Source organism: Trichosurus vulpecula, chromosome 8, assembly GCF_011100635.1.
Source record: "Trichosurus vulpecula isolate mTriVul1 chromosome 8, mTriVul1.pri, whole genome shotgun sequence".
Classification (NCBI taxonomy): Eukaryota; Metazoa; Chordata; class Mammalia; order Diprotodontia; family Phalangeridae; genus Trichosurus; species Trichosurus vulpecula.
Window position 1 is genome coordinate 133,236,478 of NC_050580.1, and position 144,179 is coordinate 133,380,656.

Below are 144,179 nucleotides of genomic sequence, written 5' to 3' on the forward strand. Positions count from 1 at the left end.
TCCCAAAGGTGACAGGTCCTTGCACTATTCTAATCCAGTTACCACTGAGTTAAAATGCTTTCATTACAGTTTCAAAACCCCAAGAGAAAATAAGTATGACAACATCAGGTCTGCTTATTATGTTTTAAAACAGATCTGACTACAGGAAATAGTAGCAAGACTGAACAAGTCATATTCTTACATATTTCCTTTCTCTGCTCGTGATTCATTTTTAAAAGTTTTTTTTAAAATTTTAACTATCCTCAAAGTGTTTCATCCTACACTGATAGATAAAGTTTTAAAAGGACTCTAAAAACAAAGCAAGTTCTCTATTTCAAGCTCCTTGAGAGTCTGTTTTCCCACATTAGTGCACTTTAACTTTTCCCCAATTCTTTAAGAGGGGCATATCTTGGTTGCCTAAACCAGTCCATGAAAAGTAAACAAAAAAAACTTAACATCACAAATCATCACTTGGAAATCCAGAATCAGACTTCTAGGGAAGAATTTGACAAGGATCATGTGTGTGTGTTTGTGTGTGTGTCTGTGTGTGTATGTGTGTGTGTGAGTGTGTACATATATACAGCATGTCCTAGAAGTCTTAGTGCAGTTTTTAAAGATTTAATAACTACATACACACATATATATATATAATAGCATATACAAGCATATATGAAGAAACACTTGCAATTACAGATTATTTAATGAGCATCATTGCGGATAAACTAAATTTTTAGATGACTTGAGGTTTTCCCTTTTGAAATAAAAGTTTTTAATTTAAAAAAAATTAATTATATGGAAATTTCAATAAAATACATTATACACCACCCTTCGTTTTCAAAGAACATGAGGCAAATTTATCTATAGAGAACAGATAGCTATAGAGCGCTATATGTATCTATACATAGGTATAAATATATAATTATGTTATATAACACAGATAGATGATAGTAATATGCAGGTAAAGATAGAAAAAGAAATGGAGTTAGGGATATAGACAGATGACATAGTTATAGAAATAGGCATGGGTATGGCTATACACACACATACATATATATATGTATATGCACATATGTGTGTAAATATGTGTGTATATACATACACACATATATACGTATATATACATATATATGTATATATACATATATTCCAATGTATCCATGCTTTTTAACACTTGACATATTAACCTGGCTTACTAGAGGTCAAGTGTCCTACAACCTCAACCTCTTGGAACACAACCAAAATTATGTAAGCATATTTTTCTAGAAGTAGAAAATTTCTAAAATAATTTTGACAAAGATGGCATGCTTAAAATTCTTATGTTTTACTCTGCAAGAGAGGGATTAAAGTGTTCTTCAGATCCTACTGATTCCTAATTTACATGGTATTCTCTTAAGTTTGGTAATCTAATTTCTCAGGTTTACATAGACTAAAAAATAATTAGACCTGTAACTAGATAGCAGAATCAATAGCTGCCAGAAACACACCAAGTAACAAAATGGAAAAAAATTCAATATTATAACCTACAACAATAACTAATGGATATAAAGATAACTGAGCATCCTCAAGAGCAGTTTTATTTTTGTCTCCCTCTTTCTTCTGGTGGTGTCCAGGGAAAAATGAGCCATTAATTCACAGAAAGGCCACTAAGATATAGCTAGCTAGCTAGCTAGCTAGCTAGATAGATAGATAGATAGATAGATAGACAGACAGGTAGATAGATAGATAGATAGATGGATGGAGGGAGTGGGAAGAGACATCTTCCCCTTCCCCTTCAGCCCTGCAGCTCCAAAGAAATAAGTTCTATGTTTGTTTGTTTGGTTTGTTGGGGTTTTTTTAGTTTTATTTGTCTTTTTCAGTTCTAAGTGCAGGGGTAGAATCTTTCCATCCAGGAGCTTGAACCATGAAGACCTCGGAGTCCCAAATTCTAGACCAAAAGTTACAACCAACCTAGCAGGGAAGCCCTAAAAAGCCAAGGTCCCATGACACAAGGTCAGGAAGGCTTGGGACTTGAAACGTTTAGGAAGTAATGTTATTTAGCAACTGAATTACCCTGTGAACCTAATCCTTCTCTCCATCTTGGAGACTGAGGTGGCTTCAGGGATATTATGTTCCTCAGAAGTTTTGGGGGAAATGTTCATATGTTATTGTTGTTATACCTTTGAAGCAAATCTTCTCTTGTAAAAGCTAACCATGATATTAAGTGGTTGAATTGAACTGGGGTGCTTACACACATAATTGAGGGAACAACAATCAATAGGAGCTTGAGCTCATGGCAGAAGGGAAACATCTCCCCTCTTTTACTCCTACCCCCCAACCATCTAAGGGTAGTGGAGAACCCTGGGGGAGGGCTGGAAATGTAATATACCTAGGCTCTGAGCAGTGGAGAGGCCAGAGTAAGGACTATTACTTTTTTTAAAAAAAAAAATTAGTTTCCCATCTCTAGTGATGCTCATTCAATGAGGTATTTCATCCTATCTTTGATATAGCCTGTAATGCTACAAAGGAGTTCTAGAATCTTAGAGTTGGAAGGGATCTCCTTAGAGATCATTTATTCATATCCATAAGTCATTCAATAAATGCCTACTGTGCATCAGAAACTTAGATAGGATAGAATATAAAATCATCTGTCTGGGGTTCAAACACCTTTACAACCTATCCTCTTTCTTACCTCTCCAGTCTTCTTATACCAATAGCCCCCTCTGTGTACTCTTCGATCCAGTGATACTGGCCTCTAATAAGTTGTGAACAATGACCATTAGAAGCATAATTCCTTTCCTCATAGACTAATGTTCAAAGTATGTTGTTGTTACTCAGTTGTTTCAGTTTTGGCTTCATGGCCTTAGCTCCATCAACACTTAAACTGGAAGATGAAGAGATGAATATTTTCTAAAAAATATTTTCACAAAATATATTGAATATGAATGTTTATGTAGAGCCTATATCAGATTGCATGCCATCTTGGGGAGGGGAGAGAAAATTTAATACTCAAAAGCTTATGGAACTGAATATTGTAACTAAAAATAAATGAATTAATTAAAAATATTTTCACAGAAAAATAATCTAGGAGATTATTCCAGCATGTCTCTCGTACAGGCATAGAGACAACTTAAGGAGCATCCTGACTTTGGAAAGCAGAACCACAATCAAAACCTTGAAGGTTTGTTGTTTTGCCGTCTTTAATGGATGTTTAATACCATGCTAAATCAGCGTATGCCCCAGCTGCTTCCTTCAAGTTGGTTGAATGCCGATATTTTCCTTGCTTATAAAGTCTTTGTTAATGTGAATATTGCAAAAATCATCCTAAATAAACAGGCTGTGTCATCTGTATTGAAAGGAAAGAATATATGGATTAGTGTATAATAGCATGGGTTAGAGAGAAAAATGAGTCACAAAAGTAGCTAGTTCAAAAGACTAAATAACTTAATCATTATCTGGATCTCTGACTTTGAAAGTCCGAGTTCTCACACAGGATGACTAGAATTTTAAAATGCTTATGTAAAGTCCCTCTTTAACAGGGGTTATGTGTTTAGACCATGTCTATATTTTCCAAAGTCTAACACTGTGGACGAAGTATAGACTACTACAATGACTTCTATATGGCATTGCTGTTAGTTTCTATCCCTGGTGCTTAGCACAGTGCTTGGGACGTTGTAGATTCTTAATAAACACTTGCCTATTGATTGAATTCATTCCTAGGTGTTAAAATTAGCTATATATAATGTGGAAGGTAGAAAAAAAATCCCTTTGGCTACTAAGTATAGACATTACTGTCACATCTTCCTGAAAAGGGCACACAATAAAAGAGGTAACATTTAACTAATCTTTTCTTAATTTCCTCAAAGAATCATCCAAGTTATGTGAGAGCCATATTTTGGGGCCTGGAAAAACTGTACTTAGATGTAATAGAAAAGTGTGTCCATTTTCTGAGAAATAAGATTTCAGAGGCAACCCAATCTCTTTTTAGTGTGACATAGAGGGCTAATTCTGACCCAAAAAAAATGGAAAAGTGTTCCTACGTCAATATTGCTAAGAAGCATAATAAATGAGTTCAGCCAGAATAGATTCACAGAATTAATTTGAAAAATATCAGTTCTATTCATAGATCAGATATTCTTAGATTTTTTTCCTTCATCATTGAATGTTAACACATTAGTTTTCAATGAGTCACATATTCATAAGATCATGGATTTACAGCTACAAGGGACTAGAGGCCATTGAATCCAGACCTCTGTTTTTATGGATGAGGAACCCAAAGCACTAAGTTAAGTGACTTTTCCAGATTTGAGGCAGAATTTTAATTTTGCTCTTCTTGGCTCAAAGTCTGCTCAAATCATGCTTCCCTTCCCTCTTTCGTTTTCTCCACGGTACTTTGATGCCCACAGCAGAAACCTGGTTCTGAAGGAACTTTCACCCTGGCACCCACTCTTGACTGGAAACTGATTCTTCCTGAACAATCTTTCAGAAAAACCCCAACCATGTTTTACTTCACCCCCTCCTTACCTACAATCTCCTTCACACCTTCTTCCAACTAACCTTTCAACATTTCCCACTAGTTCTGGACCCACAGAGCACAATCAGCTCAAATGTATCTACTGTTCTTGAATGGGATATATCAATGTATTCCTTTAGGCCCCCATCAAGCATCCTGGTTATTTTCAGTACCAAAGCGTCTTGCCCTGATCACTACTCTATGGGGAAAAAGTAGGCACAACACATGTTTAACTTTAATCTATATGAACATTTTCTACATCATTTTCTTAAACTGAGGTAATTAACAAAACAATCAACAAATTCCTACTTTGTAGCATTTGGCAGTGCTGAATATTTCTAACAGAAACTTTAACAATTAGTTCTCACCTAAAGCTGGATCCAGCAAGCCTTGTCTATCTATATTGTTTCCTCCATTCCAGTGCATGTTTCTTGAAAAAAGGCTATCTTTTTATTTTTTTTTTGTATTTGTACCCCACATACTTATCAGAGTGTTAGATTTTTCATTCATTCATTCATTCATTCATTCATTCATTCATTCATTCTAATGGCTACTCCATCCTTTCTCCCCTTCAGTGACTGAGGAGTTTGTATATGCTGAGTCTGGATTCACTTAACTAATTCTAGGCAATTTCTAAAGCCCAATCCCTGAAAATAATATACTCATGTTGCAAAACATATAATGAGAAAAAGCCAAACTGTAAGTTATTGATGAAAGTGAAAACCCAACAAAACTTTATTTCAGTAGGTTTACAAAACTCTTGTCTTTTATCGAAGAGGTTTTTTTGTTTTTTTGTTTGTTTTTTCAATTCTCTTCCTACAGGTTGATTACTGATTAATTTTCATTGCTTTTACAGTAAGACAGATATCATCTTCTACAGGTCAGTTTTCTTTAAGAGAACATCTCACTGGAAGGAGAGATAGAATCATCAGATGTAAACACTAGCACTTTCTTAACTCTACCTAAGTTCCTCTCTTCTGTTCCTCCCTTTTTTGACATCAAAACTGCCTTGTTTTGTCAACTTTACAGGAGACAGATAAGGAAGGCAGGCATTTTAGTAAGCAATAAGTCTCAAGTTGCCTTGATATCTGCCAATAGCTAAACCACCTTCTTTTATTTTTTATAAAATATTCTGAATTATTCTCACATGCACTTTTCCTGCTATCTAGTTTTACCAGTGTAGCCAAATATAATGCTTTGTAGGAAATAAAATTTGGATTGTTGTGTTTTTATATTTTTTAATGCTACCTAATTCCCTATTATGCTTGTAGTCAATTCTATCAAATTGTGTTAATTCTCTCAATCTTCAAATTTCAGACTGACTTCTATAGGACTCCTAATATTAAAAAGCCTGTCTATCACTAAAAAAATTGGAAACAAAAACAAAACAGACTATCAAGTACAATTTGTCTTTATGGAAATATATGAAGCTCTCATCATTGAATGAAGCAATCAATGAACAAATGTTTATTAAGAGTCTATTATGTTCCAGACACTATGCTAGGGAAACAGAAATGTGAATACATATTCCTCCTTTAAATAATCACATTTGATACTTTGTAAAAACCAAGAGGCAAAGGTTTTTTTTTGTGAGTTCACTATTGATAACCCAAACTGATTTAAGCTATCACCTACACTGTGGACCCATGCCAAACCTCCTATGAGAATCAAAAGATGGCTAAATTATTTTTCCTTCAGGATTTCACATGCTGGACAGTGAATGACTTTAGAGAAAATGAGGTCCAGAAATATGCTAAAAGAAGTCTTTAGTTACAAAAGCAAGGACAAGCATCTCTCAATACAAGTTATATAATATGCTACAGTGGTATGTGAATTATGTGGGAAGAGCAAAAATTTTGATATGATTTCATTTTGTGACAACAATGGTTATGCATGTGTGCTTCTGATAGAACTAACCTGACTCAGAGCATGATACTTTGGCCAGAGTAATCCAGTTTCAGTGGGCTTTCCCACCTTTAGTTAGTTTTCTTTCAGCTGAGTGATGGATTTCATGCCATTCATACATATCACTACTCTCTTATGTTGTATTTTTAATTCTATGGTTTTTCAGGATGGATATTACTCAAAGAAAACATGTAAAAATTCTAGTTTAAAAATGGCAAACTTCAATAACTATTGTATATTGCAGTTATTAGTGTGGGGAAATCAAGCATTTCAGGGACCGTTCAAGCCCACTTCCAAAGAGGATAGGCTATATCAAGCACAAGATAAAGGGCAATCTAAAACAAAAACAAACAAAACAAAATTAATGAAACAAGAAATGGCAATATCTTTTAAAAAACCTTTAGAATACAATCAAATATATTTCAGAGGTCCCTAGAAGCTGGATAGATTGTCATTGACTCCTTCACAATTTAGCATAGCTTACTCAAATAGAAAAACAGCAAAAAGCCAGTGAAGCCAAACAACCACTGCTAACCATTGCTCTGAAGAAAAAGGCTTTTGATGGGTAAGACAATGGAAAGATGACTTTTGGCTAAGATGATGAGGTGACTGGGAGCAGAAAGGCACCACTATAATATAACTACCAAAGTAAGGATGAGATATGGAATTTATGGAAAATATGGAAGTATAGCCAGAAAAGCCTGACTCAGGAATATAAAATATAGAACTGTCTAGGTTGCAGACCAGGGAAAAGCCAGGGACATCTGGAACCATCAGTCATGTTACTCTGACTCTAGACTGAGGTTGGGACCCTGAGAAGCTCAGGTGGTGAAGGCAGCAATGAAATTGGGCCTCAGACTATGTCCTAGAGCAAGGGTGGAGAACCTGACACCTGGAGGCCACATGTGGCCCTCTAGGTCCTCAAATGTGTCTCTTTCACTGAATCCACACTTCAAAGGGCCCTTCAGGGCCACATGCGGCCTTGAGGCCACAGGTTCCCCAACCCTGCCATAGAGTTTGAAGCTTGCTGGTCTGAATCACCAAAGAGAACCTCAAAAAAAAAACACACAGCACTTTGTATTTAGAGGAAGCAGTGACTGGACCCCATTTAATACAAAGCAAGAACACCAAAAAAAGGCATACTACACAGAGCCTGCATGTTACAAAAAGTTCCAATTCAAAAAGACTTGGAAAAATGAGTAAAGAGAAGAAAACACCAATGACAAAGAAAAATTATAGATCTTGGGATGTTCAGGACACCAACTCAGACAGAGAATAATTTCACAAAAATTATATTAAAACCCTCAAACTAAAATGGAGCTTGGCCGTAAAAAGAAGAATTCCTGGGAGAAATGAAGCAATAAATCTAGAAAAAATAAGTAGAAATGAAATTAGAATAGCAGAAAGACATGAAGGGAAAATAAATAATTTAAAATAGGAATCGCAAAACCTTACTCATGTAAAAAGTATCCTTGAAAATTAGAATGGCACAAACATAAATCAGTGACTCCATGAAATAAGAAGAAATATCTGGGGGTGAAGCCAAGATGGTGGGTGGAAAGCAGGGACGTGGCTAGGACTCTCCCCCAGGACCCTCAAACACTAATAAAAAATGGCTCTGAACAAATTCTAGAACTGCAGAACCCACAGAATAGCAGAGGGAAGCAGGGTTCCAGCCCAGGACATCCTGAATGGTCACTGGGTAGGGTCTATCTCCTGGACCTGGGAGTGGAGGGGAGCACAGCCCAGTGTGGGCTGCGCCTGGACCAACCAGACCATAAGCCAGGAAGAATAGGCCCTAGTGCTCTGAATCAGTGAGCTGTGGCAGTTACCAGACTTCTCAACCAACAAACACCAAAGACAACAGAGAAGGTTGGTGGGAAAAACTGCAGGGGACAGAGTGAAAGGAGTTGGCCCCATGGCAGTGGAGAAGGTGCAGCTACAGAACTACAGTTACAATTGCTTTCAGCCCCAGGCCTACCTGGTGGGAGGAATTAAGTGGCCGATAAGAGCAGGAGTGCAGAGCCTGCTTAGAACTGAGTCGTAGTCCAGGTTGGTGGTTCTTGGTGGAAGAGGAGCACTGGTGTGGCAGAGCTTGCTGTGTAGAAATAGCTTTGCAAACATCAGTACAGCCTCTCAAGCTTGGGACAAAGTACTCTCTACTCTACAAGTAGTCATACCTGACAAAAACTCAAGGGTCAAGTAAGTTGCCTGGGAACATGGCCAGGCAGCAAAAACGGACTCAGATTCAGATTCAGACTTTGGAATCTTTCTTTGGTGACAAAGTAGACCAAAACACACAGCCAGAAGAAGTCAACAAAGTCAAAGAGCCTACATCAAAAGCCTCTAAGAAAAACATGAACTGGCCTCAGGCCATGGAAGAGTTCAAAAAAGATTTGGAAAAGCAACTTAGAGAAGTAGAGAAAAAATTGGGAAGAGAAATGAGAGTGATGCGAGAAAACCATGAAAAACAAGTCAATGACTTGCTAAAGGAGACCCAAAAAATTACTGAAGAAAATAGCACCTTAAAAAAATAGAATAACTCAAATGGCAAAAGAGCTCCAAAAAGCCAATGAGGAGAAGAATGCCTTGAAAGGCAGAATTAGACAAATGGAAAAGGAGGTCCAAAAGACCACTGAAGAAAATACTGCCTTAAAAATTAGATTGGAGAAGTGGAAGTTAGTGACTTTATGAGAAATCAAGATATTACAAAACAGAACCAAAGGAATGAAAAAATGGAAGACAATGTGAAATATCTCATTGGAAAAAACACGGACCTGGAAAATAGATCCAGGAGAGATAATTTAAAAATTATTGGGCTACCTAAAAGCCACAATCCAAAAAAGAGCGTAGATATCATCTTTCAAGAAATTATCAAGGAGAACTGCCCTGATATTCTAGAACCACAGGATAAAATAGAAATCGAAAGAATCCACCAATAGCCTCTTCAAAAAGATCCCAAAAAGAAAACTCCTAGGAATATTGTTGCCAAATTCCAGAGCTCCAAGATCAAGAAGAAAATACTGCAAACAGCCAGAAAGAAACAATTTGAGTATTGTGGAAACACAATCAGGATAACACAAGATTTAGCAGCTTCTACCTTAAGGGATTGAAGGGCTTGGAATATGATATTTGGGAGGTCAATGGAGCTAGGATTAAAACCAAGAATCACCTACCCAGCAAAACTCAGTATCATGCTCCAAGGCAAAATATGGATTTTCAACAAAATAGAGGACTTTCAAGCTTTCTCAGTGAGAAGACCAGAGCTGAATAGAAAGTTTGACTTCCAAACACAAAAATCAAGAGAAGTATGAAAAGGGAAACAAGAAAGAGAAATCATAAGGGACTTACTAAAGTTGAACTGTTTTGTTTACATTCCTACATGTAAAGATGATGTGTATAATTCATGAGATCTCAGTATTAGGGTAGCTGAAGGGAATATACATATATATATATATATATATATATATATATATATATATATATATATATATATATATATATATATATATATATATGAGTTGAATAGGGTGAGTTGAATATAAAGGGATGATATCTAAAGAAATGAAATCAAGTTAAGGGATGAGAAAGGAATATATTGAGAGAGGGAGAAAGGGAGAGATACAATGGAGTCAATTATCTTGCATAAAAGTGGCAAGAAAAAGTAGTTCTGTAGGAAGGGAAGATGGGGCAGGTGAGGAGGAATGAGTGAATCTTGCTCTCATCAAATTTGACCTGAGGCAGGAATAACATAGACACTCAATTGGGTAAGAGGAGGAAGAAGGAGGAAGGAGATAAAAAGGGGGGATGATAGAAGGGAGGGCAGATGGGGGAGGAAGTAATCAAAAGCAAACACTTTCATAAAGGGACAGGATCAAGGGAGAAAATTGAACCAAGGGGGATAGGACAGGAAGGAGCAAAATATAGTTAGTCTTTCACAACATGAGTATTGTGGAAGGGTTTTGCATAACCATACACATGTGGCCTATGTTGAATTGCTTGCCTTCTTATGCAGGGGGGTTGGGAGGGAAGAGGGGAGAGAATTTGGAACTCAAAGTTTTAAAAGCAGATGTTCAAAAAAAAGTTTTTGCGTGCAACTAGGAAATAAGATATACAGGCAATGGGGCATAGAAATCTATCTTGCCCTACAAGAAAGTAAGGGAAAAGGGGGTGAGGGGGAGTGGGGTGACTGAAGGGACGGCTGACTGGGGAATGGGGCAATCAGAATATATGCCATCTTGGAGTGGGAGGGAGGGTAGAAATGGCAAGAAATTTGTAATTCAAACTCTTATCAATCAATGTTGAAAACTAAAAATATTAAATAAATAAATAGTAATTTTAAAAAATTGCTTCAGATCTGAGAAAAACAGATACCAAAATTCAGACAAGAGCAAGACATGTTACACAATATTAGTGCCAAATTTGTTATTAATTATTTCATTTTTGGATAAAATAAACATTACTAACAAAAAAGAAGAAATATCTGAGTATTTATTAAATTGAAAAAAAAACAAAGAAAATATCATGTATTCACTATTATAAAAAAAGTGACCTGAGCAAAAGGGGTCATGTTGTTCCGTCATGTACTTCATGCCCTGATGGACCACACTGTCCATAAGATTTTCTTGACAAAGATACTGGAGTGGTTTTCCATTTCTTTCTCCAGTGGATTAAGGCAAACAGAGGTTAAGTGATTTTCCCAGGGTCACACAGGTATCTGTGGCCAGATTTTTAAGTCAGATCTTCCTGACTCCAGCCCCAGTATTCTATCCACTGAGCCACCTGTCTCCAAAAAAAAAGGGTCAAGGAGAAATTATATATGAATCAGCAGACTAATTAAATACCTAAACTGTTTTTTTTAAAGCTTGAATAACATACATCAAGAAATCATAAATGAAAACTGTATAAACATTAGAAATAAAGGGACAATTGAAAATAAAAAAGAATCTACTGGTATTCCTAGTTGGAAAAAAAAATGAAAACTTCCAAAATTATCACAGTGTAATTCCAGAGCTTCATGATCAAAGAAAAAAAATACTTCAAGTAGCCAGAAAAAAAAGTTCAAGTACCAAGCTGGCACAGTGAGAAATCCATAAAACTTGACTACTACCTGCCATAAAGTAGAGGAGATTTTGGAATACAACATTCTAAAAAGTAAAAAAAAAATGGCATTATGAACAAAAGGTAACATATTTGGCAAAATGGAGCATAGTCATGAATGGAATAACAGACTGTTAATGAATTATATAGAGGAATTCTAAGCATTCTTGATAAAAAAAAATATTGGACCCATATAGAAATCTTGAAATGCCAACACTGTGATCAAGAGAAACATAGAAAAATAAATACATTTTAGAAATTTTAAAAGACGAACAATTTTCTAGTCTAATGGGAAAGAAGAGAGAAGAAAACCAATTTGCACAATCACAAATTTTAACAAGGAGAATTCCCGAGTGAAAAATAAAGGAAATTATTATAAATTATTTTACTCAATTAGGTAGGTTATGGCAAAACAACTTAAAATTTAAAGGAAATGAATGAATATTTATAAAAATCTGATTTACAAAATAAAAAAAACCTGATCCTCTAAATAAACTAACCCCAGAAAAAAAAATGGAAAAAGCCACAAATGAACCTGTAGTGGAAAAAAAAATCACAGAACTAGGTGTTTTTACAAGTGAATTCTATCAGTCATCCCAAAATTAACCAATGGTAATATTACATAAATTTTGCAAAAATAAGAAAAAGAAAGAATTCTGCCAAATTTTTTCTATGATACAAACATTGTCCTGATACCTAAACCAGGGATGGACAAAAGAGAGAAAGAAAATAACAGACCAATGTCATTCATGATTATTGACACAAAACTGTTAAATTAAATATTAGCTGAGAGGCTATGGCATAAGATTATACACCATAACCAGGTTGGATTTATACCAAGTATACAAGATTAGTAAATTATTAGGAAAACTATTAGCATAATATGTCATATTAATAAGAAAAAATAAAGATTACACAATTTTATCAATAGAGTCACAAAAAAAGCTTTTGACAAAGTGCAACATCTATTTCTGCTAAAATACAAAAAAATTACAGGACTTTCTTTACTATGATAAATAGCATCTATCTAAAACTGAAGGGAAGGGAAAGAAACAGAAAAGGAAAAAGAAAAGAAAAGAAATTTACCTAAGAGACAGAGAAAAGTATGTTTCAATGTCATGGGAATGCCACTGATTCAAATCACACTGGAAACCTGTAGGCTTTTATCTAAGATAGACTAGGAAAAATGGACCAGAGGTATGCTTAATATCCAGAATAATAAAAGTGATGCTTCATGATGAAGAATTAAAGAATATGTTAAAGAAAAAGTGTTAAAATAATCTGAACTCAATGCTAATTTGTGTAAAACAAGTTAGTAAAACAAAAGAAACATTACATATATTAAAATTTTTAATGATATAAAATGTTCAGTCTTATTATGCAAACCAATAAATTAATTGTTTTTACTTTTCTCCAGTTAATTTACACACCTTTGTAATTAGATATACTGTAGCTCATTTGACAATAATGTGAAATGTCATATATTGGGCATTATTTTAAAATTAACATAAGTGAGGAATTAGGGGAAAATGAAGGTAAAACCTGTGCCATTTCTATTGTTTGCCTATATATACTAGGCAATTCAATAGCAGGCAGGCACCAGGGGCAGGGCTCTAAGCTCTCTACTGAATAAGAATGGATTTCACCAATCTAGAGAGTTCAATGTAATTAACATGCGTTTATAAGCTATTTTGTACATGTGTGCATAGATGTATACACACGTATACATACATACATATGCATATATTCATACACATACAAACATGTTGTCTCCCCAGATGGAATGTAAGTTCCCTGAGAACAGGAACTATTTTATTTCTATATTTGTATATCCGGCACCTAGAACAATGGCCGACACATAGCAAGCACATTGATTAATTAAATTGATCTCACTCTCCACAGATATGGCTTGGAACTATTAACTTTGGAGAAAGAACTGGGTAACTTGGTTGTGTATATGTATGTATATTTACTTGAATCTAAGGATATCAAGATACATGTACCATGCATATATGCATGTGAACATGTGCGTACATGTATGTATATATGAAAATATAAATATTTACCTATATAGATATACCTATTATACTGATAAATGTGTACCTATCTTCTAGATATCTATCTTTTAGATAGATATAGTTAGATACCTATCTATATCATAGATATACATGGAGAAATTTATCTATGTTTATGTACATAAATATCTACATATATTTAGTAAAGGATGTCATTCCATATTTTGTTTATTATTTATAGTTCACCTAATTTTAAAAAAAATGTAGTGCATGGAGTGTTCACGGAGGACTAGCACCTCTGGTGTGAGGGCTTCCTGAGTCCTTTTCAAGGCTGCTCATCCACCTTTTGTGCCCACCTTTCACTCAACTCTCACTTGTGGCTCCAAGAAGCTGTAGTGTGTGCAGCAGCCATACCCTGGTAAAACCGTTTTGGCAGACAGGCTAACCTAGGTTGAGGGTAACCAACCAGTCTCAAATCCATTTGTAAATTAGAGGGATATCTACATGTATTAGCAAGGCAATGAACACATCGATAATAAATGTGAATATGTCTATGTAGCTCTGTATAGCAAAATATGAGACTCTCCATATAGAAGGTAGAAGAAGTGAAACATTTATTCAGACACCAGAGAACCAAATCTCCAAACCAATAAGTCCAATCCATCCAAGCAGCAACCAACTCCCCAAACCAGTAAGCCCATTTTATCATAACACGATTATCACAGCATGGAGTTTTACCATCCCATAACCTTCTGCCCCCCTGCTGGGGCCTTCCCACAAACAAACTCACAGCACAGACAGCATGACTGTGTCTGCTCTCTGCCTCAGCTCTAACTGCTCTCAGTCTTTCCTGCTCCACCCTTTCCAGTTCCTCTTGTGCAGCAAGCTCCTCCTACCACATGTGACTTAGGCTTCCTATGATGTAAGCAGGTCACATGGGTCTATTAATGAGTGGGAAAGATCTTCAAATTTACATTATCATTACACAACCTCAAATCCATTGGTAAGTTAGAGGGATAGCCACCTCAAACATGTAAAGACTTCCCCCAGCAGAATGAGTGGATAGGAACAATTTATTCCAATGGTCATAAAGGCAGCTAAAGCAGGCATTATGGAGTGCTTAGAGCTTTCTCAGATACTGAAGATGCCAAGGTCATCTACTACCTCCTGAGCCATTGCCAGTCATCTTGACTTTTGTCTTGCCACTGGACTTCAATGACTCTAGAAGGAAGAATGAGACTGGTGACTTTGTACAATTCTGCTTCACTTAAATACAATTCATGCACTTATCAAGACTTCATCCAGTGATGTCATTGGTCTTTTACAAAAATGAAAGACAAACAACAACTTTAAAAAGTATTCAAGAAAACCTCCAGTATCAAATGCAGTATAAAACAGAATTACTGAAAATAAAAACAGCATATATCATTTAAAAGGAGCCAAGAATCTGCTGTTACCAGACACCTGGGATGAGTTAGTTATTATAGTTAACCATGGAATTTTATTGTATCTTGGCCACTAAGGCATGAAAGGAAATCCATGGAATTATAGAGCAGTCATTGCTCAATAAAAAAGAAAACATGGGGGTGGGGGGAGGGAGAGAATGACAAACACTTCCCCTAACAATGAAAATGTTACATGTTTTTAGGATAACATAATGACCAATGCATTTATGTTTTTGCCAAGGACATAGAGTTATTCAAATTGAACTTTTTCGCTATTCACTCCATAAAACTCATGGTAAAACAAATCCTAAGTGACATTTCTATGAAGAATGGAGAGAATATAGTCCAGGTATATCGATTTTTGATAACACATTAATATATGCATGGAGTTTTAAAAGCTTAGAGGAGTTGGTAGTTAACATATTCATTTGACTGTCTCTCTCAAGGTAACAAACAATCCTTTGGAATACATTAGATCATAGTATATTCATGGTTGACTTCTTTTGTAAAGTTCTGAAGTAGCCATATTTTTCTGTTGTTCCTTAAATAGGTACTTTAGGAATCTTGTGAAGGAAGCAGAGTTGACATTCTGTTATGGAAGTTTTAGGGACATAATTTTAATTGCTATATACATGGAGGGCTATTCCACTAATTCACAGTCTCACATCTTTCTTACTAATTCTGCCCAATTCTTACACAATAAGTGCAAAGTCTGGCAGCCTTTTTGCCACCTACACATACATTAAAAATGTAGATGTTTAGAGATCAAGTAATTGCTTTCATCATTTATTTTTTATCCTGACTTAAATTCATTTTTTATTACAACTTGGGAATTTCTAACCCTAAGTCAGACAGTTGTCAATAACTAAGGACTACAATTAAGGCCTGGACATACAAAGTTAAAAAAAAAAGACTGATTCTTAACTCTGGAGGTTTTTGTTGGGCAATACCTGTAGCTAAGTATGACAGCTCACAATTTTTGACCATGACTAAAAGATTGCTGTTATAATGGAAGAGAACTTCTATTATCACTTAACCTTGGCAGGTAGGATATGAAAAAGCCAGCAGGTAGATCTGAATACTTTAAATGATGGTCAATAAAGGTTCCATAACCATGGAAGTGAATAACATTTAGCAGTGACCAAGAAGCTAGAAGATTACTGACATGTCTGAGACCAAATGCAAGGCACAGCCTAGTAGAGATGAAACAAGATCAGTGCAATGTAATAACATCACCAGAAAACATCAATCAGGCTGTAATAACAGAGGTGTGAAATGTCCCTCTGTGCATGCTCCATATGTGTTGGGAAGAACATGGTACATTAGAAAGAGCCTGGATTTAGAGACAGAGGATCTGGATTTCAGTACTAGCTCTGATACTTGCTACTTGTATAAACTTGGAAAAGTAACTTAATCTCTCTAAGCCTCAGTTTCCTTATCTGTAAAATGTCCTTTAAGTTCCTTCCTAGTTCTAAAAATGCAATTCTTATCGTGAGAACCTGTGTTTGCCTCTCTACGTGTAGCCCATGGGTGTATCCACTTTTTTTATTGAAAGTATATGAATTTGCAGGAGAATATGTATCAGGTTTATGGGGAAGATATTTTATTGACACTTTTCTTAGAATCAAATTTCATTAAATGCTTTTGCTTTGAACTGATTATTTCTGCTACCTATTTGGGGGGCAGCTAGGTGGTTCAGTGAATAGAGTGCCAGGCCTGGAGTCAGGAAGACCTGATTTCAAATGTGACCTCAGTTACTTGCTAGCTATGTGGCCCTGCTCAAGTCATTTTGCTGTTTTCCTCAGTTTCCTCATCTGTAAAATGAGCTGGAGAAGGAAATGGCAAACCAATTCAGTATCTTTGCAAAGAAAACCCCAAATGGGGTCATGAAGAGTTGTACATGATTGAAATGACTGAACAATGACAACAACAACAAAACCTGACTATTTAAAGGGACCATATTAGCAGGAGCTTGTGAGCTGTGATTTTGAGTGAATATAGAACCACCGAATATGTTAAATCTGGAGTAGCATTTCTGGTTGCCCCACACATGAAAGGCATGCTAATGGTTTAATATTTATATTTCCTTAACCTGAAAATATCAAGCCAAGGAAAGGAGAAAGGATAGTAGAGAAAAGCCAGAAATCACTTTTTAAAAAGCATGGGCCTGGCTTTATTTCTCTATATAATATTTAAAAAAAAAAATAGATCATTGTAACCATACATATTTCAAATAGGAAGATTATTTGAAAATATATTAGATATTTCTAATATTCAAACCATTTTGGCAAGTGTTTCCACAGAAAGTCAATGAAAAGACTGACTGGAAAATATCCATGGAACTTTAGAGTAAGAAACTCCCTTACATGCCAGATAGTCCAATACTTCCATTTCATAGATGTGGGAAGTAAAGCCCAGATTTGCCAAAGGTCAGAACTACTTAATGTCAAAGACTGACTCTGATGAAGGTACCACTTCTCCCCTATGCTTTGGGTGCTTCTGAGAAGTACAACTTTTTGACTAGTGGTCATGGCTGTCTAATTATACTGCTATTTTCAAAGCTGTTTGTCTTTTAAGGTAGAAAAGAGAGAATAAACTCTTTATATTGGAGTAGTATAGCTCCAGAGGTCTGGTATTCCTGACTGGTTTTCCCAGTGTTGGTGTGTATTTATATTGGGCACAAAAATGTCATACCTTTTGGCAATGATTACCATGTCACAAGGCCAGTGAAAGCAAGGTCCTTGATAGCAGTTTTGGAACCATTCCTTATATTCTCAAGTATGACTGTGTCAAAACCCGAAAACTGACTGCATGTGAACCAGAAATGTATTGCTGTCTTGAAGTGACAATGTTAGTACTACTCTTAGAAAGGAAGATCATCCCTTTTATAACATTCAATGTTGCTTGCATATTTACAAGAATTTTGTAACTCCATTTTGTGCTCCATAATATAAGATGGACATCAAAAATTTTAAATGTTAAAGATGAGAGCTATGAAGATGATTGAAGTAGTGGAAAATCACACTTGAGAGCAAAGGTTAAAGGAACTGACATTACATAACCTGGGAAAGAGGTGCCTTTGAGGTGTTGATTTTTCTCCCCAAGATAAGAGAGATTGTTAAATAGAATGTAGAGACCAGTTATGCACAATCAATGTTAGATCCAAACAAAAGGTTTAAAGTATAACCCAAGATACTGAGATATGAGGAAGACCATGCCACCGGTGAGTGTGGTTAAACATTGGAATAAGTTAACTAGGTAGCGTGTGAATATGGCTCTGAAGGTCTTTGAAAATACTCAAGATTTTTATCACTGAAGGATGAATTACACAATGAATATCATGAGAGCAGGAGGGATGGCCTAGATAACTTTCTGAAGCTTTCCATCACCCTTCTGTTTATCTTTTTAGCTCCCAGTCTAGAAAGCAGTCTCAAACCACAGCTGAGCAAATTCTGTTACCTTCCAATTTCTATCTTTTTCTTTGACAATAGACTGGTGGCAATGGCTCAAATTAGCAGATTAAATAGCTGCCTAAGCTCAGCTCCACCCCACTTCACCCTCTTATCATTTCAAATGGAGTAGAAAACTCCTTAACAATGTATTGAATTAAAAAGACACACAGAAAAACGAAGAGTAGAAGTGAAACAAATCAGCATAAGTCATACAGAGAAATTACCAAAAAAAAAAAAAATCAGCTCATGACCAAGAACCTGGCAATTCTCTCACAAAGACAAATGATAGATGATAGAGAGTGAGCTAGCTAGCTAGCTAGCTAGATAGATAGATAAAGAACATTTAATAATCCCTTTTTTACATGTTAGGCAGTGTGCTAAGTGCTAAATACCAGCAAAAAAGTAAATGTCTACCCTCAAAGAACTTAGATTCTAATAAGGAAAGGCAATATATAAAAGGGAAGAAGAAGTGAAGGTGAGAAGGGGGCAAGGCTACTTGAAAGGAGGTATAAAAGTCTGAAAAGTGAAGAGTAGAGCCAGGAGTAAGAGTATATATGCCCAGGCATTTCATGAAATGACAGTGAAAGCTAGGAATTCATCAATCAGAAGAAAGGACTTCAAGGTGAAAAGGCAGCTAGTCAGGTGGTAGAAAAGTTAAATGGAGAAACTCTAGAAGCTTTACCAATAAGTTCGCAGTAAAGCAAGGCTGCCTTCTCCCATTATTGTTTGACATGATTCTAGAAAGGCTGGTGATAGTAATAAAACAAAGGAAATAAAGGCATAAATATTGGAAAATAAGAGACTAAATTATTCTTATTTGAAGATGATGAGATGCTTAGAATAACTTGGAGAAACAGCAAAGAAACTAATTGAACAAAATCCAGGAAAAAAATAATAGACAGGTAAACTGCTTTAGTAATAACTATAAGTACATAAAATAATGTGGGATCAATTTATCAAAACACATTAAAGACATGTAAATAAAATTAGAAAATGTTCTTTACAAAAAAATAAAATGACAAATAATCATGTCATTAGTCATTGTTAAGTCATCTTAATATTATGAAAATGGTATTATTGCCCAAGTTAATTTATATATTTAGTCCTTTACCTAGCAAACTGCCATATGGACACAATAACAACATTCATAAAACAATAACAACATTCATTTGTAGGATAAAAAGATTTAGAATATTGGGGGAGATAATGAAAAAAGTAGCAACAAACATTTCTATACTTTATATTATAAAGCAATAATCATCAAAACTATTTGGTAAAGTTGAGTGTGGTGGCACATTGTTGGAGAGGCTGAGGTTGGTGGATTGCTTACATTTGGACAGACATGCTAAGTCCAAAAAGAGTATGGTGAGCCCCTGGTGGAGGCAGGGAAAACCAAGAGTTTCCTACAGAGAGACAAGGTAGTCCAAGTGAAAAAAAAATTCAGGTCAAAGATTTTGTGAAAATAAGCAGTGAGATTGGGCCTGTGAATGGTCCCTGCACTTCCAGCCTTGGTAAGACAGGGCAACCCAGTCTTTGAAAAAAAAATAAGGTGTACTGGAAAATAGAAAAGGAGAATAGATAAGGAAGAATGAGAAGACTCAAGCTCAAAGATCCATTTTTTTGTTAAACCTGAGAACATACATTGCTTGTTAGAAGAACTCCTTCTTTAATAAGAATAGAGAGGAAAAATGGAGCATAGTTTGGCATGAATTAGCTTTAAATCAACATTTTATATCATAAATCACAATAAAGCCAAAATGGATACAAATCCTGATGTTTTAAGTTCACAAAATAACATTAGAAGAGAAGGGTATCAGGTACTTTTCACAAATGTGACTGGAAGAAGAATTCTTAACCAATAAAAGGATAAAGAAGATCTCAACAGATAAAACACATAATTCCAATTACACAAAATTGAAAAGCCTTTGCAAAAAATTAAGGCCACTGGGAAATTGTCAATTGGGGAAAATATCTACATCAAATCTCTCTGATTAAAATGTCCAATATCCAAGATATCAGATATGTAAGGAACTAACATAAATGCATAAGATTAATATCTATTTCTGGATGATTAAGTCACCTAAGTATATGAACAAACACTTCCCATAAAAAGAATTACAAATTATTAATAACCTCATGAATGAAGGCTCAAAATCACTAACAATAAGAGAAATATTAAAACAACTTTTCACCTAACAATCAGCAAATAGGCAAAAATGACAAAGATGGAAATGCTCAACATTGTAGGAGTAATGGGAAGATAGACAAACAAATATACTGTTGATGGATCTGTTAATTTGTGCAGCTATTGTGGAATGTTTTTTGGAATTATGATTTTAAAAAGTGACCAAATTGTCCATACTCTTGAACTCAGAGATCCATTGCCAGGCATATCTAGTGGATCAAAGAAAGAACAAAAGTTGCCAAACACACTAAAATATTCATAACAGTACCTTTTGTGGTAGGAAAGAACTGGAAACAATATAGATGTCCATCAAATGGAGAACAGCTAAATAAATTTCTTCATATAAATGTAATGGGATATTGTTGCACCATAAGAAGTTAGTATGAATAATTCAGAGAAACATAGGACTAATATGAATTGATAGAAAGTAAAGGAAGAAGCACCAGGAAAGCAATATATACAATGGCTACAATTGTGTTAATTAAAAAAATAATGGACCCGAGTTGAAAACTGTGTAATTGTAAATGACCAAGATTGACCCCAGAAAAGACCTAGGAAAATACATACCTCTCTTTTTTAATGCTGAGGTGGGGTATAATAGTTGTGTAGCATTGCTTATATTTGCCGATGTAGATGATATAGGTTTTATTGAACTGATTTTCTTTCTATATTTAGAAATTAGCATCACATGCTAACAAAAGGTATTAAAAATTTTAAATGTGGTAGACATAAAATTACAGGCAGAAAAGGATTTTAGTTTGAAATGTTATCATGCTAAGTGCTAGGCCTCTTGGGAGTATGACCAAAATGGACAGTTAAACAAAGAATAATGAAAAAGATCTTTTAATGGGAGTTCTCCTTTTATGTTGAATTTCCCATTTTGTTACAGATACTCTAATACCCAGGCACACAGCACCATAATCATCCCTCCACAGCCCCATTGGTACAGGGAGAGGAAAAAGGTGCTTTTTAGCAATCAGATGATAACTATTCGGGAATATAATGTTTCAATGGAATCCATAGGCAACAGGTGTTATCTCCCTGGACCTTAGAATTAAGATCCACTGGAGTATGAAGGTCAGTGGAAAGTCAGCACAGTGCTTGGTGCCTATTATAATTACATGACATGTGAACCAAGATTCCGAATCTAGCAGGAAATGCGTTATCACTCCCTCTGGGTTCCAATTCATAAATAACAGTATGCTCATTTTTAGAACCCTTGGAATTGCTACATTTTAAATAGTCAAGTAGTTTAAATTCCAATTTATAGCTGTTTTTCTTCATGTTAGCCAGCAAAATGAGTTTTTGGAAATTTTTGGTCTTGTTTTGTTCTTTTTCTATTGTCGCTTTTTTGTGTAAAGAAAGATAAGTTGATGTCAAACATAAATTTGACACAAATTCAAATTTTAAGATTTGCATTCATGTTCTTACCAAAAGTACATAAGAAAATATCACAGGATCAGTTAATTAGCCAATCGAAACAATCACAAATTAAAAAGGATTTCACATTGTACATCATCTTCTAGTATGCTTCTTACATGAAACATAAGAGAGCTGATTGTACAGCATCCATATATCAATAGCTTGAATCTGCAAGCTTTCAGATTCCCTCTATGGCAATTATTACAAATAAAAATAGAAAAATGGTAAGGACTTGGAAATTCTGATCAATCTTTCTGGAATCTTGCAAGCTCTCACATATAGCATTTATTGGACAAAGTAAAAGAAACAAATCATCAGATGAACCAAAATTTGTCTACTTTTGTAAAAGAAAAGTGGGTTAGAGAAATTGACTTATGTAATGGAGAGTACTATCTGGACATGGCCCTTTAAAAACTTCCTTTTTAAATCTTATGATTCACGCTTAAATAACAGGACATCAGCATTTCTATACAGATATTTTTTTTTTCCAATTATATCCAGGGCAGTTGGGGGAAAAAAGTTCAAGATTAAAAACTTTGTTAGACTATTAACTGAAGTGAAAGTTGGACTCCCTGATCATTCTAGGCACTAACACAATGAGATATAAAGGGAACTTATCAAAAATTTTAATGCAACATAAAAAGAGTACTTCCATTTACATTTTCTAACATATATAAAATGTTATCCCAATTACATTTTTATGATTATGACCATCCCAAAATATGGTCTCTGGGAAAACGTGATGATGTTTCACTGATTTTCAATAAAACGTTTGTTCTTTTTTCCTTCTCTCTGTCTTTCTCGGTCTCTCTATCTCACCTTCTGTCTCTATGTGTATATCTGTCAGTCTGTCTTCCTCTCTTCAGTAAGAATAAGGTAAAAGAAGACTCATTTTTGTACTTTAAGGGGACACACACAAGAAGCTGCTGATTAGTATCTCTGGCTAAATAGATAGTGGAGGAGACCAGGAAAAATAATATCCCAGAAAATGAATAACACAAATATTCTCAGAATAATATTATATAAATACATTTGCTATAGGTCACATAAAAGATTCATGGTACACACTGCACAGGTCAAATTACCTTTAAATATTCAATTTCTTTTCAGTGGTTGAAAATTCCAGACATTCTCTGTTTAGAAGCAAAAGGAATGCACCCTATGCTTTATTATCTGCTGACAAATTTGGCTTCTGATTTAAGGACCTCCTTTAGGTTAGAGGTAGCTTTATTTCCAAAAGTATAAGCATGGCTTAAATTTATTTTCACTGTAAAATGTTTACATATTAGGCCATCTTTAAATTGTCAGTTGCCAATTCTTGGAATGGCTATAATCAGCATCAGCATCATCATCTTTAGATCAATGTCTCCATAGCTATAATCCTAATGGAATGAATATTTTAACCACTCTCATCTTTTTTCCTGATATCTACCTCACAAGATCATTTTTAAGAGACATTTTGGACATTTTGACATGCGATATAAATGCATTATTATTATTAATGATAATGTTTTAAACTTTTATTGTATTATTTATAAGGTAAGTTGAATTTTGTTAGACCTTAGAACAAGGGTCACCACCAGGTAACCCTCTGATAATGGGGTGTGACCAAGTTTAGTCATTGAGGATCACATATGCACTGTGAAGCTGAATCTGGGTCATATTAGTACTTATAATCCCTTTCTGGATGTTCTATCTTTATCTAAACTAGGAGATAGCAACGAATTTCAGTTATCCAGGGAACATGCATATATTACATGAGCTCCTGGCAGCACCCCCAAGAGGATCAACGGAGAGATTGGATGATTGATATGACAAAATCCTGAATGCAGGAAGGGATGTGGTCAAGGGTACAAAATGAATCATGATGAGTGACAGGGATACCTTCTTAGACAAGAGGAAAAAAAAGGAGAGACTAGATAAAACTTTAAAATTTTTAAAGGTTGAAGGAGGCAAGTTAAAGCAACTCATTCTGGAAAGCCTTGATCTTGTCAGCAAAGAAGTAGGTGAAATGATCCCATTATGAATAGGACATTTACAAGTGCAGTCAGGGGATTTGGGAGAGAAAAAAAGTTACTATGGAAAATCAGAAACTTTAAGTGCAAAACTAGAAAACTAACCAATATCCTTATTGGTCGAACTCAGTTATGCGACACTCAGGAGTCCAATCATCACTTTGTATCAAGATCTTTTTAGTACGTTAGTAACTAAGCATCTTTTGAATGGTATCCACCACACATTCACATTACAATGAATTCTGAGGACAGATAAGCAAGGTCCTGGTATGCAAGTGACAGTGTTCTTTAAAGAGCCATATCCTAGACTTAAAGATAGAATAAAAAAAAGACCATAAAAAGTCCAACCACTTCTCTACTATAACGTTTAAGCAGCTAACAGCAGACATCTACCTCATGTTTCTGTTCTTTCGAGTTTCTAAAAGTGCTTACTATTACTACTACTGCTACTACTACTACTACTACTGTTACTACTACTACTACTACTACTACTGCTACTACTACTACTACTGCTGCTGCTGCTACTACTACTACTACTACTACCACCACCATCACTAATTAATAATACTAGTTTACTACTAAATTATAATAACCTAACATTTATATAGCACCTACTCTGTGCCAAGTATTGTGCTAAGTGTTTCCCAGCTATTATCTCATTTGATACTCACAACTACCATAGAAGTTATTTGTTATTATGTTATGGCATTGTTATTATCCTCATTTTACAACTTGCATTTATTAAACTCTTACTCTGCATGAGGTACAACAGACATGAGGTTCATCTGGCTTTCAGGATAATTACTGGGATTCCTAGACATTATGGAAACTTGAACTCTATGATTGGTTTTTGTAACATTTCAGAATACTGTTTTTAATATTAAAGGTCTTCAGAAATTCTGAAATACTTCAACATATCCATCATTTCATCAGCATGGGTCCTCCCACCATCACCAATGACCACATTGCTTCCATATCTTGGTGTAGCATCCCCTTAGGGTCTCTCTTGAAGAATGCAAGAAATAAGAAATATTTGTTCACTATTTTAGCATAGCATCTAGACAGGTATTGCTCAGCTGAAGCTTCGTGGTACTCATTTAGAAGTGAATGGCAGCTTCCAGGCATGCATGATGGAAAGTCCTTTTCCTACCCTCACTTCAGAGCATCAACAGATATCCTTTGACTGATTCTTATCAGACATCCTGTCTCAAAAATTCATATAGAGGTGTGCTGGTAAATATTTAACAACTAGCTCCATGGGAGGAGAGGGAAATGTACACTCAAAACATTTTAAGTTTAAAATGCATTATTAACATTTACCCACCCTTTGACAACTAAATCAAGCCCTAACTTGTAGCACTTGCTGATTTCCAAAGTGTAGTTGCTAACCCTGATTTTTAAAGCCAATCCTCAAGTCAGTTCAAGATGGCTAAAACACACCCCTGCATTCACACAATGTTGACGAATATATTTAATTGACTGCCAAATTGGAATTCCATGTATATACTAATAAAATGACCTGCTCAGATCCCTGAGCACTGCTCAGGTTCCTCTTCTGGTTGGCTATGAAGTGCAACTCTCTGTCTAGTGGGTCCCCGTGTTTAAAGGCAGCTGTCATCTTCTTTTTTCTGAGTTAAAAACAACAGCAGGCTACTGAAGCCATTGCATGCCCCAGCACAAACTGAAAAGGGAAAGTTATCTGCAGAGAGGCCACTAGAAAGGAAGACCTCACTTGGTGTTCATTGGATTGTAGGGAATTAGAGGTGAAAATGGCAAAAGGCTAATTAACAGTCCTATGTAATGAACTAACAATGAGAATGAGGAGCGTACCTCCACAATGAAGAGGTCAAGTTTCCCAGCTGAATGTGGGCAAACTTCAAGGATAGGTAAAGGAGAGGGATAAGCACCATGAAGATTTAGCTGAGCAATACCTGGCTAGCTGCTATCCTAGATTAGTACACAACTTCGTCTACCAGCACAATACCTCTTGTATTTGTTTCTTCCTTTCAATGTAGTCCAGGCCCTTATCACCTCTCACCTGGAGTATTACAATAAAATCCTAACTGACCTTCTTGCCTCAAGTCTTTCCTTATTCCAACCCACCCTCCATAAAGATGCCAATGTGATTTTTCCAAAGGGCAGATCAGAAAATGTTGTAACTTATCCAACAAACTGATGACTCCCTATTCCATCTGTGAGAAGATATAAAGTCCCTGTTTGCCTTTCAAAGTCCTTCGCAATATGCCCTCAACCAGCACTTGAAATTTTATTATATATTAGTCCCTTTACCTTGACTACATTTTAGCCCAACAGACCTCATATACAATATTCCTTTCTCTACACCTTTGCATTGGCTGTTCCCTATGCCTAAAATGAATATTTTCCTCACATTCCCCTCCTAGAAACCATGACTATCTCCAAAACTGTCTTGTTCTGTCATTTTTCAATCATGTCCAACTCTTTATGATCCCTTTTGGTGTTTTCTTGGCAGAGATACCGGAGAGGTTTGCCATTTCCCTCTCCAGCTCATTTTACAGATGAGGAAACTGAGGCAGAGTTAAATGATTTGCCCAGGGTCAACCAGCTAGTAAGTGCCTGTGGCCAGATTTCAACTCAGGAAGATGAGTCTTCCTGACTCCAGGCCTGGCACTCTATCCACTGTACCACCAAATTCTCTTATATGAAGCTGTTCCTGATCCCTCAGTTGCTAGTGCTCTCCATGCCAAAAATGACTTCACATTAATTTTGTATATCTTTTGTGCGTACTTATGTAGAGAGTATACTCTGGGCTCATGATCCCAGAGTCAGATTGTTACATCTCACCTTTAGGATTCTAGAGGTACTCGGAAGAGTTCAGTGGTATCTCTCCTCCAATTTCATTGGATCAAGCCCCAACAGATTATGTTCCTGCTGCTGTTATCCACTGGTTACCAAAGCTCTAGTTTCATTTAACCAATTAACATCAATTAGCTTTTAGAAAGAATCTTTGCTTCAAAGATATAGTAAGAACAAAAGCACATGCATTTTCCCTCAACACCTGAGTAACCCACTTTCATATGCCACCTTGTTTCTGAAGAAAGAAGGCTGTGACTAAGCATGGTTTCCACATAGCATTGGTCCCATCAATTTCATGTCCAAATTCAGACTATTGCCAAATGAGTCCCACCCTCAGCTACCATTAGCCTGAGTCTGAATGGCACTCCTGAAGATCACTCCTTACAATGTAGGCAATGATGCTCCGATGGCTACAAAATCTAGCATAGGCTCAGAATCATGGAACCCCTGCTCTTCAGTGGCTCTCTGAGGCTTGCTTTCCTAGCCTTTAAAACAAAGTAGGTCAGAGCCTCTATATTAATCTCCTTTACCTAAAATGAAAAAGAATAAATAGTAAAGCAAGAGGACTTAGGCCCATTTTAACATGTCATCCTCAGAAGGGAGAAGATCCGTGGTCTCTCCCCTTGTCTCTCATCTGAGTAAAGGAGTAAAACCAAGAGAGGGCAGTCAATAAAAATGAGTAATCAAGTCTCTGGTTGGTTAGTATTTTTGAAGGCAACCATAATTCAAGTTACATACCCAGTCAACAGAGACTGCCATGCACCACATGGTTAAGAGAATCAAACTAATGACGAAATGTCTACTCATGCTCCAAGGTCTCTCCAAGACACTTAAATTACACTTCCACCACTCTCCAAGAAGCAAGCTAGTTATAAAGCTCATACCTAAGATGTTCCCATCTTGATAAGACCAGAACTGCACTAAGTGCTTGGATATAACTATACATAAAGGCTGTTCCTGCCCTCAGGGAGCTTACATTCTAATGGGAAAAACCACACACATAGGGTAATAGTGGCTAGGGAAAGCAACTTGATCCTCAAGGTAACAGGAATGGTGAGTGGGGCCATAGGGGAGAGACACATCCCATTCAAGAGCAAAGATGGAGTTTATTTGTTCGTGGCCCCAGAACAGACAAAAAATGAATAGGTCTTATTCTCAAGAAGCTTACATTCTTTTAAGAGAAATAACATGTACACACATACAACAGTTTTGGTACTGGGACATGCCTCCTACTGATCCCAAATCCCTATACAGCAAACATCAGACTTAGGGAAATGAACAATGATGAAAGTGATGATTAATTCCAGCTCGTGGATGCCCAATTGAATTTTGCCAACTGGGCTTATTCACAACACATTTACCCATCTACAACCCAACTCCTTATAACTTTGGATTTTGAGAAACTAGAGATGGAATTCATTGTCCTATAGAGTAAGAACTAAACTTTACCAGGTAATTAAATAATGTATAGAGACCTTTTCATTCAACACATTAAATTTACTTAACATTTATTGTTTTTCCTATGTGCAAAATCAAAATCTTTTCCAAATCAGTTTCAAAGAATAAAATCTAATGATGTCAATTTCTTTTTATTCATCATGTATATTTTCTTTTTTTTGAGATTTTTTATTTTTAGTTTGCAACACTCAGTTCTACCTAATTTTGAGTTCCAGATTTTCTTTCTCCTCTCCCCCCGCCCAAGATGGCATGGAATCTGATATATCTTCTATGTATAACTTCGCATGTATCTTTTCTTAGATAAAAGTGAAACAGATTTTAAAAATCAAATAGTCTAAAAATCAAGGAAGGAAATTTATTTTTAAGACTCTGACTTTTGTTAAGTTAGATCATTTGTCTTTCCATTCAAAAAGCTACCAAAAACCATGTTGCTGACTCACTGTGTCCAAGATATTTTATTGTTACACCCTCATCTTCTGCTCTAAGACTCAAAGTTGTTTATTTTTTTCAATCACGCCTATTGCTACAATATCAATTTTAACTTTAGACATGCAGTGTGCCATCTGGCTTTATAGAACAAACCTATTTTTACATAGTAGAACTTGCAATAAGGGAAACAGGCACACTCAGGGTTTACTGAGCTTCCATTTTTAACCTGACTTTTTTTTCACTGTTCTATCTGGGGCCCCTTGAACTGGGTGGGCTTTTTCCTCCTGGTTCATGCTTTATCTCTTTGTAAAGTTGAATGATTAGGAATAGAAGTTACTGAGTAAACAGGGTAGAAGTCTCAATAACGGATCTTTTGTTCATATACATTTCACTGTCTTCAGTTTGAAAAGTCAGGGAATGGCTATCATCTTCACACTAATAATATCCCTCAGTAAATGATAAAGTCAAGTCCAAAGTAAACCTAGACGTTTTATCAGAATGTCAAAACTATCCCCTTACAGCTCTGTACTTGCCAACTGTGCATCCTTTTCCTCCACAAAGACTCCCTACACATTAAAAGGCACTTACGAAAGTTGGTGTTTGTTTGCCGGAGTGAAGCTTGCCCTCTCGTTGCCGGTCACCCCAGTTGTCATTCTGATCAGAGGAAGAAAAGTATTCTTTACAGTTAGACTCGATCCTTTGTGATCATTTGACTGGAGTCTGGGGGAAAATTGGAGTTCCCTGCCAAGTTACTCTTTCATTTTCCTCTCATTAACATTAACTGATGGGCGTATTCTCAATTTTGAAAAAAAAAAAGTGTATTTCTCTTAGGTAATGTGGATAACACTGGTCTAATAGTTATCTTCCAACTCTGTTGTCACAGAAGATGAATCAAAAAGGATTTGCCTACCTAGATAATCTTAACAGATGGCCTTTCTTTATTTAGAAGAAAGGTAAACATCTCTCTACCTTCTTCTCTAATCCCAAATTCAACAACCTATGGAAATGGAAAAGAGGCCTCTCTGTCCCCATTGGTTGGTAGCCAAATATTAGCAAAATAGATGCACTGCATTAGACTAACAGAAAGAAGTGAAATACTTAGAAAAATCCATGTTCATTCTCATTTTAAATACTGTGGTTCCTAATTCTGGCTTTTTTCCCCCTAAGACTTCTGGCTTTGGCATTCCTAAGTGAAATATCACTATTCTCAGTGATGACTTATCTTTGCCCACATAAGGCACTGGGGAACATTTTTCATTTCCTCTTTCATTTGTAACTTGCCACAATGCTTCTGGAGAGGGCATGGGCAGGGGGGAGGGATGGGTGCACATATGTGTGTGTGTTCCAAGAGAGAAGCAGTCAAGGTCTGTTTACGGTGGACAAATTATGTTATGTTATAGGTTTTACTGAATTTCTCATAATAGCGAACAAAAATTTCCCTTGGATTCGATGACAGGGAATATGTGATAGAAGTTGTATCCTTTTATAATAGCCACTCTCACCCCCTGGTGGGGGGGAGGGGAACCTTTCAAGGTTGAGAGTGACTAAAGAGTATATAGCACTATTCCTGTGTTGGTCAGGTTCCAACCACAGCATGCTATGAAATGATCTGTCATTACCATCAGACCTGTGAGAAAGAAAGGGATTTGAGAAAGAAAACTCACATTGCCCCCTATGGGCTATAGGACGTGGCGCCAAGTAGCAGCTGGCAAATTCTTGGCAGCTCTTGGGGAAACAGATGCTTCTGGGGATCACTACCTACACCCCACATACTGCCCCCACCAAATCCCTTCCATCGCTTGATCCCATAAGGACCACCAACTCATGGGCATATGCAATGACCTTTTCTAGCCATATAAAATAAGGATAGTTACTTCATTGCTAAAGAGAGAAATAAAGATCAAGAAACCAAAGTAAAAAATGCAGGAAGAGTACTCTATAACACGGACAATTACTGTCCCCATTGAATTATATGGGTCCTGGTGAATCACTGTTTTTAGTCTGAAATTTAGCACCATTCACAAATACCTTTCCTCCTTGTAATATCTACATTTACAAAACAGTGAACCTTTGTTAGTAAGATATAGGCATGCCTTTCAAATTGATTTAAATAAATTTAATTAGTAGACTGCTTTTCGCAAACAATTAAATTTTTCCTTACAAAAATTATTTTGGAGGGTTTTTTTGGTTTTATTTTAGAAATAGTTTTATGTGGCAGCATAAATTAAAGGGCAATTTTAACTTACAGAAAATGTAACTGTCATCTAATTGTAAGTGTTTCAGACTCAAAGAAGTAGAAAGATTAGCAGGCCTCAATGCTGACTAAAACTAGATTATAAGCTCCTGGAGGACAAAATTTGTACCTTCTATTTCTTTGTTATCTTCCTCCAAAGTAAGTATTATATTACAGTGTAATGACTAGCCAAAATACCATACAAATGCCATGAAATAAAAATCCAATTGTCATCATTTATTTAAATCATTCATTTCTAAACCAGAGAAATTGATTGACATCTGTTGGCTTGCAAGTCTAACTACAAAGAGGTAGTTTTTAATCTGGTCTATTAATGTACCTGAGAATTACAAGTAGTATTTTACATCCACCTGACTGCTTAAAGGAAATTCTTATGGCTTTCTCACCCATTATCAACATCTTTACAAGTTGCTCTTTTCATATAAGATGAATATTTTTGGCTGAAGATATTCAGTAATTGTAATAGTGCCTGGTGAGAGCCTTATCGCTCAGCTGATCCTTTTTTGCCTCCAAGTATTCCATGGTCCCCACCCATTACTTGAGTAAGATACTTCCAAGAGCAAATCAAAATTGTATCCTGGGACAATGAGTGTCACTATGTAACAGCAGCCAGGGGCAGTGACAGGACAAAGTAAAGATTTGTAGGTTTGGGGTTTAATTCAGATAAGGGACCTGGCAGGTGGGTTGAAGCTAGTTGTTCTTCCAGCTGAACTGGTTCCTATATTCCCTAATCTCTGCTATCTGATGAGCCTTCTTGAGGAGGTATTGTCAACAGGTTAAATCAAGCCAATGTACATGCGTCTAAGGTGATAAAGAGTTTGAAAAGTCTTGGCATTTGATAGTGTTGCAAAATAGTTAAGACTGAACAAGTTTTACTTCTATTCTCCCTAAAGAAACACACTAGGACTTACCCAGGCTCCCATGCAGGGGAGGAGATGGACACCACTGAGGCCAGAAATACTTGCATTCAAATGCTCTCTCTTATAAATACATACTGGTTATGTGTATCCAGGCAAATCAGTTCTCCACTCAGTGCCCCAGTCAGCTCTCTGACACTGTAAGTTATAGACCAGTTGCCAGTCTACATCAGTGTAGACAGCTTCTACACACCATTGAATGTCCCCTGGAAACAATAGCAGTGTGAAGTCTATCATGCTTCTTGGAAAGACTTCAGCTCAAACATTCCTTTTGCTCATCAGAATATGGTAAATATACAGAAGATTTTGAAGAGACTACACTATGGCATTTTGTCTGGCCTTCAGAGGCATCCAGAAAAAAAAAAAGAAACAATCCAAATCTCCCCCTAAACTCCCTTTACATGTATTATAATAAAACAAATTATTCCAGCCTCACAGATCTGGACTACCTACTAACCTTGATAAGCACTTAAATCTAAACAAAAAGAGAATCAATTTGCATTTTCCTTTCTGCTGGCTAACATAATGCTTCATTTTACAGTTGCCATTAAGGGTTATTGCTGTCTTTACACAGCGCATTAGGCGGTGTTTGTGTCCATTGTTCACGCATAGTTCCATCAGAATGTTTCAGGCTGATGGCATTTTTACAATAATGTTGTCTTTGTCCTGCCTTGGTGCTATTACCTCGAATGTGTTTATTCCAACAGGTCTCTTCAGGACCTGAAAACTGTCCTCTGTGAAAACATGTCAGTCATCACTTCTGCTTACAATCTAAATTAACAATGCTGAAGGTCTCATATGACATGCGTGTGCACACACACACAAATGCACGCACACACATACAGCACACGCACACACACACACATTTACCTGGGTGACCACACAGGGAAAGCTTCTCATGACTTCTTTAACAGACTGAAAACTATAAGTGCAAGAAGTGCCTGGAACAAACGTTATAAATCCAACTCACCTCACCTGACTGATATAAGCTTTGAACAATGACATAATAAACCTTTGGATTAGCATTTTCTCCTCTGATCTATGGCCTCTCATTTTCTGGGGCAAAGGAAACATACCACAGGCATTCATTAAGCCAACAGCTGTGGAGTGGGAGAAATACAAAGTGTAGTCTCAAAACCACAGCTAGTTGAGTTAATGTAATTGAGAAATGACCACTGACAGGGAGGGTAACACAATTATTATAGACGTGCCCTTTAGGAAAGAAAGAAAAAAATCTTAATGCAGAAAGATAGATTTACTCAGTGAAAAAGAGTGATCACCAAAAATCTCCCTCAAAATGTAAAACCTTCTAAACAATGGCTGAAAGCATATAGGTCAAATGATGGCAAATAGCTTATTCAGAGAGTTTTTAAAATAAAGCATAAATTATATTGATATTTTCACAAATTGAGTCATAGCAAATGACCTTGCTTTCTTCCTCAAACAAGAATCCTGAGCGCATGAGGCTTGTCATCCCTGAACTCTCCTCCACACATCAGCACTTCTCAGTGTTTTCACCCATTCTTTCACCACCCTCCTCACCATTCTTCTCTCTTCTCAAAATAGAAATCAGCATAGCATAGAAGAATGGTAACTTTGAAGTCAAAGGATCTGAGATCAAAATCATCTATGTCACTTACTACCTGTGTGACCTTGGGAAATAAATTTATGCTTCTTGGGCCCACATTTCCTCATCTACAAAAGGAGGAGGTTGCATTAGATAGCCACAGAAGAATATTCCAGTGCTACATCTATGAACCTGCATCCTGTTTCTCAGACCAAATAAACTTCTCCGTCTTCACCCTTGATTTGATTCCCATCCACATCTACCAGGACTTTGATCCATAAGTCATACTGTCTCTCTCATGAATCTTCAATCTCTTCTTATTCCCTGGCTTCTTCCCATTTGCTAAAAAAATATACTCAGGTCTTTTCAGTTCCTAAAAAGAAAATAGAAAATCCCTAAATTTTTCTACTACTATTCTATCCCTTACATAACCAAACTTTTGGAGAAAATATACATAATGCTATCTATACAAGGATCCTTTATTTGACAGTTCTCAGCCACTTGAAGTCTGTCTTCTGAAACAGCATGCTGCTGAAAATGTTCTCATATAGGTGAATTTCATTCAACAATTATTCAAAGTGCCTATTATGTATAGAACACTGAACTAGGTGTTAGGGATATAAAGGGAAATACAGCATAAATCTGCTCATAATGAGTTATAGATAATGGATTGCTCCATTTCTAACAGTGACTTTATCAGATAGTCAGTCAATTAGCACTTATTATAATGTGCTGACTGTGTTTGGCACTATGCCAAACACTGTGCATATGAAGAAATGCAAAGACAGTCCTTTGAGTTCCCAGTCAACTGTGGGAAACAACATGAAAATAACTACAAATAACTATATATAAACAAACGTAAGATAAGTAGGAAATAATTGACATAAGAAAGGCACTAGACTTAAGAGAGATTGGGAAAGGCTTCCTACCAAAGGTAGGATTTTAGCTAGGGCTTGAAGGAAGCCACAGAATCCAGGAGGCAGAACCACTGAATCCAGTGGCTTTTTCATAGACCCAATAGCAGTAAGAACTATTTTCACATTGCCCTTTAACAATGCTCTTTAGTCCTTCTGGATAGTCTTCATTATTAAGTTTTTATGATGCTGATCTCTCCTGTCCTCTTCTGAGTTGTTCAACTGTTCTTTCTCAGCTTACTTTGCTCATGTGTGTCACACCCACTAACCATGAGAATCCCTCAAGGCTCTATCCTAGATTCTTTTTTCTTCTTCCTCTACATTGTCTTGTTTGGTGGTCTCGTGAGCTAATGTGGGTTCAATGATCATATCTGCATAATCCTCAGATCTATCTATCTAGCTATGCACAATATTCATACACACATACATGCACACACCTGTATGTATATATACAAATACATGCTTATATATACATGTATATACACATGTTATATGTACACCATGAGTGCGTAGACATATATATATGTATATATATATACAAATACATACACACATAAACAACACATATATTCACATATGTATCTAAATATTTGTGTAGATTTATATATATATATATAGAGAGAGAGATTTTCACATATATATTTACGTGCCTATACTTGTATATACATATAGATATACATACTCTAGTCTGCCTCCATAACTAAAATCATTTATCACCAAATGCCTTTTAGTCATTTTGTGAGCATTTATTTTGGTTACATCTCTCAAAATTGTTGCTCTTCACTTTTAGGAATAAATCAATGTTACCTTTGATTGATTGTGGCAGCAGTTTTGTCTCCAATGATTCTTTAGTTTCTTATCAATTTATTTGCTGATTTCTCAAGGATATATTGATATGTATATTTGTTGTATAGGGATTTGCTGCCTTTCAGTCTATAAAGAATAGCAAGTATTTGATGTATAATTCTAGGTACCTAATTGTGTCTCTCTAAGTATTTTATGGATGGTATTTTTGTAACCTGAAATGACACATTGTACGGTTTCCAAAAACTTAATTGAATAATCTTCAAAAATTAATAAGACCTGGTTCCTTAAATATAACCTTTCTGTGATTTCTGGTGGTAATGACTTGATCATGAATTACTCTTATGAGCCTATTTGAATATATACACAAATTATCATATCTCATTCATTGTTTCTGATTCTTTGGAGGCATGCTTTTGGTTGAGTTCACAAAAATATTGTTCATGTGGAGCCCTTTGCTTCCGTGATTGGATCTTAGTCATTTAATAAGCACTACCAAAAGATGTCACTTTTAACAAATCCAGTGGTATATAATTGTTATCAACCTTTACTATTGATTTGCGAAGGAAGGTCTATTTGTTTCAAAAGTACTACTGTACATTTATATTCTGTGTTTCATATTATCTGAGAATATCAATCAATCCTTTTCTTCCTTTTTGTGAGGAAATGTTAATATTTGTATAACTTATTTGGAGAGATGAGCCTTCTGTTTCATTTACATTGTAGAGGTTTTAGTTTGGACACCTTCTATATCCATTGTTGTCTATTTTACCATAACTAAAGGAAACATTACAATTAATATTGCATAGGGATTAATTGGTTTACATGTGTACTTACTATTACACTTTAATTTCAAGATTCCTATTTAGTCTCTCAACATAAAAAACCATGTCTTCCAATTCGATGGCCCTATATTTCATAGTTTCCTGACCATAGAGGACCAAAACCATTAGTTCAATTTGATCTCTAAATTCAAGCTCAAAAACCTTCACTCTCTGTTGTCTCTCATTTTGTATTAAGAATTTTATTCTTATTAAGTTCAAATTACCTTTTTTATATTGATGGAGAAATTTTCCAAAAGATGAAGTATCCACTTACTGTGCTTTTTTTGTTGAATTCTATAAATATATTTAATTTGACTCCTTCATTGACTCAAAACCTATACTCAATTTTATTAAGGAATTTTGGTAATAGATTTAATGTTAAGCAGAATCATTAAATTCAAACTTTTCTCTGGATAATACCACTTTATATCAATTATTCCTGATTATTGTGCTGGTAGCATGCTTTTAACAGAGAACAGTTTTCCACATGGAATCAAATACTTTAGTGTTCTCCCTAGACCTGGACATTTTGTATATTTAGAGTACATGACTAAGCTATGAGTGCAAAAGCGAGTCAAAGGATTTATGGTAATAAAGGTGGTAGAAATGTCACAGTGCTTTCTCGCATCTTGTTCAATAATTTTTGAATTGGTAATCAGTTTTTCTTTTACCTCTGAAGTTTTTGGCACAAACATTTTGTTCCTCAGACGATATATTTTCTTGAAAGTGTTTATAGATTTTTTAAGCAAAAAAATGAATACTTTGTATGAATTACAATATACATAACTAAGCTCTATTTGGAGGGGTCAAAGTCATTCTTATCTTTTTTGGGGGGGCGTTAAAATATATGTGGTGCCTTCTGTTAAAAAGCTTGCATTAAAAGGAAGGCTGCTTTACTAATTTGTTGTTTTATCATCCTCATTTTCTTCTTCTTTATGGGGTTCAGATAAAAATGGCCTTAAGACAAATAATTACCCTACTACTATTATTCTTTTATATTTAATGTTCTATAGACACTAATAACCAGAATTTGATACCAATAACCAGAATCAGGGAAACTGAGCATTCTAGAGTTGGAAGGTACTTCAGCTGGCCTTTTGTGCAACCTTAACTCAAAAAACAACCTCTAATACAGTAAGCAAGGAGTCCATCAAACCTCTGTTTAAAAACTTCACAGGCAGAAAAAATAATCTTTTTTTAGTTGAATAAAAATATTAAGATGTAAGTTCATTTTTTCTAGGCTTACTCAAAGCATCCCCAAAACAAAAATAATAGCATACAAGACTACTAGGATGATACGAATATCATACTGTTCTCACATGATTTTCATCTCCTTAGCCACTCTCCATATTTTGAAACCTTTTTTTAGTCCATGTATAGAAATACATAGATTATCAATTTTCTTTTGCATGATAGTTATTACTGTGGTACTGTATATTATATATTTTCATTTGACTAAGTACATTGTAGCACACTAAAGACTTGGTCATGTTGCCATTTATTGAAGCGTGCTGTAGTTTACTTTTAAGTAGAAATTTCACTCTTGATGGCAAAGTGCCACGTCAGTGGCAAGCAATCTATTGGAGTTCATATGGAAACTAAGCATACAAATCAGATAGGAATGAGTTATAGATAAAAAGAAGCATACACTTTAATGTTTTAATATAAGATATATTAAAGTCATTACCAAAAATATCATTATAAGAAGATTCAAAATTAAATTAATATTGTTTGCTAGAGACTTGGTACCTTTTGCCAGAAACTATTTTAGCAATATTAGGAATGTAATTTTTACTGTTTTCAGTATGGTTAATAATTTTTTTTTAATCTTGAGCTATGAGAAGTTTTAATAGTCTTCAGGAGTGAAAATAATTACTCACATAGGTTCTTGTTGTTGTTCAGTCATGTCAGACTCTTTGTGACTTCATTTTGGGGTTCTGTTGGCAGAGATACTAGAATGGTTTGCCATTTCCTTCTCCAGCTCATTTTACAGATGAGGAACTGAGGTAAACTGTGGTAAGTGACTTGCCCAGGGTTACATAGCAAGTAAGTAACTGAGGCCGGATTTGAATCGGCAAAGATGAGTCTTGCTGATTCCAAGCCCAGTGCTTTATTCACTGCTCTACCTAGCTCACATAGGTATGTAATGCCAGATCTTACTAAAATTCTTATGGCAATCATGCCCCTTTCAACAAAATATCTTGGCAAGTAATAATAAAAATCTGGAACATTAAGTTGATTTTTCATTTCTTTTAGAACTGTGCTACAATGAATTTCAACAAGTTCCATTTGAATGTTACTTTTTACTTTCAACATCACAAGAAAATGGAATGCTGAATAGTCAAAAAATTGTTTTCATGCATTTTTAATCCTTCCAATTGCCTTCAAATTCAAATAGTAATGCCTGAAATTTTGGAGAATACTTGTTGAAATTTCAAGAACCAAATGACACTTAACAATTTATACATATAGGAAGATGAGTCAAATCACAATTTTTTAGTTGCCTTTCCCAAAGCCTAAGTTTTATCTTAAATGCTTTAATGCAGTCACATATAAATGTTACAACCAGATTTCAACCCTGAAGTTTTAAATTCATTTCATTTAAATGCCCCATCATACCTATAATGACAAGCAAATTTTAAAACCAGTTCTTATGACTAAGTTGTTCTGTTGAATCTCATTTTTAAAAACCTTTTGATTTCATGGTAAAGTTGCTAAAAATCACTTCAAAATCTTATGACAATAAAGCCAGAAAACTTCCATATAATAAAGTAAAACTTTCTGATCATTTTCAATTTCCACGAGTGATGAAGAAAACTGTTGCTGATTCAATCTTTGAGAATATATAAAATTCACTGTTTTCTTAACAGACATGTTCCTTTTTCACTACTTTTGAGCACAACATTTCCTGGTATATGTTGCAGTGAACATGATGTAACTTACTATCAGAAGTGATTTCATTCTCCTTAGTCAATAATTTGGCTCTAAATCCATTTGTCTTCCCTGTCATTGCTACTGCAACATTGGTAGCTACACACACTCATTTTGATAATGGAAGATTATACATTTCTAAAAGTTGACAAATATCTACATTTTCATCAGCTGTAATTCAGAAAAGTCAGATAATATTCCAATTTTGATTCATTTTCCCCCTGATATCAGCAGCAATTTTGTTAATTATTTCCTTAACAGCATCTCATAATAATTAATATGAAAGGTTTTCACTTTGGGGGGACAGAGAATTTAAGTGACTTTCACAAATTCACCTTCACTAAAATTCTTTGAATATTTAGCTACAAGTTCTGAAATAATATAACTAGATCTGACCACACTTATTATCTTCATGAATTTTTACAAATACTTTTTGGTGTTTTTTTGAAATAAAGATGTCAAATTTATCAGTTTATCTTCTCTTATTTTATCTAAGAACTGATCATACTCAGAACGGTGTGTTTCATGGTGGCATTGTAAACTGTATTCCTTGGAGACACTAATACTATGCCTGCAAATTAAACATAAAATCTTGTCTCTTCCTTCAGAAAAGAAATAATCTCGCTCCTATCTTACCAGAAAAAAATTCTGTGTTCTTCTTGCATGGGTCTTTTCTTACTACTCTTAGAATGTGACCTGATTCATACCCTACCTATAAAGTAAAAATAGATAAATTTAAAAATAACATATAATTTTATACTTCTATTCATAATTATACATATATTTATGATATAATTATATTATACATAGACACATTTTGTACATACACACATATATTATGCTACATAGGTTGTAGTAAAGACTCTTCTTTCTCTTAACCTTTTTTACTACTGTGGGAGAATGCATTAATTCACAATTGTCAGAGCAGATATGAGTGTTTTTAAATTACTCTGTAATAATACAAGTACTGATAATCATGATCACTGAAAAAAGTTATCTCTGTGGTTGAATATAACAGGTAATCTTGTTTGATTTTAATATATAAAGAAGACAACTAGATCATGATATTATTTAAGATTGCATTTTGCCCTACTGACTCAAACCCTTTACTGAAACCAACAATAACTACCTTAATGCTGTATTCTGCATACCGCTCGGTCACTCATATGATGGAGAGCTTTTGGTCTGCTCTAGAGCAACATCTGTTCACCTCTCAAATTTTCATTCAGGTTACCCTCCATGTCATCATAAAGCGTTCTCATAAAGATTTTATAAAGAAGATAAAATAGACATATTAATTTGTAGTAACCAACTTTGCTTTTTAGTTGTATCTAGTTTGTATTTACTTGCTTTTTAGTGATATCTGTGATTTTTTTTGGCTTCCTGTAAAATTGTCCCCAGTTGATATAGCTTAAAAAATATATCCCCTTAGTACACTTAAAACTATGTCACCTCAAATATGGATCTCATATATAGACTTATATTTATTCAAATCTGATGATTTTTTTGCCAACTTTATTTTCTTTTGACTTCTTAAATCCTTAAATATCTCTTAAATTCATCCACTTTCTACACTCCCATGGCCACCATCCAAGTTCAAGTCCTCATTGCTATTTGCCTATTTGCTTGGATTATTGTGATAGCCTCCAGATCGGTCTCATCTATACTAGTCTTTCTCCCCTTTAATCCTGCTTCCACAAAGCTGCCAAAAAAAGGTCTTTGGAAAGCGCTGGTCTTACTAATGTCACTTTGATGTTTAAGATCTTTAGCAGTTCCTTATTGCTGAGAGGGTGAACTGAAATGCTTCATCCTAGCATATAAGGCCTTGTATAGTCTGACTCTAATCTCTCTCTTCAGACTTATTTCAAATTATTTTTCTTTACGTATTCAAATACTAGCCCTCCTAGCCTACCAGTTCACCAGATTTGGCGTTTTGTCTCCCGTCTCATTTCCTTTACGCAGGCTTCTCCTTATGCTTGGAATATACTTCATTCTCACCTTTATCTTCTAGTATCCTAAATCCTTTCTCCATTCTTTCTGTTTCTTAATATTTTCTCACTCTTCTAATTATTTTCTTGTTACTTATTTGAGTTAATGTTGTATCCTGTAGTACAGCATAAGATCCTTCAGTCCAGAGACTTATTTTTGACTGCCTATCACAGGGCTGTTTACATAAAAAATACTTAATCAATGTTAGTTGAATTGAATATACCACATCAAATACTTAGGTGTTAGAGTCCAATAACACTATTTCCATAATCAACGATGAAAGGAATAAGTTACTATAGAAATGACAGAGAATCTTTTTCATTTCATAACTATTTCTTGTCCTTCCAGTTTCTGCTATTAATGTTCTCAGTATTATCAATCTTATACCAAACTTTATTTTTCCCCCTTCATTCAATGTTTTGCTAGTTAATGCTGCTTGTAATGTTCTTTCATCTTCCTTTGAAATATATCACCAAATTACTTATATTATAAACTGGCATTGACTCTGGTAACCATGTATCTCTGTTTGGCAAGGAAATCAAGCGTTTGTTGGCTGAGGTAATTTCTGGGGCTTTTGGCAACCTTTTCATGGTAATTGTTTTACACGTGTTAAACTTTTGTAAGCTAGAGTTATCCCATTTTCCAGAGTCAGTGGCTTGTTTAAATACATCATGTAGGATCAATGCTCATTTAATGCAAAATATTACAATAACTTGGGTAAAGATAATGATGCTAAGTTGATGATGACTTGAAGCTGAGAAGGATAGTTAACATCCAAATGACAGAATTTAGATTCAAAAGGATCTAAACTGGCTGGAACATTGGGCCATAGCCCAGATTATAAAATTTAATAGGAGTCACTATTAATTGTAATACTTGAGAGCATAAGAACTAGAAAGCATACTCACTATTTTCCAGGATGTGCTCTATAGACTATCTGTACCTTTGAGCAACATTTCCTTTACTCATAGGTTACTTGATTAGTTTAAACATCCATGGGGCCTCCTCAAGCCATACTTGGTAATTTTAGATAATGGATGCCTACTGCTTCAATTGTAACAAGACATTCTCCTCACATGAATTGCTCCTGCAAAAATCATCATCACAACTATCATTACCATTCCCATCATCAGTATAAAAATAATATAATATAATTTACCCATAGAAGAGGCAACTAGGAAAGGCAGAATGACATAGGACAGAGAAGGCCAGCTTTAGAGTTAGGAACACATGAGTTCAAATCCTGCCTCTGACAGAAACCATCTCTGTGATGATGGGCAAATCACTTAATATGTCTTGCCCCAAACAACTCTCTAAGAGTTGTTGATCTGAATGGATGGAGGGAATTCCCATGCTAGGAGCTCCAGATATTGATAAATAAATTAATACTTAAAGATTCATTATGGGTTTGATGCTGATATTTCCTTCACTAACACAGACTACAATCCCTCTAAACCTTACTTTACCAGATGTCATATATATACATATATATGTATATGTAGATACATATATATGTATATGTAGATACATATATATGTATATGTAGATACATATACATATATATGTATCTACATATACATGTATATGTATATATAGATACATATATATGTATATGTAGATACATATACATATATATGTATCTACATATACATGTATATGTATATATAATATATATATATATGTACACACACATATATATACACATATACACACATATACATATATACACATATATACATAGATAGATAGATATTCAGATAGCCAGCTTTCTGGTAATTAGCCTTTGTATACCTGAAATTTAAGCTTAGGAGGACTAGAGCTTGTCCCTTACTGCAATAGATTTTAATACTCAAAGTCACTTCCAAATCACAAGAAAGATTGGAAGAGTTAAGGAGAGTATAAAATTACATGGCATAATAGATTTATTTTCATTCATAAAGTCCTTTTCCTTTTCAGAATTTTCATCTCTATTAGCTCATTTGATGCTCAAAGCAATGAGTAAACTAGTGTGAATTTTAATGTTTGCAAATTAGGCAACTGAGGTTCAAATAAGAGACTTGAGATCATGACATCATAGATTTAGTGTCAGAAGGTTCCCTAAAGGCCCTTATGATTAAACCAACTCATATGAAGAAAATGAAGCCCAGAGAGCTTAACCTACTTGCCCAACATCTCACTGACACTAAGTATCAAAGCCAGTATTTGAACTCATGTATTTTGATTGTAGATTCAGCATCCTTTCCACATTGTACTATACTACTAAGAGGAATATAGAGAATTAATGACAAAACTAAAGTTAGAAGCTAGGTCTCTTAATGCCATCCTTTTTCTGGCATGAGTAGTACTAGGAAGTATTCATACAACTTGGTAAGCAATTTCAATGACCTCAGTCAAGCCATATAGACATGTAGACCAGGTCTAAAAGGAAGCAAGTCCACACAGCATGAGTTACTTTAACTCTACCCTTATTCTAGCCCTTAATCCTTACATATTTCCCAGAATCCTTCTCCAAAGATTGTATAAGTAAATGTGACCTGGAATGAAGTGGGCCTTCTACCCTCATTGTACTTGTGATCTCAGACAAGGCCATTCCCCAGCCCCCCACTCTCTAATATTGCTTTGACTGCCTTGCCTCTAGTTCCACTATGACTCACTCAAGGGGCCTGAATCCTGATCATTATGCACAAGGTCACTTCTTAATTAGAACAATACAATCAAACATATGCTCAGAGGATAAATGAGGTACGGAGTAAGCCCGGCTACAGTGAACCCTTTTATTGGGAGGCCCTTAAAAATAATAAGCAGCATGTAAAGTCCAGAGGCCTTTCTAACATATTTCAGTGGAGCAGAATGCCTGCCCTAGTGAATGAATGCCCTGTTAGAGTGAGCAATCATTTGGCAGCATAGGTTCTTTTAATGGACACATCACTTTAAACGAAGCCTTCACCATCTGTTCTGCCCTCTAATTACAGATGCAAAAAGAACATAATTCACAATTGCATCATAAAAAAGTAAGATATAAGTGATTTAAATGCATGTGTATGTTCTTTATTCAATGCAGCATGCAGCTGTTATGTTGTTTTCATGTTTCAAACACAAATCAGGGTGAAAATCGTTCTCATCTGATAGAGTGAATTCACTCCAACAGGGGCATTCACGATTTGGGTGTGAATGAAAGCCATTCTCAAAAAGTACATCTCATAGCACCTCCATATTAATGAGAAGGGGACAAATAGATCCTCTTATCAATTCTGGGGATGGTAAATGCATAGATATGTGTGCTAAAAACCTAATTTTCTACAGGACACATACTAGGATTGTGTAAACAGACCCTTACTTAAATGAATGTCTTTTTTCTCTCAGTGTGCTCTTTTCAATGTGAATGGGTATTCCCTCTACTAGTGTGCACACCTCTGTGCACACCTCACTCTGTCTAATTCTTGTTTATATTCTTCCATAAATCTTCCATTGAAGATCTACTGAGAACACTGGAGGCCTTCCTTTGGTTCTTTGAATACTTCTGATGCCAAATTCAGCATTCTTTACCCTGAACCACTCTGTCTGAAAATGCATAATCAGCCCACCCATCTCATTTTCTAGTCATACATGTCCTTGGTAATTTCTTTTATGCAATTTCTAGCATAGAAGTAAGCACCAATAATGTGTGACAGGCAGCTAAAATCCACCATACAAAGCTATATTGATAAATAATTTGTTATAGTTAAATATTCCTTCTTCAAAAATTGGCTGACTTCTAAGATTAGGTGAAACATATACCCAAAGTTAGGCATCAAAAAGAAAATCACCTTTGTAGATGAATAATAAATATGTGTCTTATTAGGCACTTCGCAGTGCTTTTAATCTACCTTTTAGGACTGAGCAAAGGACTCACTCCTTTAGGAACCTACTTCCACATAAATCTTCAGAAAATGTCTCCTTACACGGACTTAAAACAACTTATTTGTGCGTTTCAAATAGATTTGCTAGTATGTAGGCTATAGTCTAGAATGTACATAGCATGTAGTCTAGAATCAAAACTTTAGATTTGCAGAGATCAAGTCCATCTTGAGGAACTTCTCAAAATTCTCTCTCTCTCTCTGTCTCTCTCTCTGCCTGCCTGTCTCTCTCCCTCCTATTCCTTCCCATGGCAACATCAGAATTTGGCCGTTTGGCCCATGTCTAAACACCCACGCAGGGTAACAAAACATCATATATAGGGCAGGCTTTATTTACTTCACAAAAAATGCAGAAGGGTTCACACCTAAAGCCATGTTTCCTACCCCTTCCCATGGGCCTCATTTCCCCAGGGAACCAAATAATCTCTGTTCTCCAGATGTATAAAACTACCCTAGGTTTACCACTCCCTCAGCAAGGACAAAGAAGTTGGTATTGATAAAAAAAAAAAAAAACAAATATAAAGCAACCAAACTAATCTTTATCAACCACTTCCCTCATGGACCTGTACAATTCTCCAAATTTATAGTGTTATCTTAAGCCGAACCCACTGAAATGATTGTCATTTTGGTGTTCAGTAAGGAGAAATAACTTGTAGTTGTTGGAAAGCCAAGCAATGCAAGCTTCCTTTTTCCCCTTCCTATCCTAAGAACTGCCCTTGTCATGGAGGCTCACCTTTAGTTGGGGGAAAAATGCAAAAAGAAAAGAAAGAAAAGAAGCTTGAGAGTATTAAGGAATCAAGAAACCCACTTTCTTTTGAGTTCCACCTTTCCCAAGGACCTAGAAAACTTATAATAATGCCTTGAGGTTGAAGTCTTGTCAAAGAAAGGAAAGAAGTTGAAGTTTCTTGAGAGGCAAACAATTCTGTTTTTGGTATACCCAACCTTATTTTGGGACCCTTAAATTTCACATTTTCAGTATTAAGGGGACAAAGTCTAGGTATGCTCTTTTATAATTGTGTCCTTGCTGCTCCTCAGCATTCATTCACACTTGAATTCAAGAGTTTCTCCACTGAAAAAATAACTCTTTCATTTGGTCCTATAGTCTTGCTTCAGGAACATTCCCATTGCTTTCTTTCTGTCTTCATGCACTGGTGCCTCAGGGTCTGTATGTTTTATTGTGGGGGTCATGCAGATGTGCGGGCTTTGCCCATGAGTCTCTACATAGTCTCCTCTTTGTCCCTCTCAGCTCTGGTCTGTTTGCTTCTAAAGTCCTTTCTGGAAGCTGAATTCAAGGTTGTAGCCTACTTGTATAAAATGATTGAATAAATAATCATTCTTGCTTGTATATCTCTCCCTTTTTGATCCCTACATCAGTGGCCATCCTTTTCAATAGTGGTCACATATTATGTCACTTCTCCTGACTTACTGAAACCAACAGGGAAGTCAGAACTCCATTGCTACTCCACATTGTCAATTCCAGGCTTTCCACATATCTACCATCATTACTCAGCAACCTATCCTCCTTTGAGGATGACTATAATAAGATTTACTACCCAATCTAAATCTGGATAGCTATTATCCCCTACTATAATTTCTCTTCTTTCACGATGAGTTCAGTGTCTGGCTCTCTACCGTAACTCTTGCCCCTATAATAGGAGATTTCAACATATGCATTGATGTTCCATCAAACATCTTAACTTTCTAAGACCTCAATCTATTCAAATCTTGTGATTTGTTCCTCTATTCTGCCTCAGTTACATACAGGAATGCTCATATCCTTAATCTTGCCATCACTCATAAATATTTCAAGTTCATATTAAAAGACTCTGAAATTCCTTTATGTATTCATAATTTTCTGTCATACTGTCTCTCCCCATGCTTTACTACTTGTAAAAATACTATTTATCCTTCCCCATAACACCAATTCCCTCTACCTTTCAAGAATTTTTCAGGATATTACCCTGTCCTGTATTGAGTAAATTTTTGTCCCTTCTCTATCCTTATCTCTTAGTATACAAGTTCAACTTTTCACATTCTTAGACTTTCAAATCCCTTATCCTATTTCTGTTCAGACCTTGCCAAGTTCCAGACCTGGATTTAACCTAATTCTGCCCCTGTACTCCTTTTCCTGTGCTCCTGTGCTGCTTAATTGAGCTAGGGGAAACCATGTAGCCATTCTCACTAGTATTAATATAACTTTCTGGGGTAGAGAACCTGCAGCCTCGAGGCCATATGTGGCCCTCTATGTCCTCAAATGAGGCCCTTTGGTTGAACCCAAACTTCATAGAATAAATCCTCTTAATAAAATGATTTGTTCTGCAAAACTTGGAATCACTCAACAGGCTTCACCCAAGGACCGTTAGAAGGCCACATGTAGCCTCAAGGTCTCAGGTTCCCCACCCCTGACTTTAAGCTATCTAATCTCAACTAGATCCTCATTGAAGCTCTCCATGACTAATTCTCTAGCCTACTCATTACAGGGGATATTCAACACTTTCTCTTGTCTCTTCTAACTTCCAACAATACCCCTTCTATGACTCTCTCAGTTGACAATCTTGAATGAGACAATCAGGAATATTGAGACTATTCACTGTTTCTTCTATGTTTTCATCATTTCACATAGCCCTGGCATCATCGCTCATTATGTCCTCTTTCACTACTGTCTCTGATGAAGAGATGGCCCTTCTCCTTTCTAAGACTAACATTTTTACATTCACCCTTAATCTCATCCTCTCTAGCTTTCTCCAACAGATTGCCCCACTCCATTCCCATCCCTCCTAATCTTCAATCCCTCTGTATTATATCCTTCTTTGATGTCTACAAACACACCCAAGTCTCCTTTTCCTTTTTAAAAGTTTTTCTTATTAATTAATTTGTTTTTAGTCTTCAACATTCACTTTCACAAGATTTTGGATTCCAAATTTTCTTCTCATCTCTCCTCTCCCTGCACCCCAAGATGGCATGCATTTTGATTATCCCTTCCCCCAGTCTGCCCTCCCTTCTATCAACCCCCTTCTATCCCTTTCCCTTCTATTTAACTGTAGATTTCTATACCCCATTGCCTGTATATCTTATTTCCAAGTTGCATGTAAAAACAATTTTTAACATTATCTCCCTTCTTCCCTCACCACACACCCTCCTTGAGAAGGCAAGCAATTTGATATAAGTTATACATGTGTAGTTATGCAAAACACTTCCATAGTATACATGTTGTGAAAGACTAACTATATTTCCCTACCTCCTATCCTATTCCCCATTTATTCTATTCTCTCCTTTGACCCTGTCCCTCCTCAAAAGTGTTTGCTCCTGACTACCCCCTCCCCCAATCTGCCTTCCCTTCCATCATGTCCCCCTCTCCTATCCTTCCCCCCCCCACTTTCCTGTAGGGCAAGATAGATTTCCATATGCAATTTCGTGTGTATATTATTCCTTCCTTAAGGAAAATCTGACAAGAGCAAGGTTCACTCATTCCCTCTCACCTCCCCCCTCTTCCCCTCCAATGCAAAAGCTTTTGCTTGTCTCTTTACCTCATTCTACCTCTCCCTCTCTTCTTCTCCCAGTACATTCCTCTCACCCCTTAATTTTATTTTTTAGATATCATCCCTTCTTATTCAATTCACCCTGTGCCCTCTATCTATATCTATCTATATCTATACATACATATATATACATATATATGTATATTATATATATACACATATATATGTGTGTGTATATATACACACACATATACATATAATATATATATATATATATTTTATATATATATATAGTCCTAGTCTCTTTCCCATGATCCTGTGATCAACAACTATCTATGCAATATTTCTAGCTGGATATCCTAGAGGCATTTTGAATTCAATATACATCAACACGTCACGATTTTGCCTAAACACACTCTTCTGAACTTCGTAGAGCCTCTATCTTGAGGAAGAGACCAGACCAGCCATCATTTATTCTCTGGACTTCGTTGCTATACCCCTACCTCCCTGCCTGCCCTCCATTTTCAGCTTTCATTTATGTATTGAATTCTCTGATTAGAATGTAAGGTCTTTGAGGAGATAGACACTATATTTGTATCCCTAGCACTTAGTACAGTATGCTTATTGACTTGATAGGCTGTAATTAATGTAGGAGTTAATTTTTTTTTGTAAATTGATCATTAGAAAGTGTCCAAAAATATGCTTTCTTAAGTAACACAGCATGAGAGGGCATGGATGGGAACACTCTGCAACAATGGAGGAAAACCTCTATTGAGAAAATGAACCCATGGAAATACCAAAATACGCATAGTTTAAATATGCCTTCTGTTCTGACAATCTTGTTCATGCAGCTTGATTTCCTTAGCAAGTTTTCATCATCCTCATCATAAAAAAAATTATCATTTGTATTTCACTTTACTGTTGCAAAATGTTTCCTATGCATTATTTCATTTGATCTTTACAATAACTCTGTTCTGTAAATGGTGGAAATTCTATTATACTCCTTTTATATATGAAGAAACCTACGCTCAAAGCTATCAAAGGTCAAAGCTAGTAGATGGTAGAACTGGGAATTGTACTCGGATCTTCTGACTTACTTAAATTCTAGATTTCGTTATGTCATTATAAGGGAAAAATATGTAGGTAAACTTATCCCAAACTTTATCCAAATAATCACCAATTCCAAATTGATGTTTTACTGTGCTCTGAAATCCTATTCACTGACTTGCCAGTGACTTGAGGGATCATAAACTGCTTTAGCTCTACATGTCCATCTTTGCAATATACTGTCATGAGATTGTTAAAACTGACCTGGGATAGATTGAAATCACAATTGTTAATTAAATAACCCAAACAGAAAATAAATCTAAAAAAACATCTAAGAACAAAAAAATTATTAAAAACCACCCAGCTCTTTGTCCCAGAGAATGTGCTTTCCTTCTACACAGAAGGAAAAGAATGTGCATTTTCCCTAATATCCTGTTTTATCCTGAATTGTTTTCCCAAAGCTGGCAAACAACAGAGATATAGACTCTAGCTAGCCCTGTTCTGAACTGTTCTGAAAACTGTTTAGAAGCAGGTGCATATGGTCTAACGTTATACATGTTGGAGAATGTGGAGAGTGGGGGTCATGGGCCATCCTCATTCTAGCCTCAGACAACCTACTCAAATAGGGTCAGGAACCCTGGAGAAAACAGGGGTGAAAGTGGTTACATGAAGAGCTACTCTTCTCATGCCTGGAGTAGAGTGATATTTTCCCTTCTCTTTGCAAACTCATGGAGAACTAACTTCCACAGTTTTCCATGAAAAGATTTTCCAAGTCAGACGTCCAAGAATTGAGCTCACTGTTACTATTTTTCAACTGAAGCTCAAGAAAATTAGGCTACATCATATGTTGCCAAAACAACTCACTTGAAAAGTGAAAAAATTGTTAAAAGAACTTTTCGTATATACAGTAACAATCCTTCCCACCTGCTTTATCATCCAATTGATTATATTCCTTTGGGGTTGGGGAAACAAAACCTAGGTTTGTGTTGGGTTCACTGTCCATGGAGGGTTCAATGGCAAAATATGGTGGTAAGGTTCTATTCACTCTTATTTTTTCATATTGTGGATATTTTCTGTTAGTATTTATCATTTTTTAGAGAGTAACAACTAGGCTGCACCATGAACAATTCTAAAATATGAAGAAAGATGAAAAGAATTTTTGATAATAAGGGTCAGTTTTAAGAAACTTATAATTTTTACCTTGTAAGTATTCACAAGCATGTCAATGGGGTTGAAATTATGAATAGGAATCATGAATACATGATTTTCAGGATTAGAAATCCTTGGTGGGTTTTTGTTCAAGTGACAGTTTCTTCTCAGGGAAAATGCAAATCTTTTGCCCATGGAAGGAACGACTGAGCAAGACTAGAAAATGTTTTTCTCTTTATATTTATTCTTCAGTTCAATCAATTATAACTTTGCAAACACACACACATACACACAATTAGCCAGCAGAACCTAAATTCTGGTTCAAATATTTTAGAGTTGTAAAATATTAGAAAGGTTTTAAGGCTCTTTTCTATTAAAGAGTCCCTGGCTATCATGGTTTTACTGCTTAGTTATCCCTCCCACTAATCTAACTTTTCCTTCATCTGTGTAGATGCCATGACCTTTGGAAAGAGTGCTTAAACAATGTTTAGAAGTTGATTCATAAAAGGTACTTTTTGAGCCAATAGGTTGCACAGCTGGCATGCCAAAGGAAGAGTATCTAAAAAGGGTGACTTGCTGCTAGATTAAAAGTCATGGTGAATACCAAAAGGAAAGTTGTGTGTCTAGAGGAGAATGGCATAGGCCATCTTTTTGCAGCTATGCTGTATGTAGTAAAAGATATGAGCAGCAATTTCTGGGGGATCACAGTATGGCAGAAAGGGCACAGGATTAAGTCAGGAGAGAAAACCTAGTGTCTAGTTTCAGTTCTACCATTTACTAAATTTGGGAGGATTAAAATCACTCTGGTTCTTATTTCCTGACATCTGTGAAGTGATGAATTTTGATTTCGTAGCAACAATAGAATCTGAGAGTAAGAAGAGATCTTCAAGTTAACCAAGTACACATAGCAAAACCCCTGTATGAAGAATGAATCTACAAGATCTGCAATAAATAGATATCTGACCTCTCCTTAAAGCAGGGTTCTTAACTTTTCTTGTGTGTCATGGACCCTTTCACCATATGATGGAACTCTTCTTTAATTAATATTCAGAATGCATAAAATGTTCAGGATTACAAAGGACACCAATTATATTAAAATATACTTATCAATTTGTTTTTAAAGGTCATAGATCTCAGGTTAAGAATACCTGCCTTAAACAGTGCTGGTGATAGAAGACTCACTGTCTTAGGAGTATATTTTGAAATATATCTACTTCTTTTCATCCTTATTCTTCATTTAAAGGTTATACTTTACAATAATTATCAAAAAATCTGGTATTGGCTAAGAAAGAATTATGGATCAGTGGAATAGATTAGGTACACAAGCATTTTAATAAATGACCCTAGTAAGCTAATGTTTGATAAACCCAAAGATCTAAGCTTTTGAGACAAAAACTCATTACCCGACAAAACTCCTGGGAAATCTGGAAAACCATATGGCAGAAAATAGGTATAGAGTAACATCTCACACCATATACCAAGATAAGATCAAAATGGGAACATGATTTACACATAAAGGATGATACCATGAGAAAATTTTAGTAGAGCATGGAATAGTTTACCAGTCAGATCTATGGAAAAGACAATAATTTATGATGAAAGAAGACACAGAGAACATTACAAAATGTAAAATGGGTAATTTTGACTACATAGAATTGAAAAGTTATTGCACAAACAAAACTAATGCAACCTAAATTAGAAGGAAAGGAGAAAACTGGGGGGGGCGATTTGCAGCAAATATCTCTGACAAAGACCTCATTTCTCAAATATTTATAGAACTGAGTCAAATTTATAAGAATACAAGTCATTCCCCAATTGATAAATAGCCAAAGGATATGAAAAGGCAGTTTTCAGATAAAGAAATCAAAGCTATCTGTAGTCATACAAAATGCTCAAAATCACTATTGATTAGAGAAATGCAAAATAAAACAACTCTAAGGTATGACCTCACATCTATCAGATCAGCTAATATGACAGAAAAAGAAAATGATAAATGTTGGAGGGGATATAGGAAAGCTGGGACACTAATGCACTATTGGTGGAGTTGTGAACTGATCCAACCATTCTGAAGAACAATTTGGAACTATGCCCAAAAGGCTAGAAAACTGTGTGCATAGCCTCTGATCCAAAAATACCACTGCTATTTCTGTATCCCAAAGAGATAAGAAAAAATGAAAAGAACCTATTTGTACAAAAACATTTATAGCAGCTCTTTTGTGATAGCTAAAAATTGGAAACTGAGGGGATGCCCAGCAATTGTGGAATGGCTGAACAAGTTGTGGTATATGATTGTGATGGGATATTATTGTGCTATAAGAAATAACAAGCAGGATGATTTCAGAAAAACCTAGAAAGACTTACATGAGCCAATACAAAATCAAGTGAGCAGAACTAAGAGAATATTTTACACAGTAACAGCAATATTATAAGATGAAAACTGAATGACTTAGCTTTTCTCAGCTATACAATGATCCAAGACAATCCCAAAGGACTCATAAAGAAAAATGCTATCCACCTCCAGAGAAAGAACTAATGTTTATCTGTCTTCCTTCCTTCCTTCCTTCCTTCCTTCCTTCCTTCCTTCCTTCCTTCCTTCCTTCCTTCCTTCCTTCTTTCCATCCTTCCTTCCTTCCTTTCTTCCTTCCTTCCTTCCTTCCTTCCTTCCTTCCTTCCTTCCTTCCTTCCTTCCTTCCTTCCTTCCTTTCTCTCCCCTCCTAGATGAGGAAAGCCCCCTTACTAGTTTAGGTCAGTACCTCATCTCTGAATTTGGATTTTAGGGAATTGCCCAGACCCCAAAGCCCTGAAGGTTAAGTTCTTTGCCCAGAGTTTCATATCCATTATGTGTCAGAGATAGAATCCAAACCCATGTCGTTCTTGACACCAAGTCCAGTGGCCTATCTGTAGCACGTTTTACTAGATCCATTGTATAATACCTATGTCTTCCTGGCTCTGAAGCCAGATCTCTCAGGTCTGTCATGATGCCTGAGGTTTGCAACCTTGTTAGACAGGCACTATAGGCATTTGACAGAGGAAGAAACAAAGGCTCAAGGGTGATTTATCCCATGGTCACATAGCCAATAAGTCTCAGAAGCAGAATTCAAACCCAAGTCTTCTTGACATCAAGGTCAGTAGTCATGTATTACGGGATCCATTACACAATGTTATCGAATTGTCACTCAGCAATAGTGCAGAATGATTACAAGAATACATCTGAGATGGCTTTAAAGAAATCCATAAATGCATTCTTTAAGGCAAAGTTAGTACTATTGGGAACATATCCCTGGTCTCCATTATAAAGGGTCTCCATTACAAAGAGCAGCTACCATAAATTTTCCCTACCCCTTTCCCCACCCCACTCCCATCCTGCCCACTAAAGGACCTTGGGAACGCTGTCAGAAAGAGAATACTGCCGTAGATGGATATTGACTGTAGCAGTGCTTACACATAGCCCTTTAGTAAGGGGTTTTTCTCTTCCCTTTACAATCATCATAAGCATAACAGACAGAATGAAAATGAGTGGGTGGCAACATCACAAAAAAAAACATTTCTAACCCTTTAGAACTTGAATTAAGCTCACAATAATATATATTCTATGTGTGCAAGTCACATGTACTGAAATACTGATTTTCACCTAGGCAAAGGTCTTAAATAATGTAAATTGTTCTGAAATGTGTCAATGGCTAAGAATTTTTAGCAAGAACAGTAAATGCTGTTTCGACTATTTACATTTAAGAAGTTATTTAAGTCAGGCAAAGTAGTATGGTAACTATGAAGACACAGCCACAGAATGGGGACTGTTTTAAAAGTCTTATCAGTATATTTTAAAAATCATGTGGTCCTATTTTTCTAACATATTTTAATAAAATTACAATGATTATTCAATTCCAATTCTGGAACATGGTGCTAAAACTGAAGCTCAGGGTAAGAGGGTGGGGGGAAGATTAGTCATGTATGATAAACTAGATTCATTTAAGTACTTTAAAAATATTCACTGATATGTCCTATTTTTGCATTACATTTACAGATGATCCCCATTCTATGAGAAGTCTCCTGAAACAAAGTAAATCATTGAGCAAAACAAACAAAAATACAATGACTTCATTTGAAACTGACAACACTGAACATCTGTATCATCCTGCCCACCTCTCTATTAAAAAAATAGAAATTTATTTTCTCTCCCTCTCACCACCCCTTGGGAGGAAAAAAAGAAAAGTAAAAGACATTACTTGTAACACACATATATATATATATATATATATATATATATATATATATATATATATATATATATATACACACACACACATATATATATATAGCCAAGCAGAACAAATTCCCCATTGGTTGTATACAAATATGCAAATATCTCATTCTGTACCTCAAATCTATCACCTCTCTGTCAAGAGGTGGACAGTAAGTTTTATCATCATTCCTCTGGAATAATGATTGCTTTTGTTTTTACATATAAGGTATTCTGCAACATGTAAAGCACCACATAAATGTTAGCTAATATTGTATAAATTGTCCTCCTGGTCCTGTTAATTTCATTCTTCATCAATTTATAAAAATCTCTAAAATGTTCTTTTTAATAGTATAAGAAATTCTTCCGGTTCTGCTTACTTCACTCTTTATCAGTTCATATAATTCTTTCCATATTTCTTTGAAATAATGTTTCTTTTTTTCTTGTAGAACAATAGTATTCGATTGCATTCATATACAACTTATTTAGCCATTTTTCAATTGATAGGCAACCCTTTAGTTATCAAAGGTTTTTTTTGTTTTGTTTTGTGATTCTGTAACCATAAAAGGGGTGCTATAAATATTTTTATGCATAAAGTACCTTTTTCAATTTCTTTTATCTCTTTGAGTATAGGTCTACCAGTGGTATAGCTAAGTCAAAAGGTATGCATTGTTCAATAGCTTTTTGTGTATGATCCCAAACTGCTTTCTATAATGATTATACCCATTCATAGGTACACCAACAGTGCATTATTATATCTATTTTCCCATGGTTTCTCCAATATTTATCTTTTCCCTTTTTTGTCATAATCATTCTGATTGGCATGAGGCAGAATCTCATAATTGTTTTAATTTATATTTCTCTAATAAGAATTGATTTGGAATATTTTATGACTATGTAGCCTGGATTTTGAAATATCAGCTCATGTCTTTCAACTGTTTGTCAATTGGGGAATGGATTTTTTTCCTACAAACTCAAATAAATTCCCTATAAATATTGAAAATGAGTCTTTTATCAGAAAAACTTGGTGCAAAGATTTTTTTTTCCAGTTGTTTCCCTTCTACTCTTAGCTTTATTGGATTTCTTTGTATAAAAAAAAACTTTTAAAATTTTATTTAATCAAAACTATCCATTTTATTTTCTGTGGTCCTCTCTGTTGCTTCTTTGGTTGTGAACTTTTGTTTTATCCGTACTTATCACAAGTAATTTTTCCAGTATTTCTGTAATTTATTTGTGATGCTACCTTTTATATCTAAGTCACATATCCATTAGGAGCATATCTTGATATAAAGTATAAAGTCTTTGTCTAAATCTAATTTCTGCCATACTGCTGTCTAATTTTCCCAGGAATATTTGACAAATAGCATGTCTGTGTCCCAATAGCTAGGGTCTTTGTGTTAATTGAATACTGGGACACTAGATAAAATTGCTTCTGTATGTTGTGTAGCTTCCATCAATTGACATCTTCAATTTTTAACCAGTAAGAAAGGGAAAGGAATAAACATTTTGTTATTGTTCAGTTGTTTGTTTAGTTGTGTCCAACTCTTTGTGGTCCCATTTGGGATTTTCTTGGCAAAGATACTGGGATGGTTTGTCATTTCCTTCTCCAGCTCATTTTACAGATGAGGAAACTGGGGCAGTCAGAGTTAAGTGACTTGCTCTGGCTCACATAGTTAGTAAGTGTCTGAGGTCAGATTTGAACTCAAAAGAACAGGAATCTTCTTGATTCCTGGCTCAGTAATCTATCGACTGTGCCATGTAGTTACCCTTAATAATTAATATTTGTATACCACCTATTTTGTGCCTGACAGTGTGCTAAGTGACTTATAAATACTATCTCATTTGAGACTCAGAAAAACCTTTCAAGGTAGATGCTGTTATAATTTCCATTATATAGTTAAGGAAATTGAGGCAAAGAGGTTAAGAGACATGCCAAGGATTACACAGCTAGTAAATGTCTGAGGTCAAATTTCAACTCAAGTCTCCCAGGTCTTCCTGCCCCTGGCTCAGCTATTCACTCTGCCACCTACTGCCTCTAACCAAACTGTTTTGAGAATGACTGCTTTGTATTACAGTTTAAAATCTAGCAATACTAGACCCCCTTTGTTCCAACTTCTTTTCATCATTTCCTTAGAGAATTTTGACCTGTTTTGTTTCCATGTGAATTTTGACATTATTTTTATAGTTTTATAAAGTAATTTTTGGTAGTTGATTGGTATGACATTGAATAAGTAAATTAATTTAGATAGCATTGGCATTTTTATTATAGTGACTCATTCCACCAATTAGCTACTAATATTTTTCCCAATTATTTAGGTCAAGCCTTATTCCTGTAAACAGTGGTTTCTAATTGCATTTATATAGTGCTTGTGTGTATCTTTGTAGTTAAAAGCCCAAAAATTTTATATGTTATATAGTTATTTTAAATGGAATTTATCTTTAATTTCTTCCTATTAGGTTTTACTGGTATTATATAAAAATGCTGATTATTTATGTGGATTTATTTGACATCCCACAAGCTTGCTGAAGTTATTAATTACTTCAGTTAATTTTAGTTGACTTAGAGTACTTTAAGTACACCATCATATCATGAGTGGTACTTTATTTCTTCTTTACCTATACTTATTCCCTCAACTTCTTTTTGTTGTCTTATTGCTATAGCAAGCATTTCTAGTACTAGCTCAAGTGGTGACAATAGGCATCTTTGTTTCACCCCTGATTGTATCGGAAAGTATTCTAGCTTAACTTTTGGTTTTAGAACATTTATTCCTTCAATGAATTATTTAACTTGACATCTTTGATAAGTCTGTGATCTCACAGATGTGGATACCCTCTCCCCAAATTGTACAAAGTACATACCTGCCCATCCTTTTCAACTCTTTTCCATTTTATCCCATGACTCCATCACAGTTGGTAGAGCCTTGTGTTCAGAACGTTTCTTAGGTTTTAATATTAAGGCTTGCCCTGGGATTCACATAGGTTATCCTTCATTTGTGATATAAGATTGGTGCATTTTTGTCATATTTTTAATATTATCCTTTATGCCTCATCCCTAAAGCAATTCTTTCTTCATGTTGTATCATTGGTTGCCCATACCTACTATTATGTGTTTTTCAAAAAAGTTCATTGCTCCACCCTTTAGGTAGTAATTCAGCAGTCATAAACTCATGGCAGGCAGTCCTTAATGGGTTTATGCACTGGGCTGAATAGGCAAAAGAAAGTACTTCCCCGCTATCTTGCGGAAAAAAAAAAAAGTAAAGAAGTCACTCTTTACTCTACCTCTATCCTTTCCTATTCTCATCATGTAATATTCAAAACAAGACTTAGTTAAAAAATAGTTACTGCAATTTCCCCCACCCTGCCAAAATGGATCATCTGTGGAAGCCCTCTAAATGAGGATGCTAAGCCAATATAATACATTACAATATAAAATATAACATAAAACATTGCTAAACTATTCTTTTTAAGACCCTTACTTCCTAACTTGTAATTATTAATTAAGAAAAAACATTACAAAGATTCATAAGTAGGATCTAACCTCAAATGTTTCCCAGCCAAATAAATACATACAATTTTTGCTAGCAGGGATGTGCTATCTATCGTATGTGGTAATCATACCTGAATTATATCCAATTGAAGAATTCTCCAAATAAATCAGCCTAATTAACTTCAAACAGTATTTTGTTCTGTAATGAAAAGAAATTTAAGAAGCACTGAAAACAATGATAAAATAGTAAAATGCTGTCTACTGCAAACTTATGATTAAGTTGGGTTCTGATGTGTCAATAGGATATCGTTCCTTGCTTCTAGAATTCTGTTTTCCAATGCTGATTTTTCTTCTGAATGCACAAAACGGGGCTGTTTGAGCTTCTATACTTTCAGCTAATTTGTCAAAAAGTGACTTTTGATAGTGATTAGTGGCCAGTATGTTGCCATTTCTGGGTCCACTCAGAAAAGAGGCCTGCTTAGAGAATGATGCTGATATCTGGGGAAGTGCCTGCAATGAGACAGATCCTAAAAAAGCATTTTGCAGTCAAGCTGGGGTCCTCTCTAGTCAATTTAACTTGGTTATGTCACAAAAAAACCACAAATAGATTTAGCTTTAGATAATCCTCCATTTTCTTTTCCTAATAATGGAGAAAAAAATTCCATTGATATTCTCTGTCAAGTAAAAAGGATTGATAATGCTTTAAAATAGTTGTTTTGAAAAGCTGTTAATAAAGTTGTAATTAGGTAAGTATCTATATCCTGCCTTTATTGTGATTAAAATGAGAGTCTAAGGTGTATTTTTTTTACTTTTAAATTATGTCATTATATATTTTAATTTTCTTGGCATCATATGTCCTTTTGTTTCTTGTTACCACCATTTCCAGTGTTCTTTGAAGAATGAAAGCTACCACTGTGACCAACGTAAATGGATGGAAATCATACCTCTTTTTCACAGAGGAAGAATAACAGATTCCTTGGTCCCTTGCCTCTTTTCTACTACCATTCTCCATAAACACATACCACTGAAAGTCACACACACACACAGTCTTCCCAACCCCAACACACATACACCACTATACATGTAACCTCTTCAATCTACCTTGATATCCTGAGCAGATTATACCCTTCCTCCATGGAGAAAGGAAAGGGGGTTCTATCTACCAGTATAATAATGTATGGCCTGGGAGGAAATGGTCTCTTTTGGGGAAAACCAAAATTGTGTGACCGCACTAAAGTCAACACTATTTATCTTCACCTCTTGTCCTAAGGCCTGACAATGGGACACAACTGTTAGGCCCAACCCCCGTGCGCAGCTGCAATAGAGTGAAGGCAGGGGCTGGTACTTTCAAGTGTCAGACCTTTTGTACCCAACTACTAGTTTATGAGGCTTATGTCAAGCATCTCACTCAATGAAGTCTTTGTCCGAGGTGTATAGGGCAGGACAGTGGAAAAACTGCCCTGTCTTATATCCCAGGCTCATCCATCTTCGGCTGGCCCCGTTTCTCAACTTTTTCCTCTCTTGCACAGAGGGAGAGAGGATCCCTCCCGGGTTAATGTACTGGAAAATTGCTCTGCATGTTTATGAGGAGGTCCTTTCCAAATGAAAGAGAAAAGGAAAGAAAAAAAATGACTGGGAAGAAGAGTCATTTTCCCACTGAACTTCATTGGCCTCAGACTTGTGGGTTCTGACCCTGATTAAGAAAACTTCAATGACCTGCTAGGAGGTTTATTGTGAAGTTTGGCAGAACGTACTTCCGAATGAAATTTTTTATTATTTATAATTACAAAGGTAGTTGGGAACAGCTCATGTCCTCCTCCCCACACACACAACTCTCTCTCTCTCTCTCTCTCTCTCTCTCTCTCTCTCTCTCTCTCTCTCTTTCTCTCTCTCTCTCTTTTTCTCTGTCTCACACATACACACACATGCACATATACATATACATACATATACACACATACATATACACACACATACGTACACACACACAAGCCCCTACCATTAATGAGATAGGCCCCATCTCCTCATGTCATGTTCGCTTCAAAACAATCCACTTTCCTCCCAATGCAAAGAGCCCCAGCAGTTGATTTCCCCTGGACAATTCTCTACGAATACCAAGCATGTCTTTTTCATAGGGTTAAATTGAAGGACGGGCTGTATGAACTTTGCTGTTGTTGATATGAAACATAAAGAGGGTTACATTACGTGATTGCACATGCTTCCTTATTTTTAGCTTGTTTCTGGTTAAAAATAACTAACACTACCCCTCAAAAGTTTCCACTGTGGGAGCTTTTATCCTGAAACAAAACTTAATGTGGCCTCTGAGGACAGGGTCAGGGTCCAGGGCATCAACTATGCACACAAGTGAGATGCCTAACGTGTCATCGAGTGCCTTTGTCAACATACTAAGAAGTGACAGTTTTCCTTTATCAGTTCTGCACATGACATCACTGCAAGAATCTTGGGAAATGGGGGAGGAGGAGCTGGCTTTTTGTAACGGATGCAACATATGAACTGTACCCGACAACAATCATATAGCAAATGTCATTTCAGGAAGTAAATGGAAGACACATCACAGTTGAATTCATATGTTGGACTCACCACAACACCCAGAAACTGCTTAATATTTTCTTTGATGATTTTAGTTTGACTACAACCAGCTTTGGGGCATAGATCCAGGGAAAGCTCCAGGACTGTGGTGCTTGGTAGAAAGGAGAACATGAGATTCGAAGGACTCTTGTAATTGTGTGTTCTAAAAATGATTAAACTAGAAAGACCAAATGAATGCTGGAATCAATACTATCCCTGACCTAAACTCTGAATGAAGTTCTTATTCTGAGTCTCGTTTACCAAACTGAGAGCTGAATACCAATTAATGTGATTATTTCCTTGTATCTTAATAACCAAAAACCTCTCTATCACCACTACTATAGAAGTTTCTGTGAGATCTTTTTATTCTATCAAGTGACAAATCAAATGTCCATTTTTGGTTAATCTTTATATTCTATGCTCTCTGTAGGGTTTGCCCTGTGCCGATTCTCTTCTAACTTCTGCTCTGTGGTTTCAGATGCTGACATGATGATAACTATGTGGTTGAGCTAAATATTTAGTGGGATTATAAAAAGAAATGGGGTGAAGCAGACAAATCAGGCCCCAGAGAGGGGAGCCCTTAAGTCAAACACAAATGTTAATGGGAACACCTAATCTCTTGGTTTGTCCCCTTTTTGTGGAAGGAGGTCAGAAAACGTTTGGTGCCTCTGTTTAGTCCCTAAAGACTCTTAACAAACAGATGTTACTGTAACATGCTCAGGGAATCAAGCATAAATATGGCCCTTGACCTGAGTTGTCAGCTGATCCACTGAGTTTCTTAGAAATGTACTCTCAACTTTTATAAATTCCCACTTTTTCCCACCGTCCCCCTCCATTCTTTCAGGCGCCTTTCCCTTGTGTTTTCAAGTCCTGTAGCTGAGGCAGCCCTGCTCGCACAGTTGCTCTCCGTCTGACCTTTCTCTTCAAAAAGGTCAAAGGCCTGAGACCCAAGGCAGGCCTCTTTTCTTGCTAAAGGCCAGCTGATGAATCATTCCCAACTTGAAGGGAATGGAGGAAAGGGGAGGGCTCTGAAGGCTTTTTGAGAGACAAACAACTGTGGCCAATACATCAGCATTTACACTATTCTGACACTTTCAAAACTCATTTTCCTCTCTGGGAACAACAAAACCAAAGAGTCAGAAAAGGAGTTTTGAGGTCCCACTGACCAGGCCATGATAAATAAGCACTGGGCCCTGATACTAAGTATCATCTGGGTTATGTAATGTGAGAGTTTTCCTAAAAAGCAGTGGAAAATTGGGGTGCTATTCAGCTCGCACACACATATGCACATACACACACATCCTTTCCTACAATTCAGTCAGATGGGTTGAAATTATTTGCTCCAAATAACCCAGGCAAAGAAAAGTAAAGAGATGGAGTGAGACAAATAGTTTTTATTATTGCCTTTTAAGCTCTAGAAAAGTTTGATCAAATCAAATAAACAGAGCAAATAAGAAAATTTCCTCTGTTTTTGACAAGACAAATTTATAAAGGTTTTTGTTTTTTTATAATCTCTGGGTAGGGCTGTGGGAAGGAACAACCACTGTGTTAGCCTACTGAGCGCTTTGGAAGTCATTTGAATTGATTTTTCCCCTTCCTTTCTCCAGTACTTTTTGTAGAATATATACTACTCTATATATTCTACAAAAATAAATATATAAATGTATATTTAAATGTACATACAAATAAATGTGTGCATTAATATTTATATGCATTTATTGTAACACATATTTATTTGATTTTTCAACTTCCTTTCCTCTAGTAGTTTTTGTATAGTATGTGTGTGTGTATGTATGTATGTATGCATATGTATATATGTGTGTGGTGTGTATACACATGTGTATAAATATATTAGATGCACATATATGTATATACTTATATAAACACATACATGCTTATACATATATGTACAATATATCTTTATATGCATGTATTGTATACTTATCTGTCATGTTCATATATACAAGATATATCTTAAATCTTTACAGAATATGCATTTTTATCTAGGTGGTTCAGAATTTTGGGGACCACAAAGGACAAGTATATGGTAGCTAGACTTCTGCTCAAAGGACAGGTTTCCTGCTTCTCTCTTACATTTTCCAAGAGTAGTAACTCAAACAAAACTATCTCAGGAGAGACTAGAGATGAGCTTTCATATCCTACATAGTGTTTATTTGTTTTTGGCTTCTTTGGCTTTTATCAAAGCTTACAAAGAATTGGCCTCAGATTTCCGTTTATGTTAACTTCAAACTTTCCATTTTGATTATTTTCGTTACAGCTGGAAACATTAATCATATTAGAGTCTTCCCTACAGAAAGAAGATTGCTCCTAATTCATTGTACTTGAAAATTACTTAGAAGATAATAGTTTCTTTGGGGGCTATGTCTTAAATATCAAAGATCCTTCTCTCTGATCCAAATCTTAACATTTAAAAACTAAATCTGAAGGAATAATAAGGGAGATGATTATTTTTGAAAATCACTTCCCTGAGATTTATCCTGGATTTTGCCGTTCCAATGCCACTTAGGGAATAAAGATAGGACCTGCCATTTCATTTTAATAGAGAATCTCATATTTGAGAAAAGTACTTCTACCAATGAAGGTTGCCACATTCTGTGCAACATTTAGTCTTAAAAAGTTATCTAGACAAGATGGTGGAGTAGAGGTAACCCTTGGCTGAGCTCTCCCAACATTCTTCTCTAAGCAACTAAAACAAAGCCTTAAACCAAATTCTGGAATGTCAGAACCAGCAAAAAGTCAGCCCAAGATAACTTAGGAGGTCAAAAACAAGATCTGTGACATCAGGGTAGAGGCTGACCTGCAGCCCATGTAAATGAAACAGCATTGGTAGGACTAGGTTCTGGCAACAGAAGCAACAGTTTTGGGGGGGGTCTCAAGCCAGAGATGGTAAAGGGAGATGGTGACTGACCAGAAAGAGATTACAGGGGATCCCTGTGCTAGCACTGGATGAAAGAACAGATGCTGCTTGTCAAATCCTATACTCACTTCTGGGTCAAAGTTCAAGGGTAGAGAGGAGCACTTTTGGTCAAGGTGGAGCAGGAGTCTTAAGAATCAGTATCACTTTTGGTCACAAGGTTTTGGGGACCCTCAGGAACAGTATCACCTCTGGTTCCAAGGGAGCAGTGTTCCAAAAGAACAGTATCAATTCTGTTCTAAAATTATCAGAGACCTTGAGAAACAGTATTAATTCTGGTCCCAAAGGAGCAAGGGCCCTAAGGAACAGTGTTGACTGAAATCCTAAGAAACCAAGGATCCTTCCAGAATAAAGACTAGAGCTCAAACAAGGAGAGCAGCAGGCACACATCTCCCTAGATCACAACCCGGAAGTACTAAAAACTTCCAAGCCTCCATACCTAGCTCTGAAAATAGTACGTGAAACAGTTTAAGATACTACCCTCCCCTCCCTCTCCTCACCTTACCCCCTACACTGGGAACAGAGCCTAACTTTCACATAAAGCTCAAAACCACAGAATAAGGTGAAAAATGAAAAAGAAAAAAAAATACTACTATTGTGACAGGGAAGATGAAGACACAAAACTCAGAAGGCAATGAAATTAAAACACCTATAAGCAAGGCCTCAAAAAAAAAAATAAAAGTGAATTGGACATAAGCCCAAAAAGAATTCCTGGAAGAACAAAAAATATTTATTTTCAAAATCAAATAAGAGTAGCAGAGGAAAGAGGTAAAGAAATGAGAGCTAAGGAAGAAAATTATGAAAAGACTAGTAACATCTTGGTAAAAGAGGCACAAAAGTAATAAAGAAAAAAGTACCTTAAAAACAGAATTGGCCAAATGGAAAAGGAAGTATAAAAGTTCACTGATGAAGATAACTCCTTAAGAAAAAAAAAAAGAATTAAACAATTGGAAAAAGAGGTACAAAACCTCATTGAAGAAAATAATTCCTTAAAAATTAAAATTGGGCAAGTGGAAGCTAATGATTTTGTGAGGCAACAAGAAACAAACTCAAGAGCAGAGGGCTTGGGATATGGTATTTTAAAGGGCAAAAGAGCTGGGACTACAACCAAAAATAACCTACCCAGCAAAAATGAGTGTAATCCTTTGAGGGAAAAAGTGGATATTTAATGAATGAGGACTTTCAAACACTCCTGATGAAAACACCAGAGCTTAATAGAAAATTGGACTTTCAAATACAAGATTCAAGAGAATCATAGAAAGGTAAACCATAAGCAACTCAATAAGGTTAAGCCGTTTACATTTCTATGTGGCAAGATTATACATGTAATTTCTTTTAATTACTTGGGCAGTTGGAAGGATTCTACACAGAAAGAGTTGTGGGAGTAAGTAAATTACATTGGGATGATTTTAAAAAATGGATAGGTAAGAAAGGGATGCATGAGGGAGAAGGCAGAAGGAAGAGGAAGAATAGGGGAAATTATCTCACAAAAAAAAGGAGCACAGGAAAGATCTTTTAGGATAGAGGATGAAATGGTGGGGGAGAGAGCAACACTTGAACCTAACTCATATTTAAATTGGTTCAAAGAGAAAAAATATGTACACACATATACACATACTTAATTTGTAATAGAAATCTATCTTATCAAGCAGGGAAATGGGAGGGGAAGGAGATAAAAGAAACAGGGAGCGATAAAAGGGAGGGCAGATAAAGGAAGGCAAAAGTCCTGAAGTAAAATAGATATTAGAGGAGGAACAGGGTAAGGGAAAGGATAAACAGAAGAAAATAGAATAGAGGGAAATGCACAGTGAGTAATAATAACTGTAAATGTGAATGGGAAGAACTTAGCCATAAAACAGAAGCAGATAACAGAATGCATTAGAAATCAAAATCCAACAATATGTTGTTTACAAGAAACACACTTGCAACAGAGAGGCACATACAATTAAAATAAATGTCTGGTACAGAATCCATTATGCTTCAAATTATAGAAAAAAGAGGAGTAAGCAATTATGACCTGAGACAAAGCAAAAGCAAAAATAGACCTAATTAAAGGAGATAAGCAGGGAAACTATGTCTTGCTAAAAGGCACCATAGACAATGAAGTAATATCAATACTAAACATATATGAACCAAATTGTATAGCATCCAAATTCTTAAAGGAGAAATTAAGTGAATTATAGAAGGAAATAGAGAGTAAAGCTACACTGTAGGAGGATCTCAGCTTTCACCTTTCTGAGCTAGATAAATCTAACTATGAAATAAATAAGAAAGAAGTCAAGGAGATGGATGGGATTTTAGAAAATTGAGACCAACTGGGTTAAGTGACTTACCCAGGTTCACACAGCTAGTTAGTGTTTGAGGCCAGATTTGAACTCAGGAAGATGAGTCTTCCTGACTCCAGGTGTGGTGCTCTATCCACTGTGCCACTTAACTGCCCATGTATAAGTGAAAATAAATTGCTTGCCTTCTCAAGGAGTGTAGGGAGAGAGGGAAGGAAAGAATTTCAAAATTAAAAATTTTAAAAATTAATGTTAAAAAGTTTTTACATGTAATTGGGAAATATTTAACAAAATAAATAAAAAGTATGTTTTTTAAAATAGTTACCTAAAAAAGTTACATTGAAAAGTTAAAAGACATGACAAGAGCCACACAGCCAATGTGTGTCACTTGAACCCAGGTTATCTTGACTTCAGTTGAGCTCTTGAAGTCCTCATGCCACACTCTCTGCTCCAATTAGAAATTGAAATAGACAGTTCTCAGAACTACTCCTGGTCTGGTTTTGAGAGCTGTTCTTCCTGGTACTTTCTCCTTGCTACCACATAAAATACCTGTTCTAGTGACCACACTTCTGAGAAAAATCAATTTTGTGTTTTGTCTCAAGACTCCCTCACTCAGCCATATGCATAGACACAGACCTCTTCCCTTCCCCCTACACACACATATAATTGATCTGCAATTTTTACTGGAATAATCTGAATTAAATATAGATTAGGTAAATTAGGTGTTACTCAATTAACTGCAGAATCAAAGATTCAAGGGTTGAAGTCATATAAAGGCTTAAGAGGTTAAGAGACTTCCCCAACATCACATAGTTTATAAGTAATAGAACTGGAATTTGAACCCAAGTCCTTTGAGTACAAATCTATTTCTTTCTTCATGGCACTGTGTAAGCACTGAACTACCTCACTTTTCATTCCACTTTTAGTAATCAGGCCCTTCCTCTCTGGCCCTGTTCTTAGGATCATAGCTCTAGAGCTGGTAAGGACTTTCAGAAGCTACATAGTACTACGTCACTCATTTTACAGATGAGGAAAATGAAACCCAGGGAAGTTAAGCGACTTGCCCAGGGTGATATATGTAACAATTATCATAGGTGGGATTCTAACTCAGATCCTCTGAATTCAGGACCAAGGCTTTTGTACCTGCCCCAAGCTATCACAACTTAAACCCACCAACTCTGTTGAAATCTTATGAACTTTGTGCACAAAAATGATTTAGATTATCTTTCATATAAGCAAGGCACACAGAACCAAAATGTGTTCTAGTCAAATTTGTCTCTAATAATTTAGACATTCTAGGTTCCCCCCATTTTCACCTTGTTCTTCTCTCTATTCACTTCTAAACCCATGTAGACACTCTAGGTCACCTATTTTCTAAATAACTACCCCCAACACTATCTGTCCATATAGATTTCAGGGAACTCACTTGTGCTAGGAACAGTTAAAGTTCTTTGCAAGTAGGGCTTGCTCTGTTAATTCTATTTATAACCCTAGAACTTATCCTTGCCATATAATAGGGGCTTTAGTAGATATAGTCTGTGGCATTTAGTTGGTGCATAATAGATGCTCATTGATTTAATTGTCCAAAGCATGTATCAGTGTTCTCATCCTCTTCCCTCTAATGGTGGAGAAAACAATCCCATGCCTTCTCATCCTATGCAATCCCTCTCTTCCCACAGATTCTCCATAGAGGAAATAAGCATTTATACAGCACCTACTGTGTGTCAAGGACAAATATTAACTTATCTGATCCTTACAAACACCCTGTGAGGCTATTATTATTCTCATTTTACAGCTGAGAAAACTGAAGCAAAGAGAGGTTAAGTCACTTCCCTAGGATCATGCAACTAGTAATATCTGAGGCTGGATCTGAACTCAGATATTCCCTACTCCGGTGTCAGCACTCTATTCCCTATGCCACCAGCTGCCTTGGTCACAGAGGATCCACCCCATGGACTAAAGACATTGCTCTGATTTTTTTCTATATTTCATGTGTGCCTGTGAGGCACTCCCCTTCATGTTATGTAAATAGACAAATAATATTTTTAAAAATCCCTTCAATTTACACGGCCTCCCTTAGTATTATCCCTTTCATTATAAATTGATAAATTTAATTTCTCCCATTTGCATTTTATTATACTGTTCCTATAACTCTAAGGTTCATACACAGTTATTCAAAGGACAGAGATTAATGCTACAAGGCTTTACTGTTTAGGCATTATATGATAATAATAATAGCTAGCATTTACCTAACACCTCAAATATTGCAAGGCTTCTTGCATATATCTTATTTGTTCTTCATAGCAATCCAGTGCAATGAATCATGAAGTGAATTGTGAAGTAAATCATTAGTTCCGTTTTACAGATGGGGAAACTGAAACTGAATGAGGTTAAGTGACTTGCCCACAGTCACAGAGCTAGTAAGTCTATGAATCAGGAATTGAACTCAGGTCTGCATTACTCAAAGTCCAACATCCTAACCTTTATGTCACCTAACAACTTCTAATAACAGGGGCAAGTTCTTACCTTTTCACCATTTGAAGAAGTGGGAGGGTTGGGAAAGGGGAAGGCTGACTTATTGACTTTAGAGCCAAACAGTCTACATTTAAGAAGCAACACTGCATTAGGGAGGAACAGATTCTTCATTTAACCACAGATGTTGGTTTCTTCACAACATGACTGAAACCACAAAAATATTTCTCAGGGAACTACAGTGCTGTATTTTCTTTGATTGTTTTGTTTTAAAAAATATGCTCCATTGATGACTTTTGTCTTTATTTTGCAGCCATTTCTGGAAAAAAAAAGATAAACCTCTTCCATTTAAACCCCTCCTTTGTAATAAGTGGGAAAAACAAGTAACCAAAAACATATATATTGTGACTGTATCTAGCCATACATTAAATATTCTAGGCTCATAGGCTCCAGTATTTCTATTATGAGAAGGAAAGTTAGAAGCATAGATCTAAAGCTGGAAGGAATTTAGTCCAATCCTTTCCTTTTACATAGGAGCAAACTGGGATCCATAGTGGTTCAGCAACTTGCCTAAAGTCACACAGGTAGTAAATGACAGGCAGGATTCAAACCCAGGTCCTCTGACCCTAAAGTAAGTATTCTTTCTACTACATCATGTTGTCACTTTTACTGCTTAATTATCTATTACATAAGATCATCCCCAGGTTTTCACTTACTAAGTGACCCATTTCCTATTAGTAAATTTTTCTTTGATATTAAGTGGATAGAGAGCTGGTCTTGGAACCAGTAGGAGTTGGGCTCAAATCCCAGTTCTGACACATGATGTCTATGTGATCCTGGGCAAATCACTTAGTGTCTTAGGCAGTTCTTTAAGATTGTAAATTTCAGAGAAGGTCTGTGAAATTTCTTTATCCAAGGAGGTTCCCAAACTCATGAAATCACAGGTCCAATCCTATTTCATTCAAATTATGATAGTCAATGCGTATACCATTATTTTAGTTCTATTTATTTCACTCTGAATCAGTGCTCACAAATTACCCCACATTTCTCTGAACTCCCCATGATCACCTTTGTTTACAATATGCTAATATACTATTAGGCTCACATACTATAGTTTTGTTTTGCTTTTCAGACATTCCCAAAAGAGTATATACCCACTTTGGTTCTAGTTCTTTGCTAACAGAAACATGACATTTGTTTCTGTCTTTGATTTACTTGGGATATATGCCCCACATATTGAGTGGGATTGAATCAAAGGGAAGAACAGGCAAGTCATTTTCATGAACATTTGGATCAATTCATAGCTTTTCTAACAATTGATTAGTAGGTTTGTCTTCTCACAGCCATTCAGGTATCGACTCTTCCTATCCTTTGTCATCTTTGTCAATTTGCAGAGTGTGAAATGAAACCTCAGGTTGTTTGAGTTTGTATTTTTTTCACTATTAGTGATTTGAAGCACATTTTCAGAAGTTCATTTGTAGTTTGTTCTCCTCCTTTTGAAAAATGAGTATTCACATCCTTTGACTGATAGGGAAATGTTTCTTGGTATTATATATTTGTGTCAACTCCCTCTATGTCCTGGATATCAGAGTTTTATCGGTGATACTTATGCAGATATTCTTCCTTCTCTGTAATTTCTCCATTAATTTATATTAATGTAAATTTTTTTTTGAATCTGTCTTCTCATAGTTGGGCTACCTTCTAGTGGACTCATTTGATAATTTTCCTATAGATGAGGCAAGGGGAGTGATGTCTGTACATTCTTATTTCCACCTGAGACTGCCTTGAGGGCTAAATTATTTTCTCCAAAAGGACAAAAAAAGGGAGAAGGGAAAGAAGAAAACTAGAAGAAATTCATAGGACACAAATCAACCCTAAAAAAAGTAAAGAAAAGAACAAGAAGGAAGGCAGAGGAAACCACAGAATCACTTCCAAGCATTAAACTTTTTCTAACTCCACAAACTCTTCTCTAGTTAAACCCTGTTGTGACATTAGATACTCTGCTGTTGTGTCTGAATTTTTTTTTGGACAACTCATAGAATCTCACATTTGAAAGGAACCTCACATGAGATCTAAGCCAACCTACAGCTGAGTAAAAATTCCCTCTACAACATATTCAACAAACAAATGATCTTATCTTTGTTTTAAGACCTCTAATGTGGAAGAACCTAGTGAGAGTTGTATCTTTTGGCATATGGGATCCCTCCCTTCCTTCAAAACTTGTCTTCATCAGGCTAACCATCCTCACTTCCTTCAAACACTCCACATACGATATGATCTTTGAGTCTATCCTCTTCTGGGTCCCCTACAAGAGTTCTTAACCTCACATCTGTGAACTTAAAATAGAAAATATTTTGACAACTCTTTTTCAATATAACTGGTTTCCTTCATAATCCTAAGTATTTTATTTTATGCACTTAAAGACACCATTCTGAGAAGGGGCCTATAGGCTTGACTAGACTGACAAAGGGGTCCATGATACAAAAAGGGTTAAGAACCCCTGCTCTAGAGCTTGTTGATGTCTTTCCTAAAATGCAGCACCTAGAATTGATTACAATATTCACAATGTTGTCTATTGAGAGCAGAATGCAAAGTTTTTTTGTTCAGTTGTGTCCAACTCTTCATTACCTCATTTGGAATTTTCTTGGCATAGATACTTGAGTGATTTAGCATTTCCTTTTCCAGTCCATCTTACAGATGAGGAACTGAGGCCAATTGGATTAGGTGGCTTGCCCAGTCACATGGCTAGTAAGTGTCTGAGACTGGATTTGAACTCATGAAGATGAAATCTTCCTGATTCTAAGCCCAGTGCTCTATCCACTGTACAACTTAGCTGCCCAGAGTACAAAGGAACTGTCTCCAAAATGGTCACGGATACCGTGTATGTCTTAAAGTAGCCTAATTTCTCATTAGCTTTGGGAGCTATTATATCACTCTGTTGATTGCCATAGAGCTTTCAGTACACCAAAAACCCCAGATTATTTTAAAAGGAACTGTCTCTAAAAATACCCCATACCATCTATAATCCTCCAATATTGTACTTAGATGACTGAATTATTTTTAACTGAAGAACAAAACTGTACGTTTGTGTCTATTAAATTTAATCTTACTCCACTGACCCAGGGTTCTTCACAGGATCTTTATGAATTCTGATGCTTGATCATTGATTTAGTTATCCCTCCCATTTTTGCCTCATTTGCATATTTGATGAGCATGCTATTTATACTTTTAACCAAGACTTTTTTTTTTTTTCAGGAACAAGGGCAAATTTCTGGGGAAGAGTTCATTAGAGATTTCAACCCAATTATAACAACTCTTTGTGTCCAACCATTCAAATAATCTTATATTCATATACCTGGATAACTACTTAAGCCACATATAGCACCAAAATAATAGCATTGCATTTTGTTAAATGATTTTTATAAAATATAATAGGAAACTGTAACGCTCTCTGTTCATTAGCCCAATTATAACCTATTCTTGATGAAGCCATACATGTTCTTTGTAATCACTGCTTTCTTTGCTAAATGTTCACAAACAATTCCTTTAAATAATACTTCATAGAATTTTGTTAAGAAATGAAGTAAAACTAAATGTCCAATAGTTTGAAAACTCCATTCTTTCCTTTAAAAATTAAAATAATACTTGTTCATCTCAGACCTGTCGCATATTTTTCTTTCCTCATAACCTTTAAAAGATAGTGGCTCACTCAGCCATACGTCAACTCTTAGAGCACCCAAGAATCCAGTTCACCTGGGCCTGGTGACGAGTTCGTCAAGGGGCTGTAGGTGTTTTCCTATCATCCCCCTTCTTGTCTTGGTCTTTGACTCCCCACTAGTCACTTTTATTCTGTCCCTTCCGGACAAAGATCGTTTTCTTTGGCAGGAAAAGCAGAACTAGAATAAGCATTGAGAAGCTATCCATTCACTCCATGTCAGTTATCATTTCCCCTTTACTCAAAGCACTGCTTGCCTTGTCTATGATCCTCCTCTTTCAACAAAATTAGTCTTAAGAAAATCATTTTTGTGTTGTTTTTAGATATCCTTGCTAGCCTCAACTAATTATGTTTTAGTGTTTCTGATACAATTCTTATCAGACTATGTCATGCTTTTGTATTCATTGTCTATTACCTTACTGTTTCTATAATCTGTGAACATTTTTTTAAAAAAGCTATTTGTGGGTTAATTTCCTCTATGTGTGTATATGTATATGTTTGTGTATATATACATACGTGTATATGTAAGTTTGTGTAGGTGCAATGTGTATATAAATCCAAATAAACCTGTACATATACACACATATCTACATTGCATGCATACATGTACCTGTACACACACACATCAGTTTCACAGGCATGCTTGCACAGGTTCTGGATAATGAATGATGCTCTCATTCCTTCCCAGTCACCAATAGATTGAAGCAGAGCTATGTGCTTGCTTTCATGCTTTTTAGCATAGTGTTTTCAGCAATATTGTCAGACACCTTCAATTAGGATGAAAATGACATTAAGGTCAGCTACCAGACTGATAGCAAATTATTTAACTTGAAAAGGCTACAAGCCAAGCCTAAAGTGGAAGGAGAGTTGGTGCACAACTTTTTGTTCACAGATGATCATGCACTCAATGTAGTTTCAGAGGCTGAGATGCAACCGAGTATTGATTGATTCTCTGCCGCTTGGGCTAATTTTGGCTTGACATCTAAGATCAAGAAAATAGAGTTTCTCCATCAGCTAGCTGGTTACAGAAAACGCAGAAATTTTGAATGTTGTGGGTAACTTCTCTTACCTTGGCAGTGTACTTTCCAGGGATATCCATATTGGGGGTGAGGCTGATGCAGGCATTGCTAGATCTAGCTCAGTGTTTGGGAGACTGAAAGAAAGTGTGGGAGAAAAGAGATATTAGGTTGCCCACCGAACTGAAGGTCTACAGAGCCGTTGTACTTAACTCATTTTTGTGTGCCTGTGAAACCTGGACAGTATACCAGCATCATGCCAGGAAACTGAATTGCTTCCATTTGAATTACCTGAGAAAGATTCCAAAAATCACCTGGCAAGATAAGGTACTAGATTTTGAGGTCCTTTCTTGAGCTGAACTGACAAGCATTCAAACTCTACTGCAGGAGCACAACTCCAATGGGCTTGTCACATTGTTCAAATGCCAAGTGTATGCTTGCCTAAAAAGACTATTTTTTGGAGAACTTAAACTAAGCAAGTTCTTACATGGAGGTCAGAAAAAGTGATACAAGGACACTCTCAAGGTTTCTCTGAAGAACTTTGGAACCAATTGGGAGACATGAGAGACACTAGCCTAGAACTGTACAGCATAGCATGCCCACATCAAAGAAGGAGTTATGCTCTAGAGCAGGGCTGTCCAACCTTAGCTTTTTATTGAAACAATAGACAATATATGTTGATTTGCCATTTTAGTGAGAGTTCTGGGGTAGCTCAGTTAAAGCATTTATGTAAATTTCTATGCTTGCAGGTGGGCCGCATAAATTGCACTGAGGCCTGTAGGCCTCACGTGGCCCGTGGGCCACATTTTGGAAAGCCCTGCTCTAAAACAAAGAAGAGTTGTAGGAGCTCAAAAGAAATATAAGATGTGCAAATTTAGAGACATCACCACTCCAAATGCCATATGGACTATTTGTGCCCAACTTCCGGTAGAGCCTTCTGAACTTGTCTTGGTCTGATCAGCCACAGCTGGTCACATTGTACCTTGATCCCAACATAGCAATGTCATTTTGGTCCTCTTTGAGCGTGAATGATAACAATGTGTGTGTGTGTATGTGTGTGTGTGTGTGTGTGTGTGTGTGTGTGTTGTATGTGTGACTTTCTTTAGAAGCACCTCCTTTCCTGCTTATTGGGTTTTACTTTGTGACCAGATTTTCACTTTTTAGTGTTTCCTATCCAATTCAGCCTGATTTCCCCCATAAGATTTTAGTCCAACTCTTTCTCTAAATCATTTGAAATATCACTAAATATTTAAGTTACCTGTCACAGTATGCTAGTTTCCTCTCCTCTGCCACAAACTCTGAGATTAAGTGGTGAGTTCTCCCCAAATTCCCCATTTCCATGTCAGCACCCAGATCCCAAATTACTAGTGGGTAAGCAGGAATGAAAACATTTCTGTCATCCCCACTGCTTACACTCAGAAAAGTTCTTATATGTATATACAACTCAGTATTTAAAGCAATTGACAGTCACCTGTGCTGTGACAGTCTTGTCAATACCACTCTCAAACATCCCTGAAGTAGTTTTGCTCCCTTAACAAAATTACTCCCAATAGTTTAAGTCCATACACTAGGGGCACATTTTTTCATGCTATTGTCTATAGTCTGTTATTTATCTTTTTCTAAGTAGTTGTAAGGAGTGACTTGGGTGTTGGGGAAAATTAAGTCCTATGTATATTTGTGGCCTTTTACTCTGTCGCTATAAACCAGGTAAATAATAAAACAAGAGTTAGGCCAGATGGATACATATGGGCAAAAGAGTCACCATGCTTAGATGAGCTCTTGTCAAGTATGATGATTAGTAATCATACCAGTCCTACCTATATGATCAAAGGATACCACATCAGTGAAATTTTTCAAAAAGCATTAAGAATAATGCAAATAAAAGGCAAGGGAGGGAGAGAGTATAGTGTAGTGCAGTAGAGTGTCTGCTAGATTTAGAATCAAAGGAATTCAATTTGAATACCAGCTCTGTCACCTGTTTGATCTCAGGCAAGTCACTTAACCTTTTAAGGTCTCAGTTTCTTGATCTGTAAAATGAGGGATATGGACTGGATGACCTCTAAGGTTCCTTCTAGATCTAAATTTGTGTTCCTGTCCTGTTATTAACATTATACACGTGCCTTATGCCAACATCTCCAATAATTTGTTTTTCTAGGTCTTAACTTATCCAGTCTAACTTTTATTTTTTCTGATGAAATTACCCATGCCATCATGATTGACTTCAATAGGTTTCACTGCATCAACTGGAGGCTTTAAAAAGAAAATACCACCAACATTTCCATTTTGGGATAGAAACTTTTATATAGACTCTAATGAGTAGAATGGAGAAGAAAGAATTGAGAAAGAAAATGTTCTCCATCTGTCCATGTCAAAGTTCTCAACTTGGGGTCCATTAACTTTTAGTAAAATATTTTAATAACTGAATTCAATACAATTGGTTTCCTCTGTAAACCTATGTTTTCCATTTTATACATTAAAAATATTATTCTGAAATGGAATCCATAGTTTTCACCAGACTACAAAGGGTGTACATAGACCCTTAGTTTCTGGTATTTACAACATAACTTTGCAAAATTAAACCGCATTTTCTCTACTTTAAACCATTGTTTATTTAGCCTCATGTAACCAGGAAGTTTTACGTCCCTTCTCTGATTCAAATTTTCAAGTAGGACTTGAGTTAAAATTTTACTGCAAAGAAGAGTCACATGATTTGAGCATTTTGAATGTGGAAGAATCTCTCAGGGTTGTGGAACCACTCACTTCCATGATGCAATATTCCTACTAACCATGAGACAAATATAAGGATGAGAGCAAGACACCATTGCCTAAAACACAGGACACACTTCATAAATGTTTGTTGAATTGACTTGAAGAGACCATGTCAACAGCACAGGCATACACAGAGCATGACTCAGGTGTTCTGATACACCCAGAATATATTCTATGCAACAAACTGTCTCAGACATGAGAAAAAAACTGCAATTTTCTTCAGCCATGACTGAACTTAATGTCTCCTATGGTGTAATAACAACACCATTAATAGCTCAACATTTATATAGTGCTGATGACGAGCCAGCCACTAACCTAAGTGCTTTACAAGTTTCATCCCATTTGATCCTCACAACAACCCTGGGAGGTAAATATTATTGTTATTATTGTAATATTATTAGGATCATCCTGTTTTACAGATAAGGCAAAGAGAGGTTAAGTGACTTGCCCAGAATCACACAGCAACTGTGTGAGACTAGATATAAACTCAGGTCTTCCTGACCCTAGGCTAGGCAGTCTATCCATCACACCACCTAACAGCATGCTGGTTGCTAAGACGTGGCTCTATGAACTTTTGGCAGTTTTTTGTTTTTCTAAGAATTTGTTGCTTCCCATTTTGTGGATATATGCTCATATAGTGATCTCTAGGCTCACTTATGTTACAGCATTCTTTTTGGGGCAGAGTAGGGTGGCAGGTGGAAAGGGTAGTCTAATGAGGGATGGCCATATTTAGTCTCTCTGACTCCTAAATTCCTAAGATGACTCAGGACTGACAATCTACTCAGTAGCAAGTTACAAATAAATGCCAAGGATCCAGAGCAAGGACAGCTTAAAGTAAAGCTCTAGAGAGTGGATGGATGCAATTGTATGTAAGGTCAGGAGAAAAGTCTAGAAGCCAAAGAAGAGGCAAGTGAATAGAATTAAATCAGCATTCTGGGGCTGGCACACATTTACATGCCGAATATCAATGTATGGCTTTAACTCAAATTCTTGGGACATAAATTGGGGATTAAGGATCAGGACAAGCATGAGGTTAGAAAAAAATGATGCAACTATAAATGGGAGTACATAAACACAAGAGAACAGAACAAGGCATACTTCAGCATACCTTTCAAGGGTTGCAGTCAGGAACCAGAAGATTTTCAGAAACTGAAAGAGAAGGGCCAAGCTACCAGGAAAACAAATGTAAAGCATCACCAAGGACAGGCCTTGATGACTAAAGCAACTCTTCTCCCTTTGGTCTTAGGGTTCCCTTTGAGAAAGAATCAGTCCCAGAATGACTATTCCAATTGCACCAGGTAACAGGTATCACCAGCTTAGTATGGAGTCAGTTGGGACAAAATCAAGTAATGGGCACTGTCAGGAAGATCCAAAACCCAGCTCTGTTCTGTTACCAAAAACATCTCTTTTGCTATTTTTAGCTAGTAAACATTTAAAAATTTCAACCTCTCTAATCTTGGCCACCAGTGAAAAAAACAGAGACCAGTAAACTCCCTTGATACATCATAGTTAAGTCCTCCCATTAGGATGACTGAGGAATACTCCAAAGGCTAGAATTAATCACTAGAAGAAAATCCATTTGTGGTTAAGACTATATCTAGTCTCATGGTGAGATTAAGCAGGACAGGGACCCTGTGTACTCTGGTGCTGGCTATGGCTTCATGGGAAATGACCAACAGCTGGGAAAAAGACACAGAGTAGCAAATCCTCAGGGATTCAAAATGGGATCAATGAAATTCCTCTGCGCTGTACTTTTTTTAAACTCTCATGAGAAAAATGGATGGGCAGATGGTAGTTTAAAGTTTAGACTGAAAAGGGAAAAAAATCTATGAAGGAAAAATTCTGTTCACTCTTAATTTGTCCTAGTAAATTATTTAATAAAAAAATCCTTCATGTATTCTATTAAAGTAAAACTATAGAAAAATAGTGTTGAATATTCATTACTGGAGAACTATGCTGAGATACCAAGGAAATAAATCCCTTAGATACTAGTCACTTGACTAGAAATTAAAAGGTTCAAAAGAGTAACTGTAGAAAATCTTATTCCCTAATGATGTGAAGGGTAAAAATAAAAAAATCTTTTCTACACAATAATGCAGAAAAGGACAAAACTTTGCGATTTGCTATTCATCCTTTTTTTTATACAGACATGTATAGAGTAGTTAGCTTTATAATACAGTATCACCTCAAATGATGTCACCATGACTCTGCATGGAAGTCAGAAAAGACTTCCATTTCCCTGCTGTAGTCAAATCCACATAAATTCATCTAAAGGATGAGTTCATGGAAGGAATGAAAACTTTAAAAACATTTTTAATTTTCTTCCTGCACATGACATTTTTCAGAATGACCAATCAAATACCTCCTAGACTAAAAACAAAAGCAAAAAATGCAAAGCCATTTTGGTTTCTTTGATCTCATGTCACTGAGCCTGGCACTTACAAATCACCCTACTGATGGCGTTGCCATCTATACCACTAATCCATCATGTGAGCAAGTGTCACTGAGGACCAATACAAATCCAACATAACAATTGAATAAAAAGTGTGCCATCATTGGGTTAGCAACACTATAAGCACAATTCGGAGAGCTTGTCATGGGCAGTAGTTTGGGTTCTTCACTTCATGGATCCTGCAAAGCCTTTTTTCAAAGAGTCACTTTTTTCCCAGCTGATGCATTTCAAATTGGACTGTTGTTTCTTTAACTCAAGTTACATTTATGAGCACATATCGGTTTTATCCTCCTAATCTGACTAATCCTGGTCAGATTAGTCACAATGGTACAACTGGCTGTGCATATAGAGAAGGCCTTATGGCCAATCCGTATGTTTAATGTTAAAGGGGATAAGTGTTTTTTTTTTTCCCCTCCCTACTCTACATTCAGATATTTTTACCATGTAGACATTATAAATGCAATTTACTTGGCATGTATTTACCAGAAAAAGAATACAGAGAACAGAAATCTATCTTTGGCTATAGGACTAGTTTTTGGTATGTGTTTGCGAATGTAAATTACTTTTCCTTGCCAAAGCTTATTTTGCCACCATTTACCAAGTATCCTCTAGAGCCTACTATGGCAAGGTACTATGCTAGGTGCTAAGGAGATAAAGATGCAAAAACAAAATATTCCCTGCTCTCAAGATGTTTACAATCTTTTAAAGGGTTATAACATATAAAGAGAGCAGAGAAATCAATAAAATACAAAAGTGATGAAGGTAAATTATCCGGCAAAATCTGTAGTATATTCTGAAGGCCACACAGTAGTTTATTGCTTCTGCTAGCCTAAAAATCACAGCCATCGATTTCACTTTATATAACAAAATAAGCATGATGTGGGATGGATCCTATAATCCCTGCATCCCCCAACCTGTGCCTAAAAGTTCTTGTGATTCTTCTCAAATACACACATGTTCCTTTGGATTCATACATGCCAATCTCAAATCCTAAGGTTTTTCCACTCGCATATTGGATTAAATGGGAAAGTTTACTCCTTTGCAGCATAACACAGTGGAAAGAAAACGGGATTAGATGTCAGAAGACCAGGCTGAAATTTAGACAAATGACTTAATCCCTCTGGGCTCCAGTTTCCTCAGCTGTAAAATGAAATGGTTGCAATACATAATCTCTTAGGTCTCGTCCAACCCTACAATTCAATTCTTTCAATTTTGTGAGTAAGTTAATAGGTGGGACTGTACACAGGGTCAATACAAGGCAAAATCTTGAAATGTTCCTTCAATCACCTTCTGTCTTACATTTCACACTCCTTTTTAGCTTCACTGCCTTCCCAGGTGTCTGAAAACCTGGGCTATAGCCCACCCCTACCCCCATGCACAGAGCTTCCCACTGCAGTACATCTACTGAGAACTCGCTCACCTTGCAGACCATTTTAATTCTGTTTATCCTACATCCTTTTCCTTCAGCATATAACTAGCTAGCCTAGTAAACTAATTTCAGCTGAAATATATATGATTGAGGGATGTGTGATTTTCTCCCAACTAAGCATTTACAATTTAATGAAAGCCTTAGTGCGTTTGCCCAAAGGAGTGAGTATTGTGAGGGGGACCCCATGGCACAACAGGCAGCAAAGTAACACATTTTATAGGACACGGGAATTGAGAATTAGTAAGACTTGATTATGAATACTATCTCAGAAACTTACTCTTCCAGAAGGAAGTACAAACAACCACAAAACAACAGCTATGTGAGACTGGGCAAGTCCATTTACAACTCAGTGCCTCAGTTTTCTCATCTCCAAAATGGAAATAAAAATTGTACAAATCTCCTAGAGTTGTTGTAGCAGGTGAGACAAATGCATGAAGGACTTTACGGACCTTTAAGCAGTATGTAAATGCAGTTCTTATCATCATTTTTCCCTCCTTTCTTTTCCAAACAAACCACAATTCCACTTTTCTATCAAGGGCTTGGCTTATGAACTCTCACTACTAGATTCTCATTCCTACTACTTCTCCTACCAATGTAAATTGCTAGCCATCTAGCTTTGTATGAGGGACAGAATAAAGAGTTTCACCTTTATGCCCTTGCTCTCTTTCCCTGTTCTCTGGCTCTCATCTTCCTGAAAATCTCAATTATTCTAACTCGAGGAATCTATTTTCTCAGCCTTGACCTATTCTTTCTGTTCTAGTTGTTTTCTGAACCAGTCGCTGTAGCTAGTTCTGGCCTTGATGTTAAAGAGGGCTTCACTCCCTTATGCATTAATCTAGCACATATACGCAATGATACTACCTTCTCCATTCTTGAGTCCAGCCCCACCTTGGTGCTACCAGCAAGAGTTATTTCCCAATTAAATACCTTTTTCTACCTCAAAACAAACTCCCTATTATACCTCCCATCAAAATCCATTTGTTTTCCATATCTTGGTCAGAATTCCGATGATACACCCATCTACCATGTCCGTATTCCCCACCTACATCTGCTGACATCCACAGACGCTCTTACTCTACCCCAGGGAATCAGTTTTCTAGAAAACACTTTAACAGTAGGAAAATAAAACATAGTTTGATATATAATAAATGATAAGTACTTTCTTCCCCATCCAATAAGGTCAGAATTACGGTAACTGCTAGCATGGTAGCAGTTAGGTGGCTCAGTGGATAGAGCACTGGGCTCGGAATCAGGAATATTCATGAGTTCCAATCTGGCATCACACATTTACTAATTGTGTGACCCTGGGCAAGTAAATCACTTAACCCTGTTTGCCTCAGTTCCTCATCTATAAAATGAGCTGGAGAAGGATATGGCAGACCACTCCAGCATCTCTGCCAAGAAAACCCCAAATCCCAAATGGGGTCCCAAAGAGTTAGAAATGACTGAAATGACTGAACAACAGCACAAGCTTCAGGTTCTATGTCATGATCAGTATTCCACAGAAAGAACAGGCCATTTTGGTATCAAGAAGGTTTGGGCCTAGTTCTTGCCTTTGATAATACTTGCATGTTAATTGGTGAGTCATCTACCCTCTCAGTGTCCCAGACAATTCAATAAGATTAAGTCACAGGTGAATTACCTGTAGTCTTTTTAAATTTAGGGAATTTCCTTGCCCAAAGTTTCCTATACTAATAAAATCACAGGTCTGATGACCTCCTCTCCTCCCTCAACTCCCATATGGTGTTTCTTGAATCCTCTACATAGATGACTTTCATCTCCAGCTGATTAAACTGAAATATGATATCTCCTCATCATTTATACTTTGGATGATAACTTATACCAGGGCTCCTGAACCAGCTGAATTCCAGTCCTCCCTTATGGGATCCACAAGCTTACTGCTTTGCTCCTCTCTCTATAACACGCAATTATTCCAAGTGAGAAAGGGGGGTATAGTTGACATGTGTCACCTTCTCCCTCATCATCCACCTCTCAGAAACTAAAACTCTAAGGCACCCCACTCCAGCCCCATTAATCCTCACTAGTATCTTGTCTTCTCAGTACTCCCTCTCTCTGCTTCTCAGGCAATCATTTTCATGGAAAACAAAAGGATCTACTCGAAATATACACAAACATTTTAAAAATTCAGTCAATTGACTAGATTTTTTTAAAACCACATATTTAGTAGAATGTGTATAGAGTACGCTGATGAATGAAATTTTCATCCAGAATCAGGATATTTTGGTTGTCATGTTCATACTCAAGTGAAAATTCCTCCAGTTTATAATTTTCTTTTCTTTTTACTTTAGAATATCTGAAATTATGCCAAGGACTGATTCCAGCATGTCAGAGCAAAGAAAGAAAACCTCTCAAGTGGAATTAGCAACAATTTATTGCTGAACGTGAGAGATGAAGGCGTGAAACAGGGAACTATATGACCTAACTCTGAAATGTTGCTTTCCAACTTTCCAACTGTCACTGAATTTCTATAATTTGGAGCAAGTTTGCATAATCACCTAGCCAGATTCACTAGGAGAATCTGTTTACCAAAAGCCAGCTCTTCTCCCAGGCACTTAATACCCTCTCTCTGCTGGTAATTTTCTAAATAAATCCAAAGAAGTCAGAAGCACATGAATGTATCATTTCTGGTTGTATAATGTACCACATTTCAAAAATTTATCATTTGGCTTCATTTTTTTTTCTAATGAGCTTTTAGAATAGCTGTTAATGGATATAATCTTTTGTGTACAGATACTTTGTCAGCTGAATTTAATTCTTTTCTTTAAGAGAAAAAAAATCTATTGAAAATGTTTCCAAAGCCTCATAATCCCATGCCTACAGATTAATTCCTACAGGAAAATAAAGTTTAAAATCTTCCAAATGGAATTTTCTTCAGCCCACTTCAGGAATCTCCCCTCCCCAATACCCTTGCATTTAACCTAATGATTTTCAGATTTCCAAACTCTGTTGCCACAATGCTAAACAAATAACTACAGGTCAAGGGTCAGGGGAAGAGGCCTATTCGGTGAAAGGTTGAATAACTTGAAAGAAAAGAGTCACAGTTTTAAGAAAAAGGTTTAACAGGTTTGGGACCCCTCAAGTGCTGGCAAACAGTCAGCTCTTTCTTAGTTTGGCGATCACCATGAAGGTGTTAACTTTTTAGCTGCTGGGGATTTTGGCTTTATTAGGGTTTTCCTTCCCTTTACTTATTTGTTAGGGAAAACATTACCTCATTGCCAAAATTATATTTCAAATTTTATGAATTAGCCTGCCTGAGGGGAAGACTAAACTAAACTTGTATCCTATGTGTGTGATCAGATCCATAACCAAATTAATTCTGCAAGCTTGGTCCCTGAGAGTACTGTTGAGTCATCTAGGTTAACACAGATGTTACTTGTCCACTGAAAAAAAACTAGAATCTGATTTCCCATGTGTCCATCCATCCTCCTCATTCAGAAGCAAAGGGAAACCCACTTACAATCAATCTCAAGGGATACAGAAAAATGTAACCTATCATCAAGCTTCCACTCTGCAAAAGAGAATGAGGGAATACAAGAGACAAGGAACGGGGCCAGTTTCAAATGAATGAAAATAAAGAGAATTACTATAATTGATGGCTTATTTATTGATTTTTAAAAGTGGCCTTTGGAGTGCTCAAATGCAGAAGGAGAAACGGTATTTTTCCAATATACATGAATATAAACACAGATATAAGGTAGTTACTATTCATTTATTTCTAAGAAACTATACACTATAGTGGAAAGAGATTGGGCTCTGTAGTAATGAAGAATTGAGTTCATATACTTCCTCTGACATCTAATACTGTTTCAACAATCTGGCTAGCAGCTTCTGTGGGGGTGTAAAATCCACCCACAGCCAGCACCCAGAAAGCTGCCAGCACTCTGGGAAAGTACAGGTTCTTTTGATCTGTTTAACTAAGGAAAGCAAGGTGAAGGGGTTGACAAGTTTACTTTAATCCAGCATACAGACAGCATTCACTTAGTTCAGGGGAAAAGCCAGCACCCTGAACTTCAGAGCAAATTACAAACAAAGTACAAACATCAACAGACAGACCCAATACAATTCATAGTTACCAACATCTAGGTTCAGACCGGGAGCTCAGAACAAGGGCTGGCCCAGAGTCACGTGCCACCACTGCTGCCACAAAGAGCTCCAAAGAACAGACAGCCAACCCCTGGTTTTTATATCTTTTTCAGCATCAGGAGTGAGTCACTCATGCTACTCACCCACGTGACCTAGAATCGTCACAAAGAGGTGGACTTAAATCCACGTGGTCTAAAAGTCTCTGCTCTCCCAGACATGTAAACTAGGCCCTCCCTGGAGTTAGCCCCACCTTGGGCCTCACCTTAGTTGCCAATCCACACCCACTAAAGTTTTACACCTAATAGGGTTTGGCCTGGGGCTTAGCACCTAGTAAGGCTCAATGAATTACTCAAAGGGAACAAAAGCCAAACTGTTCAAGGGTACTTGTTGAGCTAAATGCTAAGGAGCCCATTTTTGGTTACCAACACAAATACCTAAATGGTCCAGGGCAAGTCCTCAATGAACCAGACAACTCTCTATGACTATTAAGTGACCGAACATTTGTTGATCTACATTGGCCATCAACAAAAGGATATTCACTACTCTGAGTTCCCTATACAAATGAAATCATAGGTATAAATAGAAATGGATATATTTTATTTATATGTGTAAGTTAAATATCATGTATATATACATAAATATTACATTTACATATATAAAGAGTCATCTAGGTAGCATACTAGATAACATGATAGGCCTAGAGTATGAAATACCTAGCCTAAGATAGTAGCTGTGTGACCCTGGGTAAGTCACTTATTGCCTGTCTGCCTCAGTGCAATGCAAAATGGAGATAATAGCACTGCATTCCCAGGTTGTGAAATTATGAAGATCAAATGAGATATTTGCAAAATGCTTAACACACTGCCCAGCACATAGGAGGTGCTTTACAGATGTGCTCATTTCCCACTTTGTATAACTATATACAAAATAACTGACCATTGTATGGAGTGGAATAAATTGTGAATAGAATATGGAATTGCCAATAGCAGCAGTATCTCATAAGCAGAGAAATTTGGCTTACAAAGCACCTTACAATAATCATATGAAATAGGTAGTACAAGTATTATTGTCTCCATATTACAATGAGAAAACTGAAGCTAAAGGACTTGAATTAGCTTGCCCAAGATCCAACAGCTCGAAGTGTCAGGGTGAGAACTTGAATTCACATCTTCTGCTTCCAAAGCTCATTTGTCTCCTTTGGCTGTACTGGCATTTTCCCATAGTCATACCAAAACCATTCAGGACCTCACCTCTGTGGAAATTTGTGCTTAACTCTCAGGCTTAAACATTTGCCAGTGGTTTCCAGTAATTTTGATTTGAATAAAATTCACTTTAATTCAACAAGTATTTTAAGGGCAAGGCAATATACTATGTACTATGAGGGAAACAAAAGCATATGACAAGTCCTGTCCTCAAAAACTTTATTGTTTAGTAACCAAGTAGGTAGATAAATCTTGTGTGGTTTTGTCCTTTGTTCTTGAAGACCATGACACCAGGAAGATGATGACATGACTTGCAATTGAATTGGATTTAAGTGAGGGAGAGCTGTGCAAAGTCACCAGTGTCACTTTCTCCTCCAGAGCCATCTGGAGTCCAGTGGCCAAATATAGATCAGGACAACCGGAGATGGCCCAGGGTGAAGTGGGAGACCTTGACCTTTTTAAGCTAAGGTCTTTCCTAGCACTCATTTAAAGTGAGGCAATGCGGGGGGCGGAGCCAAGATGGCCACATGAAGGCAGCGTCTTACCGGAGCTCTCTCACAAGGTCTGTCAGATTCCCATAAAAAAGTGAATTTGAGCAGATTTGAGAGAGTCAGAAACCCGAGCAGTCTGCGTGGGGCAAATTTCCGAGCCAGGAGAGTCTGAAAGGCCGGAGGAACGAACCTGCAGGCTTGGAGAGTGCTCGGTGCAGAGCTGCTCCAGACCAAGGCGGAAGCGGCTGGCCGAGAAATCCATGTGGGAGACGGGCTGGGAGAAAGCTGGGCGCCCGAAAGCGGCAGAGATCCCCAGGACTCCCAACACAGGACGGCAGTCTGTGGGAGCAACTAGAGGCAGCGCAACACCACCATCCATGAAAACACCCAGTCCTGACGCTTGCAAAACCCAGGAACTCGGCTTCTTGAACTTCCGGAAGACTCAATGGCCAGGTAAAAGGCTCTAATCCCTCCCCCCCTCACCCAGAGAATTCCTCGGGGACAAAAAAAAAGAGAACTGAAACAGAGGAGAGAGTAGCGGGGCCTCACAGGACAAATACTAGAAGCTCATTAGTCCCAGAGGGGCAGAGTGGCAGGGGTTAACACCGGGAGCCCAGACATAATCTTGCTCCCCCAGGGGAAGTGCCAGACATCAGCTCAAACAACAAACAGCTGAGACCATTGCTGAAAAGCAAGTGCTGGAGAGCACCCACAGGGAGTGAGACGCCAGGGAGCCAGACCCCTCCCCCGCACCTCAGGAAACTGAAGGTTATAATTCTAGACTCACAACCCCCAGAATAAGAAAGCTGGGACAGAAAGCCCTGAGATCCACAGATAGAAATTCGTTGAAACACCAGGAAAAGGGAAAACAACAAACATGAAGAAGAATACAAAAAAAACGAGGACAATAGATTCTTTTTATGGAGACAGGCAGGATCAAAATATCGATATGGAGGAGGACGGCAATGACACGGTAGATACATCAGATACCTCAAAAGCTAATATGAACTGGTCTCCACCCCAAAAAGCACTGCTGGAAGAGCTAAAAGAGGATTTTAAAAACCAAATTAGGGAGCTAAAAGAAAATATGGAAAAAAGGGAGAAAAAATCCACTGATGAAATCAAGTCCCTAAAGAATAAGATTGGCGAAATGGCTACGGAGATTCAGAATCTAGAGAGAGAAAAGGACACCCTGAGAGGTGAAATCAATCAATTGAAAATGGAGGCTCAAAAGCAAAACGTAAACACTAACTCATTTAAAATTAGACTTGAGCAAGTGGAAGCTAATGAATCTATGAGGCATCAAGAAGTAATAAAACAAAACGTAAAGAATGAAAAAACAGAAAAAAATGGGAAATATCTGATTGGCAAAACAACTGACCTGGAAAATAGATCCAGGAGAGACAATTTGAGAGTTATTGGTCTACCAGAAATCCACGATGAAAAAAGGAGCCTTGACAGTATCTTCGAAGAAATTATCAAAGACAACTGCCCAGAGGTCCTAGAACCAGAGGGCAAAATAGTCATTGAAAGAATTCACCGATCACCCCCTGAAAGAGATCCCAAACTGAAAACACCAAGAAATATTATAGCCAAATTTCAGAGCTATAAACTCAAGGAGAAAATACTGCAAGCAGCCAAAAAGAAGCAATTCAAATATCATGGAACTACAGTCAGGATCACGCAGGATCTCTCAGCTTCCACATTAAAAGACAGGAGAAATTGGAATATGATATTCCGAAGGGCAAAGGAGCTGGGACTACAACCAAGGATCAACTACCCAGCAAAACTAAGCATAATTTTCCAGGCAAGGCGATGGACATTCAATGAAATAAGGGAATTCCAGACCTTCCTGATGAAAAGGCCAGAACTCAATGGAAAATTTGATCTCCAAATACAAACCTCAAGAGAGACATAAAAAGGTAACCAGGGGGAAAAACCCCACAAACCTCATTAACCAATAAGCTTAGGTTGTTTACATCTTTATGTGGGATTATATCATCTTATGTATGTTTTTTATGTATGTATATATATATATATATATATATATATATATACATATACATATATAAGTCATTCTTGTGAATGGTACAACTATTATGACAAATGAAAGGGATATACATAGGTTGTGAATGCCTGTATAAATTAACTGATATAAAAATATAAAATATAAATAAGAGATATAAAGGGAGGGCTATGAGGGAAGTGGTAAGGAGTTAGTAGAAAAGGGTAAATTACACCAAAGGAAGTGGCAAAAAAACATATTATAGTAGAGGGAAAGAAGGGAGGGAGAAGAGCAGTATTTGAGCTTTACTGTCATCTGATCTAGTTCAAGAAGGGAATAACATACTCTGATAAGTTTAGAAATCTAACTTGTCCTACGGGAAGTGGGAGGGAAAAGGGGGAAAAAGGGAGGGGGGAGGGAAGAAGGAAGAGGAGAAGTAGCAAGTGGGTAACGGTAAGATAAGGGAGGGGAATAAAGAGGGAGGGCTAACTGAGGAAAGCGGCGGTCAAAAGCAAAACTTTGTTGGGGAGGAGAAGGGGAAAGGGAGAAATAAAAGCATAAACAGGGGGAATTAGGATGGAGAAAAAGGCACAGATAGAAATCATAACCCTGAACGTGCAGGGGATGAACATTCTCACAAAACAGAAGCAGATAGCAGAATGGATTAAAAACCATAATCCTACAATATGCTGTTTACAAGAAACGCATCTGAAACAGGGGGATACACATAGGGTTAAGGTAAAAGGCTGGAGTAAAATATATTGTGCCTCAGCTAAAGTAAAAAAAGCAGGTGTAGCAATCCTAATCTCAGACAAAGCAAAAGTAAAGATAGATCTAATTAAAAGAGATAAGGAAGGACATTATATCCTGCTAAAAGGCACCATAAACAATGAAGCAATATCATTGCTTAACATATATGCACCAAGTGGTAAGGCATACAAATTCTTAGAGGAGAGGTTAAGGGAGTTACAGGAAGAAATAGACAGCAAAACTATAATATTGGGAGACCTCAACATCCCCCTTTCTGAACTTGATAAATCTAACCTCAAAATAAATAAGAAAAAAGTTAAGGAGGTAAACAGAATTTTAGAAAAGGCACATATGATAGACCTCTGGAGAAAACTGAACGGGGATAAAAAGGAATATACTTTCTTCTCAAAAGTACATGGCACATACTCCAAAATTGACCATGTACTAGGGCATAAAAACCTCACAATCCAGTGCAGAAAAGCAGAAGTAGTCAATGCATCCTTTTCAGATCATGATGCAATAAGAATCATTTTTAATAAAGTACCATGGAAAAATAAGCTAAAAATTAATTGGAAACTAAATAATTTCATTCTAAAGAGTGAGTGGGCCAAAGAACAAATCAGAGAAACAATTAATAATTTCATTCAAGAGAATGACAATAATGAAACAACATACCAAAACTTATGGGATGCAGCAAAAGCAGTTCTTAGGGGAAGTTTTATATCTCTAAATGCCTACATGAATAAAATAGGGAAAGAGGAGATCAATGATCTGGGCAGACAGCTGAAAAAGCTAGAAAAAGAGCAAATTGAAAACCCCCAATTAAATACCAAATTAGAAATACTGAAAATCAAAGGAGAGATTAATAAAATTGAAACCAAGAAAACTATTGAATTAATAAATAAAACAAAGAGCTGGTTTTATGAAAAAACCAATAAAATTGACAAACCTTTGGCCAATTTGATTAAAAAACAGAAAGAAGAAAATCAAATTACCAGTATCAAAAATGAAAAGGGTGAGGTCACCTCTAATGAAGAGGAAATCAAAACAATAATTAGGAATTATTTTGCCCAACTGTATGCCCATAAATTTGACAACCTTAGAGATATGGATGAATATCTACAAAAACATAAACTGCCCAGACTAACAGAGAAGGAAGTGAAATTTCTTAATGACCCCATATCAGAAAAAGAAATTGAGCAGGCCATCAACGAACTCCCTAGGAAAAAAATCTCCAGGGCCAGATGGTTTTACATGTGAATTCTATCAAACATTTAAAGAACAACTAATTCCAATACTTTGTAGACTATTTGGGAAAATAGGTGAAGAAGGAGTCCTACCAAATTCTTTTTATGACACAAATATGGTACTAATACCCAAACCAGGTAGAGTTAAAACAGAGAAAGAAAATTATAGACCAATTTCTCTAATGAATATTGATGCAAAAATTTTAAATAAAATATTAGCAAAAAGATTGCAGCAACTCATTACGAGAATAATACACTATGACCAGGTAGGATTTATTCCAGGAATGCAAGGCTGGTTCAATATTAGGAAAACTATTAGCATAATTGACCATATCAACAACAAAACTAGCAGAAACCATATGATCATCTCAATAGACGCAGAAAAGGCCTTTGACAAAGTACAACACCCATTCCTATTAAAAACACTAGAAAGCATAGGAATAAGTGGAACCTTCCTCAAAATTATAAATAGCATCTACCTAAAACCATCAACAAGCATTATTTGTAATGGGGATAAACTAGATGCATTCCCAATAAGATCAGGGGTGAAACAAGGATGTCCATTATCACCCCTATTATTCAATTTGGTACTAGAAACATTAGCTGTAGCAATAAGAGAAGAAAAAGAAATTGAAGGAATTAGAATAGGAAAAGAAGAAACTAAATTATCACTTTTTGCAGATGATATGATGATTTATCTAGAGAATCCTAGAGAATCAAGTAAAAAACTACTTGAAATAATAAACAACTTTAGCAAAGTTGCAGGATATAAAATAAACCCACATAAATCCTCAGCATTCCTATGCATTACTGATAAAGCCCAATAGCAAGAGATAGAAAGAGAAATTCCATTCAAAGTTACTGAAGGCACTATAAAATATTTGGGAGTCTATTTGCCAAGACAAACCCAGGGCCTATATGAACATAACTATGAAACACTTTTCACGCGAATAAAATCAGATCTAAATAAATGGAGAAATATCAGTTGCTCATGGTTAGGCCGAGCTAATATAATAAAAATGACAATTCTACCTAAATTAATCTATCTATTCAGTGCCATACCAATCGAACTACCAAAAAATTTTTTTACTGAGCTGGACAAAATAATAACAAAATTCATTTGGAAAAACAAGAGGTCTAGAGTATCTAGGATATTAATGAAAAGACATGCTAGAGATGGTGGCTTAGCCACACCAGATATTAAACTGTACTACACAGCAGCAGTCATCAAAACTGACTGGTACTGGTTAAGAAACAGGGGTGTGGATCAGTGGAATAGGATAGGTACACAAGTAGGTGAAATCAACAAGTTTAGCAATCTACTCTTTGATAAACCCAAAGAGGCCAGTTTCTGGGCTAATAATTCACTATTTCACAAAAACTGTTGGGAAAATTGGAAAATGGTAGGGCAAAAACTGGGCATAGACCAATATCTTACACCATATACCAAAATAAATTCAAAATGGGTTCATGATTTAGGAGTAAAAATTGATACTCTAAGTAATTTGGGAAAGCAAGGAATAGTTTACTTATCAGATTTGTGGAAAAGTAAAGAATTCATGACCCAACAAGAGATAGGGAGCATTACAAAATGCAAAATGGATAATTTTGATTATGTCAAATTGAAATGTTTTTGTACAAAAAAAGCCAATGCAACAAGAATTAGGAGGGAAGCAGAAAATTGGGAGAAAATCTTTGCAACTAGTATCTCTGATAAAGGCCTCATCTCTAAAATATACAGGGAGCTAAGCCAAATATATAGGAATACAAGCCATTCCCCAATTGAGAAATGGTCAAAGGATATGAACAGGCAATTTTCAGAGGAAGAAATTAAAGTTATCTACAGGCATATGGAAAAATGCTCTGGATCGCTGCTGATTAGAGAAATGCAAATCAAAACAACTCTTAGATACCACATCTCTCCTGTCAGATTGGCTAAAATAACAAATCAGGAGAATGATAAATGCTGGAAAGGATGTGGGGAAATTGGAACATTGTTGCATTGCTGGTGGAGTTGTGAGCTGATCCAGCCATTTTGGAGGGCGGTGTGGAACTATGCCCAAAGGGCTATAGAAATGTTCATACCCTTTGACCCAGTAATACCACTTCTAGGGTTGTATCCCAAAGAAATCACGCAAGCGGGAAAAGGACCCATATGTACAAGAATATTTATAGCAGCTCTCTTTGTGGTAGCCAAGAATTGGAAATCAAAGGGATGCCCATCAATTGGGGAATGGCTGAACAAGCTGTGGTATATGAAGGTGATGGAATACTATTGTGCCATAAGAAATGGGGATGATGCAGACTTCATAACAACCTGGAAAAACCTACACGACATAATGCTGAGTGAGCGGAGCAGAGCCAGGAGAACGTTGTGCACAGCCACAGATATGTGGATTCCGTGAGGACCAACCCTGACATACTGCGCTTCTCTCAGCAACCTAAAGGGGCAAGGACAACTCCAGGGGACTCACGATGGAGAATGCTATCTTCATTCAGAGAAAGAACTGCGAAGTTTGAGTACAGACTGAGGCACACTACATGCTCGCCTTTTCTGCTTCTCTTTTGTTTTTGTTTTTGGGTTTTTTTTTTATTTTTGGTTCTGTTTCTTCTTTCTCATGATTCATTCCATTGGTCAAAATTCTTCTCCACGACTTGACTAGTGCATAAATTAATTCAATGCGAAGTTATACATGACAGTTATATGAGACTTCATGCCGTCTTGGGAAGGGAGGGGGGAGGGAGGGGAGAAAAACTGGAACTCAAAACTATGTAGAACCGTGTGTGGTAAACTAAAAATAAATAAAGTAATTTATAAAAAAAATAAAATATAAAAAAAAAAGAGAAAAAAAAATAAAAATAAATAAATAAAATAAAGTGAGGCAATGCCTACTCAGTGATTAGGCTTGTTTAAGATAAATCTAGTACAAAGGAGAATCATGAAATTTCAGACCTGAAAAGGGCCTTAGAAATCATCTGGTACAAGTCCTTCATTTCAGCCATGAGGAAAAAGAGAAATCAAACACAGAGAAACCAAGTGACTTTCTCAAAATGGCACTTCTAATATGTTGTAAAATTGAGAAGCAAATACAGGTTTTCTAACTCAAAATTTACTACTCTTTCACAGAATCAGGAATCTCAAACTTGGAAATGACTGTGAATATTATCAAATACAACCCAGACCTGCACAAGAATCTCTCTCACAACCTACCCCAGAAATAGTCCTCCAGCCTTTGCCTGAAGAACTTTAATGAGAGGAAACCCAAACATTTTTCTTCAGGCTGTACCCCTACCTCTGCAGGCTTTCTCTACCATACCTTACAAATCTCTTTACAAGGAAAGTTCATTCCACCCATGGACTTTATATAATGGAAGTATCCTTCAGCCAAGAAGCTCACTCAACCTCTGAACTTCACACATTAAAAATAACTTCCACCCTGTAATTGGCTGGTTCCTCCCAAATATTCCATTTTAAGGACAACACCCAAGTCAACCATACCTTCATTTTTCTCCAGTCTGTACTTTTTATCCTCTAAACTTTCTGTACCATGTGCTAGGCTTCTATCCCTCCCCCCACCCATGCCTACTCTTCAGCTTCCTTTTATATTTGTCTTTTCCCAATCATAATGTAAGATCTGTGTAAGGTCCTTGAGGGAGCAACTATCTTTCCTTCTGCTTGTATTTGAATTCCCAGCATGTAACATAGTGCCTGCCATATAGGAATCATGTCATAATGCTTGTTGACTAGACTACTTCCTGAGGCAGAGCATTTGACTTTTAGATAGCTCTAATTATTAGGAAATCTTTACTTATAACCAGCTTAAATCTGCTTCTTTGCAATTTCCACCCATTGCTTCATAGCTCTGCTCCCCAGGGCCAAACAGAACAAGTCTAATCCCTCTTCCACAAGATAGCACTTCAAATACTTGAAGATAGGTATCATGTTGCTCCTAAGTGTTCTCATCTCCTGGATAAACACACCCAATTCCATTAACTAATCCTTATGTGGCATGCTCTAGAGGCCTTTCATTATCCTAGTCACCCTCCTTTGGCTACTTTCTACCCTGTCAATGTCCTTCCTAATATGCGGCCCTCAGAACTGAGCCCACTACTTTAGATATGGTCTGACTAAGGCATTGTGCAGAAGGACTATGGCCTAGTCCTGAATATCATGCCTCTCTGATCATAAGCTAAGATTGCATTTGCTTTTTGGCCACCATATCACATCATTTGCTTGTATCAAATCAGCTCACCACTCTCAGGAAACAAAACAATCATATGGCTGAAGAGATACAAAAGTCATCAAAATTCCCAGAATTTTTGTAGAAGTACTGCTGCTATCTAGACCTAGTCTTGAGCTTATCTAGCTGATTTTGTTGAACCCAAGTGTAAGACTGTATTTATGCCTGTTGAATGTAATTTTGTTTGTTTTCACCCAGTGTTCTAGTCTATCAGGGTATTTCTTGATCCTGACATTCCATAATACTATGTTGATATCAGTGTCCCAAGAGAGGTATAGAAAAGTACCTAGAGGTTCAGAGGGCATTCCATATTTGCACTTTTTCAACTAGGAATATAACTGGATAAGATATTATCCACACTACAAGATCAATTCCAGGGCAACTCCAAGGATATATATCTAGACTTAGGTATCTTTAGGTATCTATTTCAGAAAGAGTATCAGTCTCTGTTCTGCCATGACCTCATCTTTTATGAAAGGCAACTAGGTCCTGCAGTGGTCATAATGATGGAAGGGGAGTTAGAAGATTTCATTTGAAATAGGACTTTGGATACTTACTAGCTGTGTGAACCTGGAAAAATCACAACTTCTGTCTTCCTCAATTTCATCATCTATAGAACCTACCTCTCAGAGCTGTTGTAAGGATAAAGTAAGATAGTATTTGTGAAGCGATTCACAAATTTTAGAGCATTACATAAATGCTAGCTTTAAAAAAAAGCCAAATAAATTCCAGAGTTTTCACTTAGTTTTGTTCCACTCTAAGCTTCACTAAGGATGACCACTTAATTCTAGTACCTTTTGAGTATGTTTTAGAAGAGACCTGAATGTTGGTATAGTCTCAGAACTTACTTGGCTTGCCAAAGGTAATTTCATAAATAACCTGACCTCTTAAGCTACAGCTTCCTGGGCCCAAGTATAATAGAGGTATACAACTTTCAGAGTCACTTTATTCTGAACCTGGGTCTTCAAACCTGCACAGCTGAGACTCACATATGTGAAGCTGCTCTAGAAATATCCCCGGGGAATGGGATCTGGAGTGTTCAGATTGGCCTAGAACTCGATGACACATAGTATGTATAAAATAACTCTCATAACTCAAAACAAACTGGCATAAGTCTGAATGGGAACAAATTGATCAAATTTAAGATTAGCAAATTCACAACAGACAACATTTAAAAGGAAATTATGGATAGGGTCAAGAATTAGATGAGGAACTTAGGAAAAGATGAAATATGTGGCTGAGTCTTCTAAAAATGGGATGGGGGGGTAGTATTTTTTAGTTATAAACAGGGATCAAAAAGGAAGTTTGCAAAGCTACCCTTCCTGAATCCAAATGACCATGTGCGTTGCTAGCTAGACCAGAGTTTGAGTACTTTGGTGATAATGAATGATTTGGATGCTTTTGGCTGGCCATCAGTGACTCAGCACTCAGGAGCTTTAGGTTTGATGAATCTACTACCATTTTGGGCACTGAACAAAAAGAGTTAATGTCCCAATGGACTTTAAAAAAGTGCTAGGCTCCTGGCTTGTTCACTTCTCTTCCTGGCTCCAGGTTATAGGAATATCCTTCAAGCTTTTCACTGGGAGAGGGGATGATGAGAAGGGATTGTTGCCCTTTCCCCCATTCTAGTGTCATGACAGCTGCTACTTGGTGGCAGCAAGAACAGGTCTCAACTAGGCAAGCTCAAGCACATAGTTGCCTTTTCTGCTTTGCATTTCCTGTCCTGAGCAGGTATAAATCTTGATATTGATATGTCTAGGCTTGGAAGTAATCTTGTGAATTTGAAAATTTTGGAGGTCCTAGATCCATTGGATGGAGATGACTTATGATCTGAATTCTAGGCATCACACATAAGTGTAATGACTTGTGTTTTGTAGCTCTGATCATGAGAAACAACCTCTTTATTGCCTATACCTTCTCTTTCTTTTTCATAATTACCAAGCATTTATTTTTTCTCTTCCTTTCTCCATTCCGGGAAATCAAAGGAGAGATTAATAAAATTGAAAGTAAGAAAACCAATGAACTAATAAACAAACCTAGGAGCTGATTTTATGGGAGAAAAGCCATTGGTTAATTTGATCCTTAAGAAAAGGATGAAATTGCCAGTACCAAAAAAGAAAAGAACGAATTAACCATCAATAAAGATAAAATTAAAGTGATTCTTAGGCATGATCTTATGCAATTATATGCTAATAAATCTAACAATCTAAGTGAAATGGATGAATATTTACAAAAATATCAATTGCTCAGATAAACAGAAGAGTAAATAGAATACTTAAATAACCCAACTTAGGAAAAAAATTGAACAAACCATCAATGGGCTCCTTAAGGAAAAAATCCAGAGGACCAGATGGATTCACAAGTAAATTCTGCCAGACATTTAAAGAACAATTAATTTCAATACTATATAAACTATTTGGAACAATAGGCAGAGAAGGAGTCCTACTAAGTCCTTTTTATGAGACAAATACAATGCTGATACCTAAACCAGAAAAAACAAAAACAGAAAAAGAAAACTATAGACCAATTTTTCTATAATGAATATTGATGCAAAAATTTTAAATAAAATACTAGCAGGGAGATTACAGCAATATATCACAAAGATCATACATTCTGATGAGGTATGATTCATACCAGGATGCAAAGCTCATTCAATATAAGGAAAAGTATCAAGATAAATGACCATATCAATAACAAAACCAACAAAAATCATCTGATTATCTCAATAGATGCCGAAAAAGCTTTTGACAAAATACAATACTGATCCCTGTTAAAAACACTATAAAGCATAGTAATAAATGAAACTTTCCCTAAGATGATAAGTAGTATCTGTCTAAAATCATCAGCAGGCACCATCTGTAGTAGGAATAAGTCAGAAGACTTCCCAATAAGATCAGCGATGAAACAACAACGATCATTATAACCACTATTATTCAATATCATACTAGAAATGCTAGCTATGGCAATGAGAAGAAAAATAAATTGAAGGAATAAAAATAGGCAATGAAGAAACAAAACTATTGTTATTTGCAGATGACATGATAGTATGCTTAGAGAATCCTAGTAAATCAACTAAAAAACTAGTTGAAGCAATTATCTACTTCAGTAAAGTTGTAGGATATAAAATAAACCCATGAAAATAGCCAATAAATAAAACCCAATATAAAATAAACCCATATAAATCATCAGCATTTCTATATATTACCAGCAAAATTCAGCAGGAAGAGCTAGAAAGAAAAATTGCATTTAAAATAACTGCATACAATATAAAATACTTGGCAATCTACCTGCCAAGATGAACCAAGGAATTATATGAAGTTTCAATTTGGAGAAATATTAATTGCTCAAGAGTAGGCCAAGACAATATAAGAAAAGTGATATTTCTGCCCAGATACTTATTCAGTGCCATATCAATTAAATTATTAAAATTATTTTATAGAGCTAGAAAAAAAATAATAACAAAATTCATCTTGAAGGGAAGAAAAGGCTAAGAATATCAAGGGAATAAATGAAAAAAAAATATGTGATAGAAGGTGACCTAGATGTAAAATATCTCAAATTGTATTTCAAATGCTAATCATCAAAATAATCTAGTACTGACAAAGAAGTAGGTTGATGGACAGTGGAATAGATTAGAGACACAATCCACAGTAGTAAGTGATCACAGTAATCTAGTATTTGATAGATCCAAAGATCAAAACTTTTAGGACAAGAAGTCACTATTTGACAAAAATTTCTAGCAAAACTGGAATGCTGTTTGGCTGAAACTAGACATAGATTAACATTTTACACTGTATACCAAGAGAAGCTCAAAATGGGTTCATGATTTAGACATAAAGGAAAGCATATAGCATAAGCAAATAGCATAAGCAAATAAGGTGAGCATGGAACTTATTACTTGTCAGAACTATGGATATGGGAAATATTTATAACCAAACAAGAAAAATATGTAAAAATAGTCTATAAGCTAAAAGACAGTTATATTGATGGAAATGGTGCTGAAAATCAAAATGATATAAGAGAAATCTGAGTTTCCCAAAGAATTAATATAATTATAGGTGATTGCATTCAGTTGTGTTCGACCCACCATGAACCCATTTGGGGTTTCCTTGGCAAAGATACTGGAGTGGTTTGCCATTTCCTTCTCCAGCACATTTTACAGATGAGGAAACTGAAGCAAACAGGGTTAGATGACTTGTCCAGCATTATACAGCTACTAAGTTTCTGAGGCTGGATTCGAACTCTGGTCTTTCTCACTCCAAGCACTGCACTCTCTCTACTGCACCACTTAGTTGTCTTAGCCTCTTGCCCTTACTAAGGGTCTAATTCCAAATTTTTAATAGAAATTACCACAAATACCATATTTTTCCTTATCTTAAAATGGAGGTAATAATAGCACATACCTCCCAGGGTTATTAAATGGCATAATATTTGAAAAATGATGAGCATAGTCCCTGGCATGTAGCAGTCACTTAATATGTTTTTATTATTATTATATCAACTATTAACAACATATTTATTTACTATAAATAGCTTTCAAATGAGTATATAAATCAAGCAGGGCAATACATTGGCAATTCACAGAACTTCAATTTCATTTATTTGCTGGACACTCAGGTGAATGGATATAGAGGACAGAAGGAGGTTCTATTTGGCTACCTGGAAATGATGAGAGTACCTATGGGTCAAGGATATATGCTTAACCTCAAACCTAGAAAGAATACTGAGAGAGAAACTTTGTAGATATGTCATCCAAGCTTTAGATCCTGGTAGATAAGGTCTTGTGTTCCAAAAATGGCAAATCATAAATTGACTGGAAGACATATGTACCTAGAATAATAACATGGAAATACCTGGTAGTAAAATGTAAGTATGCACCACTTTAGGTTGAGAACTACCTAGACTAAACACTGCTGTTTTCTTTACATAAAAAGTGCGAGCCCAATAATATAAAAGGTGAAATTTGGGGCTTCAACTTCCAAGTTTAATTTGAGAAAAACATCTTATTATTTCATCCCTTTTTAATTTCAGAACTAGAAGACCTATGGACCCTAGTAATTCAAGAATATTTAAGCTTGATATAATGAAAAGTGAACATGCCATTCCCAGAATAAAACTAAGTTTGAGTCTAGGCTGATCTTTCTGCAAAATGAGGAAAATGCTACTTGCATGATAACCTGCTTATAGTTGTGATGAGAAAGGGAAAAGCTTTGTTAATTTTAGAGCACTACATATAAAGTGTGAGATATTGCAAAGGTAGCTTGGTGGTACAATGGATAGTGTGCAGGACCTGAAGTCAGGAAGACCTGAGTTAACAATTGACCTCAGATACTTACCTGCTATGGGACCCTGGACAAGTCACTTAACCTCTGTTTGCTTCTCAGCTCATCCTCTCCCTCTCCCTCTCCTTCTCCTCTCCAAAGAAAGGTAAATTTTGATGTCCAGAAGCTGCCCACTTAATTTGGGGTTTACTGGCTAGGTGTCTTTCTTTCTTTCTTTCTCTCTTTCTTTCTTTCTTTCTCTTTCTTTCTTTCTCTTTCTTTCTTTCTTTCTCTCTCTCTCTCTCTCTCTCTCTCTCTCTCTCTCTCTCTCTCTCTCTCCCTCACAAAATCTTAAGCCCAGTTTACTCTGAAGCTCACAGATTGGACCACAATAGTTTCCTGCCCAAACTCCACTTAATGACTGTATTTTGGGCCCTCCTGACTTAGGGTGAATGTCAATGGTAACTCTTTCTCTTTGGAACAGCAACCCTGAGGGTCTTCCCCTCCTAGTATGATTTTTTTTCCTAATTAAAGGTACCATCCCTTGACTCATTCTTAAAGAGGCCTATTCACCAACTGGGTGTTACCTCACTCTAAGTGAGTATGTGAAAAGGCCTTAGCCTAGAAGGGCCAGGGTCTCCCATTGAGTCCTTGGTCAACTCCAGTCATCCTGATGAATATCTGGTCACTGGACCCAGATGGCTTTGGAGGAGAAAGTGAGACTGGTGACCTTGCACAGCCCCACTCAAATCAAAGTCAACTGTAATTTCTCTGATGCCATGGTCCTCTTTGAAAATGCAGGACAAACACAACAACCTGCTCCTCTGCAAAATAGAGATAATAGCACCTACCTCCCAGTGTTGTTGGGAGGATCAAATGCGATGATAATCCTGAAATGCTTAGCATAGTGTCTGGCACATGATAAGCACTATATAAATGTTAGCTACTAGTTATTATTGTTGAAAAATCATTTTCATTTATCAGATGGAATTCCAATAGAAACTATCCTGGGGCAAATTGTTATCCTGCTATTGTTGTTATTACAAGTAACACTGTTAAGAACTTTACAGTATTTGTGGTAAAAGTTTGTTAAATTTTAGAGTTAATTTCTATGGAGAACAGAAAAAAATGCCTTTCAAATGCCAATGAGTCAACATAAGGATATCCCACATGTATCCTAATTCAGAATGCTTTTTTTAACCTTACAGTGAAGCATAGTGGGATTGATGCTGTCAATTCTAAGATCACAGAATTATGGAATTTGAGTCATCTAGTCTAGTCATATAGACTAACTAAAATCTGAAAGGAAGCCTCGGTATAATATACAATGCCAGTCAAGTGGTCAATCAGCCTCTTCTTAAAGGCCTCTAATAAATAAGAGTCCTTCACCTCTCAGGACAAGCAATTCTACTTTTAGACAGTCTTAACTGTTAGCAAGTTGCTTTTTTTTCTCCTAAATTTGCCTCTTTGAGTCTTCTTCCCACTGCTCCTGTTTCCATCCTCTGAGACCAAACAGAATGTCTGATCCCTCTTCTATTCAACAGCTTTTACAAGACATGAAAACAGGTATCACGTCTCCCCTGAGGCTTCTCTTCTATAGGCTAAACATCCCCCTTTCCTTATATCATGAAAGCTGATACAAAACCAATAATGGATCATCACTATTTACAAAAAAGCAGGGGGTCTGGGAGACAGAACCCTTTCTTTACTCCCCCAAAAGAAAAAAAAGTGTAATTCTAGCATCAAAATCGGGGTTTCTTAACCTTTTTATGTTATGGATCTCTTTGGCAGCCTCTTTCTGAAATGTATGGACCCCCTCTCACGATAACATTTTTAAATACCTAAAATAAAATATGTAGGACTACAAAGGAAACTCATTATTTTAAATTCAGGGTGTTCTGAAAGAACTACAACTTTAAGTTTTAATAGCTTAAAACTTTACTAAGACTTTTGGACACCTTGTAGGGATATTAAAATATAGGGTGTGTCCCAAAAGTCTTAGTGCTGTTAAAGCTTAAACTTCTCTAATACTTTTGGGAAAATGTAAATAGATGTTAAGTTTAAAAAAAATTCATAAACTCTCAGTTAAGAATCCCTTGTCTAAATAATTCAGTTGAATGAATATCACCAGAATGTCATGTGCAATGTAACAAAAGCAATTCTACCTTGAGAATGAAACAATCCTTTGCAATTAATTACCCTCTCAATATCTTTGTTCTCAGTCTCCTAGTTTTTAAGAAAGCCCAAGACTTCCTGCCCTGAAATTGGTGGATTTCTGAAGCCAGAAGACTCAAATTCCCCATCATAAGAAGTTAAAAAAATATAACTTAATTGATTAATATAAGTACATGGTCACCTTATATTTGCCAAGTTGTTGCATGATATCCTACTCTATGGTTTGACCTCTCATGTGGACCATTATCTGACTCTGAGGCCTTAAGAAGCTTCTGCATTTCAAGGACCTAAAACAAATCCAAGAGACTCATGATAGAAAATGCCATCCACATCTAAAGAAAGAAATATGGAGTCTGAATCCAGATACTATTTGCTCTCTTTTTTTTGTTTTGTTTTCTCTTTCTCATGGTTCCTCTCTTTCATTCTAATTTTTCTATACAACATGACTCATGTGAAAATATGCTTAATAAGAATGTATATTTAGAGCCTATATCAGATTGCACGCCATCTTGGGGAGGAAGGACAGGAGGGAGGCAGAGAAAATTTGAAACTTATGGACATGAATGTTGAAAACTAAAAATAAATATTTTTTAAAAGTGTAAAAAAAGAAGCTTCTGCATTTGCACTGAAAAGCTATCTGTCCTAAGGTTCAATGAAGCATGGTACTAGATATGAAGTGAACAATGGGTATCCCAAAAGAATATTGTCTGAAAAGAGAATGGAATTGTTTCATGGAAAGAACTTTAGCAAATCAATCTTCTCCTGTGTCAATTAATTGATTAACAAGAATCTACTCACTATGTTATTGTGAAGACTTTTGAAAGGATTAATTGATTGATAGCTATTTCTCAATTCTGTGGGTGTTGGTATGTGGTTGGCCTTAATTGATGAAGTGGTTTATCTGGTTATTTCCCACATCAAATGGCATTCTGGTATGCTTACAAAAATTTGAACCCCAAGCATTCTAGAAGTTTAACTTGGTTTCCTATTAGTCTCCAATACAAACCCTCCACTCAGCCAAAGTGGTCTCTTTGCGATCCAACAGCACCACAAATCATCCTAATTACATCACTTTTACTGCAGCACTGCTACCTCTACTCCCAACCCAGACTGAAACGTATACAGTTCTTCACTGAACTGAACAGCCCTCACTTAAAACCAAGTCCAATTTCAAACTTGTCCATGAAGTTCTCCTCAATCACTGCATCACCAGACAGTTCTTCCTTAGTATTCTTAGTAATACTCAGAGTCATCAAAATAAGAAACATTTGATTGGTCATCATCCGATACTATTCTCTAATTGTTTCAATTATATTAGTCACAGAAATGAAATCAGAAATTCTTGAATTTGAAAGACTCTCAGAGATTATTGAGTCTTATCTCCCTAACATTGGTATGCATAGATCTGGATTGAGTATCCTCTGTACAAAGATCAGATCAGAAACTCACTGAAGACATAGACTGGGTCCTGTGTTTTTCAAATATGTCCCCAAAGAGATCAGCACATGTAGGACTCAATAAAAATGTTCTTTATTGACTACCCTGAGGTATTTCTAGGAAATCAGCTTCATTTTAGTGACATCCCCTGCCACATAGCAAGCACTATCTGACTTCTTGTATCATTTCACTTTCTGTAACTTTCCTTATACATATAACTATCAATTTTGATGTATGGGGCAAATAGTATGAAGTGGTACTTGAGGAAAGTAGCATAAGATATTCCCTCAAATCAACCACGAGTGAGGCATGTACCAACAATGTCCTGTAAGGGAAACACCCCAACACACCACCTGCTCAGCCCACTGCTGGGCGGGAACAGGGTAGTTCCAGTATGAGAAGAACTTCCCTCGGTGAGTAACTACAACTAGGATAAAGTTCCCCATCTGGTAGCTTCCAAATTTGGCTCATTCTTCTGTAGTTTCTCCACTCTCAGTAGACTGAAAGTACTGCCAAAATATTAGTATAACCAACTTAAAAACTATAAAATTTCTCAAATCATAATTTAATTTTTTTTCTTCTACATTATGTAGTCATGGGGCAAAGCCCAACCCATCCTATTCTAGTCATGGTTCTGCCTTTCCTATCATTGGTGTATTCAATCCTGATGGAGCTGATGATGGTCTTTGCTTCAGTCTAATCATTCCTATTTTCCCTGAATAAGGTGAGTCTACCATTAAACATGTTCTATTTTTAGCGCAGGTCTACAATTTAACCTGTGAAGCTGAGGACTTACATATCTTCATCCACAGGCCTATATTTCCAGCCTAAACAGATGATTTCATGTCTCACTGAAAAAAAGATTTACTCTTTCATTTACAACACAAATAGCATCACACAAAGCATACTCTGCATAGTTTAAGTATCTATATTTCTCCAAATCCATGTATAGTTTTCCAAGTGTCTACATATGCAATACTCTTAGGTCATCGGGCTAAAGACACGTCTACCTAGAGACAATCACTCAGATATTTCACATGGGCAGATACAAGAGAAAAAAAAGGTGAATAAAAAAAAAACCCAAAACTGCTTCTTCTCCCACCCCCTGCATCACTGAACAAAAGGGGACATCCAGGGTGAACTGTCAATTCTCCACTTTATACAGTGCAGAGCTGGACTTGTTCAACCCTTCAAGAGTTTCGCAGTAGCTCATAATTACCCAAGGGTAATCATTATAACTACGATGACATCTTCACAATCAGTTCTCTTTTGAATTGTTGAGAATTACTCACCAAATTCTCAATAACAATAAAAATTATTTTTTAAGAAACATTGTAAAAGATGGTACTATGAGTTTGGCTTTCGGGTTTCTGTACTGTGGAAACACTTTTGAGTGTGAACAGAAATGGTCTCATGATTTTTTTTTAATTGCAATGCTTAGGGAAGGTGTATTTAAAAATAATCACATTAAGTGAGAGTAAATGCTGTAAAAGTCTCAAAAAGAATCATCAGACTGGACCTCCCGCTGCTGGGAATCCTCAGGGATATGGCAGCTCTTGTTGAGATACTCCAGCACCACGCACAGCTGCAGAGAGATTGAAAAAGTCACAGGCTCCTTAAAACAGTCTTGAAAATGTAGAATCTATCCTCAGTGATCATTGAAGGTAACTGGATGGATAACTCTAAAGCCCCCATTAGGTAAATAACTGTTCAATATTTAGTGATAAAGTCACAAATTAGATACATGAGAAATGGCAAATGCTAATACGAAGTATGCATTTGAATGCTTAACGTGGAGAATTTGTATCACTACACTCTTTTTTTGCTGTGTATATTTAACTTGGATATGAAAAGAGAAATGAAATATTTATTATCCCACCTATTTCTTGACCTTTACTTGCCTTAATGGTACAGGGTGCATCTCAGTCAAATACAGAGTATCCCAAAAGTCTTAGTATGGTGCTTAGTATTATTTGATGGTTTAAAGCTGCACTGAGACTTTTGGGACACTGTATTTATTGAGCAACTGTTGTGTTCCTGAAAACTGAACTGAGAGGTCACATTCTGGTTCTCAAGGTGCTTAGAAGGAGGCTGAGGAGATAATAACGCATTAAATACACATATAAATATGACTAATAGGACTTAGTATATGATGCAGTCCAAATGAATGGTGCAGATGTTAGCCCAATTCAGAAGAGTGACTACAGAGGGATATATTCAGTATGTGCAGCCAATTGGCATAAAATTATGCAGGGGGAAAAAAAGTCAGAGTAAAAGCACATTGTGTGCCCTGCCCTTACCCAAGAGAGTTGAAATGATTATGAGAAACTGGTTAGCAGTTACAGGGGAAAAAGACAAAGTTGGTTAATTTGTAGGCATGATTTAATACACTAATCTGTATAGATTAAGTTGAGAAGCTAAGTGGTACAGTGAATGAAGTGCTGGGCCTCGCATCAGAAAGACTCATCTTCCCACGTTCCAATCTGGCCTCAGATACTTACTATCTGTGTGACCCTGAGCAAGTCACTTAACCCTGATTACCTCAGCTGCTTTTTTGTAAAACGATCTGGAGAAAGAAATAGCAATCCATTTCAGTACCTTTGCCAACAAAACCCCAAAGAGGATCATAAAAAGTTGGGCACAACTACCAACGACTGAACAACAGCAACAACAAAATAGATTAAATCCAGATCATGACTTTTTTTATACCCTTCTCATAACAAATATTCTTTTAAAGGTATAATCTAACACAAGTTTTAAGTAGTGTTAATTAGTGACATTTTTGGTAAACTTCAGTGTGGTCATGATTAGAAAGGTAAAGGGGCAAAATCTCTTGAATTACCTAGTTTGGCTGTTTATGAGGATAAAATGACTTAAATAACAGGGACAGTATTCCAATTCACTTTGTGACGGGAAAAAGAATCAAGACAATTGTCTGGAAAATTCAAGGCAAAAAGAAATTCACTTTTATTTGATATAATCAAATAACAAAATAATTTTTTGTACTGGAATCATTCCCCTAGTTATGAGTTTCCCCTTTCACTTTACATTTGTAGGTCTCTTAAAGAAAATAAAATAAAAATGACATTTACATATGCCTGTGTTTGAGTATACAAGTCAATATATTTTATCTGTATATACCATATGTAGCTAAACATTCAATTTGCCTCATAAAATGTGAAGATGTGACCAGAACTTTATAAGTAATTATGGTCATTTCCCTTTAAGAATAAAACACTACCAAACAGTGCAAGCACCTCAGGGAATAAATATGCACCACACTTTCATGAAATTTGCACACAATACAGGTCAGATGGTTAATGAAGCCATAAACCACAATATGTCTGAACTACTAAACATCACCTTATTCACTTGGCCTTGGTGTTTTAGAGAGCTAGAGATGTTTACTGCCATGAGCCACCCTTCTCGCCTTTAGGATCTCCATTGGAGCCAGCTCTTTGTAAATAAACATATAACCTTTGCAATGGTAATTTAAGACTATGCAGTAAAGAAGATGCTATGAGTGCAGGGAGAGTGAGAGAGAAGATAAAAAATCTCATGAATAAAGTCGAAGGCTGCAGGCTAAGGTGTTTATTAAGTCCCAAGCTGTTTTTTCTTCACTTTTCTTCACCACTGAGATAAAAACAATTATTGCTATGATGCTCTAAAATTAGAACACATTTGTCGTTTTTAAAGGCAGCTTCAACTAAACTTCAGCTCAGCAATAAAATCCTAGGCAAAGAAAATAGTTCTGCCCTAGGCCTGCCCTCTTCTGTTGTGTCATCAACCAGCAAAGGGGAAAAAAAAAGATCAGCAAACTTCAATTTGGAGCTTTATGCAGAAGGAAAGGGATGCTGGAGTGATGGTATATTAGAAAAAGGAATTTAAGAAATCTGATTGGATGATTTCCTAGGGCAGTGAATTTACAACAATAATAGCAATGATACTATAAGCTTTGCTAAAACACAAATCTGCTACTGTTGGTGATGTCCCTGCTAGAAAGGCAGCTCTATCGTTCCAGTACTACAGATGATGAAATTGAGTTAAATGGTTAAATGTTCATTAGAAAAAATGTTAAGATCTGGGTAGCTTACATTTCTTACCAACCTCTTCCACTTTTCCCTCTCCTTCCCTCCCCACCCCACCCCCGCAAAAAAAAAAGGTTTCCCCCTAAATATGCACTATTTGGGAAGAATGAGGGAGAAATTGTGTGAATTTTCTCTCCTGCTATCATTATTTTTACACTCTTTCAGTACAGACATTTATGGGGGGGGAGGAAGTTAGTATGAAAGGCGGGGTTGGGAGGGAAAAGAAAAGATGAAAAATGCAGTTAGGATTATATCTTGGGCTAAAACTCACACTATAGACATCATCATAAGTCATCAGGAGATCTTAACAGATTCAGAACTGGTGAGAAGACTCATTCTGAGGTATCTCCAGGGCACAGCAAATCAGTCTTGCAGTCACACTCAATTGGGCCACAATTGTATAGACTCATCCTAGGTGTTGTACAACTCCAATAGGCAAAGTGAAATGAAGAGTTAGCTTGTTCAGGGGTCTTAGTTGATGTAATCAACCAAATAAGAAACCACCCTAAGAGCTTGTTCAAAGGAAAGTTTTCCAAAAATGATCATATATCAATTCCTACAATTCTCTACCTTACTTTGCTTACAAAGGAACAGTAGGAATTATTTAATCTCATCTGACCTTTATTTGTGTAAACTCTACCCCCAAACACAAATAAATCTAATAAAAAAATCTTTCTTGAATTATTTAGCTATTTGAAACCCAAAAGCTTGAGATCTCAATTAATTGATCATCACCGCAATTTTCACTTCTCGACATTGTTAATATGATCTTTGGTTGTATAGTTTGGCCACTAGGTGATGTTCATAAGAGAAAAATTAAGTAGAAAACTTTCCCCTGGAGTCATGATCTATTGACCACTATATTTTGTACCATGAAACCACCATTTTCCTCAGAATATCAATATTAACATAATTATCCTTTCATAGACATTCATTTAAAAATTGATTTCTAAGATAGAACCTAACAAATTATCTCAATTTTAGGGAGGAAAAATTGACATATTGCTAAAAACAAGAAAATTGTTCTTCTCTTTGAAGGGTCTGATGATGAGCTGGACAAGATACCACACACACCCACGTGTGGATTTTTTTTTAGTTAAAACTTCTTAGTTTGAGAGCTGAACACTAACAATTCAGGGCTTGAATTTTAAAGATGGTTATGTTTTTCATTATATTTTCACTCTGTTAAGATTTAATAGAATGCAATTACTCCATTTCCTCTAGAAATTACACTACCAAATTTCTCATCTATAAAATGAAGAGTTTGTGTAGATGGTCTCTGAGGTCTTTTCCAGGTTTTGCTCTATGATCTTGTACCATGTTAGGGCCTAAAAAGCTGCCAAGGTTATGAACAAATAGCAAATGAAGGCAGGGGTGTAAAAGTAGGTCACATGTTGTTAGTAAGTTCCCGATTTGGTTTCAAGGCAAACTAAGGGACTTTTAGTTTAGACCCCTTGGTGATGCTGACAGAAGGGCTGGCTTTTCATTTTAATGCTATTGTAAAATGTCTAAAGCTATTTTGCTATAAGGCATTATAAAAGTTTAAGTTGGTTTTGCTGAAAGGACAGAGTGATACCATTCATCTGGGAGGAGAGATGCAGGCAGGTTAACTCTGAAGCACATGATCTGAACCAAGCGTGTTAGACTCCTTTTGTATACCCATCTATCAACCATTCTTAAGGTCCTGGTGTTGATGAGGCCCACCAGACAGGAACCTCACTTTGGCTTTTCTTCACACAGGAAAAGTTGTATTTTGACTGAAATGAAAAGCCTGTGTTTTCTTTGAAAGAGTCAATGAATCCAAGATGAAAACAAAACCAAGATTCACCCTTTGCCAAAAGAGAAAATTTTTGCTTGTAATTTTGGCTCTTCATCTTAAAAAAAAAATCTTTCCTTCAGACCTTTCAGAAATTCTGCTTTCATTCTGTGTTTCTTCTTTGCTTTCAATTTATTTCTGTAATGTAAAGCTCTGTAAACATAAACATGGCCACACCCTACATTTTTGCATATATTAAATATATTGCGCATATTATTAAATATATTGCATGCAAGTACATGCATATTAAATATATTGCATATATTATTACTTTGTGTATATTTACATATACTTAGTTGATATTATATGAATGCTGTAATTGCAAAAAAAAATAAAATAAAATTCCTTAGCCTATAGCCACCACAGTGATAAGCCTGAGTTTAGCTAGGTCCTTGGATAACAGAAATGTAGTTCATTGCTAAGCCAATACTTGGACAATTTAGCTTGGTAGGATATCCCAGAGCCTTTAGTCCTCTGGTAGATGCTTTGAGAACCCTAGTCAGCCCCACCTTGCAACAGCAAAGCATCAGAATAAAAGTTAATGCCATAATTATTTTTTTCTATGGGCATAGGGACTGCAATGTGATCTTATTAATATAGTAAAACTCCATGTAGGGAAGCTTTATCTATCAATGCAGTTTGCTACCTTCTTTGTAGTTCATATCCTAAGAGAGTTGCCCTAAAGCACTGACATGCTAAGTGACTCACCAAGGTCATACAGGCAGTATATGCCAGAAGCAGGAAGTGAGTCCAGGTTCTCCTTGTTGTGAAACTAGCTCTCTATTCAATATACTATCTTGTCTCTCTACTTAGAAAAATAATTTTGTACTGTCCTTAATTATAATAAGCAAAATGTGTCAAAAATGAACTTCAAATCAGAAACAATCATCTAAGTAACTCAGACCAAAAATCTTCAGGGGGTGTAGATGGTAACAAATGTTTGCCTAAATTATCCAGATTGTTTATTTTTGGTTTGTGCTAAACTGAAATAATTTTAAAGGTAATTCAAGACATAAAATAAATCCAAAAGATAGCCAACTTCATCTATCCTTTAATTAGAAAATGTTGGATTCTATGCCATAGTTGTTCAGGAAATGGCAAGGTTTCTTGATTAGTTTTGATCAGAGGTATTGACTAGAGTGTATTCACTGGAAAATTTGTTGATGATCCCTTTGGTCTGTGGGGACAGTTGAAATGTGTGTCTTAGTCAAGGAGTAGAATGCAGCTTGTCTAAATGAGGTAGCTCCAGAGCTGAGAACCTGAATGCCTAATCTCTCTGATCTTATGGTGAGGACAACTCCTAGTGAATTGAGCTGACCAAAATATTCAGTTGTCATTGAATCACTGTGATCATATAACCATGGTCAGAGAGTACTTATGCTCTCTGATCTAGTCTGAGTTTTTCCTGATCCTCTCATTCTCCTTTATGTGACTGACCTTGAGACCCATCTCATCTTGTAGCAATCTGTCTTTTCCTGAATGCTCTTATTCCTTCACTCTTCAAGTCAATTCGCTGTCTGGATGGTGGAGAGATTAAAGGGACCCAAAATGGGTCACAGCTTTCTGTGAAAACTTGTATAACCTTGGAACTTGAACATATCATCTGTAGGGTATTTGAATAAATATGACACTTTATATTGGTTTGTTAATACACATTACTCTGATTGGTTCTTGACAACAAGGGGAAATTGTCCATTAATAAAAGCATAACTAGAAGTGGAATAGCATGTTTTCAGACCCCACATGAACCTTATGGGTTCAATCTCAAACCAAAATTGAGCCTTTTGAGCTCAGATTCCAATTACTTTCAACCCAATTTGACTTCCTGATTCAAATAAAATAAGGTTAAAGATGGCTTTTAAAAAATGTTCACTAGTCTTTTTGGATACCAATAGCTTAAAACACACACACACACACACACACACACACACACACACACTCACAACATTGTAATGAGTTAAGTGTAAATGAATCAGAAACATACGGATCAAATTTTCCTTAAAATACACTTGGGCTTAAAAATTAAGGGAAAATGCACTTGGCAAAACCTTTTTTTCTGGTTTGTGCTGAACCAAAAGCATTTGAAAAGTAATTCAAGACATTTGATAGACCTAAAACACAGCCAAGTTCACCTATCCCTTAATTACAAAATGCTGGGCTCTATTCAGTAATTGTTCAGGAAATGGGAGGGTTCCTTGATTGGGTTTGGTCTGAGGTGTAAATTTTTCCTTAATCACTTAAAAACTTGTAGACACACAGCTATTTCACAGTGATCAAAAAAGGCAGTCTAAAAGTTTTCCAGAGCAACTTTTCAGAGTCTATTAAAGGCATACTGTAGGCAAATTGAGACCCAAGCTGAGGGGTTAACCCTAGGGAGAAAAAATAATGTGTCCCTCCATTTATCCATGAACTCTGCAGCTGGCAGAGACCATACTCTGTTAGTAATTACAGTGAGCAGATGAGAGTTTTTTTAATTTTTTTTTTAAATTTTGACCTGCAGTTAAACAAAATTTGCTTGTTTTATTTTTGGTTTAAAAATGATGAGGCAGCACCAACCCCTGTTTCACCCCAGAGCTGTTGATTTTTTTCCCCTCCTTCCTAATTTGTTTCAGACTATGAGTGCACAGATTCCCAATTTAGTGGGAAACATTTGCTGCCAAGACCTTCAGGGGCTTTTTCTGCAGTTTATTTTGTTAACTACAAGTTTAAGGTTGTTGTGCCTTTTTCCCCCTTTCAAACTCTGAATACATAAAAAAAAAATTCACCTTTTGCTTTTATAAAAGAGACAGAGTAAAACAATGGGCATGAGGACAATCCAACATTTTTTTTTAAAAAAAGGTTACCAAACCAATGATAACTGCAGTAAAAAAATCATTAAAATATTACAAATTAATTTCCTGCATTCATAGCTCATAGTCTCTCTTTTTCCTTTCTTTTTTAATGTAAACTTAACACTAAAAGAAGCAGGAAACTAAGATAATTGGTTTTAATCATGCATCACTTATCAGGTATTTTACAAGGGAACCCAGCTCAACAAAGGCTTTTCAGTTCATTTTGTGATTTCAGAACAAGAAATAATAGTTCATGAGATGGAAAGAATGTAGTCCATTACCTTAACTGCCCTGGCTGGTATTTATAGATTTTTGGCAAAATTTCATAATAAATTCTAAAATCATGTAAAAATAGTCATTTTCCAGTTTCTGTCATAAACCTGCATTGTAGTGAGGATGGTAAAGTTGGGGCAGTTGACTATATGTTTCCTGGCAATATGGTGAGAACAGCTGGAAGAAAGACTGAAATGCAAAGCATTTGTTTCCTCTCCCCTGGTAATCCTATCCATTCTCATAACAGCACTTCCCCTTCAAGCTCTATGACATTCTTCTCCATATTTTTCATCTCTAGATTATGTCCTGGGCTTCCTGGATATAATGCCAAGCAAAGTGGGACTTTTTGCTGTTTTTTCTTTTGGAGTGCTTCTCAGCACTAAGGCAAACAAGTGCCTTTGATTGAATCTTGCCTTTCATTGAATCAAGAGTCTTTGATGACCTGCTTAAGTCACAGGAAAGTCCAAGTCAAAGGAGTTTGAGTCACATGGTTGTGCTGCCCTCTGAAGTGTGTATATATACTCTGCAGTTAGCATTTTGCTTTGGGGCTCACTCATTGGAAGAGTGTTCATGTGATTTGGCCAGAGGAGACTCTGGCTAGCCATTAAGGAGCCCCCTGGCTTTGAAAACCTAGATATTGTTGCTTCACTCTCTGATAACTATGTATGTATTGCTATGGACAGACAGAAGCCCTGTCTGCTGATTTGTTATTTGCTCTGTTTATATAATTTCTGCTTGTAATTTGTTTGTGTTTAGTCTGAAGTTCAGGGTGCTGACTTTTCCCCCTAAAGTAAGTGAATGATATATGTATGTTTAATTAAAGTGAGATTGTAAACCCCTTTAAGTTGCTTTCCTTCAGAAAATCAAATCAAAGAACTTGTACTAGCAGCCCTCCTGTGTGCTCGTGCTCTTGGTCTTACACCTCCACAGCAGCTGCTAGTAATATTGGTGTTACACTGGATCACAGTGTTTCCTGTACCAAAAATACCTTTCTTCTTTCTCCAGATCTCGTGAATTTACTGCACATCCTCTGGATATCAACTCAGATGTAGCTATCTCCCTGTACCCCCAAAGAACCTTCCTCTCAACCTTTCTCTCAACCAGGCCTCATGTAGCACTTGTCAACACATCTCCAGTGCACTTGTGTTTATTATTATTGTTGTTATTTATATACATGAACTCTCTCCCTACCATACATGTAAAATCTGTGAGGGTGAGGACCATATCTTATCTAAATTGTATATCCCCTCCAAGCAATCAATAAGAATTTAATAAAAGCCTAGTATATGCCTGCTGCCAGTGGCTGTGGCATCAAAATGCCGTGGAGAGTGAAAATAAAACATGGGCCAGGGGGAGGAGTAAAGAACAGCTCCATTTACTATGCAGAAGGACAGGGCTTATATACCCTTTTAGGCAAGCAAAATCAACAAATCCATGTGCAAGGCATTTGCATTATCCATGACTTCCTTGTGCTTAGTTCCCCTTTTGCCATAAACAATATTGTGTTAATAGCTGACAGGTGATGTTTAGCATGTGTGTGCCATGGGGGTTTTGGAGAGAGCACATGTGTACCAAGGAGGCTTGAAGAGCCTTCATCCTAAGCAGCATGTGTATGCCAAGGGAGGGATGAAGAGCCCACGTGCTGAGTTATCAGCCCAAGAGCAAAAACAGGCCTCTGGCCTGTATCTTATCCCAGAATGGACTTTCTCAGAGTTGGCCCTCTACATCTGCCCAGTGCCATGCTAGCTTCTGGGGACACAAAAAACAAAAATAAAATGGTCCTTGTTCCCAAGAGCTACTCATAAATGGGAATACCAGAGAAGTCATTGTGAAGGGCCTGGGAGGTGGGTTGAAACTTGCATGAAACATACTTTAATCCTACTTTGGCATGTACCAAAATCATGGATAAGCTTTATCTAATAGCCTGGTGAGCAATATGTTAAGTCCAAGAATATTGAATAAATAGATGTTGATTTTAATCAGAAGTTTCCATATCTCTTATATTTACTTCATAGTAATAAGTAGAAAGTATAGGTATCTCGTCTCTGTGGGGAACTCCCTTCACAGATATAGATAGTCAGCTCTTCCCCTATGATGTATCTTCTTAGAGAATTGTATCTGGGCCACTCAGAGATTAAGTGACTTGCCTGTGGTCATATAATGAACACACGTCCGAGGCCAGACTTAAACCATAGTCTTCCTGAGTCCCTCTATTTTCTACATCTATTTCCATTTAAAATGATACAAATTTATCAGCATCACTAGGTAAAAATATTGTTCCAGTCACTATAATTCATGGATTCTAGTAAAACCTTTGCTTTTGAGGAGATTAGCCAGATATAATATTATCTTATTGCTGTTTATACACACCATCTGGGTGATCAATATGGATTGTTGTGGCCCAATAAATCATGTGTTAATTTGCATCAGTTGCTAAGATGACCAAAGGTGATAGTCTGGACTAAACTGTGGTCTGCTTGTCTCACTCATATAGACCCCGCCTATCCCTCCACAGGGATAATAAGTTACAGGTTAATAAGTATTTATTAAGCAACCCAAGACCCTAAGTAAATAGCAGTACCCCACACACTAATGGCACAACATCTAGTCAGGCCGAAACAGTTATCATTCAGAGAATCAATCCTGGTGGAGATGTAACCTGGCAACTGCTTCTGCTAATGCTATAGCCCCAGCATCTTCAATAAATATAGCTATTGAATGCCCAGAAAACAAAGTTCTCACCACTAACATCTCACCACAATCAAATAATTCAACATCAGAAATAGCTATTATTTTTTTCAGTGAATAATGCTAGCAAATCAGTCAGAAAAGAATATAAAAGAATGCCACATAGCCATGAGGGCCCACATAATTTCTTCATTCTTCATTTTACTTTGAACTTAGAAGACCCAGTCATAGAGCAATTCATCTGATTAATTTTATTGATAAACATACATAGCCAAATAAGAAAATTTAGTTCCTCTGTAATTCACTTTATGTGTCTACTTTGTCATAGATTGGCTTTGAAAACATCGTAATTGCAAGAATTCTACTTCCCTTTGTTCACTGTAGATACAACTTCATGCCAACTCCATGTCATAAGAATAATAGACGATATAAAACTATAAAATGCTCTATTAGTTTATCTCTTCTTGGTTGCAATGTTAGAAATTGGGGGTTTCTAGGTTCTAGGAGCATAGATTTATTATGATAAAATGGACCTTCCTAGCCAGATGGATTATACTTTGAATAGTCATGACAAAATTTATTTTTCTCAGACTTGGTCTAAGAAATATTTCAGGATCGTTGCAAACCAGAGTAAATTTGTATATGGTTTTTTAGAAAGTAGTTAAAAATGAAACAGATGTTACTGCTATTGAGAAAATGTAGAATTTGAACTGGAAATTCAATCTTATACAACAGGCACCTATTAAGTGCCTTCTATGTTCAAGGCAATGTGCTCAGTCCTAGGCATACAAAGTGAAAGAGACTCCTGACTTTCAAGGAGCAGAGAGGTTCATACAATATGGGAGTTCACTCAAAACTCTATAATTCTCTAAAAAAGTACTTGAAATTTATAGGACAAACTGAAGACTCCATTTATTCTACTAATAGTCCTTGATATCATGTATTAATTTTCAAAACTTTATCAAAAAAAGCATTGTATTCTAGGTCTTTTTTTATATTCAGTTTTTACCACATGATGTATATTGGACTTTGGATCACACTAGTACAAAATCAGTTGTTAATATATCAGTAACAGATTGAAATGTATGTCAAGGTACCTCCAGAAAGGTGGCTAAGAGGTTATGACTAAGTCAAGCTCCTCCTCATCTACTCAAAACATCAAGGGACATATCAAACAAAGAGAAAAACAACCAGAGAAGAGGAAAGATGTCTTCAGGAAATCTGAACCAAAATATTAGCAAAGAGACTAAAAAGATAAATGAACCTAATGAGGAAGGTCTCAACACAATGAAGAAATATCACAATATAAAAGACTGGCAAGAGAAATAACCAGAAGAATAAAATTCAAGTACTTATTAAGCAATTGCTAAAGTGGCAGGATACAAAGGAAAAAGAGAAAAAAAGTTCTTGCACAGAGAGAGCTAGTATTTGGTAAGGGAAACAATTAATGCCTGTATACCAATAAGTCTATATGAAATAAATATCAAGTAATCTTAGGGATGGAAGAACACCAACTTATAGGGGAATAAGAAAAGGCTTCAATCAGGAGGTGACAACTGGAGTGGGTTTTGAAGGAAGCTAGGGATTCTAAGAAGTGAGGAGGGTAAAAAGGGAGTCCATTCCAGACATGGGAAACCACCTGGGCAAAGTTATGGAGATAGGACATAGAAAATCCTGTATGGGGAACAGTTAGCAAAACTCCTAAATGGAATGGAAAGTACTTGATAGAGAATAATGTGAAACAAGGCATGTGGAAATTATATTGCAGAGCAAGGTTTAAGATTTTTATTTTATCCTAGAAGTATTTGAGAGACATTTAAAACTCTTTAGTAGAGAACTGACATGGTCAGAACCATGTTGCAGGAATATCAGTATGGCAATAGGACAGAAGACGTATCAAAGAGGGAAATGCCTAGAAGCAAAAAAACCCGTTAGGAGGTTGTTGTAATAGTCCAACATAAAGGCGATGAGAGCCTAAACCAAGGTGAGCAATGAAAAGGAAGAAGCAACAAGTTCTGGTAACTTACAGGGTATGGAGGATGAAGAATAGGGAAGAGCCAAAAAAAAAAATGAGTACAAACATGGATAACTGGAAGGAAGGGAGAGTCCTGGAAAGAAAAAGAAAAGTTGAAAGAAGAGATGGGTATGGGGGGGGAGGGAATAAAGAATTAGATATGTACAACAGAAAAAAATAAGAAGACAGTAATTAAGGATCAGTACAGGATAGCAGAAAGCCTAGAAATAGATTTTTGGTGATAACTAAATGGGATTTCTTTTTTTAAAGCATGTTTTAATTTATTTCATTAAATATTTCCCAGTTACATGCAGACATTTTACCATTCATTTTTTAAAAATTTTGAGTTCCATATTCTCTCCTTCCCTCCTGCTCCTCCCCCATTCTCTGAAAAGGTAAGCAGTATGATATCAATTATTCGTGTGAAGTCATACAAAACATATTCTGTATTATCCATGTTGCAAAAGAAAATGCACACAAATAAACGTAAAGAAAGTTTTGAAAAACTATACTTCAATCTGCTCTCATCAGAATTTATTAGTTCTCTCTCTCTGGAAGGGAATGGCATATTTCATCATGAGTCCTTTGGAATTGTCTTGGATTGTTGTATTGGTCAGAGTAGCTAAGTCTTTCATGGTTGATCGTCCTTACACCCGTATTGCTATTACTGTGTGAAATGTTCTCCTGGTACTGATTACTTCACATTGTATCAGTTCATATAAGTCTTCCCAGGTTTTTATAAAATCATCATGCTTGTTATTTTTTAAAATAGCAGAATAGTATTCCATCAAATCATATACCACAACATGTTCAGCCATTCAGCAGTTGAAGGGTATTCCCTCAATAGCCAATCCTTTGCCACCACAAAGAGAGCTGCTAAGAAGTATGTTTATATAAATAGTTCCTTTTCCTTAATCTCTTTGGAATACAGACATAGTAATGATATTGCTGAGTCAAAGAGTATGCACAGTTTTATAGCCCTTTAAGCATAGTTCCAAATTGTTGTCCAGAATAGCTGGATGAGTTCACTACTCCACTAACATTGCATAAGTGTTTCAATTTTCCACATCCTCTTCAGCATTTGTCTTTGTTTTCTTGGTCATGTTACTGATTTAATAGGTATGAGGTGGTATCTCAGGGTTGTTTTAATTTGCATTTCTCTAATCAAGAATGACAGTGCATTTTTTTATGTGACCATTGGTAGCTTTTATTTCTTCTGAGCACTGTGTCTTCATAGCCTTTGACTATTTATCAATTGGGGAATGGCTCATTTAAAAAATTAAATTTCACTCAGTTCCCTGTGTAGTTAAGAAATGAGGCTTTTATCAAAGAAATTTGCTGTAAATTTTTTCTCAGTTATCTGTTTTCCTTCTAATTTTGGTTGCGTTGGTTTTGTCTGTGCAAAAAACTTTTGAATTTCATGTAATCAAAATTATCCAAATGGGACTTCTGAGAATTTATCTATTTTTGGCAGTTTCTTTACAAAAAGTTCACATTCTAAAGCATAAAATTCATAATTGATTACAGAAAAGGAGAATTACTAAATATATCTCTTATAGAACATAAAGTAAAAAAAAAATTTGAAAAAATTGAAAGAATAAACAAAATACCCAGACTTTATATGAATACTAAAAAAGTTATCCAAAAATTAGCAGCTATTTTTCCCCGACATGATAGAGCCAAAAAGCTATCTAAAATGAGATAATGTATGTAAAGTACTTTGTAGACTTTAAAGTACCAATCATTATTTTATCTCATCATGGCATTTAGGTGACTCTGGGTTCTTAAAGCCTATTCCAGAGGAACACAAGCTCTAAATGATTCAACCTTACTGGAAAATATTTGCCTATGATTCTGATGTAGATTGTGTCTGCCTTCTGGGGAGCAGCATAGCTAAGTATGGAGATTCCCATCACCAGTAGATTAGCCAACTGGTAATGACTTATTTGGCTGTGACAGGCTATGAAATAAAGAAAAGATCATATGTCTCCTGGTACTTTAAGTCCCCTTTCTCTTGCTTCAAGAAAGATGCAGTGTGGCTTGAAAAGGGGCAGAAAGTCCTAAGAACCCATTTTGAAGCCATCTATAAACATCAGTTTTTGGCACTCTAAATGTGAGAACCTTATTCAATAGCCAATGAGTGGACACACTGCTGGAGGAAATGAATCATAACAATTTTGATATCCTTGTTATAATTAAAACCAGAAGACAAAAGTAAGTTGCCACTAAATGGAAGGATGGTTTATAGCTTGGCTTTAAAGAGGCAGATAAAGTAGTTGGTGGAGTTAATTTTATTGTGCATCCAAAGTCAACAAGAAAAATCATATCATGGGACATTTGGTCATTTTATATTACAGTGCTCATACAAAAAGACCACCATGAAAATAATTGCAGTTTATGTGCCAACATCTGTTGCAGAGATTGAAGGAGAAAAATAAATTCTGTGAAGAGGTCAACAAGGCATTCCATATTAAATCAACATACACTTCTATATTCTCTGACTTCAAGGCAAAGGTAGGCATTAGGAAGGATACTGAAAAATAGGCAGAAAAATTTGAATTAGGAGTAAAGAATGAGAGAGGCCCAAAAGTTATAACTATACATAAGCCCCAGATTTACACATCATAGACATTTTTCTTCAAGAAAAGGATGGCGAAGAGCTAGATAGGGAGAATATCAAATAACAGCATAAAACATGAAACAGATTATATTTTAATGGACAGGAAATAGTACATTAGTGATGTGGGAGTTATTCTTGAATCAGCTGTCAATATACAGACCACCAACTTGATAGAGATAATCTAAAAGAAATAACAAAAATAAGGGGGAAAAGTGTCACACATTTAAAATATCTTTGTGATGACCTGTTTAAACAAGTGATTAGTGTCAATAATTAAAAATGAATTGAGGAAAGAAACTCCATTCTAATAATTTTGTATAGAAGTTTAGCTGAAATAAATTAGTTTCCATCAATAATCTAAAAGTTGCCTCAGTCAACAAAGATTTCATTTCCTTATCTAGCAGAGAGATATCAGAATCAAGGGCAAAAATGTTTTACAATATAAATTCATTTGAAAAATATTAAGAAGGACCGTAAAAGATAATGTGTACCATGACTGTAATATAAACATTGAGAAACAGTGGAAGGAAAAAAAATGAACTTAGCTACTAAACAAATTTATTCCAAGAATATTTAAACATGAATTGGAAGAACAACAAACAGATAAAAGATTTAGAGATCTGCATCTTTTCCATCACAAAGATAGTGAAGTTTCTATACTTGGGTTCTAGCATCAAAGTCTTGTGCATATACTTCATCATGAATGGATATGTCACTGAAGCAAACAAAGATGGGAAAAGTAGCTGGACTAAACCAAGTATAAACAGAGGAAGTCCATTCTGAAACATTATTTTTAGGCTATCAAAGGATTTACCCTCAGGGTCCTTGAAGAAGGAGAATATACCAAAAGCATGAGAAAAATTGAACCTTATTATTACAAAAAAAAGATATCTGAGAAAATTAATATCGAGTCATCTGCATTTCCACATCTGTAAAATTTTTGATAATAATCTTTCCATGCCCATAGAGCACTAAAAGGGAACGGGAATATTTTGCAAGTCATATTCCACAGTGAAGTGGATATTTACCATACTCAAGTGAGTGGAAAACATAGACCCATTGTGTTAATTGTTTGTTAGTTATTTAATCAACCCTAAAGATTTTTCCTCCAACAAAATACCTACTGGCATGTTTCAGAATTCTACAAGATTTCTTGAAAAATGTAACAATAGAGACAACCTTATTTGATGACCCTAGGATTATTAAGCAAGGCATAAAACAGAAAGACTTAGGCTTGCCAAAGATTTTCACCACTGTTGCGGAGGAGATTCAGCGCAGGGTCTATTTCAAGGAGGGATTCCCTATGGATGATGAGGTCCTCCAGATGCTCCCTGTTTGTGGATGACATTTTGTTTATTGCATCAAATTCTGGGACACAGCCAAGCCTGCTAAATAATCACACAAAAGAATTTAGCCTAACTATCCAGATCAGAAAAAAAAAAAAACTGAAAGAAGAAAGGCTTCTGGCCCCAGCTTTAACATCCAATCTTGGATCTACACTGCTGTTGAACGATAACCTGAGACTCCACTTGAACTATAGGGAAGAAAAAAGATGACTTACCTTTGATAACAGCAGAGTTCTTTTCATGACCCCCAACTCCTCCCTGAAACAAAGGCTCATCTTTTTAATGCCAATATTTTTCCAATGCTATTTTAAGTTTGTGAGTCACAGAACACTACATTCTCCAAAGAATGGAAGTTGAATGTCACTCAAAGGGCACTGGAAAAGTACATGGTGGACATGACTAGTCTGCAACACATTTTCAACATGGTATTACAAAGAATAAGCTGACTCACTTTTGAGAGATCAACTTGGATACTTATGTCCCCTCAAATATCTTTGCTTCCCAGTTCTTCAAATTCAATTCCTTTATCTGAACCTTTATTCCATCTCAGTTACATACACAGGAATGGTCAGAAACTCGATCTCTTCATCACCCACAAATATTCCACATTCACAGTCCATAACCCAGAAATTCCTCTAACCTTAATCTCATATTCTTCCAGATGCCCCTATGTTTTAAGTCTCTAAATATTATTCACTGTCATCATTTCAACCTCTAGTCCCTTTCCTTCCCAGGGCATCATCCTTGCTCTGGCCTTACTTTTCTTCCTTCAAACTCCTGACCTTGTAGTTAACTGGTTCAACTCTAAACTATCCTTGATCCTTGAATTTCTTGCCTCAAGATCCTAAAACCATTCATCTTTACAAATCCATACCCTGGATTGTTCTATCTGTTTCTCCACTCCTGCTTTCATACTGCTGAACATTGTTGCAGAAAGCCAACTCTGTGTTGAGTCCACTACAAGTAAATGTCACCCAGTTTTAATTGGGCCCTCACTACTACATGACATCTTTTTATTTTTCCACTACACTAAACTACACCCTAGATAGTAGCTGTTACAACCTTCTCTTCTTCAATCAGCACCTCTCTCTTCCTCTTCCCTCTCTTAGAAATTTATCACATATTTCGTTGGAAAACAATTTAGGCTATCTTTCCTGTGCTCTCTCTCCTGCCCAAATCCACCCTTCAAATTACCTCAACCACTCCTGCTATCATCTTTTCCTTTTCTCTTACCTCAGAGGATGAGGTGTCCCTTCTCTTGGCTGACACAAACACTTGTGTTTGTGACCTTGATTCCTCCCATCCCTTACCTCCTCTTGCAGCTTGCCCATTCAACCAATCCCTCTGTCCCTAATTTTCACCCTCTCCTTATCCACTGGTTCCCTTCTTAGGCCTTCTAGTATACCTGGAGCTCTCCAATCCTTCAAAAAACTTCACTTCAATCTAACCTTATCATACCCTCAAGCTCTTTTATCTTTTTCCTTTCACTGCCAAATTCCTAGAAAAGCTGTCAATACAAGATACCTCCACTTGCTGATCTCCTACTCCCATTGCTACTCCCACATAGTCTGGCTTCCATTCCCACCACTCAACTTAAACTACTCCCTCTTAGATCATGAATAATGTTTTGATTGCTAAATCCAGTGGCCTCATATGCCTTGACTTCTTGGAAGTTTTTGACACTACTGACCACACATTCATTTGGGATGTTCTCTACTCCTTGAGTATTTGTGACATAACTCTGTAGCAGTTCTTTTCCCACAAATGCCCCTTAGTCTTCTTTTCAGGATCATCATAATCTTTTCACTTATTTACTCTGAGATCTGACACCTTTCTGATGACACTGCATTTCCAGCTAGTCTCTCTAGTATTTTCTGTACCTTCTCTCAAACCAACTGATTAATACACTGGATCTGAAGGGGAATTAGGAATACTCTTTTCTCCCCACTGTCATTTCTAGTCTCTTCTCTTTTCCTCCTTCCCTTGGCAACCCTTTTTTTTTTCTTTGAAGTCCAATCAATCAAATTTCTTACTTGATCCAAAGTATGGTAACTATGATATACTGGAGCAGGAAATGGCAAACCACTCCAACACCTTTGCCAAGAAAACTCCATGGACAGTACTAAAATGGTAAAAGAAATGAGAAAGGAAGATGAACCCTTTGGGTCAGAAGGTATAAGCTTAAATACTTCAGCTACATAATGAGAAGACAGAACTCATTGGACAACACCCCGATGTTGGGAAAAATTGAAGGGCATGGCAGAGTATGAGATGGACAGATATAGTCATGGAAACAACAAACATAAACTTGGACAGACTTTGAGAGGTGATGAAGGATAGAAGTGTCTGGTATGCTATGGTCCATAGGGTCATGAAGAGACTGAACAACACATTCCATTGACCACAAAGTCCAGTTCCCTTCTTTTTCCAGGAGTTCAGCACCTTGTTCATTATCTTCCTCTCCTCCCTAACTCCTGAACTTATACTGGGAGACTTTAATATTCTTAGAGATCTTTCCTCAAACTTCCTAACCTCCCAATTCCCCAGTCTCCTTAAATCTCATGCCCTACTCCTTCATTCCACCTTATCCACACATAGCTACTCACACACTAGTTCTCATTGTTATCCACAAGTATTCTCCTTCCCTAATTACAAACTCAGACATTCTACTATCTGACCATAACTTATCTGCCTTTCCCATCTATGCCTTACTCCTCCTCAACCTGTTGTTCAGTTTCTTTGATACCTCCAATCCCTCTACCCTCAACAACTTCTTAGGCCCTTACTCCTCTGCTCTGACTTAATTTTCCTCTCTCTCCAACCACACTCCTGAAGTCAGCCCCACATTTTCCTCGGCTCTTAAACCACTTGCCCCCATGTCCTATCACTACTATTTCCCCCAAAAAACTTTAGCCCTACTTTATTCCTACCATTTGACCATTTTTCTCCTGTACTCTTACTCACAAGCTACTGAATGCACCTGGAGGAAGTTTCACAGTCATGCTGAGTGAATACACTTTAAATTCATTTTATCCAACTTTAATTAGGCCCTCACTGTGGTGAGGCAGTCCTTTAATTCCTCCCTAATTAATCCCCCTATCCCACTTCTTAGAACCTATTCCAAATCTTAGCTTACCTTTTCAAACTGACCATTCCCTCCCTCCCCCAAATGAGAACTTTGCCTTTTACTTTGTTGAAAAAATTTTGGCCCTTCAAACTGACTTCCTTCTTCCCTCATTCTTTCCACCTCAAAACCCCTTAACTTAAGTTTCTACTCTTCTTTCCACCAGGCTCTGAAAAAGTCGGCAATCTGACAAAGAGGTGGCCCTTCTTGTCAAGGATAACCAGTCACTTAATCTCATTTTCTCCTTTCTTCTCCAACAGATTATATGCTCAATCATTCCCTTTCTGTTTCTAATCTTCAACCTTTCCTTATCTACTAGTTCTTTTTCTACTGCTTTGAAACATACACTGATCTCCCTCATACCTGAAAAACCTTCACTAGATCATACCACCCCCTCAAGCACCCCCTTCACTAGATCATACCACCCCATTATCCTATATAACTCCTTCCTTTCTCAGCTAAACTTCATGAATAAAATTAAAAAAAAGCTATTTATACTCACAGCCTCCACTTCTCTCATTCCCTAACCTTTTGCAAGCTGGCTTACAATTTTATTATTCAAATAAAACTATTCTCTCCAAAGTTAGCAATGATCTCTTAAATGCCAAATCCAATGGTCTTTCCTTATCCCTAAAGTTTCTCAACCTGTCTACTACCTTTGATCTGTTAACCATACTCTTTCTCCTGGATAATCTCTCCTCCATGAATTTTCATAACACTGATCTCTCCTGGCCTACTTCCTACCTGCCTGACTACTTCTTCTCATTGTCTTTTGCTGGTTCACCCTCCATATCATGCATCCTAGTGGTGGGTATTTTTCATGGTTTGGAACTAGACTCTCTTCTCTTCTCCCTCTGTGCTTTCACTCATTCTCTTTCTCCATACATGCTACCCCATTCTTAATTTATCTCTTTCAATTGAATACACCACCATCTCTCCATTCTCCATGGCTTCTTTCTTCAGCATTATCCTCAACTCTATTTTTTCACTCACTCCACATATGCAATCCTTCAGTTGCTAGGTCTTGCCAGTATCTCTCACCATCTGACTCCTTTCTGCCTTTCACAGAGATTACTCCAAGAGCCTCTATATCACTCTCCCTGCCTCCAAGCTCTTTCACTCCAGTGGCAAATTAACTTTCCTTGATCTCCCTACTTAGTCAATTAAAATGAGTTCTTATGGCTTCTAGGATAAAATATAACACCCTATCTTCAGTTTTAACACCCTTCACAACCTGGCCCCTACTTCTGTTTTCAGCCTTATTGGACAATCCTCCCCTTTCACTTTCTGCCATCTAGCCCAAATGGCCTTTTCTCCATTCCTCATATACAACACTATATATCACATTTCTCTGTCTTTGCCCTGGCCATCTCACATGCCTGGCACAAACTTCCTCCTTACCTCTGTCTCACAGTTTTTTTCTCTCCCTTTAAGATACCAATCAAGTATGATCTTTTACATAAAGTCTTTCCTGATCCCTCCAAGTGCTAATGCCCTCACTACTAAACTACTGTGTATTTACCCACTTTGTATATATTTGCATTTATTCATTTTATGTCTTTTATTACTATTTTATATGTACTCATTGTAGCCCTCAATATAATATAAGTTCTTTTGGGATAGGAATTGATTCATTCTGTGTACTTATATCCCCAATGTCTAGGATATATGTAGGTACTTGATCAATCAATACTTGTTCATTGTTTAATCACACATTTGCACAGACACAGACACATACACACACACACACACACACATGCACACACACACACACACACACACACACACACACACACACACGCACGCACCAACGCTCTCTGCTGAATTCTCCATTCTTCTCTCCATACACCTCTGGATGATCTCATCAGCTCCCACAGAACTATCATTTCAATGTAAATATCCAACCTTCATTTCTCTCATGAGCCCCAGACCTACACCCCAAATTTCCTGCTGGATATCTCCACTTGAATATTCTATAGGGATCTCAAAACCAAACTCATGCTCAATATATAGATTCCCCCTCCTCCCCCCAAAAAAACAACCCTTCTCTTCAGTTCCCTATTTCTGATTGAGCACCAATATTTTTCCAATAAATGAATCACTTAAAAAGCATTTATAAAGTACTCTACAAACAACATGCTAGATTCTAAGGGTACAAATACAAAGAATGACACAATCCTCACTCTTAAAGAGTTTATATTCTATTAGTTACAAGGATTCAAAGCCTAGAAGTCATCCTCAACTCTTCACTCTATCACTTATCCTCCTCATATCCAATCAATGTGTCAAATCTCACAGCTAGCGGAAGATTTTGTAAGGAGATGGTAGGATAGAAGACATCATAAAAGTCAAAATGGACAATCTTAATTACATAAAACTGAAAAATCTTTGCAGAAATAAAATTATTGCCACTAGAATACTAAAAAAAGAGGGTAGAAAAATGTTTACAGAAGTATAATAAAATTCTGGTATTCAAAAATAAGTACAATTGACATAGATTTCTCATCTTAAGATCTATTTCCCAATGTGCAAGTGACCACAAGGTATGAATAATTTTCAGAATAAATACAATCAATTACCAACAATAAAAACACTCAAAATCACTAATTATTAGAGGGGCAACTAGGTGGCATGGTGTATAGAGCACTGGGTCTGAAGTCAGGTAAACTCATCTTCCTGAGTTCAAATCTGGCCTCAGACACTTACTAGCTGTGTGACCCTGATCAAGTCACTTGACTCTGTTTGCTTTAGTTTCCTCATCTTTAAATGAGCTGGGGAAGGAAATGACAAACCACTGCAATATCTTTGCCAAGAAAACCCCAAAGGGGTCGTGAAGATTCAGACATGCCTGAAACAACTGAATAGCAATGACAATCATTAGAGGAATGTAAATTAAAATAGTTCAAAATTAATAGAATATGTCTATCAAGTTTGTCATTATAAAAGAGAGGGAAATTCTGTTGGAGGGGTTGTTAGAAAAAAGGCATTATATTTCATTGTGGGCACAGATATAAATTAACTCAATGATTTTTGAAAATAATGTAGAATTAAGAAAGAAAAATTACTAAATTTTCATAAGCTTTAAGACTCCACCAGGAGGTTTTTGAAAGAAAGATAAAATCTATATGAAGGTTCTTAGTAGTATTATTTCTGAAAACAAAAAGCTGGCAAGAAACATATTTTCAATGGTTGAAGACCAGCTGAATGAATTATGCTGTATGGATGTAAAGGTACATTAGGGTGCCATAAGAAATGATACATGAAGAATTTGGAAAAACACAGAAAGATATGTACAAAGTGATGCAGATTGAAGAAAAGAGAACCAAAAAAAAATTCAGTAACTTCAACAACATAAATGACATCATTGCAAGGCAGAGCAACAAAACCATGGTCTAATACACATTTAACGTTAATACTGCATTTAAAAGTAAAAAGATACTGCATTCCTTTCCATTAAAAAAAAAACTTTTTCAGTAACTATTTGGAGGCAGTGTGTAGCTTATATATATGTTGGAATATGTTTGTCTAAACAAAAAATGTCAAGAAATTAAAAAAACAATAAATATATATCTACTTATGGAAATTCATATATACTGTCTCATGATATTAAAACTCTAGGTGGGAGAATTTGATTTTTCAAGAACAGAGCCTATTCTTGAGATTCAAACCCCCATATCAGTCAAGAATCAGAATTTTAGAGCTAGAAAAAAACATAGAAAAACTTTTCAAGTTCCGAGTTTTGTAGTTGGGTTTTCCCTATCTAGAACCAAAACCAACACCACCCCCAAACACACACATGCGTGCACGGCGCGCACGCGCGCACGCGCGTGCACACACACACACACACACACACACATACACATTTCAAATTCTTTCCATCAATCTTACTTTCTGGGTCAAAGCCAAAGTTCTGGTCCAGCATTTGATACAGATGTAATCTTCCCATTGGAACTAAAAATGTTGGGGCCAGGGGATTAAGATCAATACTGATTTTGGAATGAATGTTGTTTTGTCTTTGTAGAAGCATTACAAACATATTGGGTTCTCTCAGGACTCCTCAAAAACACAAGATGTAGCAATACAATAATGGGATGGGTTAGAGGAGGATAAGAGGGGAGGGAGAGAGACAAAAAAGGAGACAGAGATGGGGGGGACAGTGGGGGAAGAGAGAGGAAGAGAGAGGTGAAGGACTTACATACAGATTATGCTGTCTACTTTCTGCTTTAGGTTCTTTGCACAGAACTACCAGAGTGGGGCTGAGGGAATTCCAGCAACATAAAATCTGCTGCACTACAAAAAAAAAAAAGCCAAACCCCACCAACATTTTTTTTCTTTTTTCACATATTTCTCACAGACCCGCGGTCTATGTAACAATCTGAACTAGTTTCAGTTCACTGATCTAATTTGTAGTCAAGTATGGCTTCTTTTATATCTTCAGATGTACAAAATGAAAAAGTCCTTTTACAAATGAAAATATTTTTCTACTTACACAATTTCTGTATTTTTAGGAAAAGTAAAAACTGCTTTACCCACACTTGGCAGCAGTGTTCCAGTTGTTCAGGCATTGAACTCATTCGTTTGCTCTTTGGTACTTCCTTTAGCTCCAGAATTAATTATAGCCCTTATTCAAAAAACTTACACCCTGGTTTTGTCTAAACAAACAAACAAACAAACAAACAAGCAAACAAAACAAACAAAAAAAATGGAGACTTGAAACAATTATCAAAATAATTCAGGCACACATACCCACTTTCACTTCAAATAGCCAGATAATTTAGGAAAAGTGGGAGAGTTTTTGAATTATCCAATAATTTCCTAAGTTACTCACTTAAGTTTGCATTTCTACATCCCATGTTTAAATAAAGATTCAAATCCCCTTAATCGTTGGATATCTTGATTTTTCCTCTTTGCTAATAGGAATTTAAAGATGGCCATGGAATCTTAATCGACACCTGAAGCAAGTTACCAAGAAAATTTTGTTTATTTCTTAAATTTTATCATAGCTCCATATTTTATTTCTTACTCCTTTTTTCTGAACCTTATTCTGGCCATTGAAATCATTTTACTTGGGCTATTATCTTCTCCTATCTTGGCAAGTGCAGAAACCCTAAATAACCTGCACCTACTTCTAATGTCATCATTTTCATTGAAGGCAGCACTGTGTTATAGCTTTAATGATACCTGGTTCTTTTCTCTTCCTCATTTCCTATCTCCAATTACTTGTCAGGTCTTTTCATTTTTATATTCCTGGATCCTGATAGAGTACATGGTACACAGTAGCTGCTTAATAAATGTTTATTAGTTGAGCAGTTGTTTCTAACGTCAAAATGTGGCATATATTTATCCCCTCCCTTCAAATTCTACTGCCACAACACTAGTTCAGACCCTCATTTCCTCTTACCTAGACTATTGCAATAATGTCCTAATTGGTCTGCCTACCTAATGTCTCTCTTGTCTTCTGACCATCCTTTACACTAATACCTAAAGAATCATTTCACTTCAATGACATCTTCAGTCTTATTCAGTTGCTCTGGATTGCCTAGTAAAAGATATTCAAACTATTTAGACCAGCATTCAAGGCTTCCTACAGTATAGCTACAGTATTGCAGTCCTATTTCACAACACCACTTTTCTCATACTTGGTACTCTAGCTGATGATTTACTCCCTATTCATCAATTTTGCCTTGACCATAGATACTCCCATGCCTTTACCTGTACTGTCCTTACAGATAGAATGGACAATCCGCCCCCTCCATGTCCACTTAGTGGCATGTTTTTCCCCTTTCAAGGCCCAGATTATGTGTCACCCCTTCCATGACATCCTGATGTCCTAACTTTTTCCTCCCTCCTTAAATCTCTCAGAACACACCATCCTGTCACACATGTACACTTAACCATTTCCTAACTAGTTTCACCATTATTATTGTTTGTTTTTCTCCTCCTTCCATTTAAATTGTAAGCTTCTTGAGAACAGGGACTATGTCATTTTTCATCTTTATATCTCAGTGTGTGATACAGTGCCCTACCTTGATGCGTTTATTCCCTTGACTTAAATGTGTAATGAAGAAAGTTTCCATAGCCTCACTGAAACCTCTGCAACCTATGACATTTCTCTATGAATCCCAAAACAACTGTGAGAAGTCTTGCCTTGTTGTGACCCCTTCTACAGTGGCAGGAAGGTCCTCTATCCCATGGAGTATCAATCAGGCAACACAGAACAGAGGCATGGGTACAGTAAAACCAGGGATAGAGTACAAATCCAATGGAAAAAGAAGGTATTGGACATCACCAGATACAGTGTCTAGCCTGACTCTTATATCAGCTGGGTGTGGGACCATGAGAAATAATGATACATACTTTAAATAATGCTTTAAAGGTTGCAAAGGGGTTTCCTCAAAATAAGCTTAGGGGGCTCAGTGGACAGAGAGCAGGATTTGGAGTAAGCAAGACCTGAGTTTGAATCCTGCCTCTCACCCTTAGTAACTTTGTAACCCCAGACAAGTCCCTTAAACCCTATGGTTCAGTTATCTCACCTTCCAAATGGGGATAATAATAGCACCTCTCTCGGAAGGTTGTTATTAGGATTAAATGAATTAACGTGTAAACCCTGTTGTAAACCTTAAAACACTACATAAATACTATTATTGTCATATAAATAATGAAAGTATTATTTGTACTTTAAAGATGAGGAAGTTAAGGCCTAAAAGAATTAAGGGGATTTTTCCATAGTGACACAGCTAGTGAATGTCAAAGCTAGGCTTTAAGCCTACTCGGGACCAGGCACCCCCAACTCCAAGGCGAATGTTCATCCAGCTGGATCACCCAGTGACTTAATCTCCATGGGCATCAGCTTCCTTATCTATAAAACAACGGAAGTGAACTAAATCCAGAGTTCCTAACCTGGGGTCTGTTGGGTTTTTCTTCTTACTATTCTGATAACTGTATTTCCATATAATTGGTTCCCTTTGTATTTCTGTACTTTTTTTTTCATTTGAAAACATCAATCTGAGAAGATCCTTCACCAGATTGTCAAAAGGGTCCATCACACCGAAAAAATTAGGCACCCTTGAACTAGATGCTTTCTAAGGTCTTCTTAAATTTTCTGTCTCATTCTATCATTTCTAAACGCCAGAGTCCTCAGTTGTGTTTGTGTTTGCTCCATGTGTGAGTGTTCTTTCCTCTGAATAATGATTATTGTTGTTGCTTGCCCTTTGTTCTTGAACAGGACCAATGACATCACTGCAGTGATGACTTGGGTAGATTGGATTTAAGTGAGGCAGAGCTTTGAAAACTCTCCCACTAATTCTGTTTCAAATCTAATTCTTCATCAAAGAAGTTATGTGGTACGATGTATACAGCACTCGACCTAGAGTGAGGAAGACCTGAACTCAAAACTACACTCAGATACTTAATGACTGTGTAAGTCACTAAATAAATCACTTTTTGCTTCAGTTACCTCATTTGTAAAATGGGCATAATAATAGTGCCTATCCCTCAGGGTTGGCGTGAGGATTGAATGAAAAAAACATATCTAATGTGTGAGAAATAATTCATTTGAACCTCTATTTCAATCAGTACCTATCAATTTGATATGATTCCATAGGGTTAGTGAGTATACGTTCTATATATTAAGCCCCAGAGGTGTGAGCTGGGGATTGTAAGTTCACTTGTTTAATCATAGGAAGCTAACTGGAGCCCCTCCACCATTGCTTTTCCCTGTCATGTTGACCAAGCCCAGTGAGGCAGAGGTGACTCAATTAATTACATGGCAAGTCCTCCAATTTATCTTTGTACCTCTGGACCATTCTGTTGTCCAATACGAGCAGGTGACCATCTGATGACCACCTAGTCAGTGCAGATGCTCCATGCTTCACCCAATCTGTGACCTCTTCTTGCTAATATGTCATTTTTGGCCCATAAGAGCAAGGTCTGTCATCCGATGAGATCCTATATTTTACCATGTCTCTTTTGCATATTTGGGTATCAAACCCTGTATAAACAAGGTCCTGGGAGAAGGGGGCATCTCAGATCATGAAGAAGATCTAAGGTCTACTTTGTTAGAGGGGACCGTGGACCTTTTAATAAAGTGTCATTGGTTCAGAGCTCTGCCACAGTCTCTTTTATTATAGGATGGACAATATTAATCTCCACAAATGCACTTTGCAAACCTTAGAGATGTATACGAATGCTATTTATTATTATTATTATTAAAATGGCCAAAATCATTACCATCTAAAACTTTGCACCATACTGATAGAAGGAGGGACAAAGGAAACCCATTCATAAATAAGCATTTAATACAAATCCCTTTAAAACTGGTGTTAATTGGCCCTCGTAGTCAGTCATAGCAGAGAGACCTACAACTGATTTCCCACTCACTATTCCGCTTGTAGACCCTATCACTCAGGCAGTTTTACTTCAGCAGGAACAAACGACTGCACTGATGATTCCTAGATGTACCTGCTCTGATAAGGTAGGGGAGAGATCTTTGGCTGTCAGGGTGATATCTTTCACCAGCACCAAATTTAGTGGAAAGGAAATGAGAACTACATCAGGCCCCATCTCGAAGCATCTTTTCTGATTCATGGCCAATTCACAATGTTCCATGAAGGGTTTCAAATAAAAAGTAATATGTTGGGGAAATTAAATCATGAATAGGAGCTGTTAATTACACACACATTGGTTTAAGACTGATCCAAATAATTCCTCTATTCCCTTTGTTGCACATTTTACATGCCTGCCTGTTTCGCTGCTGCTCCTGCTCGGTCTGTTTCTCTCTAATCTACCACCCCAAACACTTCCACTACTGAATTCCAAGAGCTTTCACAAATGGAAAATGTAAATTGTGGCCTAGATTGCTGCTACTGGAGTGTGGCAAGAGATACCAGATTGTGTGCTAGCCCAGATTCTTTGGGGATAAAATTCCAACTCTTCCCATGTTGACACACTCTTGTCTTGCACGTCACTACAGTCTTCATTTTCCAATCCAATTTTGTTTTGGAAACTCCCAGACATTCCCTAAGCAAATGTCCATGTGTTTGTTTTGGAAGGAGGGAGAACTTATCAACTGAGACCTCCAAGCCAACTTAGCTGCATCTGAAGCATCTCTTTTCCTTCCTCCATCTCTTTTCATTCTTATTTTAAAATAATTGTGCCAAGCACCACCCCACCCCACCCCCCACTTTATCAATAATCCGGATCATAATCCTGAGCATCCTGAAAAAGCATTAGGAAATCCCGATTAATCTTGATTTCTGGGCACTTGAATTACTAGTCTTGCCCTCAGGGAGCTTATATCAAAGAAAGGCTTTAGCTGATTTGAACTTCAAACCCAGGCACAACCCAACAAAACAGAAATGTGTGAAAATCAAGTGAATTGTACTACAAGCATCAGAACTTTCACCAGCATAGTGAACTCCTGATGTGCAAACTCCTCCACTAGTACACATAACAAAATCTACAGCTTAGAATGTAAGTCCCAGCAAAGTTGCCTGAGACAACATATGTGAAATAACTTGGTCAAGTGTCAGAACTCAAGTTTTCCTGACTCTAAGCCAGGCCTGCGCAACATACGCCCAGTGAGCTGCTTGCGGCCCACCAAAGCAGCCAGCAGGCAGTATGTTGTGCAGGCCTGTTTTATGCAAATGCCTCAGCAAAACTGACTATATGAAGTTCCCTTAGGGCAGGTCTGCACAACATACCGCCTGAGGGCTGCTTGTGGCCAGCCGAAGGATTTCTGGTGGCCCTCAAAAAATGTAGAGGATGTAAAACAGGGCTGCACAACATACCATCTGTGGGCCACTTTGGGGACACAACAGGCCATATGTTGTGCAGGCCTGCTCTAAGCCCAGGATCTCACTGCACTTATATCCCTGTAAAATAAATATATCTTTTGGGGGGAGACCAGAAACATAATTTTATTGCTGTAGAGAACTCCTGGTGAGGAAATCCCTTCTACCTATATAGATCAGCATTCATTCTACAATTTATCGTCTTAGAGAGTCCCCTACGGCACTGAGAGGTTATACTACTTGCCTAGGATAGTACAACAAGCATGTGTCACAATCAGAACTTGAATTCATCTTCCTTATTCCAGCACGGTTTTGCTATTCATTATGTAATACTGCCTCACACCCATGTGTTAAAATAAAAGCCTAGTTTTCCCCGATGAAAGTTGAATACTTGGGGGAAAACTGATAAAAAAGATATTAAAGGGGCTATGTAATCAAATTATATGTACTGTATAGTCTACTAATCATATGTTATTAGTATATTATTTTATGGCATACACTCATTATTATCGTTGAAAGGTAAAATCATGAATCTACTTAGACTGTGATTGGGTATACAAGAGCCATCTACTACCCTCTGGGTTCTCAATTATTGTCTTATGATTAGAATTACCTGCTCCTCTGTAGGATTGGGAAATAAAATAGCCAGCACATTGAAATTCAGAACACTCAGGAAAAATATTTTCTGTCTCTTCCATAGGCATGGATAAGCTGTGCTGCCCTTTTAGGGCCAGTCAGCTAAAGTAATGAGTGTAAATGTGAAACAAATACAACTCATCTGTTAAAAGCCAAAATAAGAATTGAGTTCTTGATAACTTCTCATCCCTTATTATCCCCTTCATTGACCCTTGCCCATGCCACCCCTCACAACCTTCACCCCAGGATTCAATATTGTCGGACTTAGAGAACTTGCAGCATTTTCTACTAGAATTTATTACTATGCCATCATTCTTCTCATCATGTTCAATGTAGTTCAGAATAGAAATGGTCCTGGGACCTTGCTGTCCTATTATTCTTTCATATTTAATGTTCTGTGGACTATTGCACAGGTGAATAAAATAATTGCTTTCTATAGTTGAATAAAAGTCTTCAGCTATAAGCTGCTCTTCTATAGTCTCATTGACAATATCCTTGGTGGTACAACTCCTGCATATTATTGTTGTTAATTCACATTTCAGATCATTGAACTCTTACAATGTGTCTTTGAGGATTCAAAAACAAAAACAAAACCATTAATACCTCCAAGGTGCTCATTTACAGTGTACCCTTATTTCCCTGATTATTTTGATTTAATTTTTGAGAGGATTATAGATATTTAAAATTTGTAAACTACTTTTCTCCTAACAGTCCTATGAAGTAGGTACTATAAATACTATGCTCTTCATTTCACTGATAAGGAAACCAAGGCTCAAAGGAGTTATGTGACTTGCTCCTGGTCATATAATTGTGGTTGTTCAGTCTTGTCCAACTCTTTGACCCTGTAGACCAACTGACCATGGGATTTTCTTGGCAAAGATACTGGAGTGGTTTGCTATTTCCTTCTCCAGTTTTATGCAGCCAGGGGTTAAATGACTTGCCCAGGGTCACATAGTAAGTATCTGAGATCAGATTTGAACTCTAGTCTCTAGGCCCAGTGCTCTATCCACTATGCCACCTAGCTGCCCTAGAATTAGTAAACATCAGAACTGGAACTTGAACCCAGGTCCAGTGTCTGGTCTACTTTAATTAGTACAATGCCTATAGTAAGTGATTATTGAATGTTTGTTGACTGACTGATCAAGCCAACTCTCTAAAAAGTTGGATTATAGGATAGTCAGGTCTAGATAAAGAAAACAAAATAGATAATATCGAGATAATTCAAACTCTAAAAATTACATACTCTAGAATATTCGGAGAATCCAAACAAAGTATCTTTGGCTTGACTTGTTCTTAATATGGTCTTTGTGTTGACCCAGATGAAGATATTTTCACAAGGAAGTGACTTTGGCATTTGGTGTGGGTTTCTTTCAGTTTACTACCTTCCTAATTCTAGTGCCTGTGTCATGGTCAATGAGAATACATAACAGCAAAGTGCTATCTGTGCTTGTGTTGTTGATAATTGCTAGATTGTGCTCATGCTGACTTTCTACTCTCAATCTAATAGCTTATTTATTTAGCTGTTCTTATTAAGAGCTTTTAGTAGATGAAAAGGGTGTTAAACACACAAGCACAAATTAGCCTTGGGAACAAAAGACTAAACATAAAAACAATTCATTCTTTTAACAGGCTCATAAAATAGGGTATGCATGTGCTAATAGCCCATGATAAGGGCAGCAGCCTTCAGTTAAATAAATAAATCATTAGCTATAAAAAGAATATCAACAAATATCCCTACTAAGGACCTACTCAGGTATGCCTCTCCACTTGGCATAGAAGTGACTTTGGGTTTTCATAAGATCGCAGCTTTGGAGTCAGAAGAGATCTTAGAGGTCATCTTGTCCAGTGTGCCACAATTTCCTAAGGGTCATGCCAATGAATATGCATACACCAGTGAAATGTATATCCTGGCAAATTTCCTCAATCTGGAAGAGCTTCAAGCACAGAGCTAGAAATCGATTATTATCCAGGACCCAGCTGAGCTAAGATCAGAGCTCTTTAACAGACAACTGGACAATGGTTTGTCGCTGAATAATTTGACCATAGAAACTAGTGAAGCTATCTTATGGATAGCATGGAAGAGGAGTTGAGGTCTGCATGAGTGGAGGAAGTGTCTATACCTATGGAATCTTCAGTATTTTTAAGTATTGAAGTATCAAGAAGTTTATAATTTCCTGATCAGTTGATCTCTAATGGGTTATTGACCATTAACTATGACAAAAATGATTCTTCTATTCCCTGACCTTGGATGTTAGAAGTTTTCAAAGCATATAATTTGACTAAATTGATCAAAGGCATGAACCCATTTCTCACATTTAGAAATGTTTTATTTGGGATTTGATTCCCTATATTTTCGACATTTTAGAGCTTTCGCTTAAATTCCACTGAGTTCTTTATCAGCATAATGTGTGTGGTCTTTGGGGAGTATTCCCACTCCCTTCTTTTCCAATTATGTTTGTCCTTTTGTAGGCAGAAAGCAGCTGCCATCTTGTGTCTCTTTTATGATGGAAGTACTGGGCTTCAGGTTGTGTTCTTGTTTCCTCCTTACTAGTTGGAACAGTCAAAGTCTTACCTACATACTTCACAAAAGAAATGGAATGCAACATATTTGTCATTCTTCCTTGCTCTGTATTTCAGGAGGGACATTACTTAGGGTAACGGAGGGAGAAGAAGGTTTTCTCTGGGTGCCTGATAACCCAAGCACCTCTGGTTCCCTGAAAGTGAGAGCATCAATCAGTGCCCTGATAACTGTGTAATCTAAGGTAGAGTGAGCAACTTGATAACCAGAGCACTCAGCACTCTACTCAGTCAGCAGAGCTGACAGCTAAATCAGTAAATGCAGACTACTTTCCCCAGCTATCAGTGACATTTAAGCACACCCAAATATTACTGATATGTAGATCACCCACTAGAACTATCCCATTCACTTGTTCCCTTGGCCTTGTAGTTTACCATATGGATTTATCTTTCCCATCCTCCTCCTGTAGATTACTGCACCAAACCCTAAAAGAGTGAAACATGTGCTCTTGTTTGCACATCTGGCCTGGGTAAGCCATGCTCCAATTTAAAAATCTACATGTTGGTCCAATTCCATTATTGGACAAGGAAATTCTGTTAACTGGTGGGCTTATTTGCATGTCATTACCCAGAATGCTTTTCCATATCACAGATGTTTCCCAGACTTGGGGAGGGAGGGGGAAGGGAAATTCTGTAAACAAATAAAGAGATTTGTATAGGTTATATAAAAAGTTTCCCTTCTGTTTGCACCCCCCAAAAGTTATATAAAAGTATGTTTTTTCACCTATTGCTTGGTAGAAAAATTTCTCCTTAGTCTGAGGAAGTTTTGGCAGATAGAAACCAGAGAAGTGAAATTCCAGCTAGAGTTTTATTCCTCTATCAGGATAAAAAAGCAAAATAAACTTACAGCATTTCATACTCGATTTTCAACATTTGCCATGTAACTTCTTTCTTTCCCTGGGGGAGCAAAACACTTTTTTTTTGGATAATGTTAAATTGTTAAAGGTGTGGAGGGTCTCAGTGGGACTAAATTTTGATAAAAGCCATAGTCTTTGGAAAACTTCAAATGGGATAAGTGGTAGTCACACTATCATCTCCCTCAACTTTAACTCACTTCATCACAATTTATTTTTTTAATTTAATTTATTTATTTAACATATTTAGTTTTCAGCATTGGTTTTCACAAGAGTTTGACTTCATAACAATTTAAAAGTTTCTGAGAAGTTTGGTATTATTGTTTTCTGAAAAACATCTAAATGGTTCTGATGGCATCTTTGAAGTTATGCTGTGTTCTAAAAACACCGTTGGTTAGAAAAGTCTGCAATCCTAGATTTTGGTGTTGGTTCATATTTGCTTAAATTTAGAAAAGAAAGGGATGCAGCAGTTGAGAGAAAAAATAAAAAATAAATAAAAAATGTAATTGCTTTGGGGACTGAAGTTAAAACGCAGGTGTTTTGAGGGGAACATAAACATTTTTTCCTAAATGAGGCGTTGAGGGCTGGGAGAAGGGCAGTAAAATTAGTGGAATTACTGCCTGATTTTAACCAGATGATTGCTCCAGTTGGACACCAGCGAGTTTTCATTAGGGACTCTAATTTACAAGCCATTCACTACATTCCAGTGGAACACAACAACTCCCCCAGGTCCTAAAGAATGCCATCTCTCTGGCTTTATGGCAGAGATGCCTGACTACAAAGTTTTTAAAGGCCAGTATCACTACAGATTTGTGTGTGAGCTTTTCAAAATGAAGAGATGTTCCCATATTGCTAACCAATCAGGATGAGCCCAAGAATCCAAATTTACCTGAACTTTATACTTCACCTAAAATTTGGACTACATTATCCCTTCAACTTTGTGTACACGTGATTTTTAAATATAGAAATGTCTGTATTACACATATAATTGTAATGTATTTGTATGTTATAAAGGCTAGAATAAAGGCCTTCTGGGGAGCCACTTTTTAAAACCTCTCCAACTATTACCGGTAGGTAAAAAAGCAAACATCTCCAATATACCTTATATTTCTATCTGACGACCTATCTCAACAAACCTGCTCATCTTAAATTCATTTGAGACCAATATTCTGGAGAGAGTAAGAGAGGAGAGGAGAGGAGAGGAGAGGAGGTGAGGGGAGGTGAGAAGAAGGGAAGGGTAGGAGAGGAGAGGAGATGAGGATGGAGAGGAGAGGAGGTGAAAGGAGGGGAGGGAAGGAGAGAAGAGGGGAGGGAAGGGGAGGAGAGAGGAGAAAATAGATCACTGCCACTCCACTTCATAGATTTAGAGCTTTGAGGAAGAGGTGTATTTAATAAGAAATAACAAACACATGTAGGGGATTTTTTTTTTTATCTCAGTGGTGACTATACAGAGAGGCAGCGTGAAATAGCAACAATAGAATTGGCCTCTAAGTCAGGTAGCTCTCAGTTCCCACCTATGATACTCTGACATATAGTAACTGATTGACCCTGGATGTGTCATTGAACCACAAAGTACCTGTGAATGCTCTAAGAATTGTAAAGCCATTTTCGATTTGCATTGCTAGAAGCAGTTTCCTAATCCACATAGCCTCTTAACATATATGACAGATAACTTCAAGGACAGGTAATAGATGATGAATTCAAAAGGATGGTGTGGTCTTAAATGTCAGGAGAGCTAATGCTCAATAGAAATACATTTATCCATTTGATAGGAGGATTTGATTGAGGACAATAAAAGTAATTCTTTTAGCTATATGGGGAACAAGCGATAAGGCATAGCAAGGCTTGAGTTATATGGAAGGATCATATGGATGGCTGGGAGAAAGAAGAATTATTTTACCTCTGTTTTCTTAACCAAGGAGCATTTCTTTAGGATTGGAAAGAGAACACAAAGAGTTGACAGAGAAATTAAATCTAAGTAAGGAGATCATAACAGAGTATCTATCTGCCTTCAATGAGTTTAAATCACCTGTTTATGAAGTTATATATCCTAGAGAACAAAAATAATAAAATAAATAAGAATTTTTAAAAATAAAAGAGAAAACATGGAGAAAGGGAATAGGGTGGTTGGATTGAAGGTAAACATAATTAAACTGATCTCCAAAATGGAAAAAGTGAATACTTCCATTTATGTCAATGCCTGCAAAAACACTAGGATAGAGTTTAAAAAAGAGTTTAAAAAGGATGGTTTTCTGTTACTTAGAAAGGGAAGCAGAGAGCACAATGAGTTGGTATTTTTTCATTAAAAGTAGATTTTACCAGATTAACCTCATTTCCCATTTCAATAGCATGATTAGATTAGCAAATCAAAGAAAAAATATAAAATACCTGTATATAATAATACATTTCCATAATTTTTAATATAATCATACTATTAATATATCATTAATACACATATATATGTATTTATATATGCATATATAAATACATACATATATAATCTCTATATGTAAAATGTATTTCCAAAAGGCTTTTGACAAAATCTCTCATGGTTTCCTTTTGAAGAAATCAGAGAGATGTGATCTGGCTAATAGTATAGCTAAATAATTTATAATTAATTGAATAACTATATCAAAGAGTATGATGAAAATCATTCTGGAAGGTTTTCTCTACTGAGAAGCATTGGTCCTTAACTGTTTTTGTCCAACATTTTCATCAATGAATTAGAGATATAAATAACATATTTACAAATATTTTAATAACATAGAAGGATTTAGAGGTAGAGAGGCTGTTAAAGGTCATCTAGTCCAACCCTTCATTTATACAAATGAGGGCACTAAAGTCTAGGGAGGGTAAATGACTGATTTAAGGTCACACAGAGAGAAAGCAGCACAGTGAGGATTTGAACCTAGGTCCTCTGACTCCAGATCCAATATCCTTTCCACCTAATTATTGTACTTCTCCTAAACATAAAATCCAGATGGTTAATATACTGGATGACAGAATTAAGACAGATTCATAAATATATCAGAAATCAGGAATAATATTCTATTTTTAGATGCTTACTACATGTTGAATTAAATAATATGAAACATACATTTTCATATTTCAATAGAATAAACAAATATGGTATAGTAGATGGATCGAGGTGGCAAGACATGGGTTCAAGATCTGCCTCTGAAACACAGGTATATAACACTGGACGAGTCACATAAATTCTCAGTGCCTCTCAATATCATCTCTAAGACTATAAACTGTAGAACAGTTGTTAACTGCACTGGTAGAAGTGGATTCCTACACTGATGAAATCACATTTTTGAATCAAAAAATATATATATACATATATATATATACACATATATATATACATATATGCATACACACATATGTGTATATACGCATATACATATCTGCGTATATCTAATGGATCTATGACTTTGTTGGTGTAGATATTCCAAATGCTATGGTTGTGAAGATTGCAAACATTCTATATCTTCTTATCCTGCATAATTCTCCTCTTCCTCCTCCTCCTTCTTGTTTTCTCTCACACATATATGAATATACATACAAAACAAATCCTACATAAAATAACTCCCTATTATGATTTTTAGTTTCATAGATAATAGGGTACTAACTCTTGGCATGTATGTATGCTGTCCATCACTTTCACTATATTATTAATGTACCTCTTTTTTCTAATGATACAGTCCTTGGTGGTAGCTTTTACTCTACTTACATGGAAATCATCCTTAGTAAAATGTTTCAGGAAACTTACACTCACCTCACTTTCCATTGCCCCTTGGGTCCCTTGTGGTGCTTCATGATTCACAGCCATATTGCATCATTGGGAAAATATTGGTGTTAACAGTATGAACTTTTGCTCTATTAAGCCTCCTGTAATTATTGAAAGTATTAAACAATTGTTTAGGTACAATTATAATATCTCCCTGCTATTTTATTCTGGATCCAGAAAATTGTCCATTGACAGTATTTGTCCAAGATATATGCACAATCTTTTCAAAAACTGCTATTCCTCCATCTTGTTTTCCCAGTTTATCTGAAGAGATCTGTCTCTTCATGAGCATGAATCTCACTGAGGAGGATCAGTTAGTAACTGAGAGCTTGACACAATTAACATACGATCACCTTCCAAGAAGAGTATCTAGAGAAGCTAGTAATTAATAGGGAATACATCTTTTGTTTATACTTCATGTAGGGCATGTGCATGACTTTGGTGAATGCCCCCAAAATTATCTCTAATGATTGCATATGTCATGGATCCTCATATAATCTTAGCATGTACATGGAAGACAATTTGTTAAAAGGAAGTCTAAGGCTGAATTTTGTTCTGCTAAGTCAAATATCACTTTGTAATCAACTTCAAAATAGACACAGCTGGATCTTATAGTCTACACCTTCAAATTAGTTGTGAGACTATGAAAACGTTTGACACATATATGTTTCATTTTCATATTTTCATAGAAGTATAGACCATTTCACGAAGATGTTCTAATCATAAGAAAGTAGGCACAAGTCAGTAGTTGGTGATATTTTTCATCTCAGTGTAGTGGAAACTAAATTGATTCATAGGGGACAACCCACAGAGTATATTCAGAATTGCCCTTCCTAGACCCCGTGGTTCACAAGAAACTTTGGGACCTTTTTCTATGTTGGTGACCCAGCACTGAAAGGACTTTGCCATTTGGTATGATGTAGTAAATCCTGAATAGTTCTTTGGGGTTGCCTTCCCCCACCCCTACAAAAGAAACAATGCATCTGTGAGGGAGCGTTATGTGGACTCTCTGTAAGGTTTTTTTTTTTTATTTTTATTGTTGTTACAGAGACAGCTTCTTACCCAGACTCTCCTGCTTCAACACTTCAGGTGGCATCATGTGACATTCTGATGTCAAAATGAGATGTATAATCCTTTCCTTGCTGGGTCACTACATGAATGGATGCAAGACCCAAAATTCTGGCATGTTCCACTAGACCAAAATCAACTTTATAGCTATGGGATAGAGAAAACTTCCCTAGAAAGGAGTTCATGAAAAAAAATCCTTGAAAGTTTAGTAGGAAATTCAATGGCAACAAAGTAGAAGTCATGATATCACAACCAATAAAAGCTATTACAGACTTAAGTTGCTTTAACAGAAGGCTGTTGGTAGCAACAAAGTACTCTGCTCTGTTCAGACCAGTTTATGAAGGTCATCAATAGACTGGAGTAAGTCAAGAGAATGATGATAAAGATGGTGAGGGCACCTTAAAAAGTGCCATAGGAATATAATTTGAAGGAAATGGGGAAGACAAGGAAGAGAATAAGCAATTATATAGAATCTACTATGTGCCAGGCACTGTGTGATAAGTGCTATTTACAAATATTATTTCATTTAATCATAATAATAACCTTGCTATGTAGGTGCTATTATTGTCCCCCTTTTATAGTTGAGGAACCTGAGGTACATCAAGGGTTAGTGACTTACCAAAGGTCACACACCTATAAGTGTTTGATGCAGATGTGAACTCAGGTCTTCCTGACTCCAGGCCCAACACTTTATCTACTGTATTAACAGCTACCTGGAATTGGGGATGCTTGACCAGGAGAAGACATGTAGGAAGAATATATTTGAAGGGTTATAATATATGAGATGGTTTAGACTATTCTGCTTGGCCAAGGAGTGAAAGTTATAGAAAAACAGATTTTGGCTCAATGTAAGGAAATACTTAACAAAATGATAGCTATCCAAAAAGCAATGATCACTCATTATTAAGTGCCTCTTATGTTCCAGGCACTCAGGGTACAAAGAAAAAAATGAAAAAAAAAATCTTTCCTCAAAGAGTTTATATTCCGTCAGGCATGGGCCGATTACAAAGCATTACCCTATTGTTGCCTGCTGTCAAGTAAAGTCAAGTTAAGTACTTCACAGGGATACTATATAGAGAACTCATGTGTCTTGTAATGGCTAGGCTAGATAAACAGAATACATCTGATGTCCCCTCTAATGTTAGGACTCTATCGTTTTTGATTATGTGGAATAATTTCAAGCCCCTTTATCCTTTATAATCAGTATTCCATTTATATATCCAAATTTAATACCTAATATGATACTTTTGATAAAGCATCTCATAATATTCTTGTGAATCAAATAGAGAGACATAAATTGAATGATGAAGGATTCAAAACTGGCCAGATGGCCAAATTCAAAGAGTAGGTATCATGGTTCAGTATGAGCATGGCAGGAAGTCTACAGTGGAACACCCTAGGTATCTGGGCTTGTGCCTGTGTTATTTAATCAACATTTTTATCTATAATTTGAATGCCTTAAACAACATGCTTGTTTTCAGATGGCACATATCTGGGAAGGTTAGTTAATATAATGGATGATGGATTAGTAGTCAAAGGGATCTTGATGGGCTACAGCATTGGGTTAAATATATGCATATGAATTTCAATAGGTATAAAGGCAAAGTCTTACACTTGGGTACCAAATAAAATGACTTTGGTAGCACAATATAGGGAAGGCATGAATGGAAGTCAATTATTCTGAAAAAAGATATTGGTGTTTTAGTAGTCTACAAGTTAAATTTGAGTTCTACTCCCTGACCTAGTCATTTATCTGTAATATTATGCTCAGTTCCTCGTACCATAGTTAAAGAAGATTGATAAGTTAGAAAGTGCCCAGAGAAAGGCAACCTGGAATATGAAGATTCTAGAATACAATTCA